General features: G+C 42.1%; 2 protein-coding genes across 5 annotated transcripts in view; both read left to right on the top strand.

The window, feature by feature from the left end:
* Positions 1-501, top strand: part of CNIH3 (cornichon family AMPA receptor auxiliary protein 3) — a 281,577-nt gene extending 281,076 nt beyond the window's left edge. For all 4 annotated transcript variants that reach the window (XM_081491569.1, XM_081491572.1, XM_081491573.1 and 1 more), the window contains one exon: positions 1-501. This exon is cut by the window's left edge and continues 812 nt beyond it. The gene's annotated coding sequence lies outside the window, so the exon portion shown is untranslated.
* A 57,905-nt stretch (positions 502-58,406) lies between these two features.
* Positions 58,407-141,919, top strand: LOC145506584 (uncharacterized). Its single transcript, XM_081491574.1, has 3 exons — positions 58,407-61,548; positions 62,937-63,038; positions 141,159-141,919. Exons 1-3 carry the CDS (start codon positions 61,417-61,419, stop codon positions 141,243-141,245), a joined length of 321 nt encoding a protein of 106 aa, XP_081347700.1. The 5' UTR covers positions 58,407-61,416; the 3' UTR covers positions 141,246-141,919.
* The last annotated feature ends 2,260 nt before the right edge of the window (positions 141,920-144,179 follow it).

The following is a 144,179-nucleotide window of genomic DNA, read 5'->3' as shown; positions in this document are numbered from 1 at the left end:
TGTTTTGTTGTCATCCCAAACCATCACAGGGTCATTGAACGCGAGTCAATTAATCAACACTAGTCAAAACTACTAACTTTTAAGGCTTCCCAAACAGTTCTGAGGCCAGAAAGAGCTGGTGTGGCAGTTCTGTGCTGTGGGCATCCAGCTGCTGAGAAGTGAGACAACATAATTATAGCTTCATTGATGATGCTGCATCATTTGTGCTGTTTGGTTCAACACGAGGACATTAGTTCATTTAGAATTTTCCGTTTGACATTCTCTCCTTCTTGGGTAGGAGTTGTACTCGAGGGTTGTAAATAATGACAAGGCTGAGATTTTTATTATGTTTAAATTGGGCACCATGATTTTGACCTTATTCCCCCAACTTCCCTTCTTTTCTTGTGTTTGACATACACAGGCTATTTATACATGTACCAGCTTCCATCTGAAGTCTGTGACTCAGGTTTATGAATGGTGTTTGTGTAACATGTGTGCTATGTTTAAAATGCTGCAATCGCTTGAGTGTCTCACCTACCTGGCTGTCTCATTTTAAACCCATTACAGGGTGGCTTCATCTCTATATAGATGGTAAACTGGTAGGTGGAGAAAGCAAAGTTTCAAAAAGACATATTGCTTCTAAAAATTCTACAGAAAACAAAATGCAGATTTCTGCTTTGAGGTTGAAGGTATGGAACCAGAGGATTCAAGACAGTATTTTTGGGATCAAGCTTCCCCTTGTCTGAGTAACTATGGTTGGGTGGAGAGTTTCCTTTAGGGCTGGTTAGTATCATTTCTGATTCGATTCCTGAGATAACTGGCTACCTTCATCCAGAGAAACCAGTCCTGGGTTCCAGGCTGCAGACAGCAAATCTGACCCTACCGCCATCTTGCAAATGCAACTGAGAGCAGAAGATAAATGGTCTGGGAGCTGTTGTTTGTTTTTATACTTTCAGTTCAGTTCAGTCGCTCAGTCGTGTCCCACTCTTTGCGATCCCATGAATTGCAGCACCCCAGGCCTCCCTGTCCATCACCAACTCCCGGAGTCCACCCAAACCCGTGTCCATCGAGTCGGTGATGCCATCCAGCCATCTCATCCTCTGTCGTCCCCTTCTCCTCCTGCCCCCAATCCTTCCCAGCATTAGGGTCTTTTCCAATGAGTCAACTCTTCGCATGAGGTGGCCAAAGTATTGGAGTTTCAGCTTCAACATCAGTCCTTCCAGTGAACACCCAAGACTAATCTCCTTTAGGATGGACTGGTTGGATCTTCTTGCAGTCCAAGGGACTCTCAAGAGTCTTCTCCAAAACCACAGTTCAAAAGCATCAATTCTTCGACACTCAGCTTTCTTCACCATCCAACTCTCACATCCACACATGACCACTGGAAAAACCATAGCCTTGACTAGACAGACCTTTGTTGACAGAGTAATGTCTCTGCTTTTCAATATGCTATCTAGGTTGGTCATAACCTTCCTTCCAAGGAGTAAGCGTCTTTTAATTTCATGGCTGCAATCACCATCAGCAGTGATTTTGGAGCCCCAAAAAATAAAGTCTGACACTGTTTGCACTGTTTCCCCATCTATTTCCCATGAAGTGATGGGACCAGATGCCATGATCTTAGTTTTCTGAATGTTGAGCTTTAAGCCAACTTTTTCACTCTCCTCTTTCACTTTCATCAAGAGGCTCTTTAGTTCTTTATACTTTGCCTCTTTCCAAAACAATTTGAAATGACATAATAGCAGACACAGATGTGAAAAGACTGTTAAAATGTAAATAGCAACTTCCAACTTAAAAAGGAGGAAGACACAGAGATATGGGGCTTCCTGAGGGACTCTGTTTACTGGGATTGAGCATTAAATATGATATCATTTCTCTTAACAGTAAATAATAACAATTCACATTTTCATAGTGTTTTGCATTTTACAGACTGTTTTTACATCTCATTTGACTTTCCTCATATTCCTATGAAGTTGATATGATTCTTTTTCCCATTTTCTAAGTGAGGAGACTGAGGTTCAGAGAGGGTAACTGTCTTACCTATAGTCACACAACAGTCCCAGACCTGCCTTTGACCCCAGGTTGTCTGACCTTAAACCCCATGTTCTTTTCATCACACCTGAGAGCTGGCAAAGTAGCTAGGATCCTATTAAGTTTTGATTAACATTAACTTTCTGAGAGAAGGAGAAGATTTTTAAAACAGAGTTATAGAGGAAGCACCTCATTTTCTTTTTTTTCATGGGCCAGCCTCAGACTTGCTTTATTGTGGACAGTTTTTCTGTAAAGTGGTTGTCTAAAAGCTTTTAAAAACTTCAAATGTCTCATGGGCAGTTCTTATGTTTATGAAAGAGAAACATCCAAATATTTCTCCCTCACGAGTTGTGACTGGGAGCTAATTCCAGTGGTTGTTGGGAGTTTGGGCCAATTTTCAATTCCTGGGAGAAGTTAATTATGATAAGAATCAGAGTAAAGTACACAGTTGTTGGAGCCGTTTTGTGTGCTGAGCTTTATGCAAGACCTCTCCCAATTCTCACAGTGATCCTACAAGGCAGGTTGCATGTTCTCAACCCCCAGTTTACAGGTCAGGTAAACAGGGAGGCTCAGGGCAAATGAGTCTTTCCTGGGTGAACAGCCAGACCAGAGCTTAAGGCTACAAATAAATGGCCAGATAATAGCAATAGCTTAGTAATTGAGGAGTTGGGTGTTATTCTATAAATTTCATGTACTTCTGTCTGATCCTCATGAGAAAACCATGATGTCAATATTATCACTGCTTTATTGATGAAAAATGTCCAGAAAATGAATCACATGCAGAGACCCAGAGCTATTTAATAGTAAGGGGTGTATCTATAGCTACAGCTGGAATTGAAGCCCAGGTCTGCCTCTTTCACATAGTTTTTCATTCTTGAGTATCTTTGTCACTTGTCGTTTATCCCACAGAAATGACCAAAAGGAGGAAGGAGAGTGAAGCGGGAGAAGCAACACCCTGGATCAGTCACAAAGTGAATGTCACCCTTGGGTGATGGAGAGCTCTTCCTACTAAGCATATGTCTGAGCATCAAGGAGGAGGGGGCACAGATGTCACAGGAGGGCATCCATGCTGACCTGATGCCCATTGCCTTAGGGAGGCAGAGCTGTAGGCTTGGTGTGGCTGTGCCCTAAGGATCAGAGTGGGACCTGGCAGGGGTGGTGGCGGTCATTTAAGTTTACTTTTCACTTTCATTAATGAAGGGAACAGTGGCACCCCCTGCACTGACATTATGAAGATCAAATGAGTTTACATTTGCAGAGAATCTAGAAGAGTGCCCGGCACATGGTAAACACAATTCTTTGTACGAGGTGGGTCTTGCTCACCATCCTTTTCTCTGCCCAGTGCCCATCCAGGGCAAGGTCCTCCAATGGGAGGGAAGTAACATGGCCACATGGGAAGGAGTGAAGATTCTGGTGTTCTTCTACCCAGCAGCTACCCACCCCTGATGTTTTCATCTGTGATGTCCTAACTGGAGGTCAGGCTGGAACCTGATACCTCTTTTCAATGACATGTTCTCTGGCCAACTGTGATAACAACTGCTGTCGAGTACTTGCCATATGCCAGGGGTTGTGCAAAGCATTTGACCTGCAAGGTGTCACTGGATCCTTACAACAGTGCTGCGTGGCAGGAGCTCTTCCTGTCCCCAGTGCATAGTTGAAACACTAAAGCTCATAGAGGTTAAACAAATGAGCAAGTGTCACAATTACTAGGAAGTCATAGAGTATAGACTCCAGCCCAAGTCTAGCTTCAACCAGTTTTTTTTCAAGCACCCAATTTATCAACACAAAAATCCAAGTTGAAAAACAAGGCTTTTGCAAATTGTGCAACAAAGGAAGAGTCTTTGCCCTTGGGCTCCAAATTCTAATCCTAACCTGACTGGATGACCTCTCTGAACCTCAGTTTCCTCCTTTGCAAAACTGCTATGATCCGTCCCATCTTAGGGGAACTGTGAGAGTGAGAGACAATGGTCAGAAAGTGCCAGGTTCAGTGCCCACGCATCACAGATGCCCAATGAATTGCAGCCATAATAATACAATTTATTAGGCAAGTAATCTGGACAATCCCCTTTGCTCCTCTGCTTTTCTGTAAAATGGGAACAGTTAAGCATTCTCAGAAGACAATAGAAGGAGTTAAATGAGGAAACGCAGATAGACACCTCGGGTGGTTCTGGACCTTGGCGAGAGCTCCACCAACGACCATGGGATTCACCTGAAAACATATGTAAGATACTATGACTGGTAATCTCTTCATTAAAAAGAGAACCTCACAAGAGCTGCCAAAACTACCAACAAGAAGTCACATCAGATTGGATCTTTAGTGCCAAAAACAACAGCTGAAAGTTTCAATTCAGCTGCACTCAGTCAGATTCTGTCCAGAGTGGACAGAGCCGCAGCTCCTAAGCTGTGGCAGTGCCTGGCCCCCAGAATTGCGCTGGGTTCCTTCTTCTCAGAGATGTGGGGTGGAAATACCCAGCTTCTTTTCCTACCTCTGCTTCTGCTTTCTCTGCCTGCGTCATGGGTAAGCTGGAACCTCTCTCCAGCTTGTCTGGCACAGTCTGAGGGCACATGCTTAGGGGGTTCAGACAGATCTGGGTATTAGTCAAGGATCTGCCACTGCTGTATGGCTTTGTAGCTGGACATGGATCAGTCTTGTTGCCATTTTTGCCTTCCTGCAAGAGATGGCAAGGGAATGAGAAAGAGTAGAAAGGGGGATGAAGAAGGGAGAAGAGAGGAGGCGTTATCCTGAAGTGTGGCTCTGCTCACCTCACAGGTTTCACAGTGAGCAAGTCCCTGTAAATGAATGTTGTTTGTTTGTTTTAATCTTTATTTTTATTTATTTGGCTGTGCTGAGTCTTAGTTGTGTTGTGCAGAATCTAGTTCCCCAACCAGGGATCAAACTTGGGCCTCCTGCATTGGGAGCTCAGAGTCTTAGCTGCTGGACCACCAAGGAAGTCCCAAAATGACTTTGGGTGTGTGTTAGTTGCTCAGTCGTGTTCAACTCTTTGCCATCTTATGGACTGTAGCCCACAAGGCTCCTCTGTCCATGGAATTATCAAGGCAAGAATACTGGAGTGGATATCTGTTCCCTTTTCCAGGGGATCTTCCCGACCCAGGGATCGAACCCATGTTGCCTGCCTTTCAGGCAGATTCTTTACCATTGGAGCCTTCAGGGAAGCCCAAATAAATGACTTTGTAATAAAAAGCATTTGAGCACGGGATCTTGTAAGAGCTTCTTAATTGTTCTGAGACTCAGTTTTCCCATCTGTAAAGTGGGGATAATGCCTTCTTTTGAGAGAGGTTATGGTAAAGGGATTGTGTATGTAGAGTGTGTACAGAGAGCCTATCTCATACTGGGTGCTCAACAGATCTTGCTCCTCAGAGCTCTGCTCCACTCCCCCTCGCTTCACAGAGTTGAAGGGAAGATTATGTCACATAAGACAGTAAAACATTTCTCATAGTAGCACATGGCAACATTTAATGAATCTAAGCTTCCTTCCTCTCCACCCTCCATCCTGGGGGCGGAAGCGTCCCAGGCATGGATAACAGAGCTCAGCTCTTTCAAGCAAATCTCCCCTCTGCTTCCTATTTTTAGGCTTCATAATTGCACCAGTGTTGAATAAAATTGTCACCGTTATGACAGTTTTGTTCTCCTACATAAGAGACGAATGCAGCCAGCAAAATGCTTTGACAACAATTAATTGCACTCACGCTGTGTCATTGCACAGATCTGTTTCATAACCTTTTCTTTTCTTGGACTTGGTCTGCTCTGTTCTAAACCATGCACCGGCAAACGAAGTTTAGATCTTAGGGCTGCCTCTGCTGCCGAGGATTAGGCAGAAGGCTGTCATTGCTGTAGGTGTTTGAGGAGGCATCCTGGAACATGCCCTCATCCAGGCAGAGGGAAGCGTGAGCCGAGAGAAGAGGTGATTCTTCAGGACACAGCCAGGTGTTTCTGGGAAAAGATAGGAAGGTTTTAGTGTCTTCTTGATTAGGAACCAGGAGCAGTCTTGTTGCCAGGAGCTCTGCATGTGATGCAGCTATTTTGCATAGTTGCATTTGCAGGGGAGAAAACATGCATACTGACATCTCTGATTGGGTTTCAATTACTGCTCCACTCACAGCTGGGAAATAGGTACAGGGTCAATACAGCCACAGAATAGTATCATCCATGCTTTGCCCCGCCCTTGCTGTGATCTTCTCTACTCCTGTTAAATTCTGCTCAGACAGCTCTGGATGCCCCAGGAATGTCTTCCTGTGCTGTGAACTTGACCACTTGGACACCTTGTGATGCCCACCTTTTCTTCCTCCCCAGCTGGTAGTGTGCTCGAGCTGGCTCATACAGGCTTATGAGAACTGATCACTACATTTTTAGGGATTTTGCTAAATGGTTGTTAAACAGCTATTATTAACACTGGTTATGTAAGCTTACAGTTAAATTCATTACATTAAAACAAAGGTAGAATCTAGTCAAAACTCATCACCTCCTAATTATTTTATTATGTTTTGCTGTGATCTATGCTTTTGAGATGATGTCACTTGCATCTGTGATGGAAACACTGTGTAACAGCACATTAGTTTGCGTCTCCTCCCATTTTTGTGTTCAGTGATGTCCCAGTAGTAGCTTTCAATCAGCCATGCTGGGAGGATTTACACCACAGAATTTGGCAGATGCTACAGATGAGGCCCGAAATTGAGGAAATTTTCTAGACTCTATGAGGTACAGATATCCCTCTCCATGGGCTGGAAATCACAGCATAATCCAATGCCTGGCATATGGACCAGACACCTAAGAGATGGCTTAGAACCCTGCACCCTGGGCAACCAGTCTTTAAAATTAGCAGTTCTTTGTATTGATTAATATTTCATGATTAGATTAAAAATGAGGCTTCCTCAGTGGCTCAGTGGTAAAGAACCCACCTGCCAATGCAGGAGACACAGATTCAGTCCCTGGGTTGGGAAGATCCCCTGGAGAAGTAAATGGCAACCCACTCCAGTATTCTTACGTTGGGAAATCCCATGGAGAGAGGAACCTGGTAGGCTACAGTCCATGGTGTCGCAAAAGAGTTGGACACGACTGAGGGACCAAACAACAGCAACAAATTGGATTAAAATAACTGCGCTATGGTATCTAGCCCTAACTAACTAACATGGTTACAAGTGCAGTGGAAAACTTAGCACTAAAGAGCCGGCGGTGGCTGTAGCACTTACCTCTTCTAGGTAAAAATAAGAAACTGAGGCCTAATCACATTCTTCATTTGAGACACATGCCACCTAGGTATGAGTTACAGGGGGAGAAGCCCCATCACAAGTTTCAACTTCACAGCTCAGAGAAACCCAGTGCCTTCTAGACCCAAGTGTTCAGCGCCCCTTGGATGATGATACTTTCTAGGGAGCTAAACAGAGGGGACCCAAGGGTGCTGCTTCATGGATCAGTGTCAGCCTGGAAGGTGGAAGGTCATCCTGAAACAGGTGTGGGGCTTTGCACTTGACTCTGTCCTATGTGACATTTATTGCCAATGAACTTCCCATGAAGGCACCGGATCCGTTCTGGAATGCATGCATCCAGAGCAGGGTATCTAGAATTCATTTCATAGGACTGGTTGCAGAAGCTTCAAGGGTACTTTCTTCAAAGAACCGAAGGCTCCAGGAGGGCAGATGGCAGGATTTGGGCAGGGGAAACCTTTCCCCACCCCTTCTTCTTCATATGAAGCTGCAGCAGTTCCTTCTCAGTGAAGACTCTGAAGAGGTGTCATGTGGAAGGGGTGTTCTGTGGTACCCGTGGGAACTGGGCTGAGCATATCAGCTGGCTTTCCTAGACCTACCTGGGCAGAGCCTGCAGTCATGAGCATCACAAGGGATGATGGTCTCTAAAATGCAGCAGGAGAGACTCAGAGAGGGGTGTGGGACAGAGCTCTCTGGGCTCGATGACAGAGCAATGAATATGTATTATGGGATGGAATGGGCTCCACATATGGATCTAAACATTGCAAGTAACGTGAAAAAGTTGGGCTTGCTCCAAACTGGATAATGACACTAATGATAATCAACTCAAATAATTTGAATGTAGGAATAAATTGAAAGGGTTGAATTCAGGATCCCATAGGTTATAAACCCTTTGAGGGTAAGTATTTATTTCAATAGTTCCAGAGTTAGGCTTTGTCCTAAAAGTGTGCTCAGTTGCTCAGTCTTATCCAACTCTTTGCAACCTTATGGACTGTAGCCTGCCAGCCTCCTCTGTCCATGGAATTTTCCAGGCAAGAATACTGGACTGGGTTCCTACTTCCTACTCCAGGGTATCTTCCTGACCCAGGGATCCAACCCGCGTCTCTTGGGTCTCCTGCATTGACAGGTGGATTCTCACCACTGAACCCCCTGGGAAGCCCTTAGTCCTAAACAGGCCACAGTAAATATATGTTGAAGTAAATTGAATTTTGGATTGCTTTTGAAGCAACAGGAGGCAGAGATAAGTCCTACAGTCAGTAGGAATCACTGTCCTGTGAGGAATGTAGGAGGGAAGAGTGTTAAAACAACGGGGAGGCCCCCGTCCTGGAGAGGTCTTGCTGGGTTCAGTAACAGGAAGACAAGCAAAGACTCAGACAGAGCGTCTGCAGGTTGTTTACCCCTGCAAAGCTCCCTGGGCTCATCCTCCTCCAAATCACTGAAAAACACAGACTCAAAGGAGCAGAGACAGCTGGGTCTCCAGAGTAACAGAGTGACTAACACTGAACTCCATCACCTTCTGTACCTGTAACAGTTGAGAAACCTTGGGGGAAAGAGCCAGGTCTTTCTCCGACTATTGTTTTTTGGCTTGTGAGACTCTGGCTCATGGAAGCAGCTGTGGGGAGGAACACACAGAAAGCCAAGCACGGTCTTCTGGGTACCTGGCAGGTGTCTGAAAGCCATCATCGGCTCAGCCCTTGTGTGGTGCTTCTGGCAGAAACAGGGCCCTCATGGCTCCTGCTCTGCCCTCAATCTCTGGGAAATTCTCCCAGCTGGGGCATGAGGGGAAGGGAGTGGGTGGGAACAGAGTGAGTGCTCAGGGAGTGTGGCTTTCATGCCACTCACTTCTCCAAGGTTGTCCTTTGTTCGATGTCCAACTTTTAGTGTGTTGGTCTGTCTGGTCTCAAGGGAAGCAGAAGAGAAGGAAGGACTGAGCTGGGTGATGGATGAGAATGCATTCAGTTTTGATGTTGTGTAAGTCAAGGTGATTCCAGCTATGGTGCGATAGAGTCTGATTCTGTTTTTGATGTTTGATTGCTGACAGCTGCCTTCCCCTTTTTCCCATATCTGAGCAAGCTGATAAGAATGTCAGAATGACATTCCCAGTCACGTAACACCTGGCTTGTTTGGGAGCCTTCCCTAGTTTCATCCACTAACCACAGTAAAAGCCTGAGTCAATCACCCCTCCTCACTCTCCTAAGCCATCTTTAGACATTCTTGGGAGCCTGTCCTGCTTTCTCTTGACAATTCATCCTGTGACTAATAGATCTCTTCATGCCCTCATGTGAACATGTGGCATCATCAGTGTTAACATCCAAACCAACTTTGGAGTTGGGGGTTGGTCACACCCCACTCAGGGAACCAAAGTATGGTAACAGATAAATCCTGAATACAATGTAAGTTTATTTTGGGTTCACATCCTAGTTCAATGCAGGAGTTCCTGGCCAGATGGCCTTCCATGAGCTCATGAAGAAGCCCAGGCTCCTTCCATCTTGTGGCTTCTCAACCTATTCAAGGTCTTTAGAATTCTTTCCATACAGTCAACAGATGGGCAAAGAACAGGGAGTGTCACATGACAGGTTCTGCAAAGTGTCAGTCAGGCTTGGTACTGATCCACATCACTTCTCAACTTTCCTTTGCTTAGAACTTGGTCATATAGCCACACCTACCCACATGGAACACTGAGAAATGTAGTTTAGGTGGGTTTTGGTGAATGTGTAGCAGTCCCCACCACAGATGTGTTGACTCTGAAGATCAATTGGTCATTGAGATGAGATATTTAAAAGGAAATAGGACAGAAGGGGTCTGAGGCAAAAGTTCTGGGCTCGAGTTATGCAATGATCAGTCTAACTTCTAGGCCATGAAATGGGAAAGGGAAAGAAAAGGAAAAAGGTTAATTCTATTTATAATTTTCATTTTGTTTGATTTTCATCTTTGAGGGTTGCCTTCTAGAACCTCACTAGCATTAAGTGAGGTGTTGACAGGGGGAGAAATAGAGCAGGAAGATGTAAAATGCCATCCTTTTAAATTAGAATCAGCAGCTTGTCTATGGAGAAGGCAATGGCACCCCACTCCAGTACTCTTGCCTGGAAAATCCCATGGACAGAGGAGCCTGGTGGGCTGCAGTCCATGGGGTCGCTACGAGTCAGACACGACTGAGCAACTTCACTTTCACTTTTCCCTTTCATGCACTGGAGAAGGAAATGGCAACCCACTCCAGTGTTCTTGCCTGGAGAATCCCAGGGACGGGGGAGCCTGGTGGGCTGCTGTCTATGGGGTTGCACAGAGTTGGACAAGACTGAAGCGATTTAGCAGCAGCAGCAGCAGCTTGTCTACACACACACACAAGAGTGAACACCTTTTTTTTTTTAAATCATCTGGCCCCTCCAGTTTCCTGCTCTTCTAAGCCTCCAATGAGATGATGAAGGAAGTGGCAGGCTAATTGGAGAGAAAAGTGAAGGAAAGACAGAGTAAGTAAAGGAGAGGGGAAATCAGTTTGCTATTTTAAGGCTTAGAATGTCTTCCTATAAGTCATTATGGTCTCCTTGCCAGTTAATTTCATTTCAAATGAAGTTAAAAGGTGATCTGATAGGTGTCATTATCTCTGCAAATAATGCACAAATTCAGATGAACTCAGAGCCATGATATAGCACGTAGGAGGATTCCAAGGTCTGACCAGGTGATAATTACCAGGACTGCACTGAGGCTGACAGCTGGTATTGGAGTGATTTCTTTTTTATTGAAATTATCTGTGTGATTAGGAAAAATGATGCCTAAATCAAATTAATCTGCAGCAGTTGGCAGATTCATATTGCTCCAGTGCAGACCAAGAGAGCTGTGTGTGGATATGTGTAGAGACGGCAGAGGCTGTGCCTGATTTAGAACTTCACAGTCAGGAGACTCTCACATCTAGCCAATGATGAGAGCTGTTCAGATATGCAGAGCCGAATGGTATGTTCCGTTCCAGAAATCTGGAGAAACCTGAGATAGAGAATCAGAATACACTTCACAGTCCAAGTCAGCTCCTTTATAGTAGCTCCTGCCTTGCTCAGGCTGGCAATGTATTGCTGCATTAGCTGGTTACATCATTCTGCAATCTCCTCTCCCACTGCCCTGTCCCCAGTTGTATGGCAGAAAATGAAGATGGAACCTAAGTGTTCGTCTGGTGGACCAGAAGGACAGATTATGTCTTCTGTAAGCACTAAATCATTGCTTTATGGTAGGTATACTTAAGCTGATAGAATATCTTCTTCAACCTTGAAATATATGTAAGCTTATAAAATAAACTCATGTTTCAGTATAACGATAACAGTGAATGGAGAGATAGAATGTATATTCAAAGATTAGTGCTTGCAAGTTAATTTATCTATTTATTCATTTGTTTATCACTCATCTATTCCATAAGAATTTAGAAAATATCTGCCATGTACAACACTGAATATACAAAGATGAATAAGATGAAGCTGTTGCTCTCAGCCTTCAAGGAGTTCACACATTTCTCTACCTCCGTCTTCATCCATGCATCTATCCATGCATGCATGCATCCATCAATCCATCTGTCCATCCATCCATCAATCCAAGATGCCTATCGGGTCTTTAGTGGCTCTCAGAGGTTCAACTGTGCCTCAAGCCTCAGTGTTACAGCTCTTTGAAACTCTGAAAGTCCTTCCCATAGTTTATTTCTGTACTTGATGTTTGTTGTTCCTCCTTCTCTCTGCTTCTGTGCTTTCAGGCTGCCTGGACAGCCCTTATTCCCATACTTTAGTATGAAAATAAATCCTTGCCTCGTCACTGGTTTCCGTCTCTCCAATTCATGTGTCTCAATTATTTTGTGAGTTTAGTAATTTTCATAAGATGGAGGAGAAGCAAAAGGAAGAGTCACATCACGGAGACTTTGACCTTCACACCTTTCCTCTCCCTTTCTCTCACCCTTTTTGTGTTTCTCCTAAAGATATAAAAATATATGACTTCCAACCCTCTCTGCCGCAACACACACACACACACACACACACACACACACACACATGCACGCACGCACACACCTGCTACAATCTCACACTGAATAAGTCATTCCCTGGGGGCTCAACTTTTACCCCAAGTCAGTTGGTCAAAAGGCACTGACTTCCATAGGGCATGTACTTTAAAGGCACCAGATTCAATTTCATGAATATCTGAGAGCAAGAAACCAGTGGAAGCAGAAATGGGAAGGTAGGAAGCAGTGATCTCTTTCATCCCTGCTTCATTCTAGTTCTTTTCTTTCTGCAAGTGTTTGAGACCTAATATGGTCATTGCAGGCTCCAGTTCCACAAACTTTTCCCTTCAGTATTAGCAACAACAATAATAACAACAATGTAAACTATCTTAATATATTTTATAATTATTACTACAATGGCTAACATTTCTTGAGCAGTTATAGTCTATGTTCAAGGTTAAGTGCACTGCATATGGTTATATTTAATTGCAAAATCATGCACTTATTTTGGCTTCCCAAGTGGCTCAGTGGTCAAAGAATGTGCCTGCCAATGCAGGAGACTCAGGAGATGCAGGTTCGATTCCTGGGGTGGGAAGATCCCCTGGAGAAGGAAATGACAACCTGTTCCAGTATACTTGGCTGGAGAATCCCATGGACAGAGGAGAAAGGCAGCTATAATCCATGGAATCCCAAAGAGTTGGGCATGACTCAGTGACTAAGCATGCATGCATGCATGCTTATTTTATAAATTAAGAGACTGAGAACAGTGATGTTGAAGGTTACCTGGCTGGAAATTCTGTGTCATTCTTCTCACTTTTTTTTTTTTTTTTAAAGCAGAATCTCTCTGGTTATTGCCAAGTAGGTTTTCACAGATTGGTATCATAGTACAGAGGCTGTTCCTTCTGAGGCTGTGGGAACCACAGAACCAACTAAATGGAAAAATTAAACATGAAGGAAAACTGATTCTCATATCTGCTGGAGTAAGCAATCATTTGGTTAAGCTTAAAACTTTGCCTTAATTGCCACCATTAGTAAATAGAAATCTATCTGTGCAATGTGCAGATAGCAGCTAACAGAATGAAAAGTACTATGAAAGATTTTTTCTCAGAATATCAGCAGTTTAAATGTATGCCACTATTTTTTCATCTTAAAATTTGCTGTCTTGTGGCTTGTCTGATAGCTACTGAAGAAGCAGGGAGTTTCTGAACGTTGACACAAGGAAAAATCCCAGAGGAGGGGTGGATGTGAATTTCAAATATACATTCAGCTCCCTTTGCCAATAAATGAGAAGATAATGAGCCAGAATTTCCCCATAAAAAGTAGAGAAATTATTTAACTACCAAGGGCTACATCCCACTCTATTGTATTATTGTCTCATTCCATATATTTATATTTGTATTATTTCTAGTGAATTCTTATTCACCACACCAGTGAATAGCAAATTTTGATAAGTTGGATCCATTTCCTAGATATAGGAGTATTCACCCATTCTTTCAACAAACACTTGTTGAGTTTTGGTCTTTGAGGTGTCATGCTGGGGCCACAGTGTATTCAGAATTCATTCAACATTCTCTGATTGTATTTACTGAGTCCTTTTTAGCTTTCTAACACCTAGATAGATGCTGTGAAGATTTTAAAAAGTAGGGAATACGATAAATAAGACAAGCTTCTTGTACCTGAATGACCTTGAAATAGCACTGAGAAAACAAAATTAACATGAAAAAATCAAGGAACAAAGCTAGTGGAAGTGATGGAATTCCAGTTGAGATATTTCAAATCCTAAAAGATAATGCTGTGAAAGTGCTGCACTCAATATGCTAGCAAATTTGGAAAACACAGCAGTGGCCACAGGACTGGAAAAGGTCAGTTTTCATTCCAATCCCAAAGAAAGGCAATGCCAAAGAATGCTCAAACTACCACACAATTGCACTCATCTCACAGGCTAGTAAAGTAATGCTCAAAATTCTCCAAGCCAGGCTTTAGCAATACATGAACCATGAACTTCCAGATGTTCAAGCTGGTTCTGGAAAAGGCAGAGGAACCAGAGATCAAATTGCCAACATCGGCTGGGTCATCAAAAAAGCAAGAGATTTCCAGAAAAATATCTATTTCTGCTTTATTGACTATGCCAAAGCCTTTGACTGTGTGGATCACAATAAACTGTGGGGAATTCTGAAAGAGATGGGAATACCAGACCATCTGACCTGTCTCTTGAGAAACCTGTATGCAGGTCAGGAAGCAGCAGTTAGAACTGGACATGGAACAACAGGCTGGTTCCAAATAGGGAAAGGAGTATGTCAAGGCTGTGTATTGTCACCCTGCTTATTTAACTTATATGCAGAGTACATCATGAGAAACACTGGGCTGGAAGAAACACAAGCTGGAATCAAGATTGCCAGGAGAAATATCAATAACCTCAGATATGCAAATGACACCACCATTATGGCAGAAAATGAAGAAGAACTAAAAAGCCTTTTGATGAAAGTGAGAGAGGAGAGTGAAAAAGTTGGCTTAAAGCTCAACATTCAGAAGACTAAGATCATGACATCTGGTCCCATCACTTCATGGGAAATAGATCGGCAAACAGTGGAAACAGTGTCAGACTTTATTTTTTGGGGCTCCAAAATCACTGCAGATGGTGATTGCAACCATGAAATTAAAAGATGCTTACTCCTTGGAAGGCAAGTTATGACCAACCTAGACAGCATATTAAAAATCAGAGACATTACTTTGCCAACAAAGGTCTGTCTAGTCAAGGTTATGGTTTTTCCAGTAGTCATGTATGGATGTGAGGGTTGGACTATAAAGAAAGCTGAGCACCGAAGAATTGATGCTTTTGAACTGTGGTATTGGAGAAGACTCTTGAGAGTCCCTTGGACTGCAAGGAGATCCAACCAGTCCATCCTAAAGGAGATCAGTCCTGGGTGTTCATTGGAAGGACTGATGTTGAAGCTGAAACTCCAATACTTTGGCCCTCTCATGCGAAGAGTTGACTCATTGGAAAAGACCCTGATGCTGGGAAGGATGGGGGCAGGAGGAGAAGGGGGACGACAGAGGATGAGATGGCTGGATGGCATCACCGACTCAATGGACATGAGTTTGGGTAAACTCTGGGAGTTGGTGTTGGGCAGGGAGGCCTGGCGTGTTGCAGTTCATGGCGTGGCAAAGAGTGGGAAACGACTGAGCAACTGAACTGAACTGAACTGAACCAAGGAACAAAACAAGGAAGTCTTTTTTAATTTCCCCTACATAACGGGACTTCCTCTGGATTCTTCTGGGTTCTACATGTTCAGACAAACGTCTCTGAAAATGAACTACACCAATAATCCCTGATAGGGTAGTCTTAAGATTGTCGTTCAGTTCAGTTAAATTCAGTTGCTCAGTCATGTCTGACTCTTTGCGACCCCATGGACTGCAGCATGCTAGGCTTCCCTGTCCATCACCAACTGCTAGAGCTTACTCAAACTCATGTCCATTGAGTTGATGAGGCCATCCAACCATCTCATCCTCTGTCAGCCCCTTCTCCTCCTGTCTTCAATCTTTCCCAGCATCAGGGTCTTTCCAGTGAGTCAGTTCTTCACATCATGTGGCCAAAGTATTGAAGCTTCAGCTTCAGCATCAGTCCTTCCAGTGAATATTCAGGACTGATTTCCTTTAAGATGGACTGGTTTGATCTCCTTGTAGTCCAAGGGACTCTCAAGAGCCTTCTCTAACACCACAGTTCAAAAGCATCCATTCTTTGGTGCTCAGCTTTCTTTATAGTCCAACTCTTTCCACACATGACTGTTGGAAAAATCATAGCTTTGACTAGACGGACCTTTGTTGGCAAAGTAATGTCTCTGCTTTTTAATATGCTGTCTAGATTTGTCATAACTTTTTTCCAAGGAGCATCTTTTAATTTCATGGCTGCAGTCACCATCAGCAGTGATTTTGGAGCCCAAGAAAATAAAGTCTGTCACTGTTTCCATTGTTTCCCCATCTATATGCCTTGAAGTGATGGGATCGGATGCCATGATCTTTGTTTTCTGAATGTTGAGTTTTAAGCCAGGTTTTTCACTCTCCTCTTTCACTTTCATCAGGAGGCTCTTTAGTTCTTCTTCGCTTTCTGCCATAAGGGTGGTGTCATCTGCATATCTGAGGTTATTGATATTTCTCCCAGCAATCTTGAGTCCTGATTGTGCTTGGTCCCACCTGGCATTTCACATGATGTGACCTGCATACAAATTAAATAAGCAGAATGACAATATACAGCCTTGACGTACTCCTTTCCCAATTTGGAACCAGTCTGTTGTTCCATATCCATTTCTCACTGTTACTTCTTGACCTGCATACATATTTCTCAGGAGACAATTTGGGGTGATCTGCTATTCCCACATCTTTCAGAATTTTCGACAGTTTGTGGTGATCCACACAGTCAAAGGCTTTGGCGTAGTCAATAAAGCAGAAGTAGATATTTTTCTGGAACTCTCTTGCTTTTTCTATGATCAGATGGATATTGGCAATTTGATATCTGATTCCTCTAAATCCAGCTTGAACTTCTGGAAGTTCTAGGTTCATGTACTGCTGAAGCCTGGCTTGGAGAATTTTGAGCATTACTTTGCCAGCGTGTGAGATGAGTGCAATTGTGTTGCAGTTTGAACATTCTTTGGCATTGCATTTCTTTGGGATTCTAATGAAAACTGACCTTTTCAAGTCCTGTGGCCACTGCTGGGTTTTCCAAATTTGCTGGTATATTGAATGCAGCACTTTCACAGCATCATCTTTTAGGATTTGAAAAAGCTCAACTGGAATTCCATCACCTCCACTAGCTTTGTTCATAGTGATGCTTCCTAAAGCCCATTTGACTTGGCATTCCAGGATGTCTGGCTCTAGGTGAGTGATCACAGCTTCGTGCTTATCTGTGTCATTAACATCTTTTTTGTACAGTTCTTCTGTGTATTCTTGCCACCTCTTCTTAATATCTTCTGCTTCTGTTAGGTCCATACCATTTCTGTCCTCTATTGAGCCCATCTTTGCATGGTATCCCTTGGTTCCCTTGCTATCTCTAACTTTCTTGAAATAATCTCTACTCTTTCTCATTCTACTTTTGTCCTCTAATTCTTTGCATTGATCACTGAGGAAGGCTTTCTTTTGTCTCCTTGCTATTCTTTGTAACTCTGCATTCAGATGGGTTTATGTGTCTTTTTCTCTTTTGCCTTTAGCTTCTCCTCTTTTCTTAGCTATTTGTAAGACCCCCTCAGACAACCATTTTGCCTTTTTGCATTTCTTTTTCTTGGGGATGGTCTTGGTCACTGCCTCTTGTACAATATCACAAACCTCCATCCATAATTCTTCAGGCACTCTGTCTATCAGATCTAATCCCTTGAATTTATTTGTCACTTCCACTGTATAATCATAAGGGATTTGATTTAGGTCATGTATGAACGTTCTAGTGGTTCTTCCCTACTTTCTTCAATGTAAGTCTGAATTTTGCTATAAGGAGTTCATGATTGTTAAGTATGCATTTTTGTGGTACAATCTCTGATAACACCAGGAGTTTTAGTAGGGGCTGAAGAGTGGGAGGGAGAGGTGGGGAGGCTTCTCAGGGGAGATTCACAGGGGCAGGTGCTCTCACGGGGGATTGTATAGACCCCGGAGAGTAAAGGTGGGTGGGATGCTAAGGAAGACAAGAAAGGAGTGCTCTGGAGAAAGTTCCACCACTCTGACTTGGTTTCACCCTGGGCAAGACTTTTTCTGCCATACACTTCACCCACCACACACCTCTGAGCAAATCCAGAGCTAAACTGATGCACACTTAGTTTCAGATAAGGCCAGGTTAGAGTCTCATGGGCTCCGAACCTGCAGCCCATACAGCCCCCTGGATTCCAAATATGAGAATTTGACCCAGAGTTGGGACCTGACTCCCAGAACCTTTCTTTCTTCTCTGGCTCCAAAAGGCAAAGCCAGGGCCCATCGTGGTGAGAGCTCAGAGCAGAGTGGCAAGGGGATTCCAAGGTGAGCACACAGCCTGAGGGACAGGTAGTCTGGAGGAAACAGAAAAATGAAATAAACATGATTCTTAAGCATATCAAAGGTCTTACACAGCCAGAGCCTGGTGGCTAGCACTGATTTCTCTGAAGGGCTGTGACTACACCATAAAAAAGTTTGGGGTAAGTGCTGTTGGGCTAGTGTCTATCCTGACATGACTGACGCCTCTGCCCAGGCACCACCTGTGAGGGGGCCTTCAGGATTCCCCTCAGGTGGCCAGCCACCCCAGTTTGCCCAGGACTTTCAGTCCTCAAGGGATTCCTTGGTGGCTCAGATGGTAAAGGATCTGCCTGCAATATAGGAAACCTAGGTTCGATGCCTGGGTTGGGAAGATCCCCTGGAGAAAAGAATGTCTACCCATTCCAGTATTCTTTCTTGAAGAATTCCAAGGAGAGAGGAACCTGGCAGGCTATAGTCCATAGGGTTGTAAAGATTCAGACATTAATAATATGTCAGGATGTACCCTCAGACGCTCAGTCATGTCTGACTCTTTGCGACCCCATATACCATAGCCCCCAGGCTCCTCTGTCCGTGGGACATGACTGAATGACTAACACTTTCAGTTCTCAAACTGAGACTTTCCTGGGCAAGAGCACCTCCTCTTGGTACTTATGTTTCGACTCAGCAGCTCACCTGGTCCAGGCTCAGGTGTGCTCCCCTCTACCACTGCCCATGGGGCCCCAGGATCCCTAAGATGATCCCCAAGACCCTCAGTCCCATTGGTGAAGCAACATGGTCTGGTTGCTCAGAGAATCCAAGCATAGCTGGAACCAACGGTGCCACCTACCAGGCCTGCAGGTCACCCTGGGGAACAAAACGGGAGAGTGAGCAAGTGCTGGGCATGAGAAAGATGACAATAAATGGGCTGATTCTTCTGTTCAGTTGTCCCAGCTGGGAAAATGAAATGGGTGGAGCCACAACTTTGCTCTGTGTTTCTCAGGCTCACACAGTGAACTTATTTACAGTCTCTCGGCTTTTGCAGATGTATCAGGCATAATTTCTGACAATTCACAAAACTAACTCTCTACTGACAACATTGTTAAAAGGGCCCAATCTCTTTGGAATAATTTTAATTGTATCTCAGACAGGAATGATTTTTTAAAAAATGAAATTATTTTGATTACATGTAAGCATTTCTACATGCTTGGCACCATGGTAAGTACTTCACTGGGATTATTTTGCTAAACCCTCACTGTAATCCTACAGGCAAGATGCCATCACCCTCCCTATATTAGCAGGTGAGGACACTGAGTCAAGGAAGTGAGGTCACACAGTGTAAGCCGGGCACCTGGCTGATGAGTTTGGCCCCAGAGCCCATGCTTTGCATTATGTGGTGCATGGGCTAACCCAGCAACCAAAATGAGCTTTAGAGACTGAATTTTATCTCGGTGTCCAGGAGACACCCACCACTCCTAGTTTGCACAAATGGTCAAATGAATAACCAGCACCTTTTATATTTAGCTGATTTCATAAGAAATTATTGAAATACCTAAAAATAGTGGCTCTGTTTTTGGTGATGTTGGTTTTCAGTTTGAAAGGTAAGGACATGGTGACAGAGAGGTGAAGCTACGATTCTGTTTAAAGGATCATTACTCTGGTTTTGAATAATGTAAAACTACGCTGGGATGAGGGTTTACTAGTTTAAGCGCTATTTTTCATGCATATAATTGAAAGGAACTAAGTTTGGGCTGTCAGAGGAGATGAGAGAGCAACTCAGGCCTGAGCTGCCTGCTTCAGGAAACTCACAGCTACACGCTCTTTGCTGGGACTTCAAGTTCCCAGACGGGATGGAGAAAAATAAACTTGACCTACTCAGGACATTTATCTTGAAAAATGTAAGTGATTGAGCCAAACCAGGCACCTTAGATCACATCTTGTCTTAGTCTGTTCGGGCTGTTATAACAAATTATCATAGGCTGAGTGACTTACAAACAACAATCACTTATTTCTCACCACTCTGGAGGCTGGAAGTATGAAATCAGGGTGCCTGCAAGACTGAGCCCTAGGGACACCCTTTTCTGGGTTGAGGACTACTGATTTCTTGTATCCTCACTTGGTGCAGAGCAGAGAGATGCAAGTTCTCTTGTGACTCTAAGGAGGGCACTAATCCAATTCATGGGGGCCCCACCTTCATGACCTCATCTAACCCTAATTAGCTCCCAAAGGCCCCACCTCCTAGTACCATCACATTGAGGGACAGGATTTCAACATACTAATTTGGGGGAGATACAAACATTCAGTCTATAATATTCCTGTGATGAAACTTCACAACTGGATTGCCTAAAACAAACAGGATTGGAAGCATCTGGACTGTATGATGTGTATTCCAGCTGTCAAACTGTTAATTCTCAGTTCAGAGTGGTTGAGCTATCCCAAAAGCAGCTTTGTGACCACTAAGAAAAGTAACCCACTTGCTGAGCACTGAAGAATGAATGCTTTCAAATTGTGGTGCTGGAGAAGACTCTTGACAGTCCCTTGGACTGCAAAGAAATCAAACCAGTCAGTCCTAAAGGAAATAAACCCTGAATATTCATTGAAAGGAATAACCAGCACCTTTTATATTTAGCTGATTTCATAAGAAACTATTGAAATACCTAAAAATAGTGTCTCTGTTTTTGGTGATGTTGGTTTTCAGTTTGAAAGGTAAGGACATGGTGACAGAGAGGTGAAGCTACGATTCTATTTAAAGGCTCATTACTCTGGTTTTGAATAATGTAAAACTACGCTGGGATGAGGGTTTACTAGTTTAAACGCTATTTTTCATGCATATAATTGAAAGGATTAAGTGCCGAAGCTCCAATACAGTGGGCACCTGGTGCAAAGAGCTGACTCAGTGGAAAAGGCCCTGATGCAGGGAAAGATTGAGGGCAGGAGAAAAAGGGGGTGACAGATGATGAGATGGCTAGATAGCATCATGGGCTCAATGGACATGAATTTGAGCAAACTCCAGGAGATAGTGAAGGACAAGGAAGCCTGGCATGCTGCAGTTCATGGGGTCAAAAAGAGTTGGACATGACTTAGTGACTGAACCACCACAACAAACTACTCTCGGTGGAAGTGGCTCCAGGTAAGTTGATTTTCAGTCCCATTTCTTCTTCCACCTACCTCCTCAACCCTGCACCCCTCAAGGGCCTACGTGGTGGCTCCAGTCTCTAGGAAAACCCGAAAACCTTTAGGTCCAGCCCCTCTCTGGGTCAGGTTCTCACAGGGTTCAAGGGTACAAGATTGAGTAAGATAGTCTTCTTTCTCAAGAGCCGAGCAAGATCCTCACTCTGCTGAGGGAAGCAAACACAACAGCACATGAAGCAATGCAGCTGTGAGCAAGACGTGGCCTGGGAATAGGGGAGCTGGAGGGCAGAAGGGGAGGGACTAAGGAAAGCTTTCTGGAGGAAGGGGTACAAGGGCTGAAGTATGCACCTGGATCCTTTTATTCAGAAGCACCTGAAGCTTGACAGAGTGAAGTGTGGTTAAGAGCTTAGGGTCTGCCGTTGGCTGGAACTGAGGGTCAGCCTTACTAACTACACAGCTTGAGCAGGTTATTTATCCTTTCCAGATCTTTGTTTTGTTATCTTCTAAATGGAAAAATAATAATATCTCCTTTCATAGGGATGTTGTGAGGATTAAATAAAGTAATGGATGAGAAGCCCTTCATGTCATGGTGCTCAACTGATGGCATTATTATTATTATTGTCATAGGTAGTTTTGCCCAAGGGCCCCTTCTGATGCACACACTGATGTAATCAGAAGGGAAAGGGTTTTGAGGGTAGGCAAGTCTTGTGAGTGAGTGATCAGCGCTATGATTACAGGAGGGTCAGGATCACCAGGGGCTTCCCAGGTGGTACAGCGGTAAAGAATCCACCTGCCAATGCAGGAGACCCAGGTTTGATCCCTGGGTCAGGAAGATCCCCTGGAGAAGGAAATGGCAGCACACTCCAGTATTCTTGCCTGGGAAATCCCATGGACAGAGGAGCCTGGTGGGCTACAATCCATGGCATCACAAAAGAGCCAGACATGACTGAGAGACTGAAGATGCACTCACACACACAGAGTCACCAGAGCCCTCTGGATCACCTGAGACCCTTTCCACTCTTGGGGCATGGGAATACATTCAACACAGGACAAAACTTTCCATTGTGCAATCAGATGAGTGTTAACCAGCAGACCATTCCAGAGGAGGAGATTTCAGAGAAGAAAATTCACTTCAAGCTTCTGTCCTCGGACAGTTTCTGTGGTAGAAGGTGGAGAAATGGTAAAAGGGTAAAGAGAAAGGAAGTCTGGGACCGAGAATCAAAATTCAGAGGAATATTGGGATTTGTTCAGGTGAAAACTTGGTGCACAGAGAAAACTAGACCAGAGCAGCTGACAAGGCCACTCCCTAGGTGGTTGGATGGGCCTGTCCCTCCAAATGCCGGTCGAGTCTGGTCTGAAGACCCCTCAGTCTTCTGGAGCCAGTTCAGGTGGAGCTGGGGGTCCAGGATCCTGGAAGCTCTTGCTTGTCTTGCTCCCTCTCTTGGTCAGGTCTATCTTCTTGTTTTTCCAAAGCTGAAGCCCAGGGATGTGGGGACAAAAATTCTATTGTCAACAGAAGCCTGAAGGATATGATGTCAAAGGGCTAGGCAGAGGGGTGAGGCTTCCTTGGTGACAGCTTTGAACTTCTATTTTTCAAATCCCTTTGATATTTTCTTCCAGCATTTCCTCCTCCTGAGGTAAGGTATTTCTCTGAATTATTGGCCTTGTTTTCTTGCAATGGACTCTGAGAAAATGACTCAAGAATGGCAGCTGAGCCAAGGAACTTTCTTTCTTCATTTCTTGCGCTGTCCCAGCAAAGATCCTGGCCCTGGCCACATCACCATCTTGTCCATTCCAGCCCAGGCCTTCTGGTCTCCTGATCTCACATGCCCTTAAGTTGTGCTTCAACACTTTGCTCTGTTTGGAGCTGATTGCCTTCTGTCCTTTGAGACTAAGTGGCATTATGTAACTCACCTTTTGCAGGTGAGCGGGAAATATCATTTTACCAGAAGGGCTGACCTGTATCAAAATGGTGACGTCCAAAATGTAGAAGTGGTGGATAAAAATAAGCCATGCTCATTAGATAGCTCCCTGCCCTACATAGCTGCCCCAAAACTCACGTCTCACTCTGCCCAAGTGTAAAGAGTCTCCCTATTTAGAAATGGCACAGTGGGAGGTAAATGAATCGGCTAGGAGAGACCAGTCATAACTCATCACATTGAAAAGCTTAAAAACTGTTTATGGAAAAATTCGAATGCCTATCAGTTGTTGAAAGCCAGGCTCTGTGCTAGGAGCTTTACATACATTATCTTATTTAATCCTCCCACCAACTCTGCAAGGTTCTTCTTATTTTATTTAGCAGACGAGGAAAGGAGGCTCAGCAAAGTTAAGCAGTTTGTTTGGGGTCATGATAGGGAACCTGGGAGTCAGTCAGTGGTCACTCTTGTCCTAAGCTTGTGTTCTTCTCACTAGACCCTACTGCTCATGACTGATCAGATGATCAAGTTATCAGGCACATTTGAACACCTAATCCTTTATTATTGTCAGGAAATTCTTGGCCTGATCCTTGGCTGTAAGGTACTCCACAGTGAGGCTGCTTATGAAGGATAAAGCCTGAAATTAAATTCCTTCGCAGGACTTCCCTGGTGGTCCACTGGCTAAGACTCCATGCTCCTAAAGCAGGGGGCCCGAATTTGACCCCTGGTTGGGGAACTAGATCCCACATGCCACAACTAAAGATTCTGCGTGCCATAACAAAGACCAAGCATAGCCAAATAAATAAAATTAAATATTAAAAAATTAAAAAAAAATTCCTCTCACTGTGGTTGAGTCCATTCCTGACTTCCCAGAACCCTAGACTCTTGGCCTGGTTCTTGTTCTATAAATGACGGTACATATGACAGAGATACCATTGGTGTCCTGCTTGCCTCTGTTCACTGGCCTTTCCTTGATTTTCTGATAATAATGACTGTTGGGATTTTCTTTTAAGACTTTTAATTTTATTTTATTGTTTTTTTGGCTGCACTGAATTTTTGTTGCTGCACAGGGGCTTTCTCTAGTTGTGGCGAGTGGGGGGGCTACTCTTTGTTGCGGTTCATGAGCTTCTCAGTGTGGTGGCTTCTCTTATTGTGGAGCACCTGCTCTATCTAGGGCACCCGGGCTTCAGTAGTTGCAGCATGCAAGCTTAGTAGTTGTGGCTTGAGGACTCTAGAGTGCAGGCTCAATAGTCGTGACTCAGGGGCTTAGCTGCTCCGGTGCATGTGGGATCTTCCTGGATAGGGGATGGAACTGGTGTTCCCTGCATTGCAAGGCAGATTCTTAATCACTGGACCACCAGGGAAGCCCTACTGTTGGGATTTGGAAGCAGTTCATCAAACAGTGCCTGCAATCCTGTCCAGATTCTGAATCAGAAATCAGGCAAAGAGTAAGGTAGATATAGGCCAGATAGCATCTTAGTGTGGATAAGGACTAGATTGGACAACATTGCTTAGTGAGAGCAAATGGGTTTCTGTTGCAGAATGGTGGGAAGCAACATCTGAGCTGGAGATTAGGTTGCAGGAAGTCTATTAGGGAATTCTCATGTGATCTGCAACCACAGGAGAAAACAGAAAGAAAGCAGGGTTGGCAGAGAGGAAAGAAGCAATGATGCGGGCTATTCAGAGGTCTCAGTTGGAGCACAGTTGGTCTTTATACTTTTATATAGGCCAGTCTAGGACTCAGACTACCCCTGGCAAGGGGCATGACTTTGGAAGATGGCGATATTCAGTTCAAGACAGCCTCTAGAGAAGACTATTGGCTGAGGGCTGTCAACCAGCAGCATCCACAGCAGAGGGGGAATAGTTGTGTTGTCCTCAAAGAAAATCCTGGCCACTCATGAGAGTGTCCACTGCATGGATCTACTTCTTTATTCAATTTCTAGAAGCAACTTCTCCACAATGCTGCCAGGCTTCTTTTCCTGGCAGAGTCATAGAAGGAAAACATTAGTGGGACAAACTACAGCCCCATCATCACAGGAGCTGGTTTTGAGATCCCAGCTGGTACTCACTGTCTCCCTCATCCTCAGAAAACACCTCTGCTGGTCTAAGGGGCTGTCCAGGTGGTGTGATGAGACTCTCATCCCTGATGATCTTTTCCCTGGGTGCCATGTCTTCCTTAGGCTATGGTTGCTAAAGTTGTCTATTTACCATGAAAATTGGTCAAGGGGGTGGTCAAGAGAGGCAAAACAGATGACCTGGGCACCAGATTCCTATGTACGCCCAGTGTGCCAGTGTGTACAGCAGCCCTACCTCCTCCTACTGACCAGGGTCAATTTCTCCTGCCAAGATGGTAACTGTACTTCTTGCTAAGTTCCTTGGCACAGTGAGCTCCAAGTACCCTGGTAGTAGCCATTACTTATAGTTCAGTGGTTCTTTTGTTATATTTTCTGGTGGGAATGGACCCCTACCCCGACCTGGAACCTGGACCTCTAAACCAGAAAAGCCCAAAGTCGAGGAGATGGGAAACACCAAGTCTCCAATGGGTCATTGGCAGTGACAGTAACTGGAGTCATGTCACTACAGCTTCCTACTACCAAACCCTGGGTTTAGCAGAGCTGGGGCTGGGAAGTGTGAATCAGGGTTACATAGGCTTCTTCCCCTTTTCCATTCCCATTTCTTTCTCTGACACCCCGCACCCAATTCTCGTACAAAAACTGTCTCTGGAGGAACAGGGAGGGTTTGTACTCTTTTGGGCTAGTTCATTCCTAAGAGGAAAAAGAAGCAACTGAGCCAGGCATGACCACTGTGTTCTTGCTGCTTTGATCACTGTGATATCCTTCCTCTCCACCTTGACTGATGGGGTGGAGATGTGCTGAGAATGTTATGTTAATGGAGCTCCCTCCACACAGAAGGAAACATTGAGGGTTGTAAAGAAGCACTTCCCTCTTCAAAAGTGATTGTTTATTGAGCACTTACTTTATGCCAAGGGCTTCCCAGGTGGCACTGTGCTAAAGAATCCGCCTGCCAATGCAGGAGACACAAGAGATGTGTGTTCAATCCCTGGGTTGGGAATATCCCCTGGAATAGGAAATGACAACTCACTCCAGTATTCTTGCCTGGAAAATCCCAAGGACAGAGGAGCTTGGTAGGCTACAGTCCATGGGGTTGCAAAGAGTAACGCACGACTGAGCGACTGAACACACACATACAGTATGCCAAACTCCAGGCTAAGTATATTTCTTCAGTTATCTTCACAATAATCCTTTGAGGTAGGGACTATTTTTGCCTCCAGTTTATATAAGATATAGTGAAGCACATAGAAGTAAAGCAATAAGCCAAGAATCAAACCCAGGGACTTCCCTGGTGATCCAGTGGTTAAGACTGTGCTTCTACTGCAGGGGATGCAAGTTCAGTCCCTGGTTGGGGAACTAGGATCCTGCATGCTGCAGCCAAAAAAAGAAAAAAAAACAACCAAGTTTCTTGAACTGAATAAAGACGAAATACAACATATCTACTTGAAAAATTATATAGGAAAAGTAACAACAACAAAAAAATCAAACCCAATCAGTCCAAGGCCCAAGCTTGAAACACTATTCCCATAGCTCTCAAACTGGTAAACATAAGAATCATCAGGGGTAGTTTGTTAAAACTCAGGTCCTGAACTCACTTTCAAAGATCCTCATGGGCCCGAAGCAAAGCCCAGGAATAGGAATTTTTAACAAGGTCCCTTCTACTCTCTGCAGAGGAGAACATGGCTTAGGTGATTTGAGACCCAGCTTTGAAAACTGTTTTGTGATGGTATTTACTTTCTTCTTATTTGTAAGCCCAGTGCATGAAAATAAATTGTTACTACTAGTTGAGCATATTTTCTGTTCCCCCTGCTGGAGGGAGGGAGGGAACACAAGGAAATTCACCAGACTTTTGTGGAACATAAGTAACCAAAGGTAATAGAGCACACCACTGCCTGAAGGGGCTCAGACTGCAAAAGCAATTAGCATTAAAAAATGGAAACTCCACTGTCAGTTTGGCCCGAGTGATTAGTAAAGAATTTAGATAACTGGGGTGGTAGAGAAGGGTCAACTCTAGGAGTAAGAGTGTGAGGAGCTGCCTAGAGCAAGCACTTAAAGGAAAGAGTTTAGTCACTGGGAGCGTTAGGAAAAGATGCTATATGGGAAGAAGCAGAAGTAAGGGAAGCATCAGATTGTAATGGCAGTGAACAGTACAGAGAATGTCAGTTTAAGGGCTCAAGCCCCCAGACCCTGAACTCATGCACTCAAGAACACAAATGATCCACAGAAAGCCTGAGGAACTGTGAAGATGAGACAAGAACCATGGATCAGCAACACCAAATGGATGTTTCAACAGCATTTATTGCCTAATGGCATCATGCTAGTGCTTCAGATTCAGAGAGAAATAAAATCTAGTCCCTACTCTCCATAAGATACTACCACATGTCCAGTGTTAGGAAAGAGAGCTTAAAATTTTTCATTTCTTTTGTAGGGAAGGAAAAATGATTTTATTCTATTAAGTTATAGCTTTGGCCCTTTCTTTCTTTCCATTTCCTCCTATGGATGTAGATTCTAGTGTAAATCTCAGAAAACAAAAACCTGCAAAAACTGGTAAGCATGAGTCAAGCATTGAAAAGCTGTTAAAGTGCTTGGCACCTAAAACTTGCCACCCAAAACTCTCACATTAGGAGAAGTTGGTCATGGAAAATGAGTTAGATTGACACTAGGTCACTCACCAACCTCAAGACAATTTCTGTGCAATGAAATGTACTATAAAACATTACACTATTGCCAACCCAGCAGCACATCACTTTTAGGTATTAGTTTGGCTCTGAGAGACTCAAAGTCTTAGCTAAATAAGTAAATAGAACTCTTAAATACCAAAGAGTTGATTATTGAGCACAGCACCTTTGGCACACTTGCCTATTTCATGTCAAAGAACTGTGGTCCTGGAAGTTATAAATATCTAGAGAAATGTTACAATCTTACTGGAAAAAAAAAAAGAGAGAATTATAATGGCTGTAATGGGGAGCATTCTAATTAGACAAGAACATTCATTTAAGAAGTGTATTTGAAAGCAAGTTTTCCCAAATCAAACAGAATGGGATATCTATTTTAATTGGTGTGCAGAAAATTCCTACATGCTGGTAAACTAATGCTCAAAGTTCTCCAAGCCAGGCTTCAGCAATACGTGAACCGTGAACTTCCAGATGTTCAAGCTGGTTTTAAAAAAGGCAGAGGAACCAGAGATAAAATTGCCAACATCTGCTGGATCATCGAAAAAGCAAGAGAGTTCCAGAAAAACATCTATTTCTTCTTTATTGACTATTCCAAAGCCTTTGACTGTGTGGATCACAATAAACTGTGGAGAATTCTGAAAGAGGTGGGAATACCAGACCACCTGACCTGTCTCTTGAGAAACTTGTATGCAGGTCAGGAAGCAACAGTTAGAACTGGACATGGAACAACACAGTGGTTCCAAATAGGAAAAGGAATATGCTAAGGCTGTAATTGTCACCCTGCTTATTTAACTTATATGCAGAGTACATCATGAGAAATGCTGGGCTGGAGGAAGCACAAGCTGGAATCAAGATTGCCAGGAGAAATATCAATAACCTCAGATATGCAGATGATACCACCCTTATGGCAGAAAGTGAAGAAGAACTAAAGAGCCTCTTGATGAAAGTGAAAGAGGAGAGTGAAAAAGTTGGCTTAAAGCTCAACATTCAGAAAACTAAGATCATGGCATCCAGTCCCATCACTTCATGGGAAATAGATGGGGAAACAGTGGAAACAGCGTCAGACTTTATTTTGGGGGTCTCCAAAATCACTGCTGATGGTGATTGCAGCCATGAAATTAAAAAACGCTTACTCCTTGGAAGGAAAGTTATGACTAACCTAGATAGCATATTAAAAAGCAGAGACATTACTTTGTCAACAAAGGTCCATCTAGTCAAGGCTATGGTTTTTCCAGTAGTCATGTATGGATGTGAGGGTTGAACTATAAAGAAAGCTGAGCGCCGAAGAATGGATGCTTTTGAACTGTGGTATTGGAGAAGACTCTTGAGAGTCCCTTGGACTGCAAGGAGATCAAATCAGTTCATCCTAAAGGAGATCAGTCCTGGGTGTTCACTGGAAGGGCTGATGTTGAAGTTGAAGCTCCAATACTTTGGCCACCTGAAGCGAAGAGCTGACTCATTTGAAAAGACCCTGATGCTGGGAAAGATTGAGGGCAGGAGGAGAAGGGGACGACAGAGGATGAGATGGTTGGATGGCATCACCGACTCAATGGACATGGGTTTGGGTGGACTCTGGGAGTTGATGATGGACAGGGAGGCATGGCATGCTGCGGTTCATGGGGTTGCAAAGAGTCAGACATGACTGAGCGACTGAACTGAACTGAATCCTGTCTGAATTGTCTTTTCACTCTAAAGAGACTATGAGGCTGCACACAACAATCCATCAAGTTAGTGGCCTTACAGATACCCCCATATCACCCTCAAAGCAGGGCCCCCTGAATGGGCTTTTCTCATAACTAATGGGACTCCAAGAGATTTTCTGGTAACCTTCTATGTTATTCTGATCTCAGGTGGACTCCAACATTGGTATAAGGCCAGATGTCAGGTGGAGGCTTCTTTATATGTGATATGCATTACCTAACGTTCAAGTCCTTGAAGTTTAGCTGCCATCCGGGTAGTGAGCAGGACATGGCATAGTCCCTTCCAAGAAAAGTCAAGCTCAGTCTTTGTTTTCAGTAATTCCAAAGAAGGGCGGGAAAAAATTAGAAATGTTCATTTGGAGAGCTGTAGGCAGATATCTGAGGAAACTAGAAGAATTCAGGGCCCAGTCCAGCCATGGGTATATTGCAAAACCTCAAAGGCAATCAACATGACCACAATCTAACACAGACGAAGGAGCAAACACAATTTCTTCTCTCTACAATGACCTCAAATTTTTTTAAACAAAAGATAATCACAGCAAAAGTAAATTGTTGCCATTAAATTTGGCCTGATTATCTACACAAATGCAGCAAGAACAGTGATCAACCACATAAGATCCTTTCAAGACTGCTTTACAGGAGCCTTCTAAGCAAAGTATCAGGTCTGTTTCTCCAAGGGGCTATATTGTCTCTGTAAAAGCGAATCTTAGTTCCTTAAAACTGTCTGGTCATATCTGAGTCTATCCACATCTCTCCAAGATGACATTCCAGTCAAAGCCTTAGTGGTATAGCCAATGTTTCCAACTGTGTCTTATTAAAGGATAAGAGGTCCTTATTGAAATTATGCAAATAACTAACTATGTTAGCCATGAAAAGAAGTCAAGGGACTTCTCTGGTGTCCAGTGGTTAAGAGCTCACCTTCCAACGCAGGGTACACAAGTTCAATCTCTGGTTTGGAAATAAGATCCCACATGCCACGACGCCACTAAACCTGTGCATTGCAGCTACTGAGCCCCCGAGCTCCAGAGCCCATATGCCACAACTAGAGAGTCCGTGTGCCGAAACAAAGATCCCCTATGCCTCAACTAAGACCCAAAGTAACTATATATAGAGAAGGAAATGGCATCGCACTCCAGTATTCTTGACTGGAGAATTCCATGGACAGAGGAGCCTGGTGGGCTACAGTTCATGAGGTTGCAAAGAGTCAGACATGACTGAGCGACTAGCACACACACACACACACACACACACACACACACACACACACACACATACATATATTTTAATGAAAAGAAAAGAATTGTCAGGATACATTTAACAGGAGGCTTCCTGTGTGCTGTTTTCAGTCTTGCATGAATTCTTTTGTTCCTTAACAGCATCCGAATACAGGTGCTAGAGAGCTGGCAAGCTGGCTTTCGGGAGTAATAGAAATTCTTGTATCTCATTCGTATGGAAATTCCATACGGTGAACAGCAGCCATTTACAACTCTTCCCTTCTGTTATGTAAAGTAACTTTTACAACCCCCTCCATTGAGAATGATTCCAGCCTCTGGCTTTCTGGATGACTTGTTAGATTTTTGATCCCTGCCTCTGCTAAAAAGGGCTATCTTGTAAGAGAGTATATATATGCCCACAATATGTTAAATAAACACCTTTGTTCCATCAGAGCACTGGTCCCCGTGTCTCTCTCTCTCTCTCCCCCCCACCCCCGTCCCCCCTCTCCTCTGTCCCCTTCATGCGGCTCAGCCTCTTTTCTTCCTTCTTTTACTTTCTTATCGGTCGACTCTGTACCCCCAAGTTCCAGTCCATTAAAGGACAACAACAAAGAATAGTCAAGAGTTTCTGAATTCTGTAGTGATGAGGTAGGGGGCTGACGTTTCATTTTTGCGTACAAAGGTATACTTTACCAAACTGCTGTAGGTCATAGGTAGCTTAAGAGAAAATGTTTCCTTAAGGAAACTTAAGTCTGGAAAAACAAAGCATTAAAGAACCAGCAATGTTTCAGACAAGAAGTCATAAAAATTGAGTCCCATGTTATTAACTCTTTTTCTGTTTGAATCTAGTTTTTACATTAGTTCTGGAAATTCTTACCCAGTTTGGTTTTATGCTCTTAAAGTTATCAGAAACCTGTACATGTCAGTTTCTTTTCTATGAATCTCCTTGAAGATGCTTATACGAATACAACATAAAGAAAACTTACTATTCCTTACTGAAAATGTTTCCCATTTAATATAACATATCAAATAAGTCTAATTAGTTTAATAGCTCTCTTTTTATAAGGAGAGAAAACTAATCTCTTGAGATGTTCTAGGGGCCTTCTGAAAAATCCCAAAGTTAGATCAACATAAAAAGAAAAAAATAAGAAAAAAGCTTCATTCAGAATTTAATTTGGGGAAGTCTGTCAAAAATATCAGTTTTAAAGCACTTAATCAAACAGGATCTCAGGTCACTGTGAAACAATACTTAGTCATCCTTGAGAGAAAAACTAAAATTCTAATTATGTACTAGCTTACTTTTGATATTAAAAAGTAGATAATTAATTAATTATAATCTTACACATTAAAATTCCCTTCCAAAGTTTTCTTTTCCACAAACTTTTTACAATTTCTTTTTGCATTCAGATTTTGTCCTGCTTTTTTTCTCTTTCCCATTCTGAAACAAGCAGCCTCACTTTAGGACAAAATTCTTTGGAATTTTCTTTAGGATTTTTTCCTTCTCAACAACAACAAAATGCATCTCCATTCTTCATAACTTCTTTTATCAAAAGCACACATTCTATTTTCCTTGCATATGAAGATGTTTCCCTAATTGTATCTGGCAGATTTTACTTCATGTGTTAGAATTCTTAACCCTTAAAACACTAATTAAGTAAAAACCTAAGTATTAAAAATTAAGAAGTAAGCAACTGTAAACTGCCTGTAATATTAGCATTCTATGGCTTGGCAGATTTATAAATATTTTTTATAGTTTCTAGAGACCTATACTTTCTCATAGTAAAATTTTTAGTATGCCACAAACATGTTTACTAAAGGACCCAAATATCTATAGTTTTTCTGAAAAAAGAAGCCAAAAGGGGATAAACTTATGTTCAGAAATGAATGTTTCAGTATTTTATCTTGTTTTAAAATGATCTATATATTTAATGCTTCCATTATTTAACTTAACGAAGCAGAACTCCCAAAGAAAGGCAATGCCAAAGAATGCTCGAACTTCCAGATGTTCAAGCTGGTTTTAGAAAAGGCAGAGGAACCCGAGGTCAAATTGCCAACATCCGCTCGATCATTGAAAAAGCAAGAGAGTTCCAGAAAAACATCAATTTCTGTTTTATTGACTATGCCAAAGCCTTTGACTATGTGGATCACAATAAACTGTGGAGAATTCTGAAAGAGATGGGAATACCAGACCACCTGACCTGTCTCTTGAGAAACCTGTATGCAGGTCAGGAAGCAACAGTTAGAACTGGACATGCAATAACAGACTGGTTCCAAATAGGAAAAGGAGTACGTCAAGGCTGTGTATTGTCACCCTGCTTATTTAACTTATATGCAGAATACATCATGAGAAACGCTGGGCTGGATGAAGCACAAGCTGGAATCCAGATTGCAGGGAGAAATATCGATAACCTCAGATACGCAGATGACACGACCCTTATGGCAGAAAGTGAAGAGGAACTAAAAAGCCTCTTGATGAAAGTGAAAGAGGAGAGTGAAAAAGATGGCTTAAAGCTCAACATTCAGAAAACTAAGATCATGGCATCCAGTCCCATCACTTCATGGGAAATAGATGGAGAAACAGTGGAAACAGTGGCAGACTTTATTTTTCTGGTCTCCAAAATCACTGCAGATGGTGATTGCAGCCATGAAATTAAAAGACGCTTACTCATTGGAAGGAAAGTTATGACCAACCTAGATAGCATATTAAAAAGAGCAGAGATATTACTTTGTCGACAAAGGTGCGTCTAGTCAAGGCTATGGTTTTTCCAGTAGTCATGTATGGATGTGAGAGTTGAACTATAAAGAAAGCTGAGTGCCGAAGAATTGGTGCTTTTGAACTATAGTGTTGGAGAAGACGCTTGAGCGTCCCTTGGACTGCAAGGAGATCCAACCAGTCCATCCTAAAGGAGATCAGTCCTGGATGTTCATTGGAAGGACTGATGTTGAAGCTGAAACTCCAATACTTTGGCCACCTCATGGGAAAAATTGACTCATTGGAAAAGACTCTGATGCTGGGAAGGATTGGGGGCAGGAGGAGAAGGGGATGACAGAGGATGAGATGGCTGAATGGCATTACCGACTCGATGGACATGAGTTTGGGTAGACTCTGGGAGTTGGTGATGGACAGGGAGGCCTGGCATGCTGCGATTCATGGGGTTGCAAAGAGTCGGACACCACTGAGCGACTGAAGCCGAACTGAATCAGAACTCTAAGATTTCAACTTACAGGATTTTAGAAATTACTTTTAAATGGACAGAGCTTATAAAACCTCACTAGTATGGAAAAGCTAAGTATAAATTATTTTGTTCCACTTTCATCTACTTAATCTACTCGTTTCCAATAATTTTGTTAGGCTACTCACAAACATTTCATGAGCTGTTATTCAAAATCAGTCATCATCCTGCAATAGGAGGGAATGGGGCAGGACACAGCCTTAAAAGAATGACATAGCCCAAGGACATAACATAAAAGGATTAGAACCAAATAGATCCAAGATGGTGGACAAGTCGACTTCCACTAAACCTTGAGTCTCAATATATGCTCACTATAACACATCAGCAAGCTAAATGACACACTCACATGTGCCAGGAAAGTTCAAAGTCTGACCATACAGGGTAAAAAGTGGGCAGTGGCCCAATCCGTGGAAATCCCTACCCCTTGCCTCAAATAGCTGAAAAACTCCTGCAAATCTTTAGCCTATGAAATTACCCACTCCTATAAAAACCGACAACCCCATACCCTGGGGCTACTCTCACCTTCTGAGATATCTCACATTCTGTCTGTGGAGTGTGTTTCTCTCTAAATAAATCCACTTCTTACCTATTACTTTGTTTCTCACTGAATTCTTTCTGCTGTGAGACATCCAGATACGTGATCATTAAGTTCAGACATGTGGTCTCAGTTAAAGGAATGTGATTTCAAGTTCTAATCTGAGTTCAGTTCAGTCACTCAGTTGTGTCCGACTCTGCAACCCCATGGACTGCAGCAAGCCAGGCTTCCCTGTCCATCACCAACTCCCAGAGTTTACTCAAACTCATATCCATTGAGTCGGTCATGCCATCCAACTGTCTCATCCTCTGTCATCCCCTTCTCCTCTGCCTTCAATCTTTCCCAGCATCAGAGTCTTTTCAAACAAGTCAGCTCTTCACATCAGGGGGCTAAAGTATTGGAGTTTCAGCTTTAGCATCAGTCCTTCCAATGAATATTCAGGACTGATTTCCGTTAGGATGGACTGGTTGGATCTCCTTGCAGTCCAAGGGACTCTCAAGAGTCTTCTCCAACACCACAATTCAAAAGCATCCATTCTTCAGCACTCAGCTTTCTTTACAGTCCAACTCTCACATCCATACATGACCACTGGAAAAACCATAGCCTTGACTAGACGGACCTTTGTTGACAAAGTAATGTCTCTGTTTTTTAATATGCTGTCTAGTTTGGTCATAACTTTCCTTCCAAGGAGTAAACATCTTTTAATTTCATGACTGAAGTCACCATCTGCAGTGATTTTGGAGCTCCCAAAAATAAAGTCTGCCACTGTTTCCACTGTTTCTCCATCTATTTGCCATGAAGTGATGGGACTGGATGCCATGATCTTAGTTTTCTGAATGTTGAGCTTTAAGCCATCTTTTTCACTCTCCTCTTTCACTTTCATCAAGAGGCTCTTTAGTTCTTCACTTTCTGCCATAAGGGCGATTTCATCTGCATATTTGAGGTTATTGATATTTCTCCCTGCAATCTGGATTCCAGCTTATGCTTCATCCAGCCCAACATTTCTCATGATGTACTCTGCATATAAGTTAAATAAGCAGGGTAACAATGTACAGCCTTGACATACTCCTTTCCCTATTTGGAACTAGTCTGTTATTCCATGTCCAGTTCTAACTGTTGCTTCCTGACCTGCATACAGGTTTCTCAAGAGACAGGTCAGGTGGTCTGGTATTCCCATCTCTTTAAGAATTTTCCACAGTTTATTGTGATCCACACAGTCAAAGGCTTTGGCATAGTCAATAAAGCAGAAATTGTTTTTCTGGAACTCTCTTGCTTTTTCAATGATCCAGTGGATGTTGGCAATTTGACCTCTGGTTCCTCTGCCTTTTCTAAAACCAGCTTGAACCTTTGGGAGTTCACAGTTTCTGTATGTTGAAGCTTGGCTTGGAGAATTTTGAGCATTACTTTGCTAGCATGTGAGATGAGTGCAATTGTGTGGTAGTTTGAGCATTTTTAACGTTGCCTTTCTTTGGGATTGTAGTGAAAACTGACCGTTTCCAGTCCTGTGGCCACTGCTGAGTTTTCCAAATTTGCTGACATATTGAGTGCAGCGCTTTCACAGCATCATCTTTGAGGATTTGAAATAGCTCAACTGGAATTCCATCACCTCCACTAGCTTTGTTCATAGTGATGCTTCCTAATGCCCACTTGACTTTGCATTCTAGGATGTCTGGTTCTAGGTGAGTGATCACACGATCCTGATTATCTGGGTCATGAAGATCTTTTTTGCATAGTTCTTATGTGTATTCTTGCCATCTGTTCCTAGTATCTTCTGCTTCTGTTAGGTCCATACCATTTCTGTCCTTTATTATGCCCATCTTTGCATGAAATGTTCCCTTGGTATCTCTAATTTTCTTGAAGTGATCTCTAGTCTTTCCCATTCTATTGTTTTCCTTTATTTCTTTGCACTGATCGCTGAAGAATGTTTTCTTGTCTTTCCTTGATATTCTTTGGAACTCTGCATTCAAATGGGTGTATCTTTCCTTTTCCCCTTTACCTTTAACTTGTTTTCTTTTCATAGCTGTTTGTAAGGCCTCCTCAGACAACCTTTTTGCATTTCTTTTTCTTGGGGATGATCTTGATCACTGCCTCCTGCACAGTGTCAGGAACCTCAATCCATAGTTCTTTAGGCACTCTGTCTATCAGGTCTAATCCCTTGAATTTATTTGTTACTTCCACTGTATAATCGTAAGGGATTTGATTTAGGTCATACCTGAATGATCTAGTGGTTTTCCTACTTTCTTCAGTTTACATCTGAATTTGGCAATAAGGAGTTCACGATCTGAACCACAGTCAGCTCCCAGTCTTGTTTTTGCTGACTGTACAGAGCTTCTCCATCTTTGGGAAAGATTGGGGGCCCATATACATGGGCTTCCCAGGTGGCACCAGTGATAAAGAACCTGCCTGCCAATGCAGGAGACATAAGAGACGCAGGTTCGATCTCTGGGTCAGGAAGAAGCCCTGGAGGAGGGCATGGCAACCCACTCCAATGTTCTTGCCTGGTGAATGTCATGGTCAGAGAAGCCTGTCAGGCTATAATCCATAGGATGGCAAAGAGTCAGACAGGACTGAAGTGACTTAGCATGCATGCATACATATACATAAACATACATTCGGAAGTAAACTGATACCTTATAGCTTCCGATTTCTAATTTTAGCTCTGAATCTGGTACAGTAATACTGAATTCAACAGTTATAAAAGAGATTGGATCCAAATTGTGTTTTTGGCACATGGGATAATTAAAAGTTACCTGCTTATTAATTGTTGGAGGAAGACAGACTTTTTATTCACCTAAGCTTCAAAATAACCTTTCCCCCTTTTGTTTTTTCTTCTGATAAAGAATTACCTCTCTGAAGTTGGTATTTCAAAGAGATGACCTAGATAAGAGTTCCTAGAGGAATCAAGTAGAATATTTACATCTGAAAGGCACAGGAAAAGAATACAAGCTCCGTTAAGAAGGACTTTTGTTTCCTAAGGGCAGAATGTTTTACAATACCTACAAGTCTTTTGAGATGAATAGGCCAGGTTAATTGTTAAAAAGGACAAGTAGGTTGCAGCTTAAATGCCATCAAAAGTTGAGCCACCTATCCAACCACAGTATCTTCAAATTGCTTCTTTATATCAGAGAGAAGATTTCCACCTAAGATGGAAATCAAAAGACATATGTCCTGGATTTAGAGCTTTTGTCTTTGAAATGTTTTAGTAAATCCTTTCACAAAGTCTTTGGAAGACTTTTTTTTCAATCCTCTGGGTACACAGTTTTATTTTAGCTTAAGGGAGGAGGCCTAAGAAAAATTTCTATCAGGTTCTGAATATCAGCTTTCCATTTGTCCAATTTCTGGACACAAGGCTACTTTGAAAAAAAAATCCTTTCAAATATCTTGTCAGTTTTCAGTTGGGAAAACCAGTGAATATTTCTGCCAGTACTGAAGAACTGAACTCTGTCAGCCTTGAACACAAGAAGCATCCCCTGCCCAGATGGAAGTTAAAAAACCACATATTTCTCATGCTTGAAGTCAGGAGACCACCCTGACCACACATGCGCAGAAAGGCTTCTTGGAGGTAAAAAAGGGAGTGATACTAACTGATGCTCACTACCCATAGGCCTCTGATAGAATCCATCTTGGCTAAGAGATGTGTGTGCACATGGGAGGATCCTGAGGTATATCAAATATGGACTCTGAACCAGGCAAATCAAAATGACTGGCAAGGAAACCTGGAAGAAATGTCCCTGTTACTGAGTCCAAGCTCATTCTGCTCGCTACACGACAGGCCAATGAATCTAAGAGATGACATGTTGAGGCAAGAGACTTTAATCTGGGAGCCGGCAGACCGAGAAGATGGCAGGCTAGCGCCTTAAAATAACCATCTTATTGGGGTCTGGATGCCAGGTTCTTTTATAGATCAGAGAGAAAGAAGCAATGAAGAACGAAAGTCAAAAGGCGGCATAGAGAGGGAGATGAAGTAGGGAAGTAAAGTGAAAGGGTCTTCATTCTTGTAAAGCATCTCCAAGGGAATGTCCAGCCTTTGGAAGGGGTGTGTTAATTTCTTCTATTCGCAGGGACAAACTATCTCTCTACGAACTGAAAAAAGGCACTTTAATTTGCAGTCAAGCAGAGTGGCAGGGTCCTTCAGGCAAGCCACTGAGTATGATTATAATAATAAAAGCAACGAAAAGCAAGTCAAAGAAAGTTTCCAGCATGGAGTCAGAATTGGCTTTCTCCCTGCAGCACCCGCATAAAAGTAATTCAAGCTACCAGAAGGGCAAGACTCTGTGACTTTCCCTCTGAGTCTGTCCGTGTGTCTATCCACCCGTACTGTACTCTTTTTTCCATCTAATAAGTACTTTATTTGTTTCACTATTTCCAGACTTTGTGGGAATTCTTTTTCTGCAAAACCAGAGTCAGGGCCTTGTTACAGACCATTGGTCTAGTGGCTAGGATTCTGTGCTCTCACCCCCACCATCTGATTTCAGTCTCTGGCTAGAAACTGAAGCCCTGCTTCAAGCTGCTTAATGAGGAAGAGAAGCAGCTGACATATGACATAGAATGCTTCTACACAAGATGTTGGGTCAAGACTTCCCATTTTAAACATAAAACCCTTTCTTTTCTTTCTTTCCTTTCCTCTGGCATTGGCATGTAAAAATAATGCCATCACCCTGTACATTCATTGCCAGAAGGGGTGGTGGTGGTAATCTTTCAAGACTGTAGGATTTGTCATAAGAGAAACTCTGATATATCCAGGATGCTGAGGACCCTGTGGTCCTCACTATGACTGATTTTTCTTCCGTTCCCGATGTCACCATAATCTTGTATTTCTGCCCATTACAAATTTCACCCAGATTTTTAGTGCCTCAGTTTATCTGGAATAAACACAGCCCCTATTTGTGTCAGACTCCGAGATTCTGTGGGTCCATTTCCCTGTTTCTGGTCAACAACCCCAAACTTGAGGAATATGGTTTCCAGGCTCTATACAAAGAAAGGGACACAAGGCAAATGTAATAAGAATAAAACCACCTGTGACTTTTACTGGCCTGCTTTTCCAGTCTTAACCCACAGACTTAAATGGAAATTAGCAAGAGGCATTCATGATTCAAAATTAGCTTTTCTGGCAGATCACTGTTGCTTTGGCTAGGAGTAAGTGAAAATGAGTCTATGACCAGAAACCTTTCTTTAACTCTTGAAGATACTGCAGAATCTACTGCTAAAGCAGGAGTTGCCCAACAAAAATCCTTAGATTCTCTGGCCAAAATTGTACCTAATACTAGGATATTATCCCTGATTATCTTTTAGCTGAGCAAAGAGATGTCTGTGCTGTGGCCAACATCACCTGCTGCTCCTGGATTAACACTTCTGGGGAGATTGAGGCTCATGTACAGAAGATCACTGAGTGAGCCACTGGTTTAAAAAGGTGACTCCTGCCACAGGACTGGAAAAGGTCAGTTTTCGTTCCAATCCCAAAGAAAGGCAATGCCAAAGAATGCTCAAACTACCGCACAATTGCACTCATCTCACATGCTAGCAAAGTAATGCTCAAAATTCTCCAAGCCAGGCTTCAGCAATACGTGAACCATAAAATTCCAGATGTTCAAGCTGGTTTTAGAAAAGGCAGAGGAACCAGAGATCAAATTGCCAATATCCACTGGATCATCAAAAAAGCAAGAGAGTTCCAGAAAAACATCTACTTCTGCTTTATTGACTATGCCAAAGCCTTTGACTGTGTGGATCACAATAAACTGTGGAAAATTCTTGAAGAGATGGGAATACCAGACCATCTGACCTGTCTCTTGAGAAACCTGTATGCAGGTCAGGAAACAACAGTTAGAACTGGACATGGAACAACAGACGGGTTCCAAATAGGAAAAGGAGTACGTCAAGGCTGTATATTATTACCCTGCTTATTTAACTTATATGCAGAGTATATCATGAGAAACACTGGGCTGGAAGAAACACAAGCTGGAATCAAGATTGCCCGGAGAAATATCAGTAACCTCAGATATGCAGATGACACCACCCTTATGGCAGAAAGTGAAGAAGAACTAAAGAGCCTCTTGATGAAAGTGAAAGAGGAGAGTGAAAAAGTTGGCTTAAAGCTCAACGTTCAGAAAACTAAGATCATGGCATCTGGTCCCATCACTTCATGGGAAATAGATGGAGAAACAGTGGAAACAGTGTCAGATTTTATTTTTTTGGGCTCCAAAATCACTGCTGATGGTGATTGTAGCCATGAAATTAAAAGACGCTTACTCCTTGGAAGGAAGGTTATGGCCAACCTAGATAGCATATTTAAAAGCAGAGACATTACTTTGCCAACAAAAGTCCGTCTAGTCAAGGCTATGGTTTTTCCAGTGGTCATGTATGGATGTGACAGTTGGACGGTGAAGAAAGCTGAGCACCGAAGAATTGATGCTTTTGAACTGTGGTGTTGGAGAAGACTCTTGAGAGTCCCTTGGACTGCAAGGAGATCCAATCAATCCATCCTAAGGGAGATCAATCCTGGGTGTTCATTGGAAGGTCTGATGTTGAAGCTGAAACTCCAATACTTTGGCCACCTCATGGGAAGAGTTGACTCACTGGAAAAGACCCTAATGCTGGGTAGGATTGGGGGCAGGAGGAGAAGGGGATGACAGAGGATGAGATGGTTGTATGGCATCACTGACTCAGTGGACATAGATTTGGGTAGACTCCGGGAGTTGGTGATGGACAGGGAGGCCTGGCGTGCTGCAATTCATGGGGTCGCAAAAAGTTGGATGTGACTGAGCAACTGAACTGAACTAAACTCAACAGGTTCTTTCTTGAACTTATTTGATTTTGGTTTCACTTTTGGGACCATGGCTCTGAAGTGCACTCCAAACATTGGGAATTACCCTGCTTGTAACCATCATAGTTGTCTCCCTAGTGCATTGTATTCTCTCAAAATCTTTCAACGCGTGTTTGCAACTGCTCACCAGAAAGCAAATGTTCTTTCTAAGGCTGAAACATCAAAAAGGGGACAAAGAGAATAACCAGCTTAAGAAATGTGAATCTGAAGTCCTGACTTATGAAGAAGACCACAGAGATTCAGCAAAAAAATGTCATGTGACTACCACACAGAGGATCAGTAAAAGCTATAAGAAATAGAGACATGTAGCTGGGAGTGATGCTAATGCCTTTAATTTTAATCTCTCCATTAAAGTGAGAGTCTGATCAAAAAGGGAGGAATTATTTTAAAAAAGAAGAAGCAAAGAAAAGAAAATAAACAGCAAGCACCAAATGGAGTCAACTTGTACTAAGTCCCAGGTCAGCAAATCAAGACTTAACACCTAACCTAATAGAAGTGTCAGCCTCTCCTAGGAATGTGAACTTAAACTGGCCAATCTGGAATTGCCTGGTTAGCACTACTGAGGCAATCCTCTAATAGACCTGTCCTGTCCCCCACAGGAAGGTGACCTTGACTGAAATAATCCACTTTTTTTTTTAAGCTTATCGTGAAATCTTTTTTCTAATTGGAGGATAATTGCTTCACAATGTTGTGTTATTTTCTGCTGTACAATGTGAATCAGCTGTAAGTATACATATATCCCCTCCCTGTAGATTCTCCCTCCAACCCCTCCAATCCCACCCCTCTATGTCATCACAGAGCACTGAGTTAAGCTCCTTGTGTTTATTAGAAACTTCCTTTTCCTGCCCTCTTCTGCCTGTAGAATCCTTCCATTTCATACACCTCCTCAGAGCTCCATTCTATTTGTTAGACGGAAGGCTGCTTGATTCATGAATTATTGAATAAAGCTAGCTAGATCATTAAATTTACTTAGCTGAATGTTGATTTTAAAAACGTGTATAACTCACGTATACATGAGAGATACCCAAGGGAATATGAGTGATTCTCAGAGGTGGCTTAAAACTGCAACTTATATAGCATCTTCTACTAAAGACAAAGGAAAGAAAGGTGTGTTTGTGGCAGGGGTGGGGGAGGATATGAGGAGGTGACCAGGAAAAGTATAGGTAACAAGAGAATAATACAAATTTAGGCCCATGCCTTCTCCATTGATGAAGGTTTAAAGTTGTTGGGGCTAGGGGCTGATGAACCTTGTCCATCCTGGTAGAGAGGGTAAGGGGTCATGTTGGTAAATTTATGTCTTGCTTTTAGGCAAATTGTGTGAAGGGCAGAGAGTTCTTATTTTTGCTTCTTCTCAACTACTTTCAGCATAAAATAATTCTAAAGCCAAAGTGGCATCTTTTGGGGTGTCATATTTTGCTAGACTTCACTTTCATTTGTTTGTCAAGTTGAAAAAAAATTACAGCCTTAAAGTTGAGAATTACGTTTTGTTTGATGAAAACTTGCTGAGGGCTTAAGCCTGGAAGGCAGCCTCTCATATAGCTCTGAGAGAGTGCTCCCAAATGGTTAAGGGAGAAGCCAGGATATATGGGCAGTCAAACAAACAAATGAAAAAACAGGCAGTGAGCATCAAAAGATTACTGCTGATTAGAGAAAACCAGACATCTCAGGTTAATTAATTTAGTGCTTTACTATGTATGGGAAAATGCAAGAGTCTGGGCTTGTTAGGGGAACCACTGACCAAAACCACCTGCCCTGGTCAGGCCCAATAGTAACCATTCACTTCAGTTATTTTACAACAGAGGTCCTGGCAAGGAATATGGAACTAATAAGCTACCACCAACCAGAAGAATTTGGGAAAGGTCAAAAGGAAAGAAGAGATGCCGGTCCATATATCCTAAAAACCTCCCAGACTCCTCCTCACTGGAATCCATTTTGGGTGAATGATGCGCATGCCACTAGGAAGGACCCTGAGTCAGAACGACTGGCCAGAGACAACCGGGAAACTAACCCTGTTACCATCAGACCCGAGACTGTGAGCCACGTGGCAGAGCCGTTCCCCTGGCTTCCCTGACCCTGCTGCTTGCCACCTGCACGCCCCTTCCTAATAAACTCTCTTGCTTTGTCAGCACGTGTGCCACCTCGGACAATTCATTTCCAAGTGTTAGACAAGGCCCACTCTCTGGCCTTGGAAGGGGTCCCCCTTCCTGCAATAGACTCATTGAAATCATTCCTCTGACATTCATCTTAACTACTGAGAGCCAGTATCCTATTTTTCTTCTTCTTGAATCCCCTCAGGTTGCACAGTTGAGGTGGCTACGGTGGGTGATGGCTTGATGGTTGCTACATCCTTTGTTTACTGATATGGCAGGTGACAATTTTTGTCCACATATTTAACCAAGTTGGTTTTTGTTTTTTTTGAGCATTCAAGATAGACTTTGTTATTTTTTAAAAATTGAAGCTCATTCATTTACAATGATTCAGGAGTACAGGTGTATATATGTGTGTGTGTATATCTATCTATCTATCTATATATATGTATCTATCTATCTATCTATCTATATATCTGAAGGGGGCACTAGAAGAGTGTTAACCTGTTTTAAATTCCAGGTTTTTCCAAAGGAGCCTGAAAGAAAGTGAAAATGTGAAAGTATTAATTGCTCAGTCATATCCGACTCTTTGTGATCCCATGGACTGTAGTCACCAGGCTCTTCTGTCCATGGAATTCTCCAGGCAAGAATACTGGAGTGGGTTGCCGTGCCCTCTTCCAGGGGAACTTTCTTACTCGGTGATCAAATTCTTGTCTCATGAATCGACAGGTGGGCTCTTTACCTCTAGCACCACCCACCTGGGAATCCCTCAAAAAAGACTAACCACAATGAAATGGCTTGTGATTTCATAGCTTGCTTCATCCCATGACAAAATCCAGGTTTCTGCTGTGTTAGCAAAAAGTATGGGGAAAGGTGTCAGCCTTGGACAAAAGAAAGGGGCAGAATCTGAGTGCAGCACAGATCTGGGGCTCTTGCTTGATTGTCTCTTCTGTCCCTCTTTGAGATGGGCTGTGTCCCTGGCCTTTTAGACCTGAACAGAGAAGAAATTTCAGGTCTGGTAGCACGTCTTGGTTCTAGATGAGGCCGCCCTGAAGCTAAGTTATGAGGTATGGAGCTGATGCCTCCCGTTTCTCTGACCTCTGATCTCTGTCTACTTTCATGTTCCCAAACCCACATCCCAGAGTGTACTCCATGCCTGCGTTCTGGGGGCCGGCCTGCTTCACCCCACCTCTCCTTTCCTGTTCTCAACAAAGCTGCTCTCTTCTCTCCTAGACCCTCACTCTCCACTCGACAAGGAACATTCTGATCATGAAGTTTAATCAAGGCCTTGTTAGTGTTCCATGGAAACTGAAGGTGCTAACCTTCCAAGGGTAGCACACTTTAACTCAGGCTCCAGGTCCCAGCCAAACAGAACATCTCTGATTTGGAACTTTCAACATGGAGATTGGTGGGTGGGTGAGCACCAGCTCTCAGAAGGTATTTCTGGAATATTTTAAGTTTCCCCAGAGAAGCAGTGTAGTTTCCCCAAGGAACTGCAGTCAGGAATCAAGAGTCTGAGTTCTGCCTGGGGCAAGTCACTGAAACTCCTGGAACCTCATTTCTGCTATTTGTAAGATGGAGAGGAAACTTTCTAAGTCAAGTCACCCGAATTGTTCCCAGTGAAAATAAGATGTGAAGGTGTTTGTCAACCAAAAGGCATGCTTTTATTACAATGTGGGGATGCTGGCAATGGCTGTGAAGTGCAAGGTGCAGGTGGGTGGGGAGTGAAAGTGGGTGCAGGTTAATCTACAGCACTCAAACAGGCTGCTGCCAGGAATCCTCACACCGCTCGCCCAATAGCTTGCAGCTCGCGATTTAAGGCAGCTGGCGCATTTCCCTACCTCCCGTCCTCCTTCAATCACTTCTGCGCTCAATGAGAGGTTGAGTTAGACATGAAAAAGCTGACTTTGTAGGAGTGCAAGGTTATTTCTACTTCCATGTCCCATCCCTCCTCATTCAAAAAAGAAACAAATAAATATTCAGAAACATTATTATGGAGAGAGGGGTTCACCTGCTGGCAAGGAGGCAAACAGAGCAGGATGCCAGGGGAGGCAGCTCCACATATAGGAAGCTGGGTTGGCGCTGCTGCCCTGGGGACCCTGCGTGACTGCCTCAATTGGGCTGAGCTTAGCAAAGACTGGACCGGCTTGGTAATTATTCAGAGACTATTAAGTACCTATTATTTGTGGATTAATTAGTTTAGAGGAAAGAAGGGATTAAGTGGCCCCTTAAGGTGATGGGAAGCTTTAAGATATGGATGGCAATTAATCTAGGCTCTCTGGTAAATTTGTAAGCACACTTAGCAAATAATTGCATCTAATTATGATGGCCATTATGGCTGGAGGTAACTGCCTGTAGTCTTAGCACAAGCACCGCCCAAGGACAAGTAATTCACATGAAATCTACGTGGTGTTTCTCAGACAGTGTGAAAAGGAGAAGGGATGAGCAGGAGGAATTCAGAGAAGAAAAGAGGAAAAACCAAAGAGGGCCTAATAACATCCCTGATTAAAATTCAGTAGAGAAGCATAAAAAAATTGAAAAAAGATTGAAATGCTGAGAAGACAGTAATAATTTAAGCCCCAAATGAAATTAGTAAACAGATACTCCATTGCAATGAACACAATGAACCTGTATTGACTTTAGACTTAATTTTCATCTCAGTTGAAGAAGCGTTTGGTCTTTACTCAGTCATTTGTGAGATGACACACGCATTTTGATTCTGTTGATCCCAGGTTTCTGGAAAGTGTGCCCTTACTCACTTTAAAGGATTATACTTTCTACTCTGACACTTGAGGAGTTATCTGTTGAGCAGGAGGGTAGAAAGCTTTACCAACTACAGCCAGTTGATGTTAAAGGTTCTTCCAATAAACCATCTCATTTAAGGCTATATGAAACCCAGAGAAGAGGGCTGATAAAATTGGAACATATGGTCTCTCACCATTTCCAGTCCAGGGAACAGCAATGATGTATTGATACCCTTCATTTATAAAGGGATTTCTCCTAAGGAAGGTGTTTTTGAAGTTAGTAGTTTTCCACCCCTGGAATTGCCCAGGGCATTTTTAAAATAACAGGTAAATGCCCCATGACCCCATCCCTCAAAGATTTTCATGTAATTGATGTAGGGTGGGTTGCTCTGGTGATCTTAGGGTATAGCTAAAGTAGAAAAATGCTGATTTTAAAAGTTTGTCTTACTGTACCTCCTGAGGGCTGACACTGGGCTCACTTTTGAGTGCATGCACTCTAAGTTGCTTAAGTCATGTCCATCTCTTTGCGACCCTATGGACTACAGCCAGGTTCCTCTGTCCTTGAGATACTCCAGGCAAGAATACTGGAGTGGATCGCCATGTCCTCCTCCAGCAGATCTCCTTGACCCAGGGATTGAACCTGCATCTTCTGAGCCTCCTGCTTTGCAAACGGATTCTAAGGAAGCCCAGGGGGCTCACCCTTACAGTTTCTTGTTCAGCAGGTCAGGGGTGGGGCTTGAGAATTTGCATTTCAAATAAATTTCCAGCTGATGCCACTGCAGCTCAACCTCAGGCCCCCAGGTCAAGAGCCAGATACCTATCATATTCTGTACAATATAGTTGATAAACTTTCTGATGGTTAGACACGGCCATGCCCGGCAGCCTGTCAGGGTGATCTGTGGCTATTCCAGCATCCTTTTGGGCAGCCTCCCAGGATCCTCCTTGATTTGCTTCAAACTGGCTTCTTTGCTACTCTGGCCTACCTGGCCCCTGACCCCCAGCTTCTTCTCTTGCTCACAAAGAGCATTTAGATTTGGAATTTTACTCTGGCTCTCCTGGCCCTGACTCTCGGCAGTTTTTCTGGTCTTGTCTCAGTGCCCCATCTTCTGACTGTTTATACCCTAGACAGCTCAGACTGGATGCCTGTCCCTGGTTTCTGTCCCTGGAGACCTAGTGCTGGCTCATTTTCAGACCTCCTGGCCCTTGTAGGGGGAGGAGAGTGGATGGTGACCATGGAAGTAGTGAAGATATGAGTGCTTCTCAACATTGTTCTCTTGCTTCTAACCACAGCCTCATCTTTTTTTTTTTTTTTTTAACTTTATTTTTTTACTTTGGCTGTGCTGGGTCCTCACTGCAGCACGCTGGCTCTAGAACGCATGGCTCAGTAGTTGTGGCATGGGGACTTAGTAGCCCTGACACATGTGGGATCTTACTTCCCTGATCAGAGATTGAACCCACGTTCCCCCCATTGCAAGACAGATTGTTAACTACTGGACCAGGGAAGTCCCACTTACAGCCTCATCTTAACAAGAGCAATTGTAATGATATTAAGAGCTGATGCTCTTTGAATCCACACTATGTGCCAGGTATATGATATGCTAAATACTTACATGGATAATCTCCTGTTGTATTGTTCTTGTTTCCCCAACTCCACTGTATGTTGCCTGTGGCTGGGGATCAAGTCTTACACAGATTGCCATTGTAACCAAATGGAGCTAATGGTCTTGTGTGGCTTTTGGTCATACCATCACTTTATGATATGCAGTAACTTCTCTCACTGATTTGATATGTTAAAAGAGAGAGGAAAAATATTGATCTAGGTAACTACGCCAAGGTCACTGCTATGAATGTCCACGCCACTTTGGCCGGCTGGGAGCATTGTTGTTGACTGTCTCTCCTCTTGTGTGGTTGATACACCTCTGAGGCTGCAGTGCTGAATGCAGTGTCAGGGCGGGGCAGGGGAGTGAGGTGGGTGGGGGGACCTGGAATGCTTCCCTTCACACTGTAGTAGGGATGCTCCACACTGTAGCAAACACTTGGAGAATGCATGGAAGCAGCACGTTTAGCTAATTCTCTCTTAGTTTTCATCTGAAACACAAGAAAGCCCAGGACTCACAGCCATGATGTGGTTTAGTGGATCAGCAAAGACCCTCACGTTATTTGGCAGTCAAGACTTCCAGAACTGCTCCCGTCAACTCTTCAGGGCAGCAAAGTCTTATTCTAAGGTACAGAGTGAACTTGCAGTCTCAGTTATAAAGTCATGTTTACATATTTAGCATTTAACATGAGACTCCTCATAATGGGTTTAGGCTCTTTCTGAGAGCAGTGTCTGAAGGGCTTTCTTGTAGAGATGGATTATAAAAATTGACTGAGGCGATGTTCAGGAGAATAACAGCATGCAAACTCGTCAGTAGTTTTTAATTCAAATAAAAGAGGCTGTGTTTGTATGTGAGTGGGAGGAGTGGGGGGAGGTGACAACATTTGATTTTTCTATTAGATTAATGTGGAAGATGACCTCCTACTAACTAGAGATAGCTGTCTGCTGTGGACTGAGTTGTTGTATGCATGCATTCTCAGTCACTCAGTCGCATTTGACTCTTTGGGACCCCAGGGACTGTAGCCCACCAGGCTCCTCTGTCCATGCGATTATTCCAGCAAGAATACTAGAGTAGGTTGCCATTTCCTCTCCAGGGGATCTTCCTGCCCATGTCTCCTGCGGCTCCCACTTTGGCAGGAGGATTCTTCACCACTGAGCCACGTGGGAAGCCCTATAGATTGAATTATGTCCCCCCCAAATTCATATACGGAAGCTCTAACCCACAGTGTGATAGTATTAGGACTTGGGGCTTTTGAGAGACAACTGGGTTTAGATGAGGTCTTGAGGATGGGATCCTCATGATGGAATTAGCGTCCGTATAAGAAAAGACCAGAGAGCTTACCCCTTGTCTCTGCCATGTGAGCACAGAGCAAGAAGGCAGCTGTTGACATGCCAGGAAGAGCATTCTTATCAGAAATCAACCCCTAGGCACCTTGATCTGGGACTACCTGGTCTCCAGAACTGTGAGGAAGAAATGTCTGTTGATTAAGCCACCGGCCTATGGTATATTGTCATGGTGGCTTGAATGTCTTAATGTGTGTGGGGAGAATTGAAACCAATTCCATTTTCAGTTTGGCTTGTCAGAGGGTGCATGCAGGGGACCCTTTGAGGGGAAGGAACTGGGGAAGTATTTCCCAGCGACTGCAGAATCCTAGAAACTGACCCCAGGCCTTCTCTTCAAATAGCTCCCTCAGTCCATCCAGGTGAACAAGCCGCCCATGAACTGAGGCAGCTCCCTGGCTAACAGTGAGAGCCCTGTGGAGACCAATCAGCTTGAAACCCTGGCAATGTTATGATTTAGATTAAAAGATAGGCCTGGACCTGGTAGAAAGGAGTGCCATAATCAAAGTTTTTTTATTCTATTTGGATTAGAATGAATGAATAAACAGAATGAGAAGGACCCTGGAGAAAGGCAACAAATTACATTTATTTTTTAAAATGTAAATTTTATTTATTTATTTTTGGTTGTGCTGGGTCTTCACTGCTGCTCAGGCTACTGTCTAGTTGTGGTGTGTGGGGTTCTCTTGGTGGTGGCTTCTCTCGTTGCGTTGCACTGGCTCGAGGTGCTCAGGCTTCAGTAGTTGCGGCTCTCAGACTCTAGAACACAGGCTCAGTAGTTGTGGTACATGGGCTTCGTTGCTCTGCTGCATGTGAGATCTTCCCAGATCAGGGACTGAAACTGTGTCTCCTGCATTGGCAAAAGACTCTCTACAACTGAGCCACCAGGGAAGCCCAAATTACATGTATTTTTAAAATACTAGCTCTATGGAACTTTGTCACCTTACTACTTAATATTTGTTATGCTCAATTGTTTTAGGCTCCCTTAAATTAAAAAAATTAAAATACACAGAATTTTTTCAAAATTTTAAGGAGTTAAATTTTCTATGCTGTTTCAATTTCTCTGAGCTACAGAAGATGCACAGCCTTCTATCTATTGTACAAAGCAAAACCAAGTGAAGAGAATAGAGAAAGCAAAAGGCCTACCTCACTGATGAACACAGGCAAATACGTTCTAAATGAAACACGAGCACAAAAAATGCAGTCCTACTCTCCACAACGCTGTAGGGTCAATGCCGGAAAAGATAGGATTATTCAATATTAGCGAATTTATTGGGTAAGTCGCTCAGTCGTGTCTGACTCTTTGTGACCCCATGAACCACAGCATACCAGGCCTCCCTGTCCATCACCAACTCCCAGAGTTTACCCAAACCCATGTCCATTGAGTCGATGATGCCATCCAACCATCTCATCCTCTGTTGTCCCCTTCTCCTCCTGCCCTCAATCTTTCCCAGCATCAGGGTCTTTTCAAATGTGTCAGCTCTTCGCATCAGGTGGCCAAAGTATTGGAGTTTCAGCCTCAACATCAGTCCTTCCAATGAACATTCAGGACTGATCTCCTTTAGGATGGACTGGTTGGATCTCCTTGCAGTCCAAGGGACTCTCAAGAGTCTTCTCCAATACCACAGTTCAAAAGCATAAATTCTTTGGTGGTCAGCTTTCTTTACAGTCCAACTCTCACATCCATACATGACCACTGGAAAAACCATAGCCTTGACTAGACAGACTTTTGTTGGCAAAGTAATGTCTCTGCTTTTAAATATGCTATCTAGGTTGGCCATAACCTTCCTTCCAAGGAGTAAGCGTCTTTTAATTTCATGGCTGCAGTCATCATCAGCAGTGATTCTGGAGCCCCCCAAAATAAAGTCTGACACTGTTTCCACTGTTTCCCCATCTATTTCCCATCAAGTGATGGGACCAGATGCCATGATCTTAGTTTTCTGAACGTTGAGCTTTAAGCCAACTTTTTCACTCTCCTCTTTCACCTTCATCAAGAGGCTCTTTAGTTCTTCACTTTCTGCCATAAGGGTGGTGTCATCTGCATATCTGAGGTTATTGATATTTCTCCCGGAAATCTTGATTCCAGCTTGTGTTTCTTCCAGCCCAGCGTTTCTCATGATGTACTCTGCATATAAGTTAAATAAGCAGGGTGACAATATACAGCCTTGACGTACTCCTTTTCTTATTTGGAAACAGTCTGTTGTTCCATGTCCAGTTCTAACCGTTGCTTCCTGACCTGCATACAGGTTTCTCAAGAGACAGGTCAGATGGTCTGGTATTCCCATCTCTTTCAGAATTTTCCACAGTTTTTCCACATAGTCAAAGGCTTTGGCATAGTCAATAAAGCAGAAATAGATGTTTTTCTGGAACTCTCTTGCTTTTTCGATGATCCAGCAGATATTGGCAATTTGATCTCTGGTTCCTCTGCCTTTTCTAAAACCAGCTTGAACATCTGGAAGTTCATGGTTCACGTATTGCTGAAGCCTGGCTTGGAGAATTTTGAGCATTACTTTACTAGCGTGTGAGATGAGTGCAATTGTGTGGTAGTTTGAGCATTCTTTGGCATTGCCTTTCTTTGGGATTGGAACGAAAACTGACCTCTTCCAGTCCTGTGGCCACTGCTGAGTTTTCCAAATTTGCTGGCATATAGAGTGCAGCACTTTCACAGCATCATCTTTCAGGATTTGAAATAGCTCAACTGGAATTCCATCACCTCCACTAGCTTTGTTCATAGTGATGCTTTCTAAGGCCCACTTGACTTCACATTCCAGGATGTCTGGCTCTAGGTGAGTGTGAGTGATCACACCTTCATGATTATCTGGGTCATGAAGATCCTTTTTGTATAGTTCCTCTGTGTATTCTTGCCACCTCTTCTTAATATCTTCTGCTTCTGTTAGGTCCATACAATTTCTGTCCTTATCAAGCCCATCTTTGCATGAAATGTTCCCTTGGTATCTCTCATTTTCTTGAAGAGATCTCTAGTCTTTCCCATTCTATTGTTTTTCTCTATTTGTTTGCATTGTTTGCTGAGGAAGGCTTTCTTATCTCTCCTTGCTATTCTTTGGAACTCTGCATTCAAATAGGTATATCTTTCCTTTTCTCCTTTTCTTTTCGCTTCTCTTCTTTTCATAGCTATTTGTAAGGCCTCCTCAGACAGCCATTTTGTTTTTTTTTTACATTTCTTTTTCTTGGGGATTGTCTCGATTCCTGTCTCCTGTACAATGTCACGAACCTCTGTCCACAGTTCATCAGGCACTCTGTCTATCAGATTTAGCCCCTTAAATCTATCGCTCACTTCCACTGTATAGTCATAAGGGATTTGATTTAGGTCATACCTGAATGGTTTAGTGGTTTTCCCCACTTTCTTCAATTTAAGTCTGAATTTATTAATAGAGCCAACAAGAACCTTGGTGATGTTGAGAGGTATTGGGATTATGAAGTGGGAGGTGTGGGAAGGTTTTGAGCCGAGTGGAGTGATGTGATAGATAGCCTTTAATAGGATCACTTTGGCTGCCATGTTAAGAACAGATTGAAATGAGGCTAGTGAAAGCTGGGAGATAAGTTAGAGGTGTGGTAAGCAGAATAAGATCCTCCCAAAGATGTCCACATCTTAATTCTGGAAACTGTGGATTTGTTATTTTATAGGCAAGGGGAATTAAGGTTGCAGATGGAATTATGATTGCTAATCAGCTGACCTTGAGATGGAGATATTATCCTGGATTTTCCAGGTTAGACAAATGTAGTCACAAAAGTCCTTGTAAGTGCAAGAGTGAGGCAGGAGATTGAGATAATGATGCAGTGTGAGAAAGACTTGACCATGAGCCAAGCAGTGCAAGAGTGAGGCAGGAGATTGAGATAATGATGCAGTGTGAGAAAGACTTGACCATGAGCCAAGCAATGCAAGTGGTCTACAGGAGCTCAAAAAGGCAAGGATCCAGATTCTCCCCTAGAGCCAGAAAGGAAAGCAGCCTTACTGATATCTTGAGTTTAGACCACTGAGATCCGTTTGGGACTTCAGACCTCCAGAACTGTAAGATAATATATTTGTGTTGTTTTAAGCCACTAAGTTTGTGGTAATGTTTTATAGCAGCAATGGAAACGAATACAGGTTTGCTACTTCAATAATCCAAGTGGGATTTGATCACACCTTGGACTAGAGTGGTGGCTGAAAAGGTGTTAAAAAGTGATTAGATTCTGGACTTTTCTGAAGTCAAGTCAACAGGATTTACTGGTAAACCAAATGCAGGAGATGTCAAGGTGATTCTCAGGTGAAAGCACTCAGGATTTCCAGGGAGATGGAGAATTTGAAAAAGTCCCCCTGGAAATAAACAACTTTCCTCTTTCCTCTCCCAGCCCCTGCACCCGTCACACCCAAGGATCCCTGGTCCGGACTAAAAGCATGCCAATTGCGTTCTGTGGGCCATTTTTTCTAGATCTACACCCTAAGCTTGATCCTGAAGATACTGCTACATGATGATAAGAGTCACAAAGAAAAAGTTAAATTATGAGATTTACAGCATTTTCCCCATCCCCCTGACAGTGAAAGAAAGAGAATCATTGAATCTTCCTCCCCCTCCCCTTCTAAGAGAAAGTTTGAACTTGTCAGCTCAATGCCTGGGCTGGAGCATCTGATGGGAGAGACCAGAACTTTTCCATCAAAAAGGAAACAAATATCTGGTGAGAAAGAGAAAAAATAGATCCAAGAGTTGGGGGTGGGGAGGTGGGGAGAGGATAGGAGCCAAAGGAGTTGAGAGTCACTTGGATGAGTTATAGGGGAGGGTTGGCAGCGAGCTGGAAATGAAATGGAGAGAGAGGCTTTGAACAACAAGGTGGAGAAGCAAGATTGAGAGGGAAGAAAAAGAAAGAGGATTTTAAGACACGTTGCTATGGTTTAGAACTATATCCTCTGTGATATTCTTTAAGAACATCAGTAAAAATTGGAATTGCTTTTTAAGTGCATAGTGGAAAAACTTCTCATGTCCTGAAATATATTTGTTAATACTGCTGAGCTATCCTCTCCTTTCAGTACTGTGAGTTCTCAGATCCTTAGCCCATTACTTTTTTTTCTACGTGCTAAAAAGTGGAATTACATTGCTTAGCCTTGAAACTGTGCCCCCTTTCAACTGCTGATGAAAACAATCTCAGCAAGATGAAAAGTTCTCTGTTTTCTTGATACTGTTCTGCATCATAAAATAATCCTTGCAAATGGCAAAGGAGACTTGTAAGGAAAAAATCCTGCAATTTTTTAGTTTAATCATGTATTTAACCAATAAATAATCTAAAAACTGAATAAATGATTAACCGTTATTTATTGAACCAATTCTCTATACGTTTTTTAAAATTTGTTTTTTATTGAATTGTAGTTGATTTACAGCACAGTTTTTCTGGTATATAGCAAGCTGAATCAGTTATACATACATACATATATACATATATACATGCACATATATACTTTCTTTTTCATATTCTTTTCTGTTATGCTTTATTACAGGATATTACAGGAACTATATTACTAAAATATAGTTCCCTGTGCTATACAGTAGGACTTTGTTGTTTATCTATTTTGTATATATTAATGTGTATCTGTTAATCTCAAACTCCTAATTTATCCCTCCCACCTCCCTGTTCTGTGGCAACCACAAGTCTGTTCTCTGTATCCTTGAGTCTGTTTCTGTCTTGCAGATAAATTTATTTCTGTCATATTTTAGATTTCACATATAAATGATATCATGTGACATTTGCCTTTCTCCATCTGACTTACTTCACTTACCATGATAATCTATAGGTCCGTCCATGTTGCTACAAATGGCACTATTTCATTATTTTTCACAGCTCAGTAATATTCCGTTGTGTATCTATCTATCTATATATATATGTGTATATATGTTACCACATTGCTTTATCCATCCCTCTGTTGATGGACACTTAGGTTGCTTTCATGTCTTGGCTATTATAAATAAGTGTTGCTATGGACTCTTTGTGACCCCATGGACTATAGCCCGCCAGGCTTCTCTGTCCATCGGATTCTCCAGGCAAGAATACTGGAGTGGGTTGCCATTTCCTCCTCCAGGGGATCTTCCTGACCCAGGGATCGAACCTGGGTCTCTTGCATTGCAGGCAGTTTCTTTACCATCTGAGCCACCAGAGAAGCCCTGAACATCAGGGTGCATGTATCTTTTCAAACTATAGTTTTGTCCAGATATAGGCCCAGGAGTGGGATTGCTGGATCATATGGTGACTTTATTTTAGTTTTTTAAGAAGCTTCATGCTCTTTTTTTATAGTGGCTTCACCAATTTATAGTCCCACCAACAGTGTAGGAGACTTCCCTTCTCTCCATATCCTCTCCAGCATTTGTTATTTGTAGATTTTTTAACGATGGCCCTTCTGACTGATGTGATGTGGTAGGTAACTTACTGTAGTTTTGATGTGTATTTTTCTAATAATTGGTGATGTTGAACATTTTTCTGTGGGCCTGTTGGCCATCTGTTTGTCTTTGGAGAAATGTCTATTTAGGGATTCTGCCCACTTTTTTATTGGATCTTTGTTGTTGTTGTTCTTGAGTTGTATGAGCTGTTTGCATATCCCATGCTCTTGGATTGGAAGAAATATTGTTAAAATGGCCATACTACTGAAAGCAATCTACAGATTTACTGCAATCACTATCAAATTAACAATGATATTTTTCATTAAACTAGAACAAATAAATCCTAAAATTCATCATGGAACCATAAAAGGCCCAGAATTGCCATAGCAATCCTCAGGGAAAATAACAAGCAGGGAGCATAACCCTGCCAAGTAACAGACTATTTTTCAGTGGTAGCCATCTCCTAATTGGTTGGCCTCACAATACCTGAGTTATAATAAAACCTACATTTTTAAGACACTCTAGCCCAGTGCAGGACATGTAAGAGTACCAATAAATATTCGTGAATAAATGGTCAAGACTCTTGCATGTAATTGCAAGAGTCCAAAGTTATGGCCAAGATTAACTTTACCTTTCAAATTGTATTTGGCTATGTCCTTCATCAAACTTATCAGATCAAACCATATAAAAGTCCAGAAACAACACTGCATGCCAGGAAGAGGACTTGCACCAAATTTTTGACTCTCTGTAGCATTGAATCCACCATGCCCCTTCCATTATCAAATCAATTCATTATTCTCTCAGAAAAATGAATGTTCCCCCAAATTACAGAACCTTCTGCAGTGGTCCTCACTTAGATGACTGGTGGGAGTTTGGGTTTATTCTTCAGGAGCTTGAACATATTCCACTTGAATTCACAGTGCTGTTCCTACACTTCCAAGGTAGGCTAGCTCCTGGGTCCAGTCTCTTTTTCAAAGCTACCAAAATACTCAAGAATGTTGCAGTCATCTTTAGGGGGAAAAAAAAATCACCAAACTGCCAAACCAAATGTGACCGATGCAACAGCTATGAACTAAAGAAATAATTATCAAATTATTATCAAATTATCAAATTATCAAATAATTACATTGAAAGTCATTAGGTGGTTGACATCACTAGTTATTAGAGAAATGCAAATCACAACTTCAACGAGGTACCATATAACACAGGTCAGAATGGCCATCATTAAGAAAACAATAAACAATAAATGCTGGAGAGGGTGTGGAGGAAAGGGAACCCTTCTACACAGTTGGTGGGAATGTAAATTCATGCAGCCACTGTGGAAAACCACATAGAGTGTGGAGTCCTATCCCAAGGCCGCAGGTTGTAGGCCTTGTACTGAGGCCGCTGAAGCAGAGCCCAGAAAGAAGGTCATCTCCAGAACTGACTGAACCCCATTGTAACCACTGCCAAAAGCCCCCCTTATCCTTACTGGCCAGCTTTCTGACCCCAAATTATGCAAAAACACCCACCCTAATAGTTACTCAGTAGCACCCTAACCAGTCACCTAATTCCAGCCCTCCAGCAGAAGTTTTCTTTGTTTTGAGACTGTAAAAATTGGCTTCTAATCCATAAAAAGCATCAACTCTCCCTGGCCTGTCAGGAGGTGTCAGCCCACTGTGCTTGCATTGCCCACGTTATCTCTGCTCTTTGTTCTTAGTATACTTACTTCTTTCTGCAATACCGTGTCTGGAAATTCTTTTACAACCTGCATTTGGACTGCCATGACAAGTGGGTTCCTTAAAAAATGAAAAATAGAGCTACAATACAATCCTTCAATCCCACTCCTGGGCATATACCCAGAGAAATCCATAATTTGAAAAGATACATGCATCCCAATGTTCACTGCAGCACTATTTACAGCAGCCAGGATATGGAAGCAACATAAATGTCCATCAACTGATGAATGGATAAAGAAGATGGGTATGTATGTTATACATACATACATACATATATATATATATATATGAATATTACTCAGCCATTAAGAAGAGTGAAACATTGTCGCCTGCAGCAACATGGATGGACTTATACTGAGTGAAGTAAGTCAGACAGAGAAAAGCAAATATCACATGATATTGCTTACATGAAGAATCTAAACATGGTACAAATGAACTTGTTTATGAAACAAAAATTAAGTCACAGCTGTGGAAAAACAAACTTACGGTTACTAAGGGGGAGAGAGGGTGAGGGAGGGATACATTGAGAGATTAGGATTGACATATACACACTATCATATATAAAACAGGTAACTAATAAGGACCTACTGTATAGCACAGGGAACTCTTCTCAAATATTCTGTAGTGACCTATATAGGAAAAGAATTTTAAAGAGTGGACATATGTAAATGTATAGCTGATTCACTTTGCTGTACAGCAGAAACTGACACAACATTTTCAATCAACTACATGCCAAAAAAGATTCAAAAACAAATAAGTAAGTGTTCCGGATGTTTCTAAAATGAACAATACAATTTATTTGCAACTTTTATCTTCCTAGGCAAGAGTTTCTTAAAATATTAAAGCCATGTTAATGACTATTGGGGGACAGTAAAATCATGTTATGTAGATAGTAAAAAATAAAAATAAAAAAGAGAGATTGATCTCGGAAGGGGAGCAGTGAGCAGTCCTGAAGAGAGAGCTTAGTTTCTTGCTCAGGAATTGGAGCTGGGTAGCCTAAATGAAAACCAGGAATCCTAACTGTGAGACCCCCAGGGGCTAGAGTCTACAAGCAAAGTTCCCTGGTTTTTCCTCCATTTGAAAGCAAGAATGTTTCAAGGAGGCAAAAACTGTAAAAACAGGTACAAAGTTGATTATTAGAGACATAGTACAACAAGTGGGAGACCACACAGAGAAAGGGGCTCTTTAGTTAAGACAGAAGCAAGGCAGAAATACACCTCCCAGAGAGAAAGGGTATGGGTGTCCTCTCTAGTGAAGAGGAGCACAGTAAATCAGAAGCCAGGCAGAAATACACACTGAAGAGGCCGACAGGCTTCCTGAATGAGGAACTCAGGAGGTGATGTAAATCACTTGTATAGGACACTCTTTCTGGGTCTTTGTTTATATTTTGGCCAATTATCTTGTTTCTTTCTTGCATCTGACTTGTCCTAGGACTCTCCCCAGGAAGTGTGTGCAACATTTTGTTAAACTGTATCCCACCATAGAGGCCCGTGGGTGCATGTCCACACTTATTATGGGGTGGTGCCCCCTCCCATTTTGTCTCCCAAGAAGCCTTCTGGTGCATGTGAAGACAGGGAAGTTTTCCTTGAGCTCAGGAGTGGGCATCTTATCTCTTTACTTCAGCAGAGCTCAGCTTCTGCCACAAGCTTTGTCCTTGGAGCCTCTGGGTGAGAACAAAGCTTCAATTTTGTTCCACTTGACGAACACCAGCTGTCCAGCCCAGAGGCCTGTCTATCTCCTACATCAAGATCGTTAGGAAAAAAACATTACAGAAGATCACAGAAGTAATAAAATTCAATCCCTGTTCCTAATAAAATCTCTTTTTAAAAATTAGAAATAAATGGATACTTTCTTTTTCTGATTAAAAAGTATCAGGCTTACCATCAACCAGTGAAATAATGAAAGTTTCATCAAACCAGGCACAGAAAAGGATTCACCATAATCACCATTTTTATTTTTCTGGAAATTCTAGCCAATTTGGTAAAAAAAAGCTTATTATTTGTGGATAGGACTGTATCTATAGAAAACTGAAAGGAGCAAAATTGGAAAAAATATGAGAATTAATGAGCTCAGTAGAATACCGAAAGCATTATAAATATATAAAAATCAATAGCTTGCTTTTATAAACATTAAAAACAAGTTATAAAATATAATAAAAACTGGGATCCTGATTACAGTAGCAGAAAAATATGAAATGCCTGCAACCAACCTTAACAAGAAAATTAAACAATGTACTGGAGAAAACTACAAAATGTTATTGAGAATTAGAAAAGAAAACCTGGATAGAATTATGGAATATCATAATGACATCAAATCTTACAATTTCATTATTCTGTTTAGTGTTATTTAATTCAATAGTACAATGTTATAATTTCATAAGTTGAAAAAAAAATTATTCCTACTTTCATCTGGAAGAATAAGCAGTCAAGAAGAGCAATGAGTTAGGGAGGAAATACTAAATTATTAGATACTAAAATTAAGAAAACTTCAGTAATTAAAAGTGTGATATTTGTGCAAGAATAAGTTAAGGTACCCTTGCTGTGAGCCATCCTGGTCCTATTTTCTTTATAGCTGTTATACCTATTAATGCGTTAGTGACAGTGTTAGTCACTCAGTTGTGTTCGACTCTTTGCAACTCCGTGGACTATAGCATGCCAGGTTTCTCCCTACATAGGATTCTCCAGGGAATAATACTGGAGTGGGTTGCACCATTGTATAGTTAGTAATTGGTTTATTTGTAAATTTGCTGTATTTATGAATGTATCCCCAAGACCTGGTACAGTGTCTGGCACAGAGCAGCCCTTGAATGGAGCAGCTAAATGAGTGAATGGATAAATGAAAGGAGAAAGCAAAAAAACACATTCTATTACATACAAGCATCTTATCTCTTTTAACAGGAAAGAGAATATCTGTAATAAATAGACATAGGGTAAGTGATTAGGAATTCAAGAGAAAAATTCTTCTCTTTAGTATGTGGAATACATGCTAAATTAAATTTTTTGATGGACTAAGTCATTAAATATAAAAAATTCAAACTACAGAAAAAAAATGATACTAACTTCCTAACCTTAGAATAGAGGGGAATATTGACATTCACAAAATAAACTTCTAAAAACCATTCTAGGTCCAACAGTTGTGCAAACAAATAAACAGATATATGAAAAAACTTTCCATGTTGAAGAAAAGATGGCAGAAATAGTAGGACACAATGTGTGTCAAGATCCTTAAAAATACTTACACTGCTTGATATAATAAAAGAACAATATGTTTGGATGGAAAGGGATTTTGAAATGAAAGGATTTCGGTTGAGCTTTAGTATTACATCTTAGAATAAATTAATGTCTGAGTCTTGGTGTCTTCATTTACAAGATGGGGCTATTACTATTTACCTGAAAATAGTCACTGTGAGTAGGAGTAATATAAGTAAAATTCCTGGAGACTAATAAGTGCTCAATAAATAATCACTATTTTTATTAGCCATTATTAATATTTTATATCTAAAAATTATCTATCTCAGAGCAAAGCTAACATTGCTTTAATTAGCTTTATACACAGAAGTGTTGACATGGATTATTTATAGTCAGAAATATCTTAAGTGCCTTCCCACAGGGAATGGCAACAGAAATTATGGTTCATCTTCTCCCTGGGATATCTTGCAGCAATTAAAATGAATGTTTTTGTAGGTTATGTAATATCATGGAAAAACTTGCTCATGGCAATGTTTAGTGGAAAAAAGCTGAGTAAGACTACAATTTTATAAAAGGAAAAAAAATATGAATAACAGCCTGGAAGAAAAAATGCTGAAATGTTAACAATGACTGTGCTTGTGAAGACTATGGATGATCTGTTTTCTCATATTATCGCCTTCATTTCCAATATTCTTAAAGCTAATATGAAATAGCTTTGAAAAAATCTACAAAAGCAAAGACACTCTGAAAAATTACATTTGTAATCTGGTTATTATTTAAAGAGTTAGTCTTGGGCAACATGACTGAGGCTGTGATACTTCTCAGCCCCTGCAAAAGGGGAGGAATTCTCTAAGGTTCTAAAACTGAAGACTTGATTTGTCACTGACCTCATCTATTATGAAAATCATTGAGGACTCTGATGAGGACCACAGGGGAAGAGTCCAGAAGCATTGGTCAACCAGAGCTTATTCCTGGAACCAAATTCGGGAAAATGGATAAGCGCCTTCACCCACTGCACTCTGGGAAGAACAAGCTTCTGGATCAGAAATATGTGAGTGCTGTCTGCCTCTGAATCTGTCTTTTCCTGCATCCTTTTCCCTTTCTTCCTCCTCACCCTTCTATCATCCACCTCCCCTCAAAAGCTGAGAGTTTAACAAAACAATCTAGGTAGAATGTAAAATAGAACAGTGTTTCTGTTTTCTGCTGAAACAGTGTTTCAGCAATAACAGGCACACCCTTTAATGTGATCATCTTACTATTGGCAATCAATCCCAATGACATAAACAGAGAGATGTGGGGAAAGATGTATTTAAGAAGCTGTTATTGAGACTTCCCTGGTCATCCAGTGATTAAGAGTCTGCCTTCCAATGCAGGGGACATGGGTTCTATCCCTGGTCTGGGACCTAGATCCCTCATGCCCCGGGGCGACTAAGCCCACACTCCACAGCTACTGAGCCTGAGCACTGACTGCAACTAAAGATCCTGAGTGTTGCAGCCAGTGTAGCCAAATAAATTATTTTTTTAAAAAACTATTTATCCTAAGGAAAAACAAACACAAGGTACAGTACAATAGCAGGGGGCTGGTTGAATGAATTAATGCTTCTCTATATGATGAACTCATGTGTAGCTATTAAAATTGTTTTGGAAGAATATTAGTATAAGAGTTAAGTGCAAAAAGAAATATAAACTAAACTCTATATACAATAGAACTCCAATTCAGGAAAAGAAAGACAAATAAAATCCCCGCAGATATCTGAATATGTGAATTTGAATTAACCAGAGAAATACTACTCCAGTAAGTTAAAATAGTTTTATCTGAGTGGCATCATGTTGCATGATAACCCATTCCTTTACACTTTCTACTTGTTTTTAGGGTTTCTTTTTTTTAACAATAAGCATATATTATTTTCATATACAATGAAAACTAAAATATTATCTAACAAACAAATTAGTAATTATTATGGAAATAGGAGAATTTTTGTAAAGGATAAATTCTAAGGAGAAAATGATTGCTTTCCTTGTCTCTTCAGTCCTTTTTACCTGGATCTCCTCACTAGCAACAATGACACTATCTATTCAGAATACTTAGTGAATGTGTTAGGAACCTCAATATGCCCTGACATTCAGTTCCTTGCTTTAATGATGAGTCTATATGTAGGTTCATTTAGTGCTTACGAAAAGATTTTGTGAGTTGTTGGACTGCCTATGCCTACTTTCTTGAGCTTCCCTGATGGCTCAGAGGGTAAAGAATCCACCTGTAAGGCAGGAGATCTGGGTTAGATACCAGGGTTGGGAAGCTCTCCTGGAGGAGGCCATGACAACCCACTCCAGTATTCTTGCCTGGAGAATCCCCATGGACAGAGGAGCCTGGCGGCTACAGTCCACGGGGTCACAAAGAGTCAGACATGACTGAGTGACTAAGCACATGTCTTCTTTCAGAGACAACTGGATTTTTCTGGATCTGCCCTGGTGAATACCACCTGCCAAAGATTGCTCTGGAAACAGATTTTGACCCCCAATCAAAATGTTGGCCCCATGATGGTAAGGACTGTGTTTGTCTTATGGCTTTATGCTCAGCAATCAGTACACCTACCAGTATATGTAGGAATCACTTAGTAATACGTGAATAGATTTTGAATGAGTGAATCAATGAATTAATATTTGTTTGATAAATGAAGGAACAATAAAGCAAAAAAGAGCAGTGTGTTAACACCCCATTACATTTTTAGGGGAATGGGAGACAATTCTTCATGAATCTCTCATATTCTTCTCAGCTAGGTATTAACAACCAGTTTACTCAGATTTGTTTACATTCCAGGAGAGTAGAGAGAATGTTTCCTTTCATGGAGAGAGTTCAGGACAGTAAAGATAAAGACCTCTCTCTCTCCTTCTCAGGGAAAATTTGTTTATATTGCAGGGTAATAAATATCCTGTCTCCTGAGGGTGTGGGGTGAGGGGAGGATAAGGCAGCTTAGGGTTCCTCAGGGGTCAGACAACCGCTCCTTGAATGGTATTCAAGTGTGCCCGCCTCTGCGTCGCCCCCATGGGACTTGGGGAGTAAGGACCTGATGCAAACAGGGAGCTTACACTGTTGTGCTGTGCGTAATAAAGTGTCTAAATCTATCTGGACTTACTGTCTTCTTGTTGGCCAAAAGCTATGGGGCTGTGAGAAGACAGCCTGTTATTCCTGTGCTGCTGCCTAGTGACTACTTGGCGGTTGGACACACTTATTATTGCTTTTGTTTGGTGGCCACGGTCTGAGTGAGCAAGAGTGGATTAGTGGAAGTAGCCTGAGTGTGTGTGTCATTACTTGGTCAAATTAGCATTTAGTAAATGGGATGGATCCATAGTGCTGGATAGTGAGCTGAGTTCAATTCAAAACAGACCACAAGAGAAATCGAAATAGAGGTGTAGTCCTCCTGGGCGGAAGGAAGTACCAGGCACACCGCAAGGGGCCACACGGGGAGGTCAAGGCAGAGTTAGAGAGAAAGGCAGGACATGGGGCACATGCCTTTATTAGAGTCTGTGGTTGTAGGGCTTTGGAGATCCTGGCCTAGGGCCTGATTTGTCAATTCAAGCCAAAAGAGCAAGGTTTTGGTAAACTCCATTGGGAGAGCAAGGCTTACCTAAGGGGCACCCAAAGGGAAAGACCTGGGGGGCAGGGGAGACTTGGTCACAAGGGCTGTCGGGAAGTCATATCAGGAACTTACATTCACTTGTGACTCTGTGGCTGCTATCCAGGGCTTGTGCTTGCATGAGAGGCCTCGTGTTAGTTTAGGGCCCTGCAGGCTATTTTGGCTGAACAAAATGGAGGCAGAGGCAGCAATACCATCAAGTAACTTAGCTAAACTCTCCATGAAGTGCCTCACTGTCAGACAAACTTCTCTTTTGTGACTTTGGCTAAATTGCTTAATGCTTCAAGTTCCTCTCTCTGTAAAATGACTTTCTTATAGGATTGCTATAAAGATTAAATATAAAGCACCCAGCCTAGAGGCAGGCACCCAATAGCACCACCCCTGCAAAAGTTAATTTACCATCTTCCCTATAAGCCCAGAAATCATACATTACAATTTACTTAAATAGCCACTATATGGACTACTCTTTCATAACTTTTAATCTACAATGTCCATGTAGAAGAAAAGCCCTTTTTTAAAAATAAAGTAGTCTTATTTAAAATTCTTGTTAAATGTAATTATAGACGCTTTTTCACATCCATATTAAAATACTGTCATAAAAAAGTTGTCAATATGGAAAATCATACAAGAAATATACAAACTAGCTTACTGCACAAATGGAAATCTTACTTATCTTAATTCCCCAGGGGGGAGAGGGAGGAGGCATATTTATTGACAATCTTCAAATCACTTTATTTGCATTATCTTATTTATAGTGGTCAGCAATTTTCTGTTTCATTATTTTGCAAATGAAGAAGCTTCAGCTCAGGGATATTGTAACTTGTACAAGTTTACAGAGTGTTGAAACCAAAGTTTGAAACTTGGGTCTATTTGACTTTAAAGCATGAAGTTTTTCTTTTACAAATTTTAGGAGCTGATCTGTAGAAAGTGTCTACTCTAAGCCTCGAGACCTCAGCTTCTCATTCCCTGCCCCCTTCCTTATCTTTCCTTGGTTTCCCAACTCTGTCCTCCTTAATGAATTATGACTGAGATCTCCATTGTCCTCAGAATGGTGGTACTTTGAGTCCTCTAGGAGGTAGGATTCTACCTCCTCCCAAATATTGAATTGTGTAATTTCATATGCAAAGAGGATTTAAAAATTTTTTGGTTTGCTTGCCTGTTTTTGCCAAAGGAGTAAAAAGGATCTGGTGATAGAGCTAGGGGTGAGAGTGATAGTGGAGGGGCTACGTGGCAGCCAATGGACATTTGCACTTTTTATTTATGTATTTTTGACCTTCTAACTTCTGAATCTTCTTGTATATTTAGGACTTCCACAGTGTGAGGGGAGTGGTTTAGACAATTGTTACCCTGGCCTTTTTGCTGCCTGTGTATGATGCATGACTGAGGCCTGGGCAGTCAGACAAACCCTTCAAGGACTCTTATCTGAAAACTAGTGAGCAGGAGGAGGTTGGGGCCAGAAGCTGAAAGATTAGTGTCACTGAAAGACTTTGTCCATGTCTGGGAACCATCAGCATCTTTTGGGGGCCAAGGAACAGTAAAACTCGTAGTCAGACAAGGGGCTGTCCTTCCACTCCGCTTCTGATTGCCACAGCCATGGGCATGTCTGGTACCCTGAGAACTCCAGGGTCATCAGGGAAAGAAGCCTGAGTTCTATAGCGGTGTCTTGGTATCCTCCTGGGGTGCAGCCTCAGTAGAGGGACCAGGAGCCTCAATGAAGAGCTGGGGCAGAGAATAGGAGCAAGTGTTTTCTGAGCATTCATGAGATGCTCTCCCAGGGAGGGAGGGAGACTGGGGAGATTCAAAGGGGTGGTTTCTGCGTAAGCAGGTGGCGAAGGGTCATATACTTTAGACTGATGAGGTCTGGGATAGTCAGGTGACCTATACATTTGAGAGACCTCTTAACAACAATCCTGCCAAGGAGTGTGGGCTTGAAATAGTAAAGACCAATTTCACATCCCACCTCTGGTACAAATAAGGTGTGTCAGTGACCTGTCACAGAAATGGAGTCACAATGTCCACATCTGTGAAATGGGCATAATAATACACCTTCATCTACAATTTGTAGGGCAATCATGGATAAATGAGAGTCTGTAAGTCTAAGAGCAAGACTTTTAGTGGGGGAGCCAGGACTTAGGTACCAGCTATACTTGTACCTTAGAAAACATTTACTATGTTAACCAGTGCTAGGAAAGTGAGAGGTAGCTAATGGAAAAAAGTTAACTTAAAAAAATTTATTTGTGTATTTATTTATTTTTGGCTTCAGTGGGTTTTTGTTGCTGCACATGGGCTTTCCTCTAGTTGTGGCGAGAGGGGGCTCCTTTCTAATTGCGGTGGACGGGCCATTGAGGTGGTTTCTCTTGTTTGAAGTACAGGCTGTAGGGCACACAGGCTTCAGTAATTGTGGCTCATGGGCTTAATTGCTCTGAGGCATGTGAAATCTTCCCAGACCAGGGATTGAGCCTATGTACCTTGCATTGGCAGGTCGATTCTTAAACACTGGATCTCCAGGGAATTTCATACCCCCTCCCCCAAAAAACACAAATGTTTTGATCTCCTTACATTTGCCTGTAAACATACATTTGGAGCATTCTAACTAGTAATTCTGTCCTTTTGGCTGAGAAGTCTCTGATTGGAAATGCAGTAGAGTGAATATCTACTTGGTTGTTTTTGAGTGGGGCGCAGCATCCCTTCTTTAGGATTTGCCTTCTCAGACCTGATGGGTTCTGATGGGGCTACTCATTTCAGTACTCAGACTCCTGACCACAAGAACTATACGTGGTCCAGACAATTAGAGTGCGTCACTCTTTCTGGAATCCAGTCTGGAAAAGAGACACTCGGGTCAAAGCCTCTGGTATCGCATTTAGTGGCAGGATGTTAGAGAAACGGAGACCACAGCCTCCTGCCCACCGAGGCCTGTACTATATCTTGTTTGCCATTCTGAAACCATTTCTTCAGCTTTTCCTCAGCATGCATTCAGTAACACCTATCTCCTATTTATGTTAGAGCTTACTTCTTTTGCTCAAAGTAAAAAATATCCTTACAGAGTGATTTTAATTTGTGTAATGGAGGGCAAATGTCACTTAAAGCGAAAACTGTAAAGTAGCTTTTGGTTTTAGAGAAGAGGGTGGTTTCGAGATGATGGGGATGTATTTCTAAGTCATCCCTTTCCTCTTACAGAGGCTGGAGGGAGAGTGAGGAAGAGAAGGCAGTGTATCTCCTTGCAGACCACGCCTAGTGGGGCACGGAGATGGGTTGAGTTGCTCTGCCTAACAAAATGTGAGAAGTTTCTGGAAGATGGTAAGCAAAAGGAAAGAAGGAGGCTAGATATTAAGGGCAAAGTGGCCAGAGGAATCTTGAGAATAACACATGTGATGTTAAATAGTTTGAATTATTTTACTGTGAATTCAGCATCCATTTCCCCATGGATATTTGTCAGCTATGCACAAATTTCTGTATGACTAAATGTGTGTGTGTGTGTGTGTGTGTGTGTGTGTGAAGGAACAGGCCTAGGATCTATGTCTGGCATGATGTGGTGTAGAATAAGGATGGAAAATATGAGAAGGCAAGACGATCCATACATCGAACCACTTTACACAACAGGGTATGTTCATTTACCCTTGAGAAACTGGGTGGCGTGCAGGCCTGCCTCTGCAAGTGGTTTCATTTTAATCTCAGAGAGCAGAGCGCATCAGCTAACATCTGGTTTCTATGCCTGTATTCATAGTCAGCACATTTGGATGGGATTTGGATGGGACAAAAAAAAGCTTGGAAGAGAAGTAGGGGAGAACCTTGTTCCTCTAGAGCAGGGGCTGGAAAACCACAGCTGTTGGTGTAAATACTTTCACTGCAGCACAGACAGCTCATTTGTGTGTATCATTTCTGTGGCTGTTCTCACCTATACAAGCAAAGGTGGTTTGCCACAGAAACCATGTGGACCGCAAGGCCTAAAATTGTTACTCTCTGGCCCTTTAAAGAAATGTTTGCCTACTTCTGCTCTAGAGACAAAAAAAAGGCTTTTAGGAAGAGACAGACTTTGGCTGAGTGTCCCACATATTTGGCTCATAAGTCTGAGTTGAGGTGACACAGTTTATTTCAAGAGAAACCAGGTAAAATCTAAACCAAGTACAGGAATGCCTTTTTATTCTATTTATTTGTTTGGCTGTGCCAGTCCTTGTTGTGGCACATGGAAATTTTAGTTGTGGCATGTGGGATCTAATTCCCTGACCAGGGATCAAGCCGGGGTGCCCTGTATTGGGAATGCAGAGTTTTAGCCACTGGACCACCAGGAAAGTCCTAGGAATGTCTTTAGAAAAACTTTAGTTTATGAATTTCTTAATTCCCTTCTTCTCTTGACTGTCATTAGAAGCAGTCTGGTAGAAGGTAGAGGGCATCAGTTTGGGATTAAATGTTTATAGACCTGTATCCTGGCTCTTCAACATACTGACTGTGTGATTTTGAGCAATTTGCTTGACTTGAGCAATTTGTGAAATATATCTGTTTTCTTACTGGTAAATGTGTAGAATAAAGTTCATTACATGGGGCTGTTATGAAAACTAAATGATACAATGCTCAGTGTGCCTAGAATTTTGAAAATTCTTCATTCACCCACCCTTCTCTTCCTGCCCTCAACTCTTTGCTGTACTTTAGGCATATAAAGGAGGGCTTCATAATCAGCCAAGTGTCCCCAAGGTCGTCTTTTTGCTACTAAACAGTCATAACTATCCATTGTTTGACTCTATGCCAGCCAGGAGATTAGGACAGGCTGAGGGAATAATAATGTTTAGATCCACCTAGAGTCTTCATATTATTCCAAGGAGAGAAGGGAAGTCAGACCTGCCTGGTTCCCTAGGAGTTCCCCAGCCTTCTGAGCCCAAATTCCCACGTCTGGACCTCAGTATGTAAGTAGGGAAGAGGAAACCAAGGTCAGGAAGGGTTTTAGGCCAGGCCTGTAGAGGGGTCAGAGGCCCAGCAGCAGAAAAGCCCAGACTAAATATTTAAGATAATTTGGACTAACACCTTCTCTTTGGATATGTGGTGGTGGTGGTATAGTCGCTAAGTCATGTCTTACTCTTGCAACCCCATGGACTGTAGCCTGCCAGCCTCCATGGGTTTCTCCAGGCAAGAATATTGGAGTGTGTTGCCATTTCTTTCTCTAGGGGATCTTCCTGACCCAGGGATTGAACCCAGGTCTCCTGCACTGCAGGCAGTTTCTTTATCAACCAGGCTACCGGGGAAGCCCAGGTTTAAAATCCCAGATATATGACATGGGAATTGGTTTCTGTGAATATAGGATTTCTGTTTGAACAAGGCTTCCCTCATAGCTCAGTCAGTAAAGAATCTGCCTGCAATGTTGGAGACCCGGGTTCGATTCCTGGGTCGGGAAGATCCCCTAGAGAAGGAAATGGCAATCCACTCCAGTATTCTTGCCTGGAAAATCCCATGAACAGGGGAGCCTGGTGGGCTGCAGTCCATTGGGTCGCAAGAGTCGGACACGATTTAGCAGCTAAACCACCACCACCAAGGCAATACCCCAAATTATCCCCTACCAAGAAATTACCTACCCACCTGCTTTCTGGGAAAATACCTTACAAGCTAATGTGCTGGGTTTCCCTGGTGGCTCAGAAGGTAAAGAATCTGCCTGCAATGTAGGAGATCCAGATTCGTTTCCTGGGTTGGGAAGATCTCCTGGAGAAGGGAATGGCAACCTACTCCAGTATTCTTGCTGGGAAAATTCCATGGACCGAGGAGCCTGGTGGGCTACAGTTCATGGGGTCAAAAAGAGTTGGACATGACTGAGCAACTGACTCATGTTCACTAATGTGCCTGAAAAGTCTGACCTCTTAGACTTGACTATATCACAGAACTACTGTGCCTTCTACCTTGTTTCTGTGTTAGAAGAGAGAAATGCCTCTCTCCCACCTGACTGTCAAGCCAGCTTTCAGTAGTGAAGTTAGAAGAACTCCAGTCTCCTGGGTGAAGTTTTAAGTCCTCTTCATTCTTGAATGCAAATTAAGACCTCTCCAGGCTCATAAAACTCATTGTCACCATAAGAATGCTGGTAGCCACCACTGAGTTCTTGCTAAGCATCAATTGTTTCACAAGGATCTTCTCTCTCTCTCTCTCTCTTTTTAACAAGTTTTTGGATGTCTTTATTAAATTTATTACACTCTTGCTTCAATTTTATGTCTTGGGGATCTGGCCGCAGGGCATGTGGGATCCGAGTTCTGGACCAGGGGTCAAACCTGCACCCCTTGCATTGGAAGGCGAAGTCTTAACCACTGTACCGCCAGGGAAGTCCCTGGATCTTATTTCTAATCTACATCACAGGTCAGATGGGCTGGACTTGTTACCCCCATTTTAGAGACGATGAAATTGAGGGTTGAAAAGTTAAATAAATCTCTTGCTCAAAACAAAGGTGGTGAGGTCTGTTTAACTCTAAAGCCACACTCTGAAGCTCCCTTGTCACATCTATGTTAGTTTTGCTCACGAAGATCTAGATCAGTGTTTCCCTAACTGCCCAGTGTTTCTCTAATCTCCCCTGGAGATTCTGATTTGGTGGATCTGAGCTGGGTTGGGAGAATTTAGAATCTGATAGGTGATTCTTGTCATCCAGAAATCTAAGAATTTGTCATCTAAGAATATGGGAATCACAGGTAGTCATCAAATTCCTCCCTCCCCACCATAGTCCCAAACTGTGACTTTTATGGGGAGGCTGAAGTCAGGCATGTGTATGAGTCACAAGGCAAGAGGCTTCCTGAGACACCTGCCCCTATAAAATCCAAGCATAAGGAGATGAAAAAGCCTAAGTTTGATAACAGTTACCATTTCTTATGAGCCTGACATGATTTCCTGGGGATCTGAGATATATAACTTGGACTAGAAACTGTGACTGGGATAGTTGTGATGAATTAGCTTAATTAGCTTTTGTGGACTGACTTTAGCAGATGCCAGCTGTGAAAATGGCCAATATAAACTAGGCAGGGCCTCAGAATGACTGAGGGAAGTAGATTTCTTGGGCTGTAAGAGCATAGTGGGCTTAGTGACATGGGTGGTTGTAGATGGTTGCAGTGATGAAGCTGCAGAGAAGATGCCAAGTCCAAATGCTAAGCAGACACAGCTGGACCTGAGCAGGTGGGGGTGAGGGTGGTTTCTTCCCTACAGGGTAGCCTTCCTTACAGGCTGCTAGAGAAATGCTGGAGTATGCCAGTACATCAACAGACAGGACAGGGAGAAAGATTTTAAAAAGCCTTTAATTTAAATTCAAACTTATGACAAGTCTTTCATGTGGCAGCAATTTGAAGATAAAGACAAAATCATAAAACATTTATCTCCAGGCAGCAAACTGGCCTTTCAGAAATAAAACAGAGAATAAAGGGATGTGGGGGCCAAGGGAATTTTGTTTAATGTTCTCAATGGACAAAACTAATTCTCCCCCCTCCAAAAAAAAAAAAAACAAGATGAAACAAAGACAGGAAAAGAGAGAAAATAAACAACAAAAACAATAACAAGGAAACAATAACCAAGTAATATAAAAACAGAAACATTTTATGTTTTTAAAAACTTGAACCTCCCACCAAAAAAACAAGAAGAAAGGAAGACAATAAAAGAGAGAAAATAAATAACAAAAACAATATCAAAGAAACAGTAACAAAGTAATTTAAAACAGAAAAAAATATTTTTGCTTGTCTAGAATGAAAACTGTTTGGTTCTACTACCATTCAGATCATCTCCTCTATTGGTGCATGATTCTATATTAATTCAGAATAAGAAGATGTATCTGTTAGAATTAGGTCCAAATGTGTACAACAAAAATAAATATATAAGTAGAAGTAGCTTCAAAAGAGAGTTAAGTTCTTGCCATCATGAAAGAAGTCCAAATGGAGACAGCCCAGAGCTAACGCAGCAGCTGTTCACAGCCTCAGAGACCCAGGCTCTCACGTTCTTTCAGTTCATCCATTCCTTCATCAGCATTTGTCTTCTTCCCCCCAAAAGGCTGCTTAAACTCCAGCCATCATGTCCACATTTTGTCCCCAAGAATAAGAAAGAAAGAGAAAGTAGCAAAGAGCATGCGTTAGCCAGCTTTCAAGGAAGAGTCCTGAAAGTTGCTCCATAGCACTTCTGACCACATCTAACTGACCAGCATTTAGCCTCAGGGCCATATTTAGCAGCAATGGAGAATGGGAAGCTGGTCTTCAGTCACACACATGCATAGCTGAAAATTAAGGATTTAATCTCCAAGACAGAAGGGGTGAATGGATAGTAGAGTGGGCAAATTGTTTTTGCCACAAAATGTAATGTCCTACCCACAGGGAAACAGCTTATGGAAGCTCTGGGCTTGGTAACCAACAGGATCTGAGAATAAGCCTTTCCTTTCTGGCCCCAGCACCTCACCTGAAGCAGGAGTCTTAGTTCAGTTCAGTTCAGTCGCTCAGTCGTGTCCAACTCTCTGCGACCCCATGAATTGCAGCACGCCAGGCCTCTCTGTCCATCACCAACTCCCGGAGTCTACCCAAACCCATGTTCATCGAGTCGGTGATGCCATCCAACCATCTCATCCTCTGTCGTCCCCTTCTCCTCCCGCCCCCAATCCTACCCAGCATTAGGGTCTTTTCCAAAGTGTCAACCCTTCGCATGAGGTGGCCAAAGTATTGGAGCTTCAGTTTCAACATCAGACCTTCCAATGAACACCCAGGATTGATCTCTTTTAGGATGGATTGACTGGATCTCCTTGCAGTCCAAGAAACTCTCAAGAGTCTTCTCCAACATCACACTTCAAAAGCATCAATTCTGCGGCGCTCAGCTTTCTTCACCGTCCAACTCTCACATCCATACACGACCACTGGAAAAACCATAGTCTTGACTAGACGGACCTTTGTTGGCAAAGTATTGTCACCCTGCTTATTTAACTTATATGCAGAGTACATCATGAGAAACGCTGGGCTGGAAGAAACACAAGCTGGAATCAAGATTGCCGGGAGAAATATCAATAACCTCAGATATGCGGATGACACCACCCTTATGGCAGAAAGTGAAGAAGAACTAAAGAGCCTCTTGATGAAGGTGAAGGAGGAGAGTGAAAAAGTTGGCTTAAAGCTCAACGTTCAGAAAACTAAGATCATGGCATCTGGTCCCATCACTCCATGGGAAATAGATGGGGAAACAGTGGAAACAGTGTCAGACTTTACTTTTTTGGGCTTCAGAATCACTGCTGATGGTGACTGCAGCCATGAAATTAAAAGACGCTTACTACTTGGAAGGAAGGTTATGGCCAACCTAGATAGCATGTTTAAAAGCAAAAAAAAAAAAAAAAAAAAAGAAGCAGGAGTCTTAAGGCTAAAATAAAATGCTCTGCTCTTCCCTGATCTTTCTATTCACGGCCACCCCAACAAAGCCTGTAATCAGTTGCCTCAGACAAACTTTTGCCATGAGTTCCGGAAGGCTGTGCCGACTACTAAGCTTCACTTACATCCTGGGAGCAAGTCACTGATTCAGAAAGGAAAGTCCCATCTGTGCACTGCCAGGTGTGTTCCAGAAGGTGGGTGCTGTCCTGAGGCACTGCCCACCGGTGATTCCACTGCTGAAATTTCCTGCCATACCAGCTGGCCTGAGACCTGGAACTAGCACTCCTGCTGTAGCAAGCATTATCCTACCTTGTTTTCTCCCGCCCAGAGTGTGAGAACTGATCATTTAGCTGCCCTCAGTAGGACTGAGAAGGCAGTAATGATGGGATGGCTGGAGGAGGAGGGCTGCACAGCTCAAAGGGTTGGCTATGCAGGTTAATAAGCACATCCAGTGAGCCTTTACTCTATGCCAAGCACCATTCAGTTGTTTTTTTTTTTTTAATATTTAACCCTCACAGTAAACTTGGGGTGAAGATGGACTCATTATATCAATTTTGCAGATGAGAGAACAAAGTCTTATAGAGGCTACTTGTTCAAAGTGAACTCAGCTAATAGATAAGTGATACAGTCAGGTTTTAAGCTCTAGGCCCTTCTGACTTCAGAGAGTACCCTTTAGCCCCTACACGATGCCCTCTAGCCTTTGTAGGGAGCTGCTCAGAAATACTCATCCTTTCTCGATGCTTTCACATCTACATGTAGGCAGAGCACAGGTACATGGCTACAACTAGGATAGGGGTCATAGGCTGCGTTTTTTGTTGTTATATAGGAAGCCAGAGGGAGATGTGAACATTTGAGCAAAACTGATGCTGACTTATTGCTCTAAATAAGAATCTGCCCAGTGTAAGCTTGAAAGTGGCAACTTTTTTTTTCTCCCTACTTCATTGCCACCTCTATTGCTCTGCTGCCTTTGAGCAGTTGTCAGTGATGCTAACAAGCTGGCAGGGGATGTCAGGAAAGAGATAATTTATTCTCCATCTCCAGCAGCTAAGGATAGCACCTCCCCAATGACAGACACTCTTCCTATAGAGAGAAAGCAGCAAACTCTGGTATCTAATGAGTGGCCAGCTGGAGTTTCATGCCTCATGCTCACGTGGTGAAAAGGGAAGGGGAAGGTTTTATTTCCATATACATTTCGGTGCTGTCTGAAAGATGTTGGCTTATGAGGCACAAAGGCTGGCTCCTGGGACCACCACGAGCACAGGCCCCACCCTCAAGCCAACTAGTGCTGAAGAAGGCTCTGGTCCACCCACCCCTGGAACTTCTTTGAAGCCATCAAAAGAGACTGGCTTAGAAAAGCAGAGAGCTTATTTTCATTATTGTTTATTTAATCTCTGTTCTTTTTTTTTTTTGTAATACAATTTGTCTCTTGTTTCGGTAACCATCTTCCTTATTACCAGTGGCCAGGCAACAGAACCAAATCTGTGGTGGTTCTGGCAGTTTTTTAGGCCAATGAGTAGACTTCACCAGAATGATACATTTTTGATAACAATTCTCTAGTCCAGATCAGTTTTTCTATATAGTTCATAGTATCCAGAAGTAAAAACAATACATTCATGTTGCTCAGGAGTTCTTTCTGGGACTGAGACCTTAAAGAAATTTCTATCGTGGTTCTTTGTAAAGTGGCCTCTAATATAATGAACAAGATGTCTAGTATTAGGATATTGTCATGATGAGGGTTGCTGGGTTGAGCAAATAAAACTATAGAACACCAATTAAATTTGAATTTCAGATAGCAATGAATGATTTTTTAGTTTAAGTATATCTTATGAAATATTTTCAATATTACTTCTACTGAAAAATTACTGGGGACTTCCCAGGCAGTTCAGTGGTTAAAATTTCTGATGCAGGGGGCACAAGTTTGATCTTTGGCCAAGGAGCTAAGATCCTGCCAAAAAATAAATTAAAACAAATTATTGGATAATACATAATCTCACTTATATGTGGAGTCTCAAAAAGTTGAACTCATAAAAGCAGAGAGTGGAATGGTGCCAGGGGCTAGGAGTGGGGAAAATGGGGAGATATTGGTTAAGGGTACAAAGTTTCAGTCATGCAGGATGAAGGAGCTCTGGAGATGAAATGTGCAGTATGGTGGCTGCAGCTAATAATACTATATCATATACCTAAAACTTGCTAAGCAAGTAGATTTTAAGTGTTCTCACCACATACACACATACACACACACAAAGTAACTATGTGAGGTGCTGGATATATTAATTTTGATCACAATAATCATTTCACAATGTAAACATATATCAAAATATCACATTGTATACCATAAAAATATACAATTTTATTGCCAAAATAAGTTAGTTTTAAACATTTTTTGTTTATTTGAAACTCAAAGTCATTGGGGGTTTCCATATTTTATTTAGCAACCGGACTTGATAAATACACCATGGAGACTCATAGAGCTGCTTTTGTTTTGTTTGTTTAACATTTTATCTTCGCCCACATTACACACCCACAAAGTACAGGAAGTCAAACAGTTCAATGTGACTTGCTATAAAAACATGGTTCGTTCACTCTTCTCTTTCTTCATTTCCTGCAGATCCAGAAACAACTGTTTTCAGTTCCTCTACCTGATTTTTTTCTGGCAAGCGAGGTGTAACTTCATTTCTCTGACCTCCATGCTGTACTGCTACATCTTGATTTCTCAGTTTCAGACATTATCTATTGACTTCCTTCTATGGAAGAAGAGAATTTGAGCTTTCACCACCTTCTCCAAGCCAACTGTCCTCCACAATCTCCCAGTGTAGTTATATGGTCATTTTGATCCAATCAATAGTCAGGATTTACCTTATTATGACCAGGTAAACCCTATTCACAGCTGAGCCATTTACATTTCCTTTGTGGCATAACTTTAGGAATCTATTTTTGGTGGTGGTGGTGGGGGAGGAGGGTTAATAGTGGTCTTTGCTGAGTTTTTAAGGTACTTATCACTGATTAGTCCCCAAGCTCTTTCCCAGTTATGTAAATCTGTCAATTATTCAAAACACAGTGGGTATTCTATCAACTTCATCTTCTCAGGAAAAAATTTCACCCCGTTTCTTAGCTCTGACATGAATTGATTGATCCCCTGGTCACCTGCACAGCTTCATCCTGGGATTCCCCCCTTTATCACCATTTGAGGCACATCTTTTTCCTCTTGTACAGGTTCACCTATTCCCTGGAAGCAGCGTCTCCTATTTCTCCGGTCACTCTGTCATCTAATGTGGTATGCCCTCTGATAAGCCCTCAGTGACTATTTGTTGAAGGAAGAGTGGATAAATCCATGAAAACTACTGTGTAGGATAAAGACTCTGGCCTCTTGGAGTGTCACCATAGGGGCCTTCACCTTGCTTAGCACGTGCTGTGGTAGCTATTACAAAACTCTGGATCCGACCTTCCTACTCCTGTCTCCAGCATCCTTGGTTGATTGGCCTTCTGGTCTCCCCAGAAGCCAGGATGTCTTCATTTCTCATATGAAATGTCAGGGCAAACAGTGTTGATGAGTTAATTGGAGAGTGGCCCCTGGGTGGCAGGTAGGATGCCAGAATGTCCTGCTGGGTTGGGCACTGCTGAGGGATACCCAACCCTTCATAATGGGTGGCATCTCACCTCATTATTGAAATCTTGACTCTCTCCCACTGTTCCAAACCAAACTGTCTGAATGAAGAGCCATTAAAATGTCATTCGAAGCAGCAGGCACTAGGTACCGAAACTGCAGTGAGAGTGATGAGTAATGAAAGTAATAAGACACTTACTCTATTTATTTGTTTTCTCTTCTTCTTCAGTACTGATTAATTAAATAAAGTACCTAGCAATTTAATGCTTTGCCTCTCTCCTAATTGGATGTGGATGGTTGTAAAAGGGATAGAATTGTTTCCTATTTCCAAATTGTAGCCTGATAGGAATACTTCTGTTTTCTGATCCCCGCTCTCATTTTTCTCTTTCATCTACTTTTCCTCATCTGATGGAGTAGGCAATCATGCAGCATGCAATCTTAAGCACTTCCACCCTGACACCACCTGGTCTGACCAGATGTGATGGCTGCATTTATCCAGCTAATAAAACAGCATGGCTTGGCTTCATGATTGCAACAAAAAAATTTATGGTTCAAGATATCCACATAGATCAAAACTCTTTTTTTTTTAATTTTAAATTAGTTTATTTATCCATTTTTTAACTTTACAATATTGTATTTGTTTTGCCATACATTGACATGAATCCACCATGGGTGTACATGTGTTCCCCTTCCAAAACCCCCTTCCCACCTCCCTCCCCATCCCATCCCTCTGGGTCATCCTGGTGCACCAGCACCGAGCGCCCTGTATCATGCATCGAATCTGGACTGGAGATTCATTTCACATATGATAATTTACATGCTTCAGTGCCATTCTCCCATATCATCCCGCCCTCGCCCTCTCCCATAGAGTCCATAATACTGTTCTATTTATCTGTGTCTCTTTTGATGTCTCGCATACAGGGTTATCTTTACCGATTCACTAAATACCATATATATGTGTTAGTATATTGTATTGGTGTTTTTCTTTCTGGCTTACTTCACTCTGTATAATAGGCTCCAGTTTCACCCACCTCATCTTTTTTTTTTTTTTTAAGAGTAGGAGGGACTTCCTTCCTTGGAGATGAAATGTGAGTTGTAAATAACAATAGGATTATATACAAGTTCACTTCTTCTGGATTCCATAGTGAGAACAAAGGTTGGTCCGGCCAATTTTCTACAGTAGGTAGAGAGACTAAGGGAGAGAATTCATATCTAGGTGAGAGAAACATGGAAAAATTCCTCTGGAACAACGTAATTGGAATGAAAACTGGAGCCCTGCTCACGGCTGTGCAATTAGAAATCATGTTCAATGAACAGTTATGATAAACACTGTCAATTACCACCTATTCAGGGGAAAATAACTAATATACTTGCTTGTGTGGGATATTTCTCTGCTGGCATGCTGCAGTTCATGGGGTTGCAAAGAGTTGGATGCGACTTAGCAACTGAACAACAACCTGGAGGGAAACATCTTCATGAAATTAATTTCTTTCACTAAAAAGGCACAATTAGGATAGTCTTAGCTGCCATTGACTGTCAATAATAGTCCCAATATCAAGGTAATTGTTGGGGAAAGTACATATTAATTCTGTAGCCAGTTTGAGAAATTGCATCTTTCCGTCAAAGCAGATCTGACAAAATGGTTACTGATACTTTCTGAGAGAAGGAGAAGGAAAAATTAAAAAAGAAAAACAGAAGAAAGAAGTTTTTAAAGGGTGAAAGGTGGATTACAGCAAATATTAGATTATGTTAAGAGGAGAAAAAATTCCCTTCTTTCTTTCTAGGTTCTATGGCTGGTCTAATAATTAAATTGATGCAAGGAACAATTGTACTCATCTCACACATTAGCAAAATAATGCTCAAAATTCTCCAAGCTGGGCTTCAACAGTATGTGAAGTGAGAATTCCAGATATTCAAGCTTAGAAAAGGCAGAGGAACCAGAGATCAAATTGCCAATATCCATTGGATTGTAGAAAAAGCAAGAGAATTCCAAAAAAGCATCTACTTCTGCTTCATTGACTATGCTAAAGCCTTTGACTATGTGGAGTACCACAAACTGTGGAAAATTCTTAAAGAGATGGTAATACCAAACCACCTGACCTGCCTCCTGAGAAATCTGTATGTAGGTCAAGAAGCAACAGTTTGAACAGTTGGAACAATGGACTGGTTCCAATTGGGAAAGGAGTACATCAAGGCTGTATATTGTCACCTTGTTTATTTAACTTCTATGCAGAATACATCATGCGAATGTCAGGCTGGATGAAGGACAAGCTGGAATCAAGACTGCTGGGAGAAATATCAATAACCTCAGATATGCAGATGACACCATCTTATGGCAGAAAGTGAAGAGGAGCTATCTTTAGCCTCTTGATGAAAGTGAAAGAGGAGAGTGAAAAAGTTGGCTTAAAACTAAACATTCAAAAAACGAAGATCATGGCATCCGGTCCCATCACTTCATGGCAAATAGATGGGGAAACAATGGAAACAGTGACAGACTTAATTTTCTTGGGCTCCAAAATCACTGCAGATGGTGACTGGAGCCATGAAATTAAAAGACACTTGCTCTTTGGAAGAAAACTATGACCAACATAGCATATTAAAAAGCAGAGACATTACTTTGTCAACAAAGGTCCTTCTAGTCAAAGTTATGGTTTTTCCAGTAGTCATGTATGGATGTGAGAGTTGGACCATAAAGAAAGCTGAGCACCTGAGAATTGATGCTCTTGAACTGTAGTGTTGGAGAAGACGCTTGAGAGTCCCTTGGACTGCAAGGAGATCAAACCAGTCAATCCCAAAGGAAATCAGTCCTGAATATTCATTGGAATGACTGAAGCTGAAACTCCAATATTTTGGCCACCTGATGTAAAGAACTGACTTATTGAAAAGACCCTGATTCTGGGAAAGATTGAAGGTGAGCAGAAGGGGACAACAGAGGATGAGATGGTTGGATGGCATCACTAGCTCAGTGGACATGAGTTTGAGCAAGCTCCGGGAACTGGTGATGGACAGGGAAGCCTGGCGTGCTGCAGTCCATGGGGTAGGAAAAAGTTGGACACAACTAAACGACTGAACTGAACTGAACTGACTGAAAGCAGATTAGAAGGAGAAAAATCAAATTTAATTTCATATGTTTGGGAGTCCTACAAGGATATAGGTCCGAATAAAGAAGCTTTTATACCTTTTAAATAAATAAACAATAAATATGTGAAGAATTGACAAGGCAGAGGGGTTTGGGCTAGGGATAGTAAATGATGAAGAAATAAGGCTTGTTTTTACAGCCTTTCTGGTCCTAAATCAACCTGTCTCTTGTGATAAGGATGTCTCCCTTTCTCCTGATACAGGCAAGGTACATTTCACATGGAAGATTTATCTCCTGCTTTTATGAAAGAAGGGCAGGTGGTTGGGGAGGTCAGAGCAACCTTCCTGCTTTTGCTGTTTCCTCCGACTCCTACAGCTTAAGATAGTCAGTATGCTGGGGTGCCATATTTTGGTGTAACATGTCCTGAACCCCATCAGTGACAAAGTATATTTAGCCATGGTGTTATTTAAAATAGTGACAAACCCAGTAAAGGCCAGAAAATTGAGAATGATGGGTATACCCAGGTAGAGATAGATAAACCAGCAAACCACCAGGAGGTCTTGGACAAATCTCTGCCTGGCATGAGCTTGTCCACTTTCTGTCTTTACTCACACTGAGTCTTTGGCCAGACACACCTTCCTTTCCAGCAGAGGATGAGATGGTTGGGTAGCATCACTGATTCAATGGACATGAACTTAAGCAAACTCTGGGAGATAATGAGCGATAGGGAGGCCTGACAGGCTACAGTCCATGGGGTTGCAAAGAGTCGGACACGACTTGGCAACTGAACAACAAAAACATTCTCATTCCCTGCTCTAGTTGGCAGGATGGTACTCGCAATTGGATGCTTCTTTCAAATGCCCTTTCAGGTGAATTCCTCCACCCCGGGGGCAAGATGACTTGGGTCCTTCTGCTCCTGTGCACCTGCAACATCTGTACCCACCTCAGATCCCACGGTACTGTAGTTACTTGTGCTATCCTTGAGGCCATCTTATTCATTTTCACAGCCCTAGAAAATGCCATGATGCTTGGAAAGAAGTAAATATTTAGAAAATAAATATTGAACAATTTAATAAATGACTGTTTAATTGTTAAATAATGAAAATAACGATAGCTTGCTTTTGAATTGTACTCTATAATTTTCAAAGTACATCCACACACATTACCTCATTTGCTTCTTGGAGCCTACTGTGAAGTAGGCAGGACAAGTGTTAGTATTAAATAGGGCTTAGAAAACAAATTCAATCACTTCTTAAGCTTTAGAGAAGAGATGACACAGTCCAAGTCACATTGATTATTGCTCAATGAGAAAACCACTGGGGAACGTTCTGTGCTTGATCAGAATCCCTTTTTTGGGATTATAGAAACAAATTCTGGGTCATCCTTCTAATTACATTTGGTTATGAACAGATGGCCTTATTTCCTGAGTCATGAATTGTGAAGCCTAGGCACACATATATAGAATTACTCTTGAGATTATAAATCTAGTAGCAGTGACCTAAGACTGAAAAAGAAATATATGTTCTGGCTCAGGGTGTGAGGTATGGAGAGTATGAAGCTATACTCACTTTCCATCATTTATCCCTCTGGGTGCCCAGGAGTTTGGGGGTCTACTGTCTTGAGTCATACTTGACACTAGAGAAGGACCGTATAGGAGTGGAGAGACCCTCAAAGCATTTGCTGGACTTCAATGTAGCTATTTTTGTTCTCAGGTATAAAAAGATGCTATAAAACTAAGAAGAGAATGGAAGAAAAAGGAAACACAATTTAATTTAATAAAGTAATGAGCACTTGTACTTTTCACCTGCCTACTATTTATCCTTCTTTTTCTGAGAATAGCTCTGATTTTCCCTTGAATAACCACTTCACTCCATAGTTTTTGGTGAGGTCAACCCCCTGGTAGTTGGTACCAGGGATAGCCATATAACCTTGGTCTGGCCAATGAGTACCTACCATCTCCTTAGCCACAGTGATGGGCCCAGGAATGTGCACATGATTCAAATTTCCCCAGGAAGACTCAGTTTTGAGGCTCTATTGAAACTATTGGGATGAAGAAGCTCTTCTTCTCCTAGAATGCTAGCTAAAAGGATAATATAAACCAGGAGCTGGCAGGGGTTCATTGTGGATAGGTCCTGTTTGAGGTGAAGCCAACAAAGAGGAAAGCAGACCTGGGAGATGAGAAAAGAGATGTGTGGGCTTGACCTGAATGACCTTCTTCAGTCCCTAGGTATGCTGCTGCTAAGTTGCTTCAGTTGTGTCCGACTCTGTGCGACCCCATAGATGGCAGCCCACCAGGCTCCACCATCCCTGGGATTCTCCAGGCAAGAACACTGGAGTGGGTTGCCATTTCCTTCTCCAAGTCCCTAGGTATAGGTGTACTTAATGTCAGTTCTACTTACTTTGGATTTTTTCAGTTACATGACCTAATATTTATGTAATAAGCTAATAATTTCCTTCTCTCCAATCAGTTGGAGTTATAGTTTCTTTGTTTCTTTATTGATTTGTTTTTGCAACTCAAATTCTGATAGAAGCTTGCAACTTGGAGTAGTATGGTGGGAAAGACACATGAAACAGATGGAAAAGCTTGGCTCATATGTTCATATGAGGCAAGATTAGGTATCTCACAGAACCCAGGTGGAAAACAGGAAAAGAAAGGAGATTCGAATTTACATGCACCTTAAATAGACAGTGTGGGTGTGTATAAGTGTAGGGGCAGGAGAAGTGATACAGCCAAACAGTCACATGGAAATGTTATTCACTGGAGCTCCAGGTGGGTGTTCTGCTAAGCGGCATGTATGGGAATGGTTTGTAAAGACATGTGGTTGCCATAGTCATTTAGATAATAGTAAAATATAAGTGCTGTTGCTGTGCTTGTATCCAAGCAGCATTTTGTTATGATCTGGTTATAAGATGTGCCTCTGGAATATGGATGTTTACCTTATGCAAATTATATTAGTGACTTATTTCTTTCACATATAAAACAGTGAGTTTTGTTAATGAAACTGAGCTGACCAGGGATTCTTTCCCTGGGGTTTATGGCTCATGGTTATGCCTCAGTTCTGTGAATCCCTTGAAATTACGTGTAAAAATTGCACATGTGTGCATTTTTCTGAGGAGAGGGTGCAATTCTCCAAAAAGTAGATGAACAAAAGAGTTGATTGGACCTGGAGTGGACACCTGACCCATGTTGGCCAATCAACACCCACTTCCTCCCTTGAATTAAGACTTAGAGTGAGCAACTTCCTGCCAATCTCTGAGAGAGGCTGGCAGTGAGGAGAGTAAAAGAAGCTGTGGGCTGCCATGAGGAGGGAAAGCAGACACTGTCAAACTGCAGAGGGAGAGAGGTGGAACTGATGTCACAGAATATGAAAGCATGAGGACAGGTGGACCCAGAGACAGACCATGAGGGCTGTTCTCTGAGCTGCAGCAGCTTGCTGGTTCTTGGTTCAGGTATCACGTGATGCTTTGAAGCCTGTCTCTACCTCTGCTTTGCCATCTGTGAGATGCTCCTGTGTCTTTCCAGAACATTTGCTTTTTTTTTTTCAAGCTAGTTCCAGTTATTTGCGAATAAAGGCTCTCAAATAAGGCAGGGAATTACAGTAAAGAGACGTTAAGAAGATTCTTGCTGCAAGAGGAAAGGGAAAAACAAGTGGGGGCTGTTACATGCATTGTCTCATTTAATCTTCACTGAATTCCTGCCGTTTTCCACCTGAGGAAATGCAATCTCAGAAGGGTTAAACGTCCTTCTCAAGTCACAGAGCTAAGAAAAATTTATTTATATTATGGTACAATTTAATGAATACAATTTTATTTATGGCAATATCAATAACTCTCTAGTGACTTGGTTAGCAATGTTGGCTTCTTTCTGGGCAAAATGAATGCAAATTGACAAGGGAAAACTTCATGGATCTTCCATTCCTGGAGCCCCTGAATTTTCCAAAGAACTTTTCAACTCTCTTTCCAATCGGGAATCATTTGTTCTCTTTATTTAAAAAGTTAATGGTATCTTTTTTGCCATCTTTAATAAATATTTTTTTTCATTACAAAATATATTTATATATTCATTACACAAAAGTTTAAATATGGGAATACAGAAATTGGGAGAAAGACTACCAGCTCAATCATTGCTACCATTTAGATATATTTCCTTTGAATATATTTTATCATACATACTTTAGTTATTTTGGATTTGTTTTGTCTCATGTAGTTGAGACATTCTGTGTTAAGATTGTGTTTTACAAAATTTTTGTTGTTGCTAGAACTTTGCACTTGTAGGAAGTTTGGCTACTACTTGTGCTACTATTTTTTCTACTGTTTCTACTACTATTTTTACAAATGCTAAATACTGTTACCTAAATTAGAAACTCGTCTTATATTTACAAAATGCTTTCACTTGTATGATCTTTATTTACAATTTATTTTAATCTAATTTTGATAAGAACACTTAATATGAGATCTACCCTCTCAACAGATTTTTAAGTGTACATCTAGTGTTGTTGTCTATGTGTATAATGTTGCACAGCAGATCTCTGGAACTTACCCATCTTACTCAACTGAAATTTTATGCTCATTTATTTATAATTCCCCATCCCCTCTCCATCAGCCCCTGGCAACCATAACTCCATTCTTTGATTGTATGAATTTGACTATATTAGATACCTCATATAAGTAGAATCATGCTTTTGATGTCTTTGTCTGACTTTGATATCAGGACACTAGCCTTGTAAGTGAGTCTGAAGTGTTCTCTCCTCATCAATTTTTTGGGGAAGAGTTTGAGGAGGATTGGCATTAATTGTTCTTTAAATTTTTGGTAGAATTTACCAGTGAAGCTCGCAGATTCTGGGCTTTTCTTTGTTGAGAGGTTTTTAATTGCTGATTAATATTATTCAATTCCTCTGTTTCCTTAGTGATCTGTCTGGACCTTCCATCCATTAGTAAAAGAGGGGTATCGAAGTTTCCTACTATTATTGTATTTCTATATATTTCTCAGTGTTTGCTTTCTATATTTAGGTGCTCTAATGATGGGTGCATATATATTTATATTTGTAATTGTTTAATCTTCCTAGTGAATTGATCCCTTATCATTATATAATGTCCTTCTTTGTCTCGTCACCATTTTTGACTTAAAATCTATTTTGTCTGATGTAAGTTTAACCATTCTTTCTCTCCTTTGATTACCATTTGCATGAAGTATCTTTTTCTATTTATTCATTTTCACACTATGCATGTCCTTAAATCTAAAGTGATTTTAGAATTATAGTTGGATTATATGATCTTAACTAATCTTCATAATTCCATAAATAATACAAATCCTTTTACATTTCCATTTTGAAAGGAATAAATTGGGGCTTATAGACTAAATGCCTCGCTCAAGTCCATGTTTAGTGAGAGAAAGAACTGGGACTAAACCCAGGCTTCTCAATGGCAGTGCTATGCTGTTTCCATAGAACCACCCACTGCATCTCTTCCTCCCATCCTCTCCTACATGCACAAGAGGAACTGCCAGATGCCTCAAGTTCCTCAAGGTGCAAAATGAGGAGTCTAGTTTCTGGTGTAAAGGCCACATAATTCCTTGGGAACTTCAGATATCATCCTGTACCCGTGTTCTTAAGTCTTGGTGGCTACATGCTCAGATACTTGAGGGTTCTGTGGTTAATGTGTTATTGTGGTTCTGGCACTCAAGAGTATTAGATGGTATTATCTATCCTTTCTCTTGTATCATTTGTTAGCACTTTATTATTAAGTGATAAAAAATTAGATGATACCCATCATATCTTTGTGGTTGTCATGGAGTTTAACTGTGCATCTCAGGCTGGTAAAACCAATTGAGACAATAGTTGGATGAGGAGGAGTTGCTTATTAATGTTAAAGTGAGACAGAGTTCTTCTGCAGGCGGACCGAATGACGCTTTCCAGTGGGAGGGAGGATGGGAGCATAACTACACTGCCTAAGCATGGCAAGTGAAATTGGAAGCGTTAGTCGCTCAGTCGTGTCTGACTCTGCAACCCCATGGACTGTAGCCCTCCAGGCTCCTCTGTCCATGGGTTTCTCCAGGCAAGAATACTGGAGTGGGGTGCCATTTCCTTCTCCAGGGAATCTTCCTGACCCAGGGATTGAACCTAGGTCTCCTGCATTGCAGGCGGTTTCTTAACTGATTGAGCCACTAGGGAAGATGCCAACATATCCCATATTCCAAAGTATGTGTTCAGGCACTTCAGTCATGTCTGACTCTTTGTGACCCCATGGACCGTAGCCCTCCAGGCTCCTCTGTCCATGGGATTCTCCAGGCAAGAAGACTGGAGTAGGTTGTCATGCCCTCCTTCGGGGATCTTCCCAATCCAGAGATCGAACCCACATCTCTTGTGTCTCCTGCATTGCAGGCGGATTCTTTACTGCTGAACCACTGGGGAAGTCCATTCCATAGTATAATCAGGGCCAAAATGTTCACGGAAGCTTACAGAGACTCCCAGAATATGCTACATAGTTTCTTCCTCTGGAGAGACAATATAGAAATTAGGAGGATATGTTGGAATTTGAACAAACCAGTGGCTTTTATATGTTTTTTTGGCATGATCCACAGTAAGAAATAGGTTGTGGCTCATATGTGTGTGTATAAATGAAACAGAAGTCTCAGCAAATAATACTTTTATTACATACTATGTACCCCTAAGTGCTCTGATAATTCCATTCCAATCCAATCCTTTAAAATAAATGTTAGTTATGACCCACTGAGTAAATTTTACTATGCACTAATCTAACATTAGGTCATAACTCTCAATTTGAAACATTCTGAGATAAATCTTAGTCGAATCTCTGCTACTCTACAGCTTCTCCATCAGTGAAAGGAGATGATGACATTTTTCCTATAGGTGGTTGTTTTAATGAAATGCCGTATGTGGTCGCTTGACAAGCTCTGTGCTTTGTTTTTTCACTGCTGTATCCCCAGCACTGAGTGCAGGGTATGGTGCGTAGTTGGCACTCCATATGTGTATTTATTTTTACTGTTCCCCCACCCCATCTTGCCTGGTTTTAGATACAAAGATGCAGGCTACATTAGGACACTCCCAGTGATGACCCAATGCAGGAGACTTGAGACTAATCACCCTACGGGCCTTTATGAGGAGAAATATTACAGAAGCTATTCTAATCAATCCATCAGCTAAACCTGAATCTATGGAATGTATATGAAGGGAAAGATGCTGGAAGAACACCAAGAAAGACTCAAAAGAATTTGAGTCAAAATTCTTTTGAGTCTTTCTACTAAATATATTTTGTGTATTTCCACTAACTAGGAGTTTACTTGATTGAAGAAACAATACAAAAACACCAAGAGGTAAGTAGAGGTGCAGGACAGGCAAATCAGCTCTAAATACTATGTTTTGTGTGATAAAGACTGTAGAAATTTTGAATTCATAGTTGATGTGATTTTAGTACAAAATTGATTGAGAGCATAATGAAATAGCTCCAAGGCATTTATTAATGATTTTTCAGTGAATATATATGTTATCAGTCTCTGTGACATATAGATATTTCTTCCTTAGTCCACAGACAATGGATTTGAGGATTCCTAACCATGTCAGTTAGCTTAAAACTCAACATTTAAAAAACTAAGATCATGGCATCCAGTCTCATCACTTCATGGCAACCCAGGGATTGAACCCGCATCTCTTACATCCCCTGCATTGGCAGGCGGGTTCTTTACTGCTAGTGCCACCTGGGAAGCCCTTTCCAAGGCCCTCAGCAGCAGGAAATCAAAAAAAAATACGTTACGCCAGTGAGTGGGTGGTCTCCTGCTGGCCTCCAAAGCACATGGCGGCGTGGGTCCTTCCAGAAGCCCTGCAGCTCTTCACATACATTATTCTGGGAGAGAAGGCAGCAGGAATTGTCTTCATGATAGAGGAGATCTGGCATGGAGAGGTGGAGGCTTCACAAGCCTTAAGAAGGCAAAGCAGATGAATCATATCAAAAGAACAAACCAGCAAAGGGACCTGGGTTTAAGCTTCAAGTCCTCCACTTTGTGAGTTCCGTGATCCTTGGCAAGTTCCCAAGGTCTCTTTAAGGCCCAGATATCTAATTCTGTCTCTCTGGGGATGACAGAGATAAGGGGGCTTCCCTGATGGCTCAGATGGTAAAGAATCTGCCTACAGTGAAAGAGACCTGGGTTCAATTCCTGAGTCGGGAAGATCCCCTGGATGGTAACCCTCTCCAGTATTCTTGCCTGGAGAATCCCATGGCAAAGGAGCCTGGAGTGCTATGGTCCCTGGGGTCACAAAGAGTCGGACACAACTGAGTGACTAACACACACATACATGAGGACAGTACCATGAACAACTTTATTTTTGGTGACACAAAGCAGGTATAATCAGCCTGTGCTTTTTCCTGGAATAGCACTCTGTGTGGACCCCTGCACACCTGCTCTTGTCTGCCGTGTCCTCCTGTCTGGCACTGCTCTGCCCTTCACTTTTTCTCCTTTTCTGGGGCAAGACAGTCAGAGTTTCAAATTTCCGCATGTCAGGCATTAACTAAGGGCTCCCTGGGTGGGGCAGGGTGTGCAGAGAGAAAAGAATAGATTCCCAGATATTTCTTGCTTCTTGGCTGTGGGGGACTTCGGAAAAGAGCAGCAGTTACCAGCTATTGGAAGCAATGTCCATGCCAAAACTGGGGGCGCAGGGAACAGCGTGGCCCAGTGCTATACACCCGTGCACCTGTGCACAACCCCACAGAAGCCACAAAGGCAGAGCTTAAACTAGGGCTGAATCTAAGTCTTGCTAGAATACTTTGTGATCCTCCCAGAATATGAGAGGGTGAGGGGCCAGTGAGGAGCGGGTCCAGGGCCGTGGTTCACTCACCCCCTTTCTGCCCCGAGAGGCTGGCTGGAGACAGTGCTCACACCTCCCAGGTTCTGATGAGATCGGAGGCTGTCTGCCTGGCTGCACCTGGGGTACAGCTGCTGGCTCTAAAAACAGGTTGGCTGCAGTAGGACCTGGGCTTCTGTTTTCATATTCTTTCCTGAGGTCAGTCAAATGCGGCCAAAAGAGGAGACAGAGGAGAGATTCAGAAACTAAGTTTTTTATCTTCACAGGTGCTAGAGACAAGAGGTGAGGCTCACCTTCAGCACCACGTGGGAAAGACAGCAGGATGGTCAGCAGGCAGAAGACAAAATAGAGTGAAGGGAAGGTTTACGGCAGAGCCTTTATTGGGCTTTCTGCGGGAGGGCAAGACAAAGCTTAGGACTGGCTAATCTGAATAATATGGGCAGGCTCTGGGTCATAGGGGTGCCCCTGATTGCCTGGGCTTCCCTGGTAGCTAAGATGGTAAAGAATCTGCCTGCAATGCTGGAAATCTGGGTTTGGTCCCTGGGTTGGGAAGATCTCCTGGAGAAGGGAATGGCAACCCACTCCAGTATCCTTGCCTGGGCAATTCCATGGACAGAGGAGCCTGGTGGGCTACAGTCCATGGGATCGCAAAGAGTCGGACATGACTGAGTGACAGCTTGGCCTGGCACCTGGCTCTGGGATGATAATGCAGAGGAATATTGTCCTGCCCCCAACCCCCAGAGCCACTTGGAGGAGGAGCGACTTTTCATGGCTTAGTCTGCAGAGCAAAAACTCCCTTTGGCCAGTCTGTAAGAATTAGCAGCCCAGGAAAGGACAGTCTTTCCCTGCCAGAAAGGTTTTTTTTTTTTTTTAAGATGTCAGAACATCGTAATATACCGAAAATTGAAAATATTTATAGCACAGTTTCCCAGCCACAGAGCATCCCATTATCTGTGCTGTAGCTGCCTGGCCCCTTTGCGTTTGGTGTCAGTCACCCTGTATAGTCACGAGACCTGGCCCTATTAACGACTCTCACTCCTGAGGGGTGGCATGTGAATAATAAACTGCCTGAAATAAAAAGATTTCATTGCTTCTTTCCTGGCTGAGTCTTTACTTGCTTTGTACTTGACAAGGAGATGTGCAAAAAAAAAAAAAAAAAACTGATGGAAAGCATTCTGAGAGAATCTGAGTGGAACATCAACACTGTCAGCTAGAGTGGGCAAACATCTCCATTTTGAATAGAGAAAATTTAGTCTCAGATCAGTTATATTGTATGGATTACATGGTCAGTGGTGAGGCCTGGACTAGACCCACAGTCTTCTGATGTCAAGGTCGTTGCTCTGCCAACAGAATATGCTAAGCAAGGTGTATCCCGACTACCCTGAATATCTAGGTCCAAGCAGATATCTAAGGGATAGTGCCTTCCCTGGGCAGAAACTATATTGAAGCTCTAGGTCTGTCATAGCTCCGAATAATCAGTGCCTCCTCAAAGGACTCCATGGTGAGAGCCGCCCAAGGCAGGACTTTCAGGGGAGAACTTTCTAGAAATGACTATGTTTGCCATCACTGTGGTAAAACATCAATCATGCCGCAGCTCCAGGGCAGAGTTTTAGCAACCAAAGTGGTCCTCCATCCTTATCTGAAGGATCTAGCTGTCAGTTTCTGGTCTTAGGTTCCAGCCTCTGTCTCTTCGGTCTGGGAGGCGTTCGGCCTCTATGGGTCGGCTTCTTTAGTTGTTGAATTAGAATGATGGTGACCTTTCTGCTCCACTGCAACTCTGGAAAAGCACTTTGCTTCTTTGAGCCTCGGTTTCCTCATTGTTAAAATGAGAAATTGAGCTAATTGTTCTTCTGGGTCCTTTTCACGAATAAGAATCTGTGATTATTTGCTTCTTGACAGGAACATTATATGACATCATTAGCAAACTTGAAAAAAATCAAAATGGCAAGCGTTGCAGAGAAACTACATTATAACCTCAGCTTTAAAGCGGCAGTTGTGTGCTGTCAGTTGAAAAGTTACATTCCGATCAGTCTGAATTGTCGTGCTTTCAAAAGATGCCTTTTGTTGTTCATATCAGCAACTCACATTCATGCTATATTTTCAACTGTTTATTTTGAAATAATTTCAGGTTTAGAAAAAATATAACACAAAGAATTTCCATATACCCTTCACTCACGTTCTCTAAATCTTGAAATTGTACCACACTTGGTTAACCATTTGTTCTCTGTCTTCACACAGACATGTGGACAGACCAACTGACAGACAGACAGACAGACAGACAGACACACACACACACACACGCAATTAGTTTTACAGAATGTTTTAGAGTATTGACTTCTGTGTGTTTCAGTGTTTCTTTCCTAAATACGTGGACATCCTCTTATAGTTTATGCAGTTATAAAAGTCATCAATTGACATTATTACTAATTTAGGGGAGAATCTCATTCAGAGTTTGCCAGTTCTCTCACAAATGCCTTTTCCCTGGTCTACAATTGCAGATTGCATTTATGTCTTTTCTTTTTTTATTACAAGTGATGTTCACTTTCTTTGATCATGTGATTAAGTTAGTGCCTACAGATTTCTCCATCATAACTTTTTTACATTTCTGATTAGGAAGTATTTTGTGGGTAAATAATTTGAAAACATATAAATACCCTGTTTCTCATGCTTTGTTCCTCTACATTGATTAGTTCGTAATGATTCTAGCCTGAAACAGGCTCTACTGTGGTAGTTTCCAAATGGTGTTTTTGCTGCTTTTGCTAGTTGGAAGAGTTTGTCCTTTTCCCCATCTATTTGTTTAAGTCACCGTGTGTTTGTGGATTCTTTTGTTTTATTGATTATAATCCATTGCTATTTTGTTGCTCAAGTTGTCCCATGTTTGACTGGAGGGAGCCTCTTCTAGCGGGCTCCGAGGTTCTTTCGGGTATGTCCTCATCCTTTTTGAACACTTCCTTGGAGTATCACAAGATACTCCAGACATACTTTTATTTTCAGTGCCCCAGCCCTGGAAATAGCCATTTCTCCAAGGGATCCTAGTCCTTCTTATTGGAAAATGGTATTGTGAAATCAAGACCTAGGTATGCTCACTGGTTTTCCCTTTCCTTGGTGTCATTATTTTTCAGCTCCTTCAGTGAACAGAGCTAAGAAACATGTCTTATATATCTATCAATGTACATACAAATATGTATACATCACACACAGAGGTATCTCCTGCTTTTCAAAAGCTCGCTTTATACTACTTCACTTGTATAAAAGATTTGCACTAGTAGCTGTTTTCCCATCCTGAAAGAAATTTGAAGGGATCCTTCACTTTTACAGAAAGATGTGAAAACAGTGCCCAGGGATTGTTTTGCAGCCAGTCATTACACAGGCAGCCTGCACCCTGCGTAGTGAGAATGACCCCGACAAGGTCCTTCCTCAGGAACTACACTCAGGCATCTCTGCATCAAAGCCATAGCTTTGTACTGTGTCTGTGAGCGTCTGTACTTTATTTTGATTTATTTTGTGTATCCATTAGCAAGATGTGTTCTATAGTAATTGCTTTTTCACTTTATACCAATCAGCTTATGAAAGCTTTCATAGGAATCCTAACTTTAGAATGGGGGTGGGTAACCTATATCCACATACACACACACACACAAAGCACATCTGTATCTATGTGTGTGTGCATGCACACACAGCCATGAGCTCAAGTTTACACTGATATCTTCAGTTTCCCTCCAATACTACAAAGGATTCACTTGCCTTCCCCCTTTACTTTTGTGTAAGTTCCCCAACAGTGAAAAATCAGTCTCTCTTATTATCTGCAATGTGTCCACTTATTTGCTTAATTCTCATGTTAATACAGCTAAAGTAGTTTTAAAATTAGTAACCTATATCATAGTGAAAACAGATCTACTAACTAGAGTACAATGTTTATTTACAGTTCTTCAAAATATGTTGTTCCTAAGTTACTTATGTTAGTTCTATACTCCCCTCCCCTCTGCCCCCTTTCAGTGTAGTTATTTTATTCATTTGAAGTACAGTAGGGGTCATTTACAGAGAAGGCGATGGCAATCCACTCCCCAAAGATGTCCACATCCTAACCACCCAGAACCCATGAATAAGTTACCTTACATGGTAAAAGGGACTTTCAGTTCAGTTCAGTTCAGTTCAGTCCCTCGGTCGTGTCCGATTATTTGCGACCCCGTGAACCGCAGCACGCCAGGCCTCCCTGTCCATCACCAACTCCTGGAGTTTGCTCAAACTTATGTCCATTGAGTCAGTGATGCCATCCAACCATCTCATCCTCTGTCCTCCCCTTCTCCTCCCACCTTCAATCTTTCCCAGCATCAGGGTCTTTTCAAATGAGTCAGCTCTTCGCGTGAGGTGGCCAAAGTATTGGAGTTTCAGCTTCAACATCAGTCCTTTCAAACCATCAGACTGGTTCCAAATCAGGAAAGGAGTACGTCAAGGCTGTATATTGTCACCCTGCTTATTTAACTTATATGCAGAGCACATTATGCAAATGCAAGGCTGGATAAAGCACAAGTTGGAATCAAGATTGCTGGAAGAAATGTCAATAACCTCAGATATGCAGATGACACCACCCTTATGGCAGAAAGCAAAGATGAACTAAAGAGCCTCTTGATGAAAGTGAAAAAGGAGTGAAAAAGTTGGCTTAAAACTCAACGTTCAGAAAACTAAGATGATGGCTTCCAGTCCCATCATTTCATGGCAAATAGATGGGGAAACAGTGGGAACAGTGAGAGACTTTATTTTTGGGGGCTCCAAAATCACTACAGGAGGTGGCAGCAGCCATAAAATTAAAAGATGCTTGCTCCTTGGAAGAAAAGCTATGACCAACCTAGACAGCATATTAAAAAGTAGAGACATAACTTTGCCAACAAAGGTCAAAGTTATGGTTTTTCCAGTAGTTGTGTATGGATGTGAGAGTTGGACTGTAAAGAAAACTGAAAGCTGAAGAACTGATGCTTTTGAACTGTGGTGTTGGAGAAGACTCTTGAGAGTCCCTTGGACTGCAGGGAGATCCAACCAGTCCATCCTAAGGGAAATCAGTCCTGAATATTGATTGGAAGGACTGATGCTGAAGTTGAAACTCCAATACTTTGGCCACCTGATGTGAAGAACTGACTCATTCGAAAAGACCCTGATGCTGGGAAAGATTGAAGGCAGGAGGAGAAGGGGATGACAGAGGATGAGATGATTGGATAGCATCACCAACTCTTTGGACATGAGTTTGAGTAAGCGCCGAGAGTTAGTGATGGACAGGGAAGCCTGGCGTGCTGCAGTCCATGGGGTTGCAAAGAGTTGGACATGACTGAGCGGCTGAACTGAACTGAACTGAAAGGTCATTTATTTCTGATTTCCATTTGAATTTCCCCACCAGAGTCCCTGATGGTTTTGTTTATTTTTTACTTTTTTAGTATATAAGGCATTAACATGATTCTAAAAATCAAAGCAATGCAGAAAGTGTCCTCAGAAAATTGTTAATTCTTCCCTGAACCACCACCACCACCATGCTTTTTACCCCATTCCTATCCTCCCATCCCCAGTGGATAATGAGCTTCATGGTATTTTCTGGTTATCCCTTCCTGTGTTTCTTTTTTTTTTTTTTCTTTTTGCACAAATGAGAAGATACATGTAGAGTTTCTAACCAATTCTTTCTTCTACTAGAGATAACAAACTATAGATTCTGTTTTGTGCTTTGCTTTTCTCACTTAGCACCACATCCTGGAAAGTGCTTCATTCAGTTTGCAGAGCTCTTTCTTACTCTTTTGTACAGTTGCATGCTTCTTTGTTGTACTGTTAGGGGAACCAGTGACCAAAACTGCCCTCCCTGGCCAGGCCCAATAGTAACCACTCTCTTGAGTTACTTACAACAGGAGGTCCTTGTAAGGAATGCGGAACTAACAAGTTACCACCAACCTGAAGAATTTGGAAAAGGTCAGAAGGAGAGAGGAGATGCCAGTCCCTATGTCCTACAATCTGGAATCCACCCTGACTGAGTGATACACACACTGGGTCAGGATGGCTGGCCAAGGTCAACCTGGAAGCTGACTCCATCACCGTAAAACCCAGACTGCAAACCAAGCTGCAGAGCAGTTCTCCTGGATTCCCTTACTCTGCTGCTCTCCGCCCAGGCTCCCCTTCCCAAAAAGGCTCTTGCTTTGTCAGCACGTGTGCCTCCTCAGGCAATTTATTTCCAAGTGTTAGACAAGAGCTCATTTTTGGGCCCTGGAAAGGGTCCTCCTTCCTGCCACAGTACTGTCTGTGAAATAAAATATGTATTTTATGGCAAGAGAAGAAAAATTTAGACATAGAACATTTTCTCTACCCTTTGGCTTCCTCTCTCCCCTTTACTGCGCATCGTGTATCTGCATTTTGCATCAGCAAAACCTCCCCGTTGACAGAAATATTTACTTAACCATAAACAGCAGCATTCTCTTAGCATCTACAAGACAACTCTTTAAAAGATAACATTCCTTCTTGATCTTGGAAGGGACCATGATAATACTTAGCTCTAGACTGTATAAACTTAATAATATGTCATATAATGTACAGCTCTCTGTCTCAAAAAACTTATATAACTGTGTTTTGATGTCTAAAAAGGCAGAACAGTTCTCAGAGATTTCTGAGATGCTATTCCTTGGTTATAATCCTCAACTTGGCTCAAAACAGTTTTTCCATTTCTTTCTTGAATCGACTGATTAATTTTTCACTGAGAGTTATTTATTCAACAATCCTCTGGAAAAAAAACAAAACAATCCTCTGATATATGGGCGTTAGGTGGTTGCTGGTCTGCAGGTGGGACCTGTTGTTCACTGCCAGAGGTCCAGGTCCACATGCTGTCTACACTTGAGTGTCACCTGCCCTGGATTCCTCACTGTCTGGTCTAGCCCTCTGTGATATTGTGATTTATAATAAATATATATTTGGTCTTTATCCTTGTTCCTGGCACAGAGCTCCTGAAACTCTTGGAACTTCCTAAGTGATAAGAGCAATAAAGATGTGCTGATATTCATAAGAAACCTCTTTCAACCACACTTGGGTTTATGTTAATGAGGTGATTTTGGAAAACACCTAAGGTTGGAGGCTGGTTGCCATGGAAACAAAGTGTGGGATTAGAAGGTCGAAAATTTCCCCTCCCCCAACTTCCCCCACCCCCAACCTCCAATGACCAATGATTTCATCAATAATGTCTATGTAATGTGAAAGTGAAAGTGAAGTCGCTCAGTTGTGTCTGACTCTTTGTGACACCTTGGACTGTAGCCTACCAGGCTCCTCTGTCCATGGGATTTTCCAGGCAAGAATACTGGAATGGGTTGCCATTTCCTTCTCCAGGAGATCTTCCCCACCCAGGGATTGAACCCAGGTCTCCCGCATTGTAGGCAGATGCTTTACCGTCTGACCCACCAGGGAAGTCTATGTAATGAAGCCTCCATAAAACCCCAAAAGATGGCATTTGGAGAGTTTCTGGACTGGTGAACATGTGAAGAGGTCAGGAGAATGGTGTGCCTGGAGAGGGCATGTGAATTTCATGTCCTTTCCCCGTACCTTGCCTTGTGTATCTCTTCCATCTTGCTCTTCTTGAGTTATGTCCCTTTAAAATAAGCTGATAATCTAGTAAGTACAATGTTTCTCTGAGTTCAGTGTTTTTCTGAGTGAATCATTTTAGTAAATTAATTAAACTTGAGGAGGGTGTTATTGGAAACTCTGATCTATGATCAGAGCACAGGTGACAACTTAGAGTGGAGGATGGGGACAGCCTTGTGGGACTGAGCCCTTAACTTGGGAATCTGACACTCTTTCCAGGTATGTAGTGTCAGAATTGAGTTGAATTGTAGGATACCCATTTGGTGTTGGAGAATTGCTTGGAAGGACTGGGAAAAATACAAAAACTGTAGTCAGAATCAGAATGTTACCCTCCAAGGTCTTAACAGAGGTCAAGGTGTCAGGCCATGTCCAGCCAAAACTACCTGTGAGCACAGCTTGACTTTCTGTGAGTCAAAGAGTGGCAGCTGCTGGATTCACTGGCCTGGGGAAGCCCCCAGCCAAGAGTGTAGATGCAAAATGTAAACACAGTTGTGAAGCTGCAGTAGAATGTTAGGAGAGGTGGTAAAATAGGTGCTGGAACTGAAAGACAAGAAAGATCTGAAGTCAGAGAAACACATCCCGGTTGAAATGGGCAGGCAGAAGTGAGTCTGGCTGTTGAAGTTCTACTTTGGAACTAGATTGTGAGATTTGCTGGGCTGGGACATAGGCTCAAAGCATCTGAACTGTACCGTGCTCTGTATAGCTGCTGGATCAGGGAGGTCTGCTGGCTCTGGTGACCACAGCTTGCTGTGCTGTGTTTGTGGACACCCACCCAGCCGGCCCAAGCTCTTCTGGGATGAGACGTACACTTCTGGTTTCTGTCCCACCCAGTGAGCTGTCTCAATACATCTTGCAGCCCCTCACTGTCTTCACTGTCAGGGCATAAGTGATAGACTCTGCTAGGCTGAATTCTGAGCACAATTATCTTCCATGATCCATACTCACTCCTTGTGGAGCAGACAGACCTGACCTACAGATGAGGAGGTCAGTCAGTTCAGTTCAGTTGCTAAGTCACGTCCGACTCTTTGCGACCACATGGACTGCAGCACGCCAGGCTTCCCTGTCCATCATCAACTCCTGAAGCTTGCTCAAACTCATGTCCATCGAGTCGGTGATGCCATCCAACCATCTCATCCTCTGTCATCCCCTTCTCCTCCTGCCTTCAATCTTTCCCAGCATCAGGGTCTTTTCTAAGGAGTCAGTTCTCCGCATCAGGTAGCCAAAGTATTGGAGTTTCAGCTTCAGTGTCGGTCCTTCCAATGAATATTCAGGACTGATTTCCTAAATTTCAGGACAGATGAGGAGGTAGAAATGTGTAAAGGTCATATGACTTACTCAAGGTCACCTGGCTATTTTTTGACAGAGGGAGCTCATATTCATTAGGTGCAGTAAGCATAGTGCCTAAGGCCCACTTTCAGAGGTCTGTGAAAATGTTTTCCTTTCATTCCTTTTAAAAATCAGAAGGTGGGGCTTCCCTAGTGCCTCAGTTGTAAAGAATCTGCCTCAATGCATGAGACTGAAGTTTAATCCCTGTGTCAGGAAGATCCTCTGGAGAAGGAAATGGAAGCTCACTCCAGTATTCTTGCCTGGGAAATCCCATGGACGGGGGCTTGGTGGGCTATAGTCCACAGCATCGCAAAAGAATCAGACATGATTTAGCAACTAAAACAACAGCAACTTATATAATATTGTACATTAACTATACTTCAATAAAAAAATCAGAAGGAAAAAAATGAAGGGATAATAAACGAATATATAATAATGAATTCAAACTTGATTGTATGAGTCTCTACACCAACACACTTGCAAAATAAAATTTTTGATATTTTTTAATGGAGGAAGAGACTTGCAAAGGCAAAAATGCTTAAGGCCCATGAAAGTCATAAGGTGGCTCCAAGTGGCAGCAGTTGGACTACAAATCTTTCTATTCCACATGCTGTTTTCCTTTGGTGTAGGCTATGTGAGGGTCTAGACAACTCAAGCATTGAAGAGCAGGAATCTGAAGGATAATGTCTATGGGGGCCACACATGGAATTGCCTTAAGGGGACCAGGAGAGCCAAAGAGGAGAGGAGACCTCCTCTCACTTGGACCAACTCTTTGCTTTCTTTCTTTTTTTTAATTTATTTTGTATTGGGTACAGCTGATTAACAAAGTTGTGACAGTTCCAAGTGAACAGCTAAGGAACTCAGCTGTACATTCCAAGTATCCATTCTTCCCCAAACTCCCCTCCCATCCAGGCAGCCGTATAACATTGAGCAGAGTTCCCTGTGCTATACAGTAGTGGACCAACTCTTTCTCAATTCACAGGCCATTTGATATCGACAGGAGTCCAAGTGATCCAGGTCAGGAGTGCGCGTGGAGTTGGAGGACTGATTACCTGAGTGGCAGTGTGGACCCAACATATGTTTCAGAATGTATTTAAGTCCACACTCAGTTATTTACTCTTACTTGTGTAGCTTTTGGAGGTTTGAAAATGGAGATAACAATAGTTCCCTCACAGAACTGTTTAGAAGACGAGATGAAGTAAAGTGGGTAAGGTCCCAGGCACTCTGCAGATCCAGCAGATGTAATTTAGCTCTTTTTCTCCTACCTATGTGCCTGCCACAGCCTGCACATGGGGTCTCCCTCTCTTCTTGGCTACTGCCTGATGCTGTCTGTGCTGATGTTCTTACTACTTTCTGTTATACCCAGGGCAAGTGTAATTGGAGAACACTCCACTGGATTCATTTTAGGCTATAAATAGAATTACTGAGTTTTTTCCTTCTAAGTCACTTGCATTTACCCCAGCAGTTTGTTACCGAGGCAAGCAGTCCTGAACACAATAGGACATGACAATAGGAAATGTAGCCTGAAGAATAAGCAATTCTTTGCTGCAAAGAACCAAAATAAGCACATCAGGTGGGTACCAAGAGGGAATCTTGTTAGGTTTTCATCAGCCCGTCGGGTGTGGAGAATGAGCGGTAATTACAAATGTGACTTCCATGTGGCTCCTTGCCATCGCTCTCTGTGTCCTTTTGTTGAATGCTGGCTCTTTGAATGGAGCCTGTTTGTGTGACACAGTGAACCTGAAACAAAGCTGGAAGGGGCCTGTCAACCTGCCCTCCTTCCTGACCAGGTAAGTCCTGCACTTGGCAAGGGGGAGTGGTCATGCCATCACACCTGCTCATTGAAAGAAGTGTGACATCTTCCTGGTCAGGACACACAAAACCCAGGTTATATGAGGCAGATGGATCATTTCTGCTGCTGCACTCAACTCTCCTCATGGGAAGACCTCACTCCAGTGAAAGGAGGGCAAAAAACTGGCTGGGGAGCCCAGGCTGGGACCTTCACCCTCTTGTGCCCCAGTCAGCTCATCTTCCACCCTGGGTGGTACATCCTAGGAGGAGGCCAAGAAAGTGTTGGAGGAGGGTTTGGACAGTTTTGTTCTCAGTCCAAATTTAGCTTTTAAATTACAGGATGACCTGACTTTTCCACCTGTAAAATGGGAGGTTTTGTCAAGTTCACCAAGAAGTAAAAAATAGCCCACAGGTTGGCAGCAGCATCTCTGCCTCCCCTCGCACTCTGCTCCTGCAATTCTGTTTGAAGTCCAAGTAGCCTTTTATCAAGACAAATGCAAACTGGCTTCTTCAGAAGTGCCAATCAAGCACTGGGTGAGCTCATTCACTTTCATGAAGGTTCTAGGGCCCAGGAAGTGGTGTCAGAGTGCACACCACCCTTCCCCATCTGGTAGGCCTGCCCCCTGTTTTCTCCCCACTCTACGGCACCCCTGCAGGGCATTCTTCCTCCTCCTCCTCGTCTTGATCCAAGTTTCCCTCCTGGGCACAGGAGGGCTCTCTTTCTCTCCCCAGATAGTAAATACTTTGAGCTTCACTGTAGCTCCTCTGTTTTCACTTTGTCCCACCTGTGGGAACACATGTTGGGTCAGGATGGCTAGTCTTGATTTTATCACAAACAGTTGGGGAACACTAAGTCATGGCTGGCTCTTTGTGACCCCCATGGACTGCAGCACACAAGGCTCCTCTGTCCTCCACTATCTCCTGGAGTTTGATCAAATTCTTGTCCATTGAGTAGGTGATGCTATCTAACCATCTCATCCTCTGCTGCCCCCTTCTCCATCAGGTGCCCCTTCCAATGAGGACACTTAGAAATCTTTTTCTAAGTGTTTTGTTTTTCAGTTTGTGACTTGCAAAAGCAATTAGTGAGGCAAGGACAGCATTTTAAAAAATGAGATAAAATTGAACAAAAACAGTACAAAATAGATTAGAGTGCCGTGAACAACATGAGCCTTTGTTGTTCAATCGCCCAGGCCTCTCTCACAATCTCCCGGAGTTTGCCCAAGGTCATGTCTATTGAATTGGTGATACCATCCAACCATCTCATCCTCTGCCGCTCTCTTCTCCTTCTACCTTCAATCTTTCCCAGCATCAGGGACTTTTCCAATGAGTCGGTTGTTTGCATCAGATAACCAGAATACTGGAACTTCAGCTTCAGCATCAGTCCTTCCAAGATGAGCCTTATATGTTGTTTTATGAAACTTCTGTTTTGATTGTGTGTGTGTGTGAAAGCTTTGTGTATTGTCTTAAAATTGGTTTCTTATTGAGATTAGTCTCAGAAAGTTTTGAAAATCATGGATTCCACTTCATTGTCTCTCAAACTTTCTTCTCTGAATCATTTGCATTAGAATTCCCTTAGGGAGGGCTTGTTAAAAATGCAGATTCTAGGACTTGTCCACGTGATCCCCTCCTTAAGGGGCTGAGGAATCTGTATTTGTCACAAGTTCCCCAGTTAGTTTAGTTTTATATTTATACATGTAACACAAAGTAAGCTGCTCCCTTTGTGCCAGGAACAATTCCTTGTGCCGGATGTGTACTATTCACTTGTTAGTACAGATGAAGAGTGTGAGATGTGCAGGGTTGAATGGAGAGCTGGCGTTCAGACCCTCACCCTGGTGCTCAGAGCCGCTTTCCCCAACCACTGCTCTCCACTGCCTCCACCTGGTGGAGTGAGCACTCAAGCTGGTGATCATTTATTTCAAAAGTCATGGACCAGAGACCAGGAGACTTGTGCAGCAAGGGCCCAGAGTTGTGTGAAAAGTTAATAGAACAACCAAGACTATAGGCCTACCTCTGTGCTCCTGGGGCTGGAACCCTACATCTTCCATATCTTGAGAGAGGTCAGGACAAGCTTCCTGAGCAGCCTGTTCACTGTGACATTTCTCTTTCCCTCTGTCTGATTCCGTTCAGGCTGCTGTAACAAATTACCAAGAACGGAGTAGCTTAGCACATTATTGACCAGACACATATTATGGCCACAGGCATTAGTTTCTGCAAAAATCCCCCAGGTCAATAATGTGTTAAACAACAAATATTTATTTCCCAGAGTTTTGGAAGCTGAGAAATTCAAGGTCAAGGTGCCAGCAGATCCAGTGTCTTCTGAGGGCCCTATGCCTGGCTTGCAGATGGCCATCTTCCAGTTGCACACCTCAGGGCAGGAAGAGAGACAGTGAAGACTAGTTAGCTCTCCTCCTCTTCTTATAAGGACACTAATCCCAAGTAAGGATTTGATATTGGGAGAAGTTTAAAAGGGCCTTCCCTGATGGCTCAGTGGTAAAGAATCTGCTAGCAATGCAGGAGACCAGGGTTTAATCCCTGGGTTGGGAAGATCTCCTGGAGAAGGGAATGGCTACCCGCTCCAGTATTCTTGCCTGGAGAATTCCATGGACAGAGGAGCCTGGAGGGCTAGAGTCCAAAGGGTCACAAAGAGTTGGACACTACTGAAGCAACTCAGCACACACGCATACACTTGAAGCTTAAAAGACACTAAACCATTCATGAAGGCTCCACCTCCCAAAGGCCTCACTAATCACCTTCCAAAGGCCTCACCTCCTAACACCATCACATTGGGGGTTAAGATTTCAACATATGAATTTCAGGGACACAAACATTCAGTCCCTAGCACCCTCTTCTTCCAAGCTCAGCTGCTCCCTTGGCAGATGTGCTCATTTTTCTCCCAGACAAAGGGAGAATTTTCCCAAAGACCTGCTTGCATTTCCCCAAGGTGGTGATACAGAAGGGCCTCATCAGTGGTATCAACTCAACAGCCAGCCAGAGTTGCTGGAAACTGGTACAAAATGCATTTCCTTTCAACCCTTGAAGTTGGTGTTAGGAAGGGTCACTTTCATTTCTGCATGCATGATTTTTATTTAGAAATGACTCCCTGGGAGGGTGGACTGAGTCATGGTAATTTATTCAAAAATCAAATCCAAACATTCCTCCACTCAGTACGTGTGATTTCCATCACTTTGAACCAGAGTGAATATGCAGATCCAAGTCTTTAAACTTCCCTCAATAGTGAGTCCCTACAAAGTGTGTCACATTTGTCCTTGGATTCCATTAGCCCATCCCCTGGCCAGCTTCCTGCCCTTGCTCCCTCCTGCTCATCAGACATTGTGTTCAGGTGTCATGAGGTAAGTCTTTTATCAGTTGAACATCACAGGGTGATGGACAGTGGGTCTCCTGGAGAAAAGGGATGAGGGTCTTCCCATTGCTGCAGTCCCCTCCCACACTGGGGGGATACAAGAGTCCCTGTGATTTCTTTCTCTTTCATGTCTCACCAATAAAGTGTTGTGAAGCTCTTGGTTGTTCTCTCGGTCGTCCAACTTTCTCCAGACCTCATTAACCCACGATGGAGAGAAACAAAAATAATATTTCCCTGATTTGTGTCCCCAGAAGCACAGGGAAGACCACCAGCTCTATTTAAAACCCCACTGGTTCTTCCTGGAGGTTCTAGGGAGTCTTGAGAACCCACCAAGGTCGTGGTTAGCCCACGAGGCTCCTATTTCGCAGTTACTGCTCCAGGCAGGAACCACCCCCTCGCCTCAGAGGGAATGCCCATGTCAAGAGAAGCTGCTGTCTCCCAAGGCCCACCAAGCTGCCTAGCCTCACCAGGAAAGGCGTCTGTCCAACCTGAAGCCTTCCCTGAGCTGAAATCACTCCGATTCCCAAGCAGAAGTGAGGGTGGTGTCCCTGGGTCACATGGAAGCCCCCTGGAAACTGCTCCTTGGCTTCTTCCTGCAGCCATTCCATCCGGGAGTCCAGGAGCCCCCATCTCTCTCCGCATCCCTTCCTCTCCCCTGAGCCCTGTCCACAGTCACAGGCCATGCAGACTTCCACCTCCCTTACCAGTTTGCTCAGGCAAATAAGTGCCCACAGATGGCCCAGTCCGCAGGTCCTCAGACATGCTCAGGCAAGTGTGAATCTGGGTGTGGACCTCCATTTACCTGGTTATTGCATGTATGTCTACAATATCCCTCTGAGGAGTTGACACACACAGTGAGCTTCTTATGTCTCCTGGGTAGCAAACACAGAGCTAGCATTGTAGTTCACTGTTTAATGTAGGAAGCTCGGCCTGAGGCTAGGGAGAGGCAAAGCCTTTAGTGTGAGAAATAAGCAGTAGAAGGCGGCACCATTGGTGCTTTCTTGCTGAGATCCATTTAGGAATATATGGAGTTTCACATCTGAAAACACAAATGCCTAACCAGCTTGTGTGTGTGTGTGTGTGTGTGTGTGTGTGTGTGTGTGTGTGTGTGTGTGTGTGTTTGCCTGTTGCACCTGGAGGAACAGGTTGGATACAGAGAGAAGGGAGAAAATTGCAGATGGCTTCCTCACAGTGGTCTAGACTGTCATAGTGGGTGGGGTCACAGGTCACTCTGAGGGCAGGGTGACTCAAGCTGATTTTTCAGCACATTCTCTGAATTCAAGTTTGTGCTCCTCAAAGTTCTTCTCTCCACTGAGACCAAAGCAATCTTTTCAAAAGAACAATTCTGTTTATGTCCTTCTGGGGCTTAAATCTGTTTTTTTTTTTTTTTTTTCTGAGTAGATTCTCGGAAAGTGTTTATTGAATATAGTTTTCATGACCTGAGGGGTGTATGTGTGTACGCTCAGTCATATCTGACTCTTTGTGACCTTATAGACTGCAGCCCACCAGGCTCCTCTGTTCACGGAATTTTCTGGGCAAGAATACTGGAGTGAGCTGCCATTTCCTCTTTCAGGGAATCTTCCCTACCCAGGGATTGAAACAGAGCAGGAGTTTATGGTCCTTTCCTCCATGCTCTCTGCCTGGCTTTTGTCTGTGGAAAACCTTAGTCAAAGAATAAGTTTAGTCAGAGAAATGAGAACTTGCAGAAACAAAGGAAAACAGTCAAAGGAGATTAAATAATAATAATGTAGTCATTAAACATAGTCAAGGACTATAGCTCATCCTCAAGAGTTATAGATAATATTCTGAGCCATATCCTATGAGCTGTCTTATAGGTACTGAAACCCCAGGTGGAAGAAGTTAACTGCATGACTGTACCCACGACATAAGCTGCCACAGTTCCAAGAATTAGCCTCAAAGAAACAAATAAACTTACCCTGCAACTGAAGATTAACTGTGCCTTAAACAATCAAGATGACGCTGGTCAGACCACCAATGACCAATTTGAAGATGACTGTCAGAGCTGACTGTGCTGTTTCTGCACGTGGCCCCTCCTTCTGTCTATTAAAGCTCTTGCCCCATTTGTTGCCGGGGTTGCGGGGGGAGTCAGCCTTTGGACAGATGTCCAGTCCCCCACCCCCAGTTGATGGCATCTGAAATAAAGCAAACTTTCCGTTTCATCAACCTTGGCTGTTTATTGGCTTTTGGGTGGCAAGCAGCCAGACCCCAAACCTTTCCATAACAGGATCGAATCCCTGTCTGTGGTGTCTTCTGCTCTGACTGGTGGATTCTTTACCTCTGAGTCACCTGGGAAGCCCTCTCATGGCCTGCAAATACAAAAATATTACTTATACAAGTATTGTTAATGTTTCTCAGACAAGCTGTAATCAACAGTCCCCTGGTAAGATTTAGATTTATATGAGATTGTAAATTCTGAAACAGAAATTACACTGTGCTTAAAACTTTTCCATAGCTTCCTGGAGGCTTTATAATTAGGACCCAAATCCTTAACGTGCCCTTCTCTCCTGAGACTTCTCACTCTGCCTCCCACTCTGAGCCTTCCTTAGCTTCTCAAGTGTACTCTGGCTCTCCTACCACCAGTTTTTACCTGATGGCTCAAGGACTTCTTCCTGGGAAAGGTTTTTTTTGACTCCCCAGATGATCGCCATGGTATATGCTCTCATAGTTAACATATACCTCTTCTTGTTCTTATCAAAGCATTAATTAGTGTGAACCTGAGTTAATATCTGTCTGCTCCACCAGCCAGTAAGTTCCATGAAGTGGGGACATGTCTGCTTGACTTCGTTTTTCTCAGTTCTAGATACAGAACACGGAAGCCCTCAACAAATGCCTGCTAAATGAACAACACTGAAGAAGTCACTTAATGTATTAAAACCTCAGCTACCTTACTTGTAGGATGGGGGTAATATTATCTATCACATAGAAGTTTTGTGAGAATTCAGGTGTTAGAAAAACAAAATTCAACTGAGTGAATTTTAAAGATCTGATCGATTTTATTCCAGGTATTATGTATCAGGCAGCAGCATCCTATCTCGCAGATAGAGAGGAGCTGTGAGGAGCTAGACCTAAGGAAGACTTACAGGCAGAGGGGAGCCAGACAAGAAAGTTAAAGGTGGCAAGCAAAAGGTGGTTTGATTGTGGCAAGGTCACTTTCCCCTGGGGACAGCAGGGGTATATCAGGCAGATGACCTCACTAGTGCTGACCAGGTAATTTCTGATTGGTTAGTTTAAGATTTCATTCCTGGGAGAGCCAAAAGTATAATTAAATGAATTCTTAAGTCTTGCTTTGGTGTCATGAGGCTTAGTATGAAGAAGTGAAAGTGTTAGTTACTCGGTCATGTCCAACTCTTTGTGACCCTATGGACTGTAGCCAGTCAGGCTCTTCTGTCCATGGGATTTCCCAGACAAGAATACTGGAGTGGGTGGCTATTCCCTCCTCCAGGGGATCTTCCCCACCCAGGGATCAAACCCTGTGTCTCCTGCATTGCAGGCAGATTCTTTACCATCTGAGCCACCAGGAACTACATTTTGGGCTTGCTGTCTTTAACACAAGTAAATAATGTATAGAAAGCACTTAAGTAAGTGTCTGCCTTCACAGAAGGAGCACAACATATGGCAGCCATTATTATGTTAACTATCATCAGGGTAGGAGCTGTAGCCGTATTTGAGATAGTATTAGGATATAGCCCTTGCAATACTTTACATCAACCAAGTACCTTTAGAAAGAGCTAGTGTCTGCTATCTGCTCAACAAACTACCACAAAACAGTGGTTTAAAATATTGATCATCATTTATTTTGTTCCTGTGACTGGGGTTTGGTTGGGCTCAGCTCTGCAGATTTTGCTCAGGGGTTTGCTTTTGGTTTCAGTCAGCTGGTGGCATCCTCGTTCTGGTGCTAGGGCTAGAACTTAACCAGCTGGGATCCGAATAATGGGAGCTCCTCAGGAATTAATATCTTTCTGTCTAGTCTCTCACTGTGTCCTCCTCACATGTTGGCCTCAGAAGAGCTGAACCTTCTTCTATGTCCATGGAGTTTCTCCAGGCAAGAATACTGGATTAGGTTGCCATGCCCTTCTCCAGGGAGTCTTCCCAACCCAGGGATCAAACCCATGTCTCTTATGTCTTCTGCATTGTTAGGCGGGTTCTTTACCACTAGCGCCACCTGGGAAGCCCCATTGGGCTGAGGCTCCTGGGAAAGATCAGCAGAAGCTGAGGGGACTTTTCTGAATTTATGTCAGAAGTGACAGTGTCACTTTGCTGCATTCTGTTTGTCAAGTCAGTCACAAAGTTCCACCCAGACTCAAGGGAAGGGGCCCAAGACCCCATATTTTGATGGCAAGCAGGCCAAAAGACTTGCAGACATGTCTTACAACCTCCACAGTTGTGGCAGTACTCATAATAGCCAGCTGGTGGGGCTCACAGGCTCTGGGCATCCCAGTTACATTTCTAAGTTAAATGCCAAAATGTGTACTCACAACTTTAACAACCTTATTTGTTTTTCAGTTGCTAAGTCATGTCCAATTCTTTGTGACCCCATGGACTGCAGCATGCCAGGCTTCCCTGTCCATCACTATCTCCCACAGTTTGGTCAAACTCATGTCCATTGAGTCATGGATGCTATCTAACCATCTCATCCTCTGTCGCCCTCTTCTTCTGCCCTCAATCTTCCCCAGCATCAGGATCTTTTCCAGTGAGTAGGCTCTTCACATCAGGTAGCCAAAGTATTGGACTTTCAGCTTCAACATCAGTCCTTCCAATGAATATTCAGGGTTGATTGCTTTTAGGATCGACTGGTTTGATCTCATTACTCATAGGAGTGGATCTCCTTAGTCAACACTCAGAGTCTTTATTAGACTCAGAATGAAGGCTGGTCCCTTGCACTGTCAGGACTTGGGATTTGGTGGGACCATTTTCTGAAATATGAGGAAGAAACACATTTTCTCTTTTCACACTCTTCAGGTCTGGGAGAGGTTGCTCCACCATAAAAAATGGGCTCTATATTGTTGCCTTTTTATTTGAGTGGGTAGTATTCCCAAAAAGTGCACTGGCAAATACAGGGCTGGAGAGAGGTTTGAAGCCCGAGTTAAAGGTATGGTTGTAATGAGATGAAGAAAGCTCAGGGTGGAGAAGCCATTATCAGAAAGCTGGCAGGTGGTGGATGAAAGCAGGCATTGCTGTGAGATAGTGGCACTTTTTTTTTTGCTGGATATTGTTGTTGCTTAGTCACTCAGTCATGTCTGACTCTTTGCGACCCCATGGACTGTAGCCCACAAGACTCCTCTGTCCATGGGATTTCCCAGGCAAGAATACTGCAGTGGATTGCCATGCCCTTCTCCAGGGGATCTTCCTGGCCCTGGGATCGAATCCACATCTCTTTGAGTCTCCCTCATTGGCAGGCGGAGTCTTTACTGCTGAGCCATCAGGGAAGCCCATCGTTTCGGGTGATTAGGCAACAAATCTAGTGAGACTCTGAACTGGCCTTGCTGTGTACTGAGTGTGGGAATGTGTCAGGAGGCTGCAGTTGTGCTTTGGTGGACTTAAGCTTTTGGCATCTTCATTATGTTGGAAACTGCTTCCACTTTCTTCTCTCATGTTCAGTCTTAGTGTTTGCACTGGATGTTGTCAGGAGAACCCTTGACTTATTGAGATTGCTCTGGAAGAATTATCTGAATCAAGGGGTGTCTGGTTCATTAATTATACTATTGAGCACCTTCCAAGTGGGTAGAGGGGTGCAGTGGGAGTAACATAGGTATGGCCCTGACCTTGTAGAAATTTCATTCAAGTTGGGGGAGCATAAAATACTAAATCTAACAATGGCGTGTATGTTGAAAAGTCTATCAACAGATGATTTCATAAGTCATGCTTCAGTGAGAGTAATGAGGGAGGGTGTGTAAGATTTTGGGGAGTATTTTAGAGTTTTCTTGAAAAACCTTTTGGAAGTAAAGGCTTCTGAACTGAGACTTGAAGAATTAGAAAGAGACTGGCCTGTGAAGACCTGGCTAAGAAAATTCTGGCCAGAGAAAACAGCAAACACAGAGGCCCTGGGATGGGAATGTGGCCCTGCAAGGAAGACTGGGATGCTGGAGCATATGTAACAGTGGAGAGAGGGTTGAGCTGAGGCTGGAGACTCAGGTTATTAAGCTGAAGTTTGTAAGAAGTCAGGATTTTCTTCTAGAGGCATGGGAAATATCGAAAAATCAGACCTGTCAAGTTCATGAGTGTGTTAGTTTGGAGAAGAGAAGGCAGGGTGCCACACAATGTCCATTTTCAAAAAGGTACTTTGGGTCACACCAATCTTTTCTATACAGTTTTACTACTCCAAATGGACAAACCTTGTGATGGTAACATTTAGAGATCTCAGATGTGTGCCATATACCCTTGTATTCTCAATTCCCATCAAGATCTTAAAGCACAGTAAATGTTCTATAAATTTTAACTCCAAAGAACAGAACCATGTGGCTGTAAGTAGTTGATATTGATGCCACATAGGAATGATGGCATAGTAAAGCTATCCTAGAAAGGGACTGGCTTACTTTGGAAAATAAAGAGTTCCCAGACCTGAGTGAGTTGGAGCTGGAATGGGGTCATTCTTTATCAGGGATGATGTACCAGTGACTTTTGAACTCTATAGAGTAGTGTGAATACAATTAGTTTCACTGTGATGTGCTAAGTCACTTCAGTTGTGCCCAACTCTTTGCGACTCCATGGACTGTAGCCCACAGACTCTTCTGTCCATGGAATTCTCCAGGCAAGAATACTGGAGTGGGTTGCCATTTCCAGTTCCCCTATCAATTCCTCCTTTCAGGCATGGACAACTCTAGAGCAAACAAACATGAGCCTGGTGGGCTTTGGGATTACTTGACAGCTTCAGGTATGAAATCAGAAGTGGCACTCTGCTGCTAGTTGTCTCTGATGGCCTCCTACGATATTTTTAAAAAATATATTTATTTATTTGGCTATTCTGGGTCTTAACTGCAGCATGAGAACTCTTAGTTGTGGCATGTGGGATCTAGTTTCCTGACAAGGGATTGAACCCAGGCCCTCTGCATTCCCCCTGGGATATTAAGTTCACAATTTTTCTAAAGGAATATTTCCTGTTTCCATTGAGATTGCAAAGACTTATAGCACTTTAGAGACACTGCTAAACTGAACATTTTACATTTCAATTTCCTTCCAGAACTCTCTATAGGTAAGATACATAAATTCAGAAGGCAATATGAGTCCAAAAATGTTCATCTGTATTCTGAGGTCCAGTAATGAATTTAAAGAAGCATCATTTCCTGGCAAAGAGGTCAGTATTCCTAGGAAAACTACTAAAAATTCTTTTGGGAATCCACAGAAGGAAGTGCTGATTAAATTCAACTAAACAAATGCTATCTATGTTGAATCTACAGTGTACTAAGCTGGGTCCTCTGGGGGCAGCAAAAGAGTTAAATGGCCCTGTTTATTGGGTGCTTGGAGTTTCACTGGGGAGATCACCAAGGGGCTACAAAACACTGAACAATCATCCAAGGCACATGGAATGAATCATTTGATTCATCTGTTGGAGCAGGCAGAGTTGTGCTCTAGGCAGCTGTAAGCAAGTGTGTGTATCAAATCACCCACCAATGGACCCTTTCGATAACACACATGCCCCATCCTTGGAAAAGTTTAAAAATGTTTTATTTTGAATTAACTTCAGACTTACAGAAAGATTGCAAAGATAATAGGTAGAGTTTCTGTATATTCTTCACTCAGTTTTTCCCAAATTAGTCTCCTTAGCATACTTATTGAAACTAGGAAATTAACACGGATGCAGTATTATTAATCTACCTACAAACCTTATTTAAATTTTGAAAATTGACCAATGAATGTCTTTTTCTGGTTCAGGATCCTACATTGTATTTAGTTCTCACGTGTCCTTGGTTTCTTCCAATCTACATTTCAAGAAATTCTTATTTAGTAGGGCTAGGGTTGGTCCCAGGAAAGTTTCTTTTTCAAAAGCTTCACAAATGCATGGCCCCCATTAGGAAATCTCCTCTAATACTATTTCAAATATGAAAAATAGTACTGTTTCTAATAATAGTCAGTATATATTAAGTGCTTTCTGTATTCCATATATTGCTCATTTGTCTTGCGTTTTCTACCCCTTTAGTCCTCACAACCCTTTTAGTTAAGTTCTGTTATTATCCAAATCTTTCAGAAGAGGAAACTGGGACACAGAGAGCTTAGGTGACTTTTCCAAGTCACATTGTCATACCTTGTAACATCATTGTTAAGTGTTGGAGTTGGGATTTGTCACCCTGCTTATTTAGCTTATATGCACAGTACATCATGCGAAATGCCGGGCTGGATGAAGCACAAGTTGGAATCAAGATTGCCAGGAGAACTATCAATAACTTCAGATACACAAATGGTACCACTCTTATGGAAGAAAGTGAAGAAGAGCTAAAGAATCTCTTGATGAAAGTGAAAGAGGAAAGTGAAAAAGTAGGTTTAAAACTCAACATTCAGAAAACTAAGATCATGCCATCCAGTCCCATCACTTCATGGCAAATAGATGGCGAAACAATGGAAACAGTGACAGATTTTATTTTCTTGGCCTCCAAAATCACTGCAGTTGGTGACTGGAGCCATGAAATTAAAAGACTCCTTGGAAGGAAAGTTATGACCAACCTAGACAGCATATTAAAAAGCAGAGACATTACTTTGCCAACAAAGGTTCGTCTAGTCAAGGCTATGGTTTTTCTAGTAGTCATGTACGGATGTGAGAATTGGACTATAAAGAAAGCTGAGCACCGAAGAATTGATGCATTTGAACTGTGGTGTTGGAGAAGACTCCTGAGAGTCCCTTGGACTGCAAGGAGATCCAACCAGTCCATCCTAAAGGAAATCAGTCCTGAATATTCATTGGAAGGACTGATGCTGAAATTGAAATTCCAATACTTTGGCCACCTGATGCAAAGAACTGACTCCCTGGAGAAGACACTGTTGCTGGGAAAGATTGAAGGCAGGAGGAGTAGGGGATGACAGAGGATGAGGTGGTTGGATGGCATCACCGATTCGATGAACATGAGTTTGAGCAAGCTTCAGGAGTTGGTGTTGGACAGGGAGGACTGGCGTGCTGCAGTCCATGGGGTCACAAAGAGCTGGACACAATTGAGTGACTGAACTGAACAGAACTGGGATTTGAACCCAATTAATCTGGGTCCAGAAACCATGAAGCATCTTCACCACTGCATTGTGCTTCCTCTGACGGAAAATGCCCATCCCATGTTGCAAACTCCAAAGATCTATGGTGTAGTGAACAAGATATGAAACATATAAGTAATTATTGAAGCACTGTAATAGAATGACGTATTGTGACATAATCATAGTCCCAGAGGTCTAACTTGTCAGTACAGATGGTGATAAAATTTCATCAAGGGCTGGCTGGCAGGGTTTTCTCTACGAGAAATTTTATGATGATGATAAGGCCTGAGAGAAGGAGAAAGTGAGCTCTGAGAGGCAGAAGGAGACAAAAAAAAAATCACTAGATGGCAAACTGGCATATCCAGAGAGAACTTCTGCCTGGGAGGATGTGGAAAGGCCCCTTACAAAGGACACAGAATTTAGCTCAGGATTAAAGATGGTTAGGATTTTAAGAGACCAAGGTGGAATCCAGGCAGCAACAAAGTCTGTGTTGAAAGAGGGGCCCTGGAAGGGAGACTTCAGTTTAGTTAAAGAGAAGAATCCCGTGTAGGAAAGGAGGGAGGTAAAGCCAGAAAGAAAAGTCAGGTGAGACAAGGGAGGACTCTCAGATGCCCGATTAAGGTGTTCAGAATTGCCTGGAGGGCCATCAGGAATTGTCTAAAGTTTCTGAGAAAAGGAGGGTACCTTTGTGGGACAGTGGTGCTGGCATACTTAGCTGGTGCTCTTTTTGTTTGGTTAGCTCTGTGGCGTCTCAGCTGTGGCAGCGGGATCTTTGCTGTCGTGCGTGGGCTCTTCCTTGTGGCATGTGGGGTGGCATGTGGGGCTCTCTAACTGTGGTGCACGGGCTCGGTAGTTGTGGCACACAGGCTTAGTTGCCCCGAGGCATGTGGGATCTTACTTCCTCAACCAGGTATTGAAGCTGAGTCCCCAGCATTGGAAGGTGGAATCTTAACTACTGGACCACAAGGAAGTCCTTAAGCTGGTGCTTTTTTTTTTTTTCTTTTAACCAGATAAGTTTTGAAGATAGAGATGCTGAAAGCCAAAATGTCTTAGGAGACTATTACAAAGTTCAGGTCATAAAGTTAAGTAGGGAGGTATTAGTAAAGTGGAAATGCAGTGAAAAGATAGATGTACAGGATTGCAAAAGAAAAATCAATAGGAAAGGTGGTTGGTATAACAGGGGATTGGTGCTATGAATATGGAAAAAGAATGGAATCACTTAAGAACAGGAGAAGGGACAAATTTGGAGGGGAAACAGATGGGTTTGGAGTGATTAAATGTTGAATTTGAGCCTCATGTATCAGATGCTGGGCTAGATGCTTTGGTGACTTCCAAGGTGAATCAGGCATGTATACTCTGTCCACAAGAAACTCTGGTCTAGTAAGTAAATTAAGATGTATTTTTAAATAATTATAACACAAGGTAGAGAAGGTAGGTGTGAGTAACTAGAGGGGTGCAAATGATGAAGTTCTGTGAATTCAAAGGAGGAAGAAATCACTTCCAGCTGCAGCGACTATGGAAGGATGTACAGAAGCATTTTAGTTTGATTCTGAAAAACAGGTAGAATTTAACAGGTTGAGAGAAGAACACTTCAGGCTGAGGAATGCCAGGAACAGAAATGTAATGAGGAAAAGTGTGAGTTTTGTTGTCAGATCCCAGTGGTTTATTTTGGAGAACAATATACATTTTGGAGGGGATGAAGCAGGAAGAGAGTATGGAGCCAGGTACAAGGGCTTTTCACTTTAATGTAAAGAAATCAAATATAAAGAAATCCAAACTTTAATTCATAACCCCTGAAGAATTTTGAACCAGCAGTGTCAGAGAATGGGTTGGCCATGGGAACAGAAGATCCAGCCAGGTGATAGAACAAGGCAAGAGATAATGAGGCTTCTACCAGGATGAAGAGAGTCGAAATTGGGAACAGGATCCATTTCCGGGAGATTAATGAGCAGAAGTGTTCAACAAAGTAAGTTAGCAAGCCGGAGGGTGTCCACATGGGGTAAACAGCCTACTTGCAATTTCACAGTGTACTTTGGAGGCTTTAGTTTTGAGTCAAATTCAGTGATGCTGGCCAATCTTGAACGTGTCTCTATCTTGTGTTAATTAGCTTAGGTTTCCTTGCTTTCCAAAGCTTGAGCTTTCACAAACATGGCTAAGGACTGTGCTGAAATGCTGCTTCAGTCTCAGTAGGAAGCTTTGAACACATCCAAGAGAGCTGTTGGTTGAAGTGCCCTGAAATGCATTCATCCAATAATTCTATAAGTAATTTTATCAAGTGAAAGTGTTTACTGCCTTGCAACAAAAGTTTGCTTCAACTGACCTTCAAGGAAGTTGGACCACCTCCCATGTCAACCATGAACAGATGGAAATGTGTATGCAGACAACAAGAGAAGAATTTACTTTGAAAGCTCTTGAAAAATCATGTCTCTTGCCAGTGTCAGAATAAGTATCAACGTAAGATCACGTTCTGTGCTGGCATAAAAGATAAGAATCTTGTCTTATTCTTGACAAACAACGGCTTTTGCAAATGAAAACATGAATGTGTTTTCATTCTAATGTTAAACATTTAAGTCAAAGATAAAAAAACCTGAAATTTGAGGTAGCACTAAGTATTCTTATCATGAACAGAAATGTAAAGAAAGAAAATCTGACCAGGAGAATCCGCAACATCACCATCAGGAGAATCCCTGTGGCTAAATATATTTTTCTAAAATGGTACAATATTTCCTAAAAAGGCATGTGCTCCCACCAAGAGATGGAGTCTATTTTCCCTCCCCTTGAAACTGGAGAGTGTGTGTTGGGGAAGGGGGCACTTCACAACTGTCTCAATGAGTAGAATGTGGTGGAAGTAACATTTCTAAGTCTAGGTCATGAAAGGTGACATAACTTCCATCTGACTCAGTCCAGCACACTCATCTTTGGAACCTGGCCACCATACTGTGAGGAAGCCCAAGCCGCATAGAAAGGTCATTTGTCCTAGCCAATAGTATTAAACAAGCTGACAGTCAACATTAACTACGAAACACATGAATAAGTTAATCTTCAAGTTAAAACCTCACAACTCAGATTGGGACTTGAACCCACTGCTTTTAATTGAGATTACACTCCTGGCCTCAGGATTTGCTGAAGTTCAGGTTCTTGATGTCTCAGCACAGAAGAATTCTGCAAGAGGTGAAGTGATAGGTAAGAAGTAAACTTATTGAGAGAGATACACCCGCCATAGACAGAGTGTAGACTGTCTCAGAAAGCAAAAAACCACCCTGGAATATGGGGTGGTTAGTTTTTATGAGCTAGGTAATTTCATAGGCTAATGAGTGGGAGAGTTAGTCCAACTGTTTTGGAGAAGAGGCAGGGATTTCCAGGAACTGGGTCATTGCCCACATTTTGGCTTTTTCTGGTCAATCTCAGAACTATCAAGGCACCTGTGGGTGTATCATTTAGCTCAACTGTCCCTAATCTTTTTGGCATCAGGGACTGGTTTCTTGGAACACAATTTTCCCACAGACCTGAGGAACTAGGAGGGTGGTAGTTTGGGGATAATTCAAGTACATTACATTTATTGTGCACTTTATTTCTATATTATTACATCGATTCCACTTCAGATAATCAAGCATTAGATCCCAGAGGTTGGGGACCCCTGATTTAGTTTGCTGATGTGTTATCAGTTCAGTTCAGTCACTCAGTTGTGTCCAACTCTTTGCGACCCCATGGACTGCAGCAAGCCAGGCCTCCCTGTCCACCACAAACCCCCAGAGTTCACTCAAACCCCCAGAGTTCACTCAAAAGTCCATTGAGCTGGAAGTCCATTGAGTTGGTGATGCCTTCCAGCCATCTGATCTGCCACTGTCCCCTTTTCCTCCTGCCTTCAATCTTTCCCAGCACCAGGGTCTGTACAAATGAGTCAGTTCTGTGCATCAGGTGGCCAAAGTATTGGAGTTTCAACTTCAGCATCAGTCCTTCCAATGAATATTCAGGACTGAATTCCTTTAGGATGGACTGGTTGGATCTCCTTGCAGTCCAAGGGACTCTCAGGAGTCTTCTCCAACACCACAATTCAAAAGCATCTTCAGCGCTCAGCTTTCTTTATAGTCCAATTCTCATATCCATACATGACTACTGGAAAAACCATAGCCTTGACTAGATGGACCTTTGTTGGCAAAGTAATGTCTCTGCTTTTTAATATACTGTCCAGGTTGGTCATAACTTTTCTTCTAAGGGGCAAGCGTCTTTTAATTTCATGGCTGCAGTAACCATCTGCAGTGATTTTGGAGGCCAAAAAAGTAAAGTCTGTCACTGTTTCCCCATTTATTTGCCATGAAGTGGTGGGACCAGATATCATGATCTTAGTTTTCTGAATGTTGAGTTTTAAGCCAAAATTTTCACTCTCCTCTTTCACTTTCATCAAGAGGCTCTTTAGTTCTTCACTTTCTGCCATTAGGGTGGTGTCATCTGCATATCTGAGGTTATTGATATTTTTCTCAGCAATCTTGATTCCAACTTGTGCTTCATCCAGCCCAGCATATCGCATGATGTACTCTGCATGTAAGTTAAATAAGCAGGGTGACAATATACAGCCTTGACGGACTCCTTTTCCTATTTGGAACCAGTCTGTTGTTCCATGTCCAGTTCTAACTGTTGCTTCCTGACCTGCATACAGGTTTCTCAAGAGGCAGGTCAGGTGGTCTGGTATGCCCATCTCTTTCAGAATTCTCCACAGTTTATTGTGATCCACACAGTCAAAGGCTTTGGCATAGTCAATAAAGCAGAAATAGATGTTTTTCTGGAACTCTCTTGCTTTTTCAATGATTCAATGGATGTTGGCAATTTGATATCTGGTTCCTCTACCTTTTCTAAATCCAGCTTGAACATCTGGAAGTTCATGGTTCATGTATTGCTGAAGCCTGGCTTGGAGAATTTTGAGCATTACTTTACTAGTGTGTAAGATGAGTGCAATTGTGCGATAGTTTGAGCATTCTTTGGCATTGCCTTTCTTTGGGATTGGAATGAAAACTGACCTTTTCCAGTCTTGTGGCCACTGTTGAGTTTTCCAAATTTGCTAGCATATTGAGTGCAACACTTTCACAGCATCACCTTTGAGGATATGAAATAGCTCAACTGGAATTCCATCACCTCCACTAGCTTTGTTCATAATGATGCTTCCTAAAGCCCACTTGACTTCGCATTCCAGGAAGTCTGGCTCTAGCTGAGTGATCACACCATCATGGTTATCTGGGTCATAAAGATCTTTTTTGTATAGTTTCTGTGTATTCTTGACACCTCTTCTTAATATCTTCTGCTTCTCTTAGGTCCATACCATTTCTGTCCTTTATTGTGCCCATCTTTGCCTGAAATATTCCCTTGGTACCTCTCATTTTCTTAAAGAGATCTGTAGTCTTTCCCATTCTATTGTTTTCCTCTATTTCTTTGCATTGATCACTGAGGAAGGCTTTCTTATCTCTCCTTGATATTCTTTGGAACTCTGTGGTCAAATGGGTGTATCTTTCTTTTTCTCTTTTGCCTTTTGCTTCTCTTCTATTCATAGCTGTTTGTAAGGCCTCCTCAGACAACCATTTTGCCTTTTTGAATTTCTTTTCCATGGGGATGATCTTGATCCCTGCCTCCTGTACAATGTCACGAATCTCCGTCCATAGTTCTTCAGGCACTCTGTCTATCAGATCTAATCCCTTGAATCTATTTCTCACTCCTACTGCATAATCATAAGGGATTTGATTTAGGTCATACCTAAATGTTCTAGTGGTTTTCCCTACTTTCTTCAGTTTAAGTCTGAATTTTGCAATAAGGAGTTCATGATCTGAGCCACAGTCATCTCCTGGTCTTGTTTTTGCTGACTGTATAGAAATTCTCCATCTTTGGCTGCAAAGAATATAATCAATCTGATTTCGGTATTGACCATCTGGTGATCTCCATGTGTAGTCTCTTCTCTTGTGTTGTTGGAAGAGGGGGTTTGTTATGACCAATGTGTTCTCTTGGCAAAACTCTGTTAGCCTTTGCCCTGCTTCATTCTGTACTCCAAGGCCAAATTTTCCTGTTACTTCAGGTATTTCTTGACTTCCTACTTTTGCATTCCAGTCCCCTATAATGAAAAGGACATCTTTTTTTGATGTGTTATAATGAGTGTGTAATGAGGCTCAAGGCCTACTGGAAGGTGAATCTTCTGCCATCTTGGGCCCAAATCAGTTCTAATCAGTTTTGTCATGTCCTCAGTGGCTCTGCTATCCTTTTAAATGTTGTGCCCTGCCCCCTTCCCTTGTGTTTCAAGGAGATTCCAGTTCCCAGCCTTGAATCATCCCAGCAAAGCCAAGTGGATCAGATGCAAGCCTAAATTGCAAATTCATGAGCAAAATAAATGTTATTTTAAGATGTTGAGTTTGGGGATAATTTGTTGTGTACTGATAATAACTAAAAAATTTTCCTCCAAAGCTTAGGAAGGAAGAGCCTTCTAGTAGGATATCAGAAAGTGCTGGGTGTTTGGCTGAAATTCTTGATAGCATGTAAGAAACTTAGCAAGTTACAGAGGATTGTAGCAGTCCAGACAGCAAGGAACCTACAACTTGTAGTAAAGTCAGACTTCCATACTGCAGGTGAAGCCTCTCACAAAGAATCACATGCGAGAGTGCAAGTAAAAGTCAGACAGGAAGGCTCACAATGTCAAGGAGATGGAAGCATCTGATGACAAACATTCATTTGTAAAGGAGCTTCAGCCACAGATTCCTAAAAGAACACTGCCTCGAGGCTCCAGGAAGGATTAACAAATTAGGAAAAGCGAAAAAATTGTTCTTCTATTTTCTTCCTAAGTTGCAGACAGGTGGCTTAGTGGAAAAGAATTTGCCTGCCAATGCAGGAGACACAGGTTCAATCCCTGGGTCAGGAAGACCCCCTGGAGTAGGAAATGACAACCCACTCCAGCCTTCTTGCCTGGAGAATCCCACGAACAGAGGAGCCTGGCGAGCTACAGTCCATGAAATCACAAAGAGTCAGATACAACTGAGTGACTGAGCATGCAAGCACCTAAGTAGCAAAAAGGAAGTATTAAAGGTGAAGACTAAACAGTGGTCAATGAAAACCAAGTGACGTCTAAAAAGGTCCCTGTAGTTTGAAATTTGAATGTTAACAGGCAGCAAATCACAGAAGCAAAATCATCATAACTATTCACTTCCACTTCACCATCAGGACCACTTGAGCTAGCTATTTCAATAGTTTACCACATCAGTAAAAAATTTCAAATATCATCAAGGTGTGTAAAATTGTACCGATGCTGCACATTTTAAAAATACACAAAATAAAATAATAATAGAATTTCTCATATTTAAAAGCTGTCCCTTTGGACATTGATTAATCTTGTGTCCCACGTTGGAGATCAATGGTTTAGAATTTAGACTTAATCAGATCTTAGGAAAAATCATGACCACATAGTTACTTACCTATTCTAGATTACATCTCATTGTGCTAGTTTGGATAGCTAATCACTGTACAAAAGGATCCAGTTATATAGTGGCTAAAACACTATAGACATTTATTTCTCACTCTGTTAGCAGTCTAGGGCAGGTGTTCAGGTGGGCTGGAGGCACTCTCCCATGAGGTATCTCAGGGAACTTGTTCCTTCCCTCTTGGGACTCTGCTCTCCCCAAGGATCTTCATATCATCTGCAGCTTGTCCATGGAAGAGAAAACAGAGAGTCAAGGATACACCCTCATTATCTTAAGAGATGTACCCAGGAAGTGGCAATCGCTACCTTTATTTCAAGGGAGAAAACCTAGTCAGACAGCCATGCCTAGCTGCAAGGGATGCTGGGAAGCATAGCTAGCTTTCTATTTGTGCCCACAAATCTATAACCATGAAAGAAGGGCAAGACTTGATCTCTTCCACACTCAGTTTACTTCTTTGTAAAATTATATGTAACAATATGTTATCCATGAAATTTGTTTGGATTAAAAGCAAAGTATTCATGTAACACTTTGCATAGTCTTGGCATGTTTAAGGTGCTAATATGGGGAGAGGGAGGAGAAAGAAGATGAGGAAAGGGGGTTGGTGAGAGGAGAAGCTGTGTGGTGGGAGGCCTGGTCCTTGGTGACTCTGGATGAGTCACTTATCTTGAGCGGCCTTGGATGAGTCATCTATGCTCCCTCTGAGCCTCAGTTTCCTCACCTATGAAATGCAATATTAGACTCTTAATTTATGGGTTTCGGTATCTTTGCATTATTATCTGCTTATGTTTTGGGTGATCACTAGACTGACTCCCTTGAGAACAGAGTTCATTTCTTTTACCCATGATCCCAGTGCTGGGCTAGCTCTCTGCAAAGCTGATACCTTCCAGTCCTGTTTATCCCACCTCCATCCCCACCCTCAGGCCCATGATGCTATCCAAGGTCATCCACAGTGCTGGAAAAACAATTTGATACCTGTGTACCTATCACATCTAAATGTTAAAAGTGCTCATTCCATCTGGAGTCCATTTGACCATAAAGGTCTGGAGGTGGAACTTTGGTACTTAGTGATTACAGGATCTTTTAGAGCTGGAAGGCTGCCCTAACGTCCTCAGATCCCATTGCAGGGTCCTTCCCTACTGAGACTGTTTGGAGGGTGTGCCCCTGAGGGTCATCAGCTTTCCATGAGAAATGAGATTAATTTCATTTTTTTCCTCTTCCAATTTATATTTGCCATCAAAAAATTCTTGTTGATAGTCTGGAAATCCAGGGAACCTCCCTGTTTCCTCCTGTACTTAGTTCCCAACTAACACATTTATACTCACACATTCTAGTTAGGGAGCAATAAGGGAGCTCAGCCTGGTGTTCTGTGACAACCTAGAAGGGTGGGAGGGAGATTCAGGAGGGAGGGGACTTGTGTATTCCTATGGCTGACTCATACTGATGTATGAAACCAACACAATAATGTAAAGCAATTATCCTCCAACTAAAAATAAATTTAAAAAAAAGAGTGATGGCTATGAAAAAAAAAAAATCCATGGCCATACTTCCTGTAGTGCCAAATGGCTCACCTACATGTGTGTGTGTGTGGACCTTCCATATGGCACAGAATCCACAGGAAGAAGAGAAAAATTAACAGAAGGACAGAATACAAACATTGATATTATTAGCTGGTACATATTGCTGAAAGACACATCTTCCAAAAGGAAATATCTTGTCACAGTCTTACTTTGTTGACTAGGGCCAGGGCTGAATCATTTACAGAGAAGACTTTCACATTGATCATCTTCTTTATTTGAGAATCATTAGCAAAGAAGCGGAGGCTTGGAGAGGCTGTTTGACTTGTCAAGGGTCAGACAACTAAGACATGGGAGAGAGAGGACTGGCATTCAGCTCTTTGGGCTCTTGATCAAGCATTCTTTCCGGGACTTAAAGCTACTTTAAAATGCAAAGTTTTTCATATCAAACATTTCCCTTTCCAAATGAAGAACTGATCAGTGATGCAGGAAAACTGTTTAGGTTTGTTGGCAGAACTTTCCCCCCAAATTCGCATCCTAACCACAGTATTTATAGAGAGTCAATTGCCAGGCTGACAGTGTTTACTGCAAATTATAAATATTTCCACCTGCCTCTTAACTGCACCTGTAAAATCTACATGATGCCATTGTCATAATTCAGTCAATGACAGATACAAGTAGCCTGTTTCTCTCTGTACTCATCCTCCTATACTCCTCACTGTCTTCCCCCACCCCCTCATTGCAAGTAGGAAACAGGAAAATATGGCTATAGGTAAAGCCATGAGATGGGAATGCAACATTTGCTAGTATATCTTTCATTAGACAGCAAAGTTCAAATAATTCACACAGATGGCAAGGTCATCAGTACTCTGCCAATTTATTTTAAAAGAGTCATTTTCTATAATTCAGATGTAGGGCTGGGCTAAATGTCAACTGTAATAAGGTAGAAAATTCTTACAGTGGAAAACTCTGTGTGCATGTGTTTCTAACGAGCTCTAAGGACCCACTGTGCATTGCTTTATTTAGAGATCATTTTTTATTTTGTTTCCTGCATAATGAATAGGCTCAGTTCCAATCTCACAGGCAAATACATACGGAGACATAAAGAAAAAAACGGGTGGAGGGAAGCAATTTAATATATGACAGTGTCTCTCTCAACTAATGAATAATTAAATTTTGGATTTGCTGTCTGTCCAACAAAAATGGAAATACAGGCAGATGCTGAGGGAAGTGTGGCCACGGCATGTTAATGATGGATTAAATGAAACATTGTATTGTTCTATTATTATTGTGTGAAGCTGAGTGTAAGAGAAGAGCATGAATTTAAGGAGGCAGAATGTCCCAAGGAGATTAAGGTGCTCTATAGTTTTGGGATCTTGCCTTGCAAATGAATCCCATTTGGCCAGAGGCAAAATTTTATTCTCTTTTATTATATTGTTCTCTGCACCCCAACCCCGCCCTCCCTTGCCACCTGTCTCATGCTCCATAGCCCTTCTCAGTCCTTTGAGCAAGATTAGAGTAGCTAAATTAAAGGACTGGTTAAAAATTTTGATTTTTAAATCAAAAAACTTACTCCTTGATGCCAAATAAATGCGTAATTTAAAAAATAAAGAGTCAGTACTAGTTTTCATATTAATTGGAGGTGTCTTAGCAACACTATTCATAGTAACCTCAAACTGGAAACTGCCCACATGTTCGTCAATAGAAGAATAAATCAATTATAGCATATTTACCCAATGGAATTCTACATATCAATAAGAATGAGTGGTCTATAACTTCGTACTACCATATGGATGAATATCCTGTGAATAATGTTGAACCAAAGGAGCTGGCCCCAAACGAGAACATATGTGAATTAATTTATAGACAAAGAGTACAAAAAACATGCAAACCTATCTGTCCTGTTAGAAGCAAGAAGTTTACCTTTTAGCTAGTAGTGATCAAAAGGCAGCACAGAAGGGGCTTCCTAGATGTATGTAATAAATTACTTTTGAATTTGACTGCTGGGTACACAGGTATATTCTGTTCAGACCATGAAGATTCATCAAGCTGTTCACTTAGTGGTCTTTTTCTGTATCTCTATTTCAATTTTAAAAAATTCAAAATTTTACTGGATGGATTTTCAAGATAATAATGTTAACAAAGAGACTTAGCAAATTATAACCTGTATACATCTGGGACCCCAGATGGATCAGCCTTGGTAAAAACACAGTCCAACAAAGAAGTAGAGGCTAACAAGCAACAGTAAATCAAATGCATGTTGAACTTTCCTCTCCTTTCTTCTCCTCTGTTCTGGAGCCTCTTGTTTGTTTGAGTGTAATCTCCTCTCTCCTTCCAGCTCAACGTTGAGTTCCCCTGACTCTCTCCTGCTTTTCCAGTCTTGTCTGTTTCAATTCATTCTCCTTCCTCCTATTTGTTATTCTGAACCCCACATGATGCTGCTTGTGTATTAAAATGGGATAAAATAAGCTATATTAAACCATAATAATAAGCCTTTGGAGGAGAGAATTCTGAAGGTCAAGGGAAAAAGTTGGGCAGTAATGACTTTTTAAAGGTCTCATCTTATCAAGGGAAGCAACAACGGGGAATTACAAGGCTTTACTTATAGAAATTGTTTGCATCTTGTTTGATATAAATCAGAGGGAAAAAATAAGTTTGCTTATGACTTTTGGGTGAAGGAAGACAACCGCTAGTATAGTAAGCACCTGCAAATTAATGAAGGGGAGAAAAAAATGAGGAGTAATATGATGAAGCTAGCAAAGAGAAAAAGATGAAACAAAGCACAGTTATATGCATAAGGTGAGATGAAATAAGTTAAGTCAGTCCTTGCCTGGACTATAGCCGTTATCTTCTGACTGCCCTCTCTGCCACAGTCTGACCTGTCATATTCTCAACCTTTATGGCACAGCCATGGCAATCTATTCAAAATAGAAATCTGGTTGCCATATCCTTCCCCAGGTACCCTGGTCCTGGGCCCTGAGCCATCCACTGGATAAAGTCCAAGCCTGCCTTGCAAAAGTCTACCTACCTTACCTAGCTTACCTCCTGCTACACTCCTTCTCCATCCTGAAACCTATTGCTTTTCTGCCCAGTACATCCTTCCTTCCAGCAATTGCTACCCACCCACTCCCCCCGGCCCCATCTCCTCCCCACATGGCTACCTTGTAAGCAGTGCTGTTCATGCAAACTTTGACCACAACTGATTGGTTCTGATTGACAAAATAAGGACTATATTAGTTCTTTCTCCGAGTCACACCTCCTCTGCTACAGTTGATTGGTTCAGAACGGAACATCTGGTCAAAGTGAGTGAATTGCAATCCTTCTATAAGACATTTTGGAACTGGAACAGAGAAGGAGAAATGAGTGTTTTCCAGTAGTTCAAACTGTCATATTTAAATTTTAAGAACCATGTCAGTGATGTTTCCTGACATCTGGAACTGAAACAGATGAGGAGGATGAGAGAGTAGGAGGGAGAGAGAGGAAAACAAGAGAGGGACAGAGACAGATATAAAGCAGAGCTGAAAGCCAGAAGCTCTGGTCAGTGTTCAGGTTCTTGGTTGTACCTGTTTCTAAAGGTCTGCCATTTCCTTGAAATCTATAAGATAGCCCAGTATCCTTAACATAAACTTCTGTTCCTTTTAAACAAGAGTCCCATTACTTCTAAAATTAACAAATTGTTTTTACTTATTCATGTTAAAGTCCAACGGTGTGCTGATAAACTGGTTTTCTAATACACAAAAATGTCCCTATTTGTATCATTTGCCAATTTCCATGGTATAAATATTCCTATGATAGCCAACTTCAAGCTACCAAACATTTAACAACTGGAAACTCTTTTTTTTTTAATTTTATTTTATTGAAATATAGTTGATTTACAATATTGTGCTAATTTCTGCTGTACAGCAAAGTGATTCGGTTATACATATATACATTCTTTTTCATATTTTTTATTATGGTTTATCACAAGACATTGAATATAGCAATCGGAAATTCTTGACGGTCTCCAACCAGCTCTTGCAGAAGAGCCAGCACCGCATACCACTGCAGTGCCACCAAGTTTTTCACCTCCCTGTCTTTGTTCATGTTGTTCTCTTGTCTTGTAATGCCCATCCCATCAGCTCTCTTCCTTAGCTTCTTACTTTCTCATTTCCTGTACTCCTTGTGCCAGGAAGCCTTCTCGAACCCCCTCCATGCTCCCTTAGGTTTGCCACTGTTACTGTACCCATGATGCTAAGCTGAAATTTATGTGACTGTGTGCTTCTCTAGTCTACAAGGACCCTAATCCTCTCTGTAGTCCCTGTGCCAACTCAGAGCTTGCTATACAGTATTGATGGGGAAGAGACTGGGTAGTTCTGGGTGCTGTTTGGCAGGACATCTTTGGCTGAGACAGTGCAGAAAGGGTCTGAGTGGTCAGAGCTCAGCATGAGACCTTAGAGGACCTGGCAGCATGGATGCTCAACTAACCTCAGCCCTGGACGATGCTTCATGTCAAGACAGCTCTGCTGAAATTGATGGGAGCACTAACAAATCCAGTAAACAAATAATTATCAGGACTTCCGTGTTGGTACAGGGGATAAGAATCTGCCAGCTAATGCAGGGGGTATGGGTTTGATTCCTGGTCTGGGAAGATTTCCCGTGCCACGGAACAACTAAGCCTGTATGCCACAACTACTAAGCCTGTTCCCTAGAGCCCGGGCTCCACAACAAGAGAAGCCACTATGATGAGAAGCCTGTGCATGGCAATGAAGAGTAGCCCCCATTGCTGCAACGAGAGGAAGCTCGTATGCAGCAACTAAGACCTAGTGTAGCCAAAAAATAAATCAATTAATTTAAAAAATTGTCAGATGGAGCTTGACTATTATACTGGGAAAATAGCCATCATCACAATAAAAAGTAACACCAGACTTCCCTTGAACAATCAGACTCAAGGTGTTAAAAAAAAAAAAAATCATGCTTTGTGGCTAAATACATAAGATAAAAAAAGAAATACTGCTCAATATTTCTTCAAGGGCTGTCTGCGGCCCTACCTCATCTGTGAGGCTGTAGCTGGCTAGTCTGACTTACAGTGGCTCTGTTAGGACTTTCCTTTATAACATTTGGTTGCTAATAAATCATGAAGTGATTCTTAGTATTTAGAGAGCTCAATTTATACTTTTACAAAACAATTTTTCACATGGTTCCCCATATTGACGCCAAGTTTTATAAAGCTAAGAGTCATGATTATATCTATCTATATATAGTATTTCTCGGTGTGTCTCACCATACATCAGAGTCAGGCTTTCTCCTTGAATGCTCACCTGAGCTAATGCCAAAGTGCCTTTTCTTCATGTGGAGTGGACAGCTGAGGGCCTGGAGGCTGAGAAGCTGAAGATAGTGTTCACTCAGGCACATTCATGTGGCTAAAATTTTTGAAATATAAGTTGGTTCTTCCTTCATATCTCAGTTGAGTATTATACAAGACCCCTAAACTGTGCCCAATTACTGTTTAGCTGGAATAATTAATTCTACATTCGAATGGAATTCCTTTAGGCTCCAAGCAGATGCCTTATTATGTTAAGGTAGCTTAAATTTGTAGTTCTAGTCCTGAAGAGCTTTTCAGAGGGGAAGGGGTCCTTTGCTCCTTAGTCATGTTAACTATGAAAAATGGTCACAATCAGACTTTTACCTTGGTGAGATGGTTGTACACATGGGTTTTTGTCAGAATCTGCTTAAGAAGAAATAGCAAAAGAGAGTGAGTGAATCAGTGATCTTAAACCAAAAACATTCCCTTGTTGACAAGGTTATTTTCCAAAGTGATGACGCCATATTCACACTTGCAATCTAGTGCTGGATTGAAAGGGTTCACCTATGAAATATTTATCTCCAGAGCTTGCCCAATCGTTGTCTTGACAATGTTCATGTGTGATGACAGAAGGGTCACCGTGTTACTCTGCATGATGCCAAAAACTCAGTGTTTGTGCACCAGTGCCGAATCGAATCTTGAAGACAGAGTTTCAGGTGGAGTAGAAAACAATAGCTTTTGCTAGGCAAAGGGAGATGCAGTAGTGTCCTTGAAAAACTGTGTCCCAATCTGGGAGGATTTGGTGAGGAGTTTTATAGCAGTGGTTCAAGGGTGGGCTTGCTAATAAGGATTAGGGTGTCTACAGGCTCTTTATTCCTTTAATCTGGCCTCAGGTGGTCTCCTGATGAGCTTTTCCAGGTTATCATACTGTGACCTTCTTTGGAATGAAGGGGCTTCCCTGGTGACTCAGATGGTAAAGAATCTGCCTGCAATGCTGGAAATCTGGGTTTGACCCCTGGGCTGGGAAAATCCTCTGGAAAAGGGAATGGCTACCCACTCCAGTATTCTTGCCTGGAGAATCACATGGACAGAGGAGCCTGGTGGGCTACAGGTCATGGGTCGCCAAGAGTTGGACACAACTAAACGACTAACACTTTCACTTTCACTGGAATGAAGAATGCTAATATATTCCATTTGTTGGCGGGTCTTAGTTCCCTGGTAGCAGGGCTTCCCTGGTGGCTCAGACAGTATAGAATCGGACTCAGTGCAGGAGATCTGGGTTCGATTCTTGGGTCCGGAAGATCCCTGGAGAAGGATATGGCTAACCACTCCAGTATTCTTGCCTGGAGAATTCCATGGACAGAGGAGCCTCATGGGATAGTCCACGGGGTCGCAAAGAATCAGACACAACTGAGCAGCTAACACTAGTTCTATAAAGGAACTCAAATATATTGTTCTGTGTATCCCTTGAGGTGGAACAAGGACTCTGCCCCCAGGCTGCATATTGTTTCCTGGCTGCCCTTCCCTTGTCTCCCCATCCCCTGCCCATCCCTGATTAGCAACTGTTCGAATCTGTCCTTTGGAACTCGAGGAAGGACTTGGATGCTGGAGTCTATTCTGGACAAACAGGACACAGGGAACATGGAAAGGCTTGCGTGTCCAGGAGCCCCACTGGGTCCTGCTTGCTTTTATGCCCCACACCCCTGGTGGGGGACAGGTGGTGGAACCACTGTCTAGTGTATCTTGGACGCTAGAACTTGCATATGGAGTGTCTACACTGCATTTGGATTACTTAGGTGAACTGGAAAAGTAACCAGGCCAGCAGAGTGGTGGGCTTTCCCAGTGGGGATGACGCCCTTATAACCATGGACATTCCATAGGTATGAAGGGGCATGAGTCATGAGCCTTTGCCATCATCAGCCACTCTCCTGCACGAGCGTTCCTTCTACACTGCTGCTAAGGGCCCTACGAGAACCTTAAAGAGGGAGAAGGCAAGTTTTTTTTTACTATAATCCTGAGGTATGAATATAAGCAGAGAGTGCTGCCTCCTTACCAAAGTTCAATATTCATCTATTCGGGGAACATTTACGGAGAGGTTTCCATGTGTGGACACCATATCAGGCAGTCAATTCAGTATGAGCAGAACAGAAAGAGCCCCAGTGTTTGTGGCGTTTAGTCCAGTGAACAAACATTCACACAAATCAATGTGTACTTCATTAGCATGTTACTCCTTTCCACCTCAGGTTGAGATCCAGGATGGGGACCCGGCCCATTTCGTCTTTGGACTCCAGTGCCCAGCCCAGCATCTGCAGGAGTGAATGCTGAGATTGCTGAATGGCCCATTCTCAGGCTAATGTCACCTTCTGTGAGGGAAGCTCTTGGGCCCCTGCACCATGGGCTGGTGGTCACTAGTGCTGGTCTGGCTGCTCTCTGTGGCTGAAGCCAGAAAGGATCCAGCCCAGGGTACCAAAGGCAAATGAGTTTAGGTATATAAAGCATCACCTAAAATGTTTAACAGGGGCTTCCCAGGTGGCACAGTGGTAAAGAATCCGCCTGCCAATGCAGGAGATGCAAGAGATGTTGACACCATTTACCTCAGATTGGGACTTGAACTCACATGGTTGGGACTTGAACCCAGCCAAAACCCTGCTTGGGACACGAACCCACATGGCTGAGACTCAGACCCAGCCAAAACTCATGGTACCTAGTTTCAGGACCTAATGAAGCTCAGGTTCTTGATGTCTCATCACAGAAAGAATTCAATGAGAGTTAAAGTGATAGGTAAGAAGTGGATTTATGCAGATTCAGAGAGAAGTACACTCCACAGACAGTGTGGACCATCGCAGCAAAAAGTGGCTGGTTTGTTTTTATAGGCTGGTAATTTCATATGCTAATGAGTGGGAGGATTATTCCATCTATTTTGGGGGAAAGGGTGGAGATTTCCAGGAGTTGGGCCACCACTCACTCCTTGGTCTTTTGACAGTGCCTTGGCACTTCTTGGCACCTCTGGGTGTGTCATTTAGCTTTCTGATTGAGATCAGGGTCTAGTCTTGTCTGCCATCTTGGTCCCATTTGATTCTAATCAGTTTATATTGTGTCCTTGGGCTATGTCATTCTTTCAAATGTTGTGCCCTGCCCCTTTCCCTCCTGTTACAATGTGGGTTCAATCCCTGGGTCAGAAAGATCCCCTGGAGTAGGAACTGACAACCCACTTCAGTATTTTTGCTTGGAAAATTCCATAGACAGAGGAGCCTGGCAGGCTACAGTCCATGAGTTGGACAAAGAGTTGGACAAAACTGAACACACACACACAAAATGTTTAACACATATTAGGTGCTCAAAAATGATTTCCATGGCTGGTGATATTGTTATTCCTAAGTATTTTGTAGTGATGTTGAACTCTTAAATATCCTTGCTGCTACCTAAAGTCTTAATAGAAAAATACACTGAAAGTATTACAAAATGGAATAAGGCAATTTCAAAATGACATTAATGATTCAGCTTTTACCCTTTGATAAATTGCTTTACATTTCTTGGGTTTTGATTTCTTCATGAAGAAAATGATGGAATATGTGATTGTTCCAACGTATATCTCAGACTTCGTTGACCAATTTGTAAACTTCAGCCTCTAAGCTCAACCTCTAAATTTATCAGTTTTCTGGTTTCTCTTAGGAAACTGAGTCAGCATTTCATCTTGCCATCATTAGATCCCCATCTAGTGGTCATAACAGTCAATTGCACATCTTTACATCTTTATTTTTGGTCCCTAGAAAAAAATGGGGAAAGTAAAAATGAATGCTGAGGAGGAATACCGCCAAGCCAATTCATGATTTGAGTTCTGAGCTAGCTCTTGAAATACAGTGACAAATATAGATTGCTAAAGAATAATTGGATGATTTTTTTAGGCTGGAAGTATGCCATACTCTAAAGTTCAGAATTGAGAAGGAAGTGAGCTCGGCATTCTCAGGCCAAGAAAACAATTGTTTTGATGGAGTGGAAGGTCCGTGTAATGGGATGACTGATAGGGACCTGGAACAGTGGACAGGAGAGTTTGGTTCTGACAAGACAGTTTCCTAAGATGGCAAATTCTGTTACTGAATCAGCGGCCTGAGTCAGTGGGGTTCCCAGTCACATTCTCAAAAGCAGTGTGAACCTGAATTCTTTTTCTCTGGGCTTAGAGACAACTGACTGGCGCTTGTCTTAAAGGTTCTTATAGAGCTGTCATCCTTCTCCATACTTCTCTGAAGGCTGTGTAGCATGGGGGTTAAATGTATGGGTTTGGAAATCATGTAAGTCACTTCGTATTCTTGAGAAAGTTATTAACTTCAGTTTCCTTATTTGTAAAATGGCAAAAGGGTGCTGGGTGCAGATAGGAATAGTACGTACTCCATAGGGTTGATATGAAGATTAAATAGTGTAGCCTGTGCATAGAACCTAGTATAAATGCCTGGTGCAAAATAGGTGCCAAAAAGCATAATCAGCATCACTGCCTTTCTTCCTCCCCTGCATCACTTTATTTCCCTCTGCTCTGTATCTCTGAGTTGCTAAGTTTTTTTTAACAAAGATCTCTTTTGTGTCATACTTGTGTAAGAGGGTGTTAAACACAACTGTTCCTCTGGTCTGAAAGCTTTAGAGCAAGTACCAGAAGCCAAGAACTGCAGGTGCAACACTACAAGCACAGAGACTATGAAACCAGCTGGTCCTTTTCTCATCAGCACTGAGCAGGTCCCCGAGGAAAGGCCAAGAATACACAGGGTGTTTCAAGAGGCCGGTGGAGAGCTGCCGATGTGCTGTGTGCCTCTACCTGCCCCACCCACGGCGAGGAGGGAGGCTTTCCCTTCACCTTAAGCCAAAGAGAAAGGAACTGCCTGAGAAAACTCTCCTGGAAAACTTGACATGGGTTCTCTGAAGTTTGAAGAGCCAGCTGTAAGTTAACTGAAAAGAACTTTTTCCAAGAAGACATTCTTCCAAAATGAGGCATCTACAGCAGGAAGGGGCTGGAGATACTTTGTTGGAAACAGAACCTGGGTTGTGGGTGGGGGGCAGGAAGCTTGTAAACAGTCAGCTGAAGGACCAATCACTCCAGGGATCTATGGTCTCCAGGCAGAGGGTTCTCAGAAGAACCTATAATATTATATATATATATATATATAAAATCCATATATTATGTATTGCTTTATATATATATAATCCATATATTATGTATTTCTTCATATATATATATATATATATATATATAAACAGTAGGTCCTTGCTAGTTATCTGTTTTATATATATAGTAGTGTGTATCAGTTAATCCTAAACTCCTAATTTATCCCTCCCTCTGCTGCCTTTTCCCCTTTGGTAACTGTAAGTTTGTGTTCTATGAGTCTATTTCTGTTTTGTAATAAGTTCATTTGTTTCGTTTTTTTAGATTTCACATGTGAGTGATATCACATGATGTTGTCTCTTTCTTACTTCACTCAGTATGGTAATCCCTAGGTCCATCAATGTTGCTGCAAAATGGCATTATTTAATTATTTTATTATGGCTAATAATGCCATTGTAGATAAATAGAAAGATAGATGATACATAGATAGACCACATCTTCTTTTGGAGGTCAATATTCTTAGGTGAATTTGTACCTGAATAAAAGACTAAATTCAAGGAATCTTTAATTATTGGGTGTGATGGAAGTGGCAGAATTGGGCAACAATGACCTTGGGAACTCTCTCTAGGTTGTCTGGTCAGCGAGTCAGCTGGGATTTGGGGCACCCCTTCTCCAGTGGTCAGTGAGATGTGCCTCTGGCACCCTCCCATGAGGGGACAGGGCTGAGTATGCCACGGGCCCACGGTCTGCAGGTGCTGGCTGCCTGCTTCTTCAGCGAGCTCCCAAGAACAGCCAGCACCCAAATCCACGCTGCTAGGTGACCAATAAGTTTACTTGCAGACTTGCCCTGAAAGAAAGGGGAGCATTTTGGGGCTAGAGCCACATGGTGAGGTCACCTGTAATGCTCTGGTCCTGCCCATCTCTCATAAGGACAACGGGAGGGAAAAAGACCTATATTTTCTTTTTTCTTGCTGGTCCTCATTTTGTAAGTTTCCTCCTTTTTCTGTTTACTCTATCGATCTTTTCCAATGAAATGCACCCAAGCTCTGGAACATGACTTTGAAGGAAACTAGTTGCCTCACATGATAATGGGTTAGTGTTAACTAAAAAGGAGGTTTCTTATTATCTACCACTGTAACAATTTTCTGCCAAATGGTTTGACCTGCATGAAGATTTAGAAGGCAGGTTGCTCAGGTCTGTGGGTGACATGAAGCTGCGAGAGAGACGGGTAGAGGTAGAGAATATCTAGATGGCAGAACAAAAATTCATAAAGATTTCAGCATATACATTAACGAGAAAGTAGAGCAAGGTCAAATATAAATTCATTCATCTTAAAAATACTACAAAGTACAAATGGGAGAACTTATCTTAATAGGGATTCATGTGGAAAATAACTGATAGCTTAGTAGATGCAAGCTCCAAATGAACCAAGAGTATAATGCAGTTGACAAAGAAGTTAGTTCAAACTTAGGTGTTGGGAAGAACAGGAACAGTTAGTTCCTCAAGTTCACTGGCTGGCCCAGATCTGGAATATCCTACACTCTTCTGGGAGCCATGTTTTAAAAGGGCCAATGACAACTTGATGAGGAGTAAGAATAATAGGGTAGTATCTCATGAAGAAAGGTTTAAAGAACTGAATATATTTAGTTTGAAGACAACAAGATTTCCTTGTCACATAATGGCTCTTTTTAAATTTTGAAGGGCTATTATCCAATCACTCAATAAAATATCCATGGTTATATTGAAGAAAAAAAAATTTTTTTTTTCCTGGAGTGAAACTATACAAATTGGTTAAATTCACAGGAAAATGATTGTTAGAACCAAAGAAAAAACAAAATAACAAACAAACAAAATTTTTCAGACATTTACTTTCCCGAAATTGTGACAGATTCCTTTACAGAGAAGTGCCCTCCCCTAGTGCTGGAGTCCTGAAAGCAGAGACTGGGGGCTGGCCCTCACAGAGGAGAGTCCTGGAGGGAAGGTCTCTGAGTTATGCCAAGTGCTTTGTGGCAGAGATTGCTAGTTGCCTATCCAGTGTAAATACATTCTCTCTTTTTCTCAAAAAATAGAGAACCATGATTCCATATGAGGCAGCAATACCGCCAGTCAAAAACTTAATTTCCCAATCCTTTCCAGTTAAATAGGGTCACGTATCTAAGTTCAGGACAAAAAGTTGTGAATGGAAGGGATTTGCGTGACTTCTGGGAAGACTAATTAAGGAGAATTGATTAGCTGGGAAGTACACTTTTTTGCCCTTTCTCCTTTCCTCTGCTAGATGCAATGGCTGGCTCTCCAGCAGCCATATTGGACCACAATATGACATTGAGTATAGAAGTTATGCTCCAGGATGGTATAGCAAAAAGATAAAAAAGAAACATGAGTAACTAATTTTGATAGCTCTGATGTTCAGTACATATTTATTGGATGTTTATTATGCTTCAGGCAGTGTTCTAAGCAGTTGGTGAACAAAACATAGGATCTGTCCTCATCAATCTTAAACAAGTGAGGGAACCAGAGATGCTTACTATATTATACAAACTCTGGGGTTATGGGGCATTTACATGGAATGAAATGAGGCCCTCTGAAAGTGTACAAAAGAGTAGTCCTGATGGGAGCTTACATTGTAGTAGTGTACTTTTAATCTTGATTGGATAGCTAAGAACAGTGAGATGTACAGATATTCAGTTATTTCCCAAGAGTACTCAAAAGATTGGGATTCAATCCTAGGTGTGTATGATTCTGAGACACACCTTAACCATTTATCTCAACTGGTTCAAGGGCAGTAGGAGAAGGGCAGGAGCATATGCAGAGAAACAGAAAAAGAACCAGGAGAATGTGACATTTTAGAAGTACAAGAGAGGGAGGCAGAGAATTACAAGAAAGAGGAGGGATAAAGAGAAGTTAAGGAAGATGAGGACCCATAACAGGCAAGAGTTGGAGAGTACTCATTCTTGACCTTTAAGAGATCAATTTTAGTAAGAACATTCCTTGCCTACTTTAATTCTCTAAACTTGATTCTTTTTTCTCTCATAACAGGTTTATAAAATCTTTCATTTTTATATGTCTATTATTGAGACTTATGTTAAAAATAGATTTCAGCAACTGTTCAGTAGTATAATTATTTCTATGACATCAATAGTACATTCAGTACCGATTTCTTTTGTTGTCAGTCTACCAAATGCCACCAAGAATTGCACATTGTACAGTGATGGCAGCTGTTTTGCAGACATTTAAGTATAGAACTGAGATGTTTTTCACAAATAACTTTTTAAATTCACATCCGTGGACCTGGAAGGTGTTTGTGCACCATATGCTTCTTTTTCTTCAACTGTTAACTAATAAATAACATTGTCAAAATCACTACTGAGAAGTGTACATTCTCATTTTATTTTGGTGGATATGGATGTTATGTTTCTAAAAATGTTTCCTTCTATGAATTTGTCTTCATAGTTCTGAAGAAAACTGCCCTTTTGCTTATCAAGGAACGGTGGTAAGTTGTAAAAATCTCCAGAAACTCTAAAGATTTAAAATATATCTCCTAAAATGAAAAAAAAAAAAAAAATCTCCTAAAATGATCTGAGTTTGAAAGCTAGAATGGAAGGAAAGGCAAGAAATTACAGAGTAAACTACCTGCTACTGTTCTTCAACTTCATCTTGCCTTCTCCCATGCTTCTCACTGTCTTCCTTACCTCTGTATGCTGGCCTTACTGTCGATTAACAAAGATGTACAACTTGAGAGTTGTGAGTTAAATTTTATTTGGGGCAAAATGAGGACTGCAGCCCAGGAGGCAACATCTCAGATAACTCTGAAAGACCGCTCCAAAGCAACAGTGGAAGAAGGTCAATATATAAGGTTTTAGTGAAGGGGAATTTCAGTACCATGAAGCACTCATTTTACAAAAGGTTCTTTGTTAGTCATGAGACTCTGATATCACCATGAAGGGATTTAGTGCTTCTCTAGATATGAGGAGATGCAAGGATTGAGATCATAAAATCTGTTCCTAAAAACATCTAACTATCTGAACACCTGTCCCACCAGATTCCCTGGAGCACAGAGTGCCTCACTCCACTCTAAACTCTCTCAGAGATTGCTGAAGGTCAACAGCTATAGCAGCCGTGCGTGGTTCAGTCTCCATTGAGGCAGATGACAAATGCATTTGTTGTTCAGTCATTGGCAATGCTCTTGGAAAGTACCAATTTGTAGTTGACACTACCCAATGTAAGAAGGGAAAGTTTATTTCCATATTTAGCGATGAGAATGAAGGCTCTTCAGCATAGCTGAGGTTAATGCCATGAAATATTTCTTGGAAGAGAAAGACAATTATTCTGGATTTGATGAATAAGGAGGAGAGCAGTGTTAATAACATGTCATGAGCCCACGAGATAACAAACGAATAACTGTAGAAAGAGATACTTGTTTTCTCCTAAATAGTTTGTGAAAGAGCTGTGGTATGTAAATGTGCCCTGAGGGTATGTAATAAACATGGGGAGTGAGAAACTCTATCTCTGTCCTGAGAATGCAACCTGTGCCAGACTCCCTCTTGGGCTGTGATTACTTCCTACAATGATGACTGATTTGGTTAGAATATAGGTGGGGAGAAGTTGATCAAACCAGGAGTCAAAAGTATTGAGAGTCAAAAGCGGGCACATGTGCCTGCTACATGTTGGTACACAGAGAGACAGCCCTTGCAGCCAAGCATGTACATGCCTCTGGCTCCAGCCACTGCTGTCACTTGCCTTGTCTCTTGCCGCTGGACTCCAACAGCTATTGTAGCCACTGCGAACTCCACATAGGTATTGCCACCAAGTTGTGCGTGCTGAGTGCTAAGTTGTGTCTGACTCTTTGTAACATATAGACTGTAGCCTGCCAGGTTTCTCTGTTCATGGGATTGTCCAGACAAAAATACTGGAATGGGTTGCCATTTCTTTCTCCAGGGGATCTTCCTGACCCAGGGATGGAACTCGGGTCTCCTGCATTGCATGCAGACTCTTTACCATCTGAGCTTGCCACCAAGATTACATGCCAAAGATTACAATGTCATGGACAACAGCTGCCTGAGCTGACAAGATCCCATGCCCCTCCATGAGACACCACATGCCCCCACACTTTGTACCCCTCACCACTCTACCTGTGGCCAGTACACACTCTAGCATGTTCCTACCTGCAGGTAAAGGTCTTTCCTTACTTAAATCAATCAATCATCTCTGAAAGAGGTGACTGCTTCTTCAAATCACAGGGCTTCCAGCCCTGCCAAATGAGGATGCCTGGCTCGTCAGTGGGCAGCTGTGAAGCATATCCTACCAGGACAGGAAGCAACTCAGCAGCCCCAACCAGCTGCTGAGAAAGGCAGAAGGAGGGGACCAATTCCTCAAATGCACAGATGCCAACATAAGTAAATAGTGGTCACCAAGAATCAGGTAACCATGACACCACCAAAGTAAATGAATGTGATCTAATAACTGACCCTAAGGAAAGGAAGATCTATGAACAGCCTGATAATGAATTCAGAATAATCCTTTTAAAGAAATTCAGTGAATTATAAGAAAACACAGATAGACGACTAAACTAGATTAGGAAAGCAATGCACACACAAAATGAAAAGTTCAACAAAGGAATAGAAACCATTAAAGAAAACCCACAGAAATACTAGAGCTGAAAAATAGTGAAAAAAACAAAATATTCAATAGGGATCTTTGTTAGCAGATGTAACCACCCAGAAGAGGAATCAATGAACTTCAAGGCAGATCATTTGAAATTATCCAGAGGAACAAAAAGGAAAAGCAAAAAGTGTGAGAAAACCTATGTGAATTATATGATACTACCAATAAAAATAAATTTATGCATTATTTGAGTCACAGAAAGAGAAGAGAGGGAGATATCACCTCACACCTGTTAGAATTGCTATTATCAAAAAGACAAGAGATAGGTATTGCTGAGGAATTAGAGAAAACACTTGTGAAATGTTGGTGGGAATGCAAACTGGTATAGTCATTATGAACAATGGTATGGAGTTTCCTAAAAAATTAAAAATATAGCTACCATATGATCTAGCAATCCCATTTCTTAGTTTATATCCAAAGAAAATAAGAGCATATCCCAAAGACATATCTGCATTCTTATGTTCACAGCAGCATTAATCATAGTAGCCAAGACATGGAAGCAACCTATGTGTCTGTCAACAGATGAATGGATAAAGAAAACATCATACATGTCACATTTTACATATATCACATTATATATATATATATATATACAATAAATATATGTGAATACACACAACAAAATATTACATAGTCTTAAAGAAGGAAATTCTGCCACTTATGATATGGATGAACCTAGAGGAAATTTTGCCAAGTAAAATAAGTCTGACACGGAAAGACAAATATCATACAATCTCACCATGATGTAGAATCTAAAAAGAGTCAAACTCATAGTAACAGAGAGTAGAATGGCAATTACTACAGTTTGGGGAGTGAGGGAAAAGGGAGATATTGATCAAAGGGTACAAACTTTCACTTATAAGGTAAACTTTTGCAAACCTAGTGTATAGCATGGTGACTGATAAATATTAATGTATGCTTGAAGTTTGCTTAGAGAGTAGATCTCAAGAGGTCTCAACAAACTAAAAAAAAAAGATAACTGTGGGTGGTGATGACTATGGTAACTAGGTAGATTGTGGTAATCATTTCACAACATATACAATGTATCATAATATCATGGCATATACTTTCTGCATTTATATGCAATTTGTCCAAAATAAATAAAAAACACTTTAAAGTACTATTGAATTCAGGATGGAGTTTTCTGGGTTTTTGTTGTCGTTTTACCTTTTATCATTTCAACCAGCGGGATTACAGGTGCATCTCTTTTTCACTAGCAAAGAGGAAGAAATTAGCAAAGCCTACTGTTGGTTAGCCTGCTGACTGCTGCACTGGGAGGTAGGTTCCTTTGCTGTGAGCACAGGTTCAGTGAGAGGAGAAAGGGAGAAATGATCTCTTGCCTCTTCAAGTCAGACACTGGATATGTTGATATGTTACCTCATTTAATCTTCACAGCTCTGAGATAAATATTTTTAGATCTTCTCTAAAGATCTAGAATTTTTATATTAGTGACCTGGAATATCAGAGAGGTTAACAATATTCTTATGGTCACACTGTTAGAATTGAGCCAGAACATAGGTTTTTTTTTCCCCTTTTTTTTAAACATGTTTTTTGGCAGGACCATGGTATAGCCATAAAAGAAAGGAGTTTTATTAATGGGGAGGGGCTCACAGGCAAACTCAGACCAGAAACTATTGATTATCTCACCCACTGTTGCAGAAAACTTAAAACACTTTCCCACTACAGTGGTACACAGGACATGCAAACTGAATTCACATCTCCTGCAGAGCCAGCTTGGCTCTGCTTTCTTCTATAGCAATTAGGTACTGCAACAAAAATAGCAAGGACAATGGCAACACAGTAGCTGAACTCTCAGTAGTTGGAAGTAAAGTACCTTTGGAAGGAGAACACCTGGAAAAGTGGCAGCTTGGTTAACAGAGCAGGTCAGGACAAATGACTGGATCAGTATGGATACAAGTGACATGTCCAGATTGGAATTCCAGACAGGGACCCAGACTGGAGAACTAGGCTCACAAAAGAAGTGGCTCCAGGCGATGACAAAAATATCACTCCAGATTCTCTTTTTAAAGGGCTCTGTAAGTCCATTTGCCAAATGTATTTTCCAACTTTTAGAATATTATGTATGAGTCACTTGCAAAGAGTGATTTTGATTTCATACTTCTGTTGTATTTAAGAGTATCCTCCACTTATTCTCAGGAAGAGGTGACCGAGTTGAGTGGATCCAATGATACTGACAACTGCAATGTCATCCCTCACAGAACTGTGCCTTTTCGAGGTATTATTCTATCCTTCTATCCTTCCCATTTCAGTAAGTCAGTCTTTGCTTAGACACAATTTCTTGTGCAATGTGACTTGAAGGTTAAATGGCTTATTGGGAATGTCTTTCTAGGCCTTTGCTCAAATCGTTCCCTTTCATCTCTAATTTCCTAGCCCTTAAAATGTTTAATTTTCGCCTTTAAAATCTACTGATACACACAATGATACAGATGCGTCTTAAAAACATTATGCTAAGTGAAAGAAGCCTTACAGAAAAAGAGTCCATACTCTATGACCCCATTTATATGCAATTCAAGAGTAAGTAAAATTAATTTATGGTAGAAAAAATTAAAATTGTTTGTCTCTGGGAGTGGGAACAGGGGTTGTGGAGGTGCATGAGGAAACTTTCTGAGGTTATGCTGATGTCATATATCTTGATAGGGGTGTGGGTTACAAAGGTGTTTGCATTGTTTAAGACTTGGTGAATATGCCCTTTCAATGTATATAAATTTAATATATATAAATTTGCATAAGATACTGCAAATAAATATTAAACTCTGGTTAATTATATACATGCTGAAGTATTTAAGGGGAAGTGTATTGATATCTTCACTTTACTTTGAAATGCATTGAACAATAAGACTGATAAAAGGCTAGATAAAAGGATGACTAGATAAAGAGGTATATGAGGAAGCAAGTATGATAAATATTAATGATAGTATTAAATGATGAGTGATATATCAATGTTTGCTGTAAAATCCTTTTAATTTTGCTTTTGTTTGGAATTTTTTCATACTAAAATATTGGAAGGAATCAAAGATAATCTAATTTTTGTGATTTAAAAATTGCACTTGATCTTCATTTGCAAAATCAAGATAAAAAAGGTTTAAAAGGTATACACATCAGAATGGATTTCCCTGGTGGCTCAGATGGTAAAGAATCTGCCTACAATGTAGGAGACCCAGGTTTGACACCTGGGTCAGGAAGATACCCTGGAGAAGGGGATGGTAACCCACTCCAGTATTCTTGCCTGGAGAATTCCATGGACAGAGGAGCCTGGTGGGCTACAGTCCATGGGTTCATGAAGAGTCAGACATGACTGAATGACTAAGCACAAGCACACACATCAGAATATCATGAAACCTGAATTAAGAATCACTCTTGTAGATGCAGAATTATATATCTTTATACTTTTCAATGAGCTTTCCAGGTGGCGCTAGTGGTAAAGAACCCACCAGCCAATGCAGGAGACATAAGAGATGCAGGTTTGATCCCTGGGTCGGGAAGATCCTCTGGAGGAGGGCGTGGCAACCCACTCCAGGATTCTTACCTGGAAAATCCCATGGACAGCAAAGCTTGGCAGGTTACAATCCATGGGGTTGCAAAGAGTACAAAACAGCTGAAGCAACTTAGCATGCACCACAAGCATATCTTCCAATACTGAGCACATATTTCCTAATTTTTAGAGAGCTAGTTTGATTGAGAAAAACAGAGCAGTGTATTACACATTCTCTAATATAGTCCCCAGTATCCCTATCTCCTGGTATTCATATCCTGTGTAATCAATCTCCCTGCCTTGAGTGTGGGCTGGATTTACTGATTTGCTTCAACAAATAGAACAAGGTAGAAGTAATTGAGATTATCCTGAGACTAGATTATGAAAAGTCTGTGGTTTCCATCTTGGGCACTCTCTGGCTTTCTCTTTTTCAGGTCACCATGCCATGCTATGGGAACACTCAGGCAGCTTATGGAGCAGCAGACCATGGCAAGGAAGAAAGGCCTGTGGCAACCATGTGAGCCTGGAAGCAAATCTTCTGAGGCATTCCGGCAGCCATGCTACTGAGCTTGGAAGTGGATTCTCTGGCCCCAGTTGAGCCTTCAAATGATCATAGCACCAGCTGACAGCTTAATGCAAGCTCCTGAGGAAGCCTGGGTCATAACCACCCTTCTAAGCTGCTACCAAATCCTGACCCACAGAAACTGTATAAGATAATAAATGTTTGTTGTTTTGGGCTTCCCAGGTAGCGCTGGGGTAAAGAATCTGCCTGTCAATGCAGGGGACAGATGCAGGTTCAATCCGTGGATCGAAAAGATCCCCTGGCAAAGGGCATGACCACTCCAGTATTCTTGCCTGGAGAATCCCATGACAGAGGAGCTTGGAGGGCTACAGTTCATAGGATCAAAAAGAGTCAGACAGGACTGAAGTGACTTACAGCACACCTACTTGTTGTTTTAAGCTGCTCAGTTTGGGGTAATTTATTTTGCAGAAATAACTGTTTTCCTTTGCTCCTTCTTTTCTATCTCCTCTTCCTGCTCTTCTGTCTTTTTTTGGTGGCACCATGTCCTAAGAATTATTCTGGATGCATTTACCTATATTCACCCGTTTCGTTGTTACTAGATACCTTTGTGTTAGCATTATTCCTATAATAAAGGCAAAGAAGCTCAAGATAAACAGCATACTCAAAGGTAAATACTTACTGTGACAGACTTTTAACTTGTGTCTTTATGATTTCAAAGCCCATGCCCTCTCCCTAGTTCACAGAGCCCTCAGGCCCCACAGTCTGCCACCTGCATGGTTGCCTAGTACATAGTACATGCCCAGTACACGGCTGAGGGATTTGACTGGTGTGGGGACTACAGAACCTTCTTTCCTATTTAGTTCATTAGGCTGTTCAGATCTAGCTTTAAGGATTTCCATTTGAAAAGAGAGTGTTGAACGATATTCTAAACTTAGTTGAACAGAGCATACCAAAATATTGAGGAGCAAGAACTAGATGAATACAAAGGATAACACACATTTACTCAGTCTCTTGCATTCCAGGAATTGTGCTCATAAACATATTGCAGAAAAGACTTCTGCTTTTCCAAATTCTGAGCTATCTGAAAGTTCAAATAATTGGAATTGTTTTTTCACTCTGCATGGGAAATAAAGACAAAAAGGGACGCTTTTATTAGAATTCAGATACACATGTGCACATGCATTTTCTGAGACACATTTTCTTGGGGTCATCAAAATTCAAGTCAACCTCTATCTTTCACAGTTTTAGGACAGGAAACTACAAGATTTCTTAGTGTTTTTTGAATTACTGAATACTTAAAACTCAGCATTCAAAAGACCAAGATCATGGCATCTGTTCCCATCACTTCATGGCAAATATATGGGGAAAAAATGGAAACAGTGATAGATCTTACTTTCGTGGGCTCCCAAATCACTGCAGACAGTGACTGCAGACAGTGACTGCAGTCATGAAATTAAAAGACGCTTGCTTCTTGGAAGTAAAGCTATGACCAACCTAGACAGCATATTAAAAAGCAGAGACATTACTTTGCTGACAAAGGTCTGCAGAGTCAAAGCTATGATTTTTCCATTAGTCATGTATGGGTGTAAAAATTGAACCATAAAAAAGGTTGAGTGCCGAAAATTAATGCTTTTGAACTGTGATGCTGGAGAAGACTCTTGAGAGTCCCTTGAACAGCAAGGAGATCCAACCAGTCAATCCTAAAGGAAATCAGTCCTGAATATGCATTGGAAGGACTGATGCTGAAGCTGAAGCTCCAATACTTTGGCCACCTGATGTGAAGAGCTGACTCATTGGAAAATACCCTGATGCTGGAAAAGATTGAAGGCAAGAGGAGAAAGGGACGACAGAGGATGGGATGGTTGGATGGTATCACCAACTCAATGGACATGAGTTCGAGCAAACTCCAGGAGATAGTGAAGGACTGGAAGGAAGCCTGGCATGCTGTAGTCCATGGGATCGCAAAGAGTCAGACACGACTGAGCGACTGAACAACAAGAAAAATTAATTTTGGTATCAATGTAATGTTTTAATTTTATACACACATACATGCACACAAGCACATATATTAGAAAATGGATGTATTTATATAGCTCTCAGACATGAAATCCCTCTGGATATACAGGCTTACAATAATAAGCATAAAATTTAGATCTTTATTATGGCATTTATCCCCAGATCTGCTTTGGTTCAGATTCACTTGTAGTTTTTTCTTTTTCATAAACTGAGCTTTTGGAGATTGGTAACTATGTCTTACTCAGTGTTTGCGTTCTTCAAAAAATGTAACCCTTTGGAAGTAAAAAATAGAAGTAATACTAACATACTTTGAAGTAGACATTTTCACCTTAGACAGGCTGAGTAAAGATAAGAAAGATATACACTTCTTATTAATGGGCTGAATGTAACATATTTAGTGTGTATATGAAGAATGAGGTCATAAAGCTTGGGAAACCTATAGTCAAACTGCCTGGGTTCAAACATGACTCTGGTATTCACCAGCTGTGGGACGCTAGTTAAGCTGTTTAACTTAGTGCTCCAGTTTTCTCAACTGTGAAGTGGGAATAATTATGCAATCTATTACATTCGAGGATCAAGTAAAGTAATACATGTAAAGTACTTCACACTGTGCCCAGCACTCAAGAACTCCACAAATGGAAGAATCATTGTAATTATTAAAATATAGAGAGAATTCAGGGAGGAGGAAATTTGTGAATGAATATCTGCTGAAGCTGAAACGCCAATATTTTGGCCACCTGATGCAGAGAGCTGTCACATTGAAAAAGATCCTGATGCTGGGAAATATTGAGGTCAGGAGAAAAGAGTGACAGAGGATGAGATGGTTGGATGGCATCACTGACTCAATGGTCATGAATTTGAGCAAACTCTTGGGAGATAGTGGAGGACAGGGAGGAAGCCTGGCAGTGCTGCAGTC

The sequence above is a fragment of the Giraffa tippelskirchi genome, chromosome 5 (assembly GCF_054371585.1).
Source record: "Giraffa tippelskirchi isolate mGirTip1 chromosome 5, T2T-mGirTip1v1.2.pri, whole genome shotgun sequence".
Classification (NCBI taxonomy): Eukaryota; Metazoa; Chordata; class Mammalia; order Artiodactyla; family Giraffidae; genus Giraffa; species Giraffa tippelskirchi.
Note: the sequence above shows the minus strand (reverse complement) of the source record. Positions and strands in the feature narration are given on the sequence as shown.

Excerpts from the sequence above, each read along its gene's own strand:
- LOC145506584 (XM_081491574.1), top strand. The coding sequence starts at position 61,417 with ATGAGGACCACAGGGGAAGAGTCCAGAAGCATTGGTCAACCAGAGCTT. Across the intron at positions 61,549-62,936 it reads AGCTTCTGGATCAGAAATAT|AGACAACTGGATTTTTCTGG; the intron begins GTGAGTGCTGTC and ends GTCTTCTTTCAG. Across the intron at positions 63,039-141,158 it reads AAAATGTTGGCCCCATGATG|GTCACCATGCCATGCTATGG; the intron begins GTAAGGACTGTG and ends TCTCTTTTTCAG.